The sequence below is a fragment of the Eleutherodactylus coqui genome, chromosome 6 (assembly GCF_035609145.1).
Source record: "Eleutherodactylus coqui strain aEleCoq1 chromosome 6, aEleCoq1.hap1, whole genome shotgun sequence".
Classification (NCBI taxonomy): Eukaryota; Metazoa; Chordata; class Amphibia; order Anura; family Eleutherodactylidae; genus Eleutherodactylus; species Eleutherodactylus coqui.
Genome location: NC_089842.1, coordinates 234,192,567 through 234,294,556, shown reverse-complemented (window position 1 = coordinate 234,294,556; position 101,990 = coordinate 234,192,567). Strand labels below are relative to the sequence as shown.

Here is a 101,990-nt window from a genome sequence, read left to right as displayed (position 1 = left end):
CCCCCTCTCTGCCTTCTCTCCACCCCTCTGCACTATTTGCAATGAGAGGAGGCGGAACGGGGGCAGGGCTAAGTTCCAGGAATTAGCTCCGCCCCCGTCCCGCCTCTGCTCATTGCTTAGAGCACTGCTCCCGACTCTTCCAGCCTCCTCCCCCTGCAGAGAGAGATGCTGTATATCGGCCGGCGTGAATACCCGGCCGATATACGGTCGTCTGAATGCGCCCTAAATGACATGATAATTTTTTTTACTGCAGGTCAGTATAATTATGACAATACCAAAATGATATATTTTTTTTTCCACTTTTACGCAATAAAACCCCTTTTTTGGAAAAAAAAATTTTTTTTGCATCACTGCATTGAACTTTTTTCATCTTTTCCATCAGCAGAGCTCTGTTAGGGAATGTTTTTAGCGTGATGAACTGTACTTTTTATTGGTAACATTTTGGGGTACATATTGCTTTTCAATAGTTTTATTGTATTTTTTTTTAGGTGAAAGGAACAAAAACTGGATTTTTAGTATAACTTACTATAAAATCACTTTCTTGTCACATTCATTGGTGGACATAGCGAAGACCTTGGGTATAGCTTCTGCTACTAGGAGGCGATGTGAGGATTGGGTAGTTCAAGGAGTCATAGACCTGGTTCTGCCAAAACTTATAAGGTGCTTATTTAAGGCAGTCCATATTTACATGAGCAAACAGAAAGCCCATAAGTCCGCAGACATCTTCTCTACACAGTCCTGGCTCAACTAGCAAAAGAACTAAACACTGATAGCTCTGGTGAGCCTTTATAACAGTGATAAGCTCGCACAATCCTTTCCAGGAGTTCTATAAAAGTCATTCATTTGGTGCTGGTCTGCCCCTATATCCTCAGAGCAGACACACCTGGCTGCAGGTAAGTGCTCTTATCCCCCAGACACAATATAATGCATTTTACTACGAACACTTCCCTCAGCTGTAGTACATGGTTCCTAGGAAAAGTGAGGAATAGATCCAACATAAGGTGGCCAGCCTGATGAGGAAAGCAAAGAAGCATTCACACCCATACACACAGAAGTGTTGTATAAGTAATGGAACGCATGCCTAGCAGCTAGTGCTTAGCTATTGGCTGAGCGCTCAGCCAATTACAGATAGTGTTTAGCTGTTCATTCATGAATAGCACTATCTTAGCTATTCATAAATGAATAGCTAAACACTATCTGTAATTGGCTGAGCGCTCAACCAATAACTAAGCACTAGCTGCTATTGGCTGAGCGCTCAGCCAATCAGCACAGCACTTTCAGGAGGCGGGGATTTTTAAATCCCCACCTGCTAAAAGTGCTGGACAGCAGTGCTGGGGAGCCAGCCGGAGGACGCGTCGGAGAAGTGAGTAAGTTTTTTATTTTTTTACTACTTATTGATGATTTTCAGGTAAGGGCTTATATTTCAAGCCTTTCCCTGATAATCATACTGCGGGGCTTGCCAGAAAGCACTGCTTTCAATGGGACCGGCAGCAGTGCCGATCCCATTGAAAGCAAGGGGATATCATTCTGCACTTCTGCCACAGCTGTGACAGCTGTGGCAGAAGTCCGCGGCATTCTCCATTTCTTTTCAATGGGGCTAGCGCTGGTCCCATTGAAAAAACTGTCGATATCCCGGCGTGATGCTGTTTTTTTTGTCTTGCACTGCACAGTGGAGAAAAAAACGCCAGTGGGTGTCCGCCCTTAGTTGGACAAAAGCTAGCTCGCATTCTTTTGTCCAGATCATTTCCTCTCTCTTGCTTTTTTTGTAAGGTCGGTCAAGGGAGCAACTATGGCGGAAAATCGGGAACAAGCCTTCGATAGTACCCTACCAAACCTAAAAAGGATCAGACTTTTTTTGTTGTGGGATTACTAGCCGCCTGAACTGCTTGTAACTTTGAGGTCTCTGGTTTGACTTTACCGTCACCCACAACAAACCCAAGGTACTTTGTTTCTTGAAATCCCATAGCACATTTCCGTGGATTTATTGTGAAACCTGCCTTCCCAATTGCAGTGGTCACCTTTTTGAGGTGATGCAAATGGTCTTCCCATGAGTTGCTGAAAATTACATCACCTAAATAAGCAGCACTGTAATCCATATGCTCCTTTAAGAGTATGTCCATGGCTCGCTGAAATGTGGCTGGAGCACCATGAAGACTAAATGGCATGTTTTTGAACTGGTACAAGCCACTAGGCATCGCAAACAGAGCTTTCTCTTTTGATTTCTCATCCAGGGGGATTTGCCAATAACCTTTACATAAATGTAGAGTAGACATATAATCGGCATTCCCCAACTTATCAATAAGGTGCGGGTTATTGGGTGGCTGTCAAAGTGGGGTATTGCATTAATTTTATGAAAATCTATGCAAAATTTTATTGTTCCATCTTTTTTCCCAACCATTACCACTGGTGAACACCAAGAACTGTTAGATGGTTCAATAACTCCCAATTTAGGCATTTCCTGAACCTCCTTCTCTGCCTTGTCCTTAATTTCTCTGGTATTCGGTACAGTTTTTGACTAACTGGAGCATGCCCTCTGGTATGTATTTCATGACAAATTAAAGACACCCAACCAGGCTTTATACCAAAAATATGGGAACTTGCCTCTATCAGTTTCCTCAAGTCACAATGTTTTGCCTCCGATATAATTTTGGACTTAAGGTAACATCTGGCCAGTCAAGCCAACGTTTCAATAAACTTATATGGTACAGATTATTTTCTTGTCTTTTATTTGGGGTTTTAATTTCAAAGTCTACGGGACCAGTTTGCCCAACAACTATGAGGTCCTTGCCATTTTGCTAGTAATTTATTTTCACTTATAGGTAGTAAGAGGAGAACTTCATCACCTACTTTTATGGATTTATTCTTAGCGTGTTGATCATACCACTTTGGCTTTGTGGACATTATCATGGGCTACCTTGATCAGCTTCAACAGTCTCTCTCATCTATAACACATGTTCTACCACATTTTTCTGATGACCAGTTTTACCTTCTCATACCTCTCTAACAACATCCAAAAGTCCTCGGGTCATCTACCGTATAACAATTCAAATAGGCTAAACCCCGTGGACTCTTGGGGAACCTCACGGTAAGCAAATAATAGAAAAGGCAACAATTTGACCCATTGTTTGGGATCGTTACCCACAAATTTCCTAAGCATATTCTTCAGGGTCTGGTTATATCGTTCTGTGAACCCATCTGTCTGTAGATGGTATGGGGTTGTTCTTCTGAATGCCCAGAAGTTTATACACTTTTGACAGGGAAGAAGTGAAATTACTACCTTGATCCATCAAGATATGCTTAGGTAATCCAACCCTGCTAAATACATTCAAAATTTCCTTAGCAATCCTTTTAGCAGTAACCATCCGCATAGGAATGACTTCAGGGTACTTGGTACAGTAGTCTACTATGGTAAGAATAAAATGGTTACCTTTTGAACTTTTCTCTAATGGACCGATGATATCCATCCCAACAGTATTAAATGGCTCATCAATTACTGGCAAGGGTATAAGCTCTACTTTGGGAGGGGTAGAAGCAGTGTACTTGCACACAGGGCAACCTTTGACAATAGGCAGTTACTGTATCATACACCCCAGGCCAATAGAACCGATAGAGTACCCTTACCAAAGTCTTTTTGTAACCCAGAAGACCCGCAATAGGAACATTATGTGCTAATTTCAGAATTTCTGATCTGAACCTTTTTGGAACCACTAACTGTTGTACCTGTTCCCCTGTCTTTGGATGAATACACACTCTATATAAAAACTTATTTTCAACTAGTCAAAAAGGTGTAGCAGGTTGCCTACCGCTCTTAACCACTTTACAGTTGGTTAAACCTTACCCATACAATGCATGTAACTCAATATCCTGTTTTTGCTCTAACGTAGTATCAATGTCCCATAGTCCAGCATTCATGTATTTGACTTCCTTGGAAAGTCTTTTCCTGAAGACCTCCTGCTGTTCTGGAACACTTTGACCTTCAGTAATTCCATGATGTCCTCATGAAATGGAAAAATTTCTTCCAAGGTTTCAGCTTTATCCTGTGTCTTGGCTTGAGCTCTGGTAGTCACATCAGACAACTGTCCTTCTCCTATTAGCAAGTCATTGAATTCTGGAGTGCTTCTGCCAAGGATCACTGGTACTTGTAGTCCAGGAACCACCACGGCGGGTATTTTAACACATTTTCCATTCATTTGCAGAGTAATATCCGATGCAGAGTAATGTTTCGTATCTCCATGATCACAGGTAATAGGTACTTTCGGAAACCTGGTCTTCTGGGTTACCAAGTCCTCCTTTATCAGGCTCATTTTACTACCAGTATCCAGCAAAGTATTCACAGTATGTCCATTAACTTGAATTGGCCGGATGAAGTCATTGGAAGCAAAGAACGTTGCCAAACTTTTAGTACTTCTCTTGGGGCAAAATTCTGCGACATGTCCCGTCTCTTGACAAATATAACACAGTTTGTCACTACTGCCTGTTTTACATTGTGCATGCGCATCTTGACCTCTCCTTCCCGAGATGATTCCACCTGGTCTGGGGAAATCAGCTACAGGTCTGCTTATCTCCCTAGTCCGCATTGTTGGGTCGATGCTTTTTAACCGTAGGATGAACATCAGCTGAAAGAATTTGTAGAAACTGTTCCAGTATTATTGCTTCACTGATCTGTTCAATGCTTTTGGTGTCTGGTTTCATCCATTCAAGGTATAAATTCCCTGGGACTATCCGTATAGCAATATTTGAGTCCTCTGAATCTCTGCCTGTAGGTTTCTTCACTGATGTCATAGCGCCTTAGAATGGTCTCTTTAACTAAGTCATAGTTACTTGCATTCTGTAGGTTCATGTGGCTGTATGCTGGGCTTGTCCAGTAGAATAAGGCGCCAGTCTTACCACCCACCGATCCTTAGGCCACTGACAGGTGCTTGCAATTCTTTAAAAGGTAGTTAAATATGCCTCCACATCATCTTGGACACTGTTACTGAGGGGGCCACGTTTGGGAACACTTACAAGAAGCTGATACCGCTGTACATTGTCCATCAGTCCTATCTAACCCCAGTCAGACTTTAGAAAATGGGCAGGATTCCCACATCGGCATGTCAGAGGTGTCACCAGCTGAATATTATATTATATTAATTTCCAAATATATCCCTGAAATGTAAACACACAGACGCCAGCACGGATTTGAAAGCATTTATTTTAAACAGGATTACCGTATAAATATTAAAGGGGTTGTCCCGCGCCGAAACGTTTTTTTTTTTCAACCCCCCCCCCCCCCCCCCGTTCGGCGCGAGATAACCCCGATGCAGGGGTTAAAAAAGAACACCGCACAGCGCTTACCTGAATCCCCGCGCTCCGGTGACTTCTTACTTACCTGCTGAAGATGGCCGCCGGGATCTTCTCCCTCGGTGGACCGCAGGGCTTCTGTGCGGTCCATTGCCGATTCCAGCCTCCTGATTGGCTGGAATCGGCACGTGACGGGGCGGAGCTACACGGAGCCGGCATCCTGCACGAGCGGCCCCATTGAGAAAAGAAGAAGACCCGGACTGCGCAAGCGCGTCTAATTTGGCCATTAGATGCCGAAAATTAGTCGGCACCATGGAAACGAGGACGCTAGCAACGGAGCAGGTAAGTGAAAAACTTCTTATAACTTCTGTATGGCTCATAATTAATGCACAATGTATATTACAAAGTGCATTAATATGGCCATAGAGAAGTGTATAGACCCACTTGCTGCCGCGGGACAACCCCTTTAACTCACAAACCCAACATATATAACATGTAGACCGAGGCCTACATACTCAAGTCTACACCAATAACCAATCTTTAATCCATCTTTATACCCGCCCGCAGGAGGCGGGCATCATTCCCCTATTTAAACATGCCGCGACAAGTAGGAAGCCAAAGAAGAGAGCGGGCAGGAGGGGCAATCTGGTGGTGCTGTAGAAAAACCTGAAGCCCCCGTCCTGTCAGCACCTCCTTATATCACCACTAGCTTCCTCTCACAATCACTCCCACCAATCAGCTCTTGTCGCTAGGGCCGGAGCTTCTCAGAAGGATCCTGCAGGCTTCTTCCCGCTATTTTCTTCAGACCAATCACCATCCATCACCAGGGTTCCAACGTTTCCCTCCAGCACCTTCCATCCTGCTCACAGCTGACCCTGTAGGGAACTCAAAGAACATCTATTAAATACCTACCTAATAAGCCAATAATTGCCATATTTTGTATTGATTTTTTTGTATACAAAGACAGAATGAATGCTGTAAAATCTATGTACAATTATGTATCTTGTACCTTGCAATGGGATGAAACTGAAAGGGAGGAGACTAGAGATGAGCGAGCATACTCGTCCGAGCTTGATGCTCGTTTGAGTATTAGGGTGCTCGAGATGCTCGTTACTCGAGACGAGCACCACGCGGTACTCTTCTCGATTAAACGAGCACTGACCATTGAATTCAATGGAGCCGGCAATACAGCCGGCTCTATTGAAAGCAATGGGCTGCCGGCGAGCGCGGGATGAATTGTCGGGAAGGGGTTAAATATATAAGCCCTTCCCTGCAATTCATCCAGAAATGTGTTACAATAAAAAAATATACTCACCTTGTCCCGGCAGACGGAGTTCATCCGCGGGCGGCCGGCAGTTCTTCTGAACTGCTTTCTGTAGTATTCAGCAGCCGGGGATTTAAAATGTTTGCCTGCTGAATGAGCTGCCTTTGATTGGTCACAGCCTCACCAATCAGAGGCAGCTCTCACTCACCCATTCATGAATGGGTGAGTGAGAGCTGCCTCTGATTGGTGAGGCTGTGACCAATCAGAGGCAGCTCATTCAGCAGGCGGGGTCTCACTCTTGCCACTATTGTGGCTTAATAGTGAGACCTCGGAGCCCAAAATGCAGCCCTGCATGTTGCTCCTCGCCTGCCCTATCCGTTTCTGTGTTTTTTACATGACTTTGGTGATTTTCACAAATGAAAACCTTAGCGGAGCACCAGTCATATACAAAAATGCTCGAGTCGCCCATTGACTTCAATGGGGTTCGTTACTCGAAACAAACTCTCGAGCATCACTGAAAGTTCGACTCCAGTAACGAGCACCCGAGCATTTTGGTGCTCGCTCATCTCTAGAGGAGACACAAATTAGATAAAACTTTGACAGTGAGGGTGATCAATGAGTGGAACAGGTTACCATGGCAGGTGGGGAGTTCTCCTTCAATAGAAGTGTTCAAACAAAGGCTGGACAAATGTCTGTCTGGGATGATTTAGTGATCCTGCATCGAGCAGGGGGTTGGACCCGATGACCCTGGAGGTCCCTTCCAACTCTACCATTCTAGGATTCTCTGATTCTACCAACGTTGCAACATCTTTGAATAAAACAAAGTAAAAATAAAATCCGCAATATGTGACCGTAGCTGTAAAGGGTTGTGCGAGTTAGCATTTTTTCAGTTATTGTAATGCTCTTTCTGCCTGAAGATAATAAGATCTGCTCTCCTGCGCTGAGCTCCGACCCAACTACTAACATCCTGGTCTCGGTATTCGGGACATTACAGGCTATTAGTAGTAAAACGCTGATGTCTGCAATTTACTGCAAACCCCAATGATGCCCCGTATGCCGGCTGACTGCAACTTGTAAATACAGTATTGTAGGGGAGACCGGAGCCGTTGGCACTAGAGATGAGCGAGCATACTCGCTAAGGCAAACTACTCAAGCGAGTAGTGCCTTATGCGAGTACCTGCCCGCTTGTCTCTAAAGATTCGGGTGCCGGCGAGGAGCGGCAGGGGAGAGCGAGGAGGAATGGGGGGTGGAGATCTCTCTCTCTCCCCCCGCTCCACTCTGCTCACTCTCGCAACTTACCGGTCTCCCCCGCCGGCACCCGAATCTTTAGAGATGAGCGGGCAGGTATTCGCATAAGGCACTACTCGCTCGAGTAGTTTGCCTTAGCGAGTACACTTGCTCATCTCTAGTCGGCACTGATATGCAGGAAGTCAGGAGAAGTAACTGTGGGATATATTTTATTTTCAGGCGTGGAGAGCCTCAATTCCAAAAATAAAATTGCAACTTGGAAAATCGCTTTAATATTCTACTATTATTCACTCATAGTATAGTTGTATTATTTAGTCACAGTGCAGCATCTAAGGAGCGGGCCCACAGCCAACGAGATGGCGGGTAGATGAAGACCTTGTCACGGGTGGCTCTACCATCTCCTCCCCTGAGGGTAGCTTGTGACCCGACCATGTTACTGCTGGGGAAGATCATGGGGAAAGGGCAACTAGCAGTTACTTTGAAGTTCTTTGTCATTTGTGACACCACCGTTCCATCATCTGTGGTGATCCTGAAGTTGTAATAAATAGTCCACACAAAGGGATAACTTTCTGAGCAAAATCGGGAACGGTCGGTAGAGCTTGTTTACTTGAATAAATCTCTGAACAGTCCAACAACTTTACATCAGCCAGCAAACATAAATGCAACAAGAGAACGGTGGTGTGACAGGGAGGATTCTAAGGGTGTCAGACGAGGCCACAGTCCCAGTTATCTGTGGGGTTCTGCTCCTGGTGACTCGATTCTTTTTCTTACTTGCTTTCTCTCTACCGATTCACACTCACAGTTACAAAATAGAAGACACTGACAATACAAAGGCACGAGACAAACATTTAACATTGGCATTATAGAATCATGCCCCCTCTTTACAAATTTGTCAATCATCTTTTCCATCCAATTCAAGTATTTAAGTACAGATACTTCTGGCCCTGACAAATTGGCCCAAAATGTCTGGGGTGCATGATAGTCCTCATACTGCAATAAAATATACTCATTAAATTTTTTGGAATACAAGGTAGTAGAAATTACATTATGACAAGAAGATCTCTCAATCTCTACATCCAAATAGTGAAATTTTGTCACATGAACTTTAAAAGAAAGCTTAATTACCGTATATACTCGAGTATTAGCCGACCCGAGTATAAGCCAAGGCAATAAGTTTTACCACAAAAAAATGGTAAAACTTATTGACTTGAGTATAAGCCGAGCTATACTCGAGTATATACTGGGTAAAAAAAAAAACCTCCATACTCACCTCCCAGCCGGTGTCTGTGTCCCCGGCGGTGCGGAAGGCAGCTTCAATTTCTGAGTTCCCTGTGGCGGTGCGGCAAGCTGCTTAAATTCTCCCCGCTGTCATCCCCTGCCGTCCTCTCTGCTAGACTCTGTCATCCCCACCGTAAGCGCTGTGATTGGATTGGGCACTGGCTGTGATTTGCCGGCGCTCTATCCAATCACAGCGCTTACTTACACAGTGCTGACGGCGGTAGATATGAAAGCCAAGCAGGGAGATGACAGCGGGGAGAAGTAAGCTGCTTTAGAATTCTCCCCGCTGTCATCTCCCTGCTCCGCTTTCAAATCCCCCGCCGTAAGCGCTGTGATTGGATCGAGCGCCGCCCAACCACAGCCGGAACTCAATCATTCACAGCCAATCACAGCTTGACGGCGGGGGATGACAGAGCTTAGCAGAGAGGATGGCGGGGGATGACAGCGGGGAGAATTCAAGCAGCTTTCCGCACCACCGCCGGGGACACACACCTCGTCTGGGAGGTGAATATGGAGGGTTTCTTTTTAACCCTTCCCTGATTCGAGTATAAGCCAAGGGGGGGCTTTTTCAGCACAAAAAAAATGTGCTGAAAAACTCGGCTTATACTCGAGTATATACGGTAATTCATGACATTGGTTCAAATATTTCACAAACTGTAAAAGATCACCACTTGTCCCTTTCCATAATATAAAAACATTTCCACCAAGTTTTGATTAGATTACCATACACAGAGTTAATAAACTTTTCTTCAAAATACCATATAAAAATATTCGCCAAACTGGGGGCCACAGAGGTGTCCATTGAACAGCCTTGTAGCTGTAAATACAATGTAGAGCCAAACTAAAAATAATTCTCAAGTATCATCTCCCATGGGGTACATTTCATATCCTTATGTAGTTTCGGTAACAAATAAAATTTAGGCACCCTAGTTTGTTCATTTAATAATGCCCTCTTTACACAATTACCGTATATACTCAAGTATTAGCCGACCTGAGTATAAGCCGAGGGTGGGAAATGCATGGTCCGTGCACCACTGCTTTCAATGGCGCCGCAGCTGCTGCCAGAGGCCCTATTGAAAGCAATGGTCTGCCGGGAACCCCTGCAGTGATTTTCAGTGAAGGACTTTAAATATAAGCCCTTCCCTGAAAATCATCCCTAGCTTGTGTAAAAAATAAAAAGATATATATACTCAACTCTCCGCTGCTGTCAGGGCTCAGACGCGTCTAGCCGCTTGGGTCCCGGCACTGTAATGAAGCTCTTTTAGAAGGCAGATTGAATTCATTGAATGGCCGAGCACTGCCTGTGATTGGCTGAGCGCTCAGCCAATCTGACGCAGCCCTTTCAGCAGGCGGGGATTTTATATCCCCGCCTGCTGAAAGAACTTCATTACAGTGTCGGGACCCAAGTGGCTAGACGCGCCTGAGCCTCGGCAGTGGCGGACAGGTCAGTATATATATATTTTTTTATTTTTTATACATGCTAGGGATGATTTTCAGGGAAGGGCTTATATTTAAAGCCCTTTCCTGAAAAATCACTGCAGAGGTGCTGGCAGTCCACTGCTCTCAATGGGGCTGCCGGCAAGAGCCGCGGCCCCGTCGAAAACAATGAGAGAAATTTGTGACTCGAGTATAAGCCGAGGGAGGCTTTTTCAGCATAAAAAAAATGTGCTGCAAAAGTCGGCTTATACTCGAGTATATACGGTATCTATAACTCCCATCCTCCAACAATACATAAATCTCATTCTTAAATACAAACATCGGATCACCCGTCGGGTCAAGGAAACCTAGTGCAGCGGATGAAAGACACATCATGCTTACTTCTCTTCGAAGATATCCAGCAGTGCCATCAACTCAGAACTGGCAGAAATCAGTGGATCCAGGTACACCCATCTACTGTTTGGAGAAGTCTGGCCAGAAATGGTCTTCATGGAAGAATTGTGGCCAAAAAGCGAAACCTTCCACACAGAAACAAGGCCAAGTGACTCAACTATAGACAAAAATATAGGAACTAGGGTGCAGAAAAATGGTAGCAGGTACTCTGGACTGAGCTAAAATGGGAAATATCTGGCTGTAACAGAAGGCAGTTTATTCACCAAAGGGCTGGAGAGCGCTACAACCTCCCTGATGAGTTCCTTCAAAAACTGTGTGCAAGTGTACCTAGAAGAACTGATGCTGAAGGTAAAGGGTGGTCACATCAAATATTGATCTGATTTACATTTCTCTTTTGTTCAGTCACTTTGATATTGGTTAATGGACAAAAATTAACTATTCTTGAAAGTATTCTTACTTCACAGCATTTTTTCCAAACGAGCCTAAAACTTTTACACTGTACGTTTAATATATATTGTGGCAACCTCTCGCCATCTTCTCCTTTCATGACGGTTGGCACAACACACATAGAGGGTCTCAACGACTGAATTACTTTTAATTAATGTCTTTGTCACATTAAACAAAACAAATATATAATTGCCAAATTTCCAATTTCGTCTCATTTGTTTATAGAACATTTCCCAGGGGCATTGTGGGACATCCAGGTGGTCGCCGGCAAGCTCGAGATGGGCTGTGGATTTTTTTTTCTTATTGGACAACAGCGGTTTCCTTTGTGGTCTCCTTCCATGAACTCCATTCTTGGTCAGTGCTTCTATAATAGTAGACACATTAACAGAGGTTTCTGCAGTCTGTAGCATCTTTTATAGGTCTTTTGCTGTTCCTTTTGGGTTCCTCTCACCTTTCTTAAGTTTGCCTGTTATGCTCTTGGAGTGATAAAAGAAGATGTCTGCTCCTAGGGAGAGCAGAACAGTCCTGAATGTTCTCCATCTGTAGATAATAACCTTGGATTGCTGTTCACTAGGGATGAGCGAGTATACTCGCTAAGGCACTACTCGCTCGAGTAATGTGCCTTAGCCGAGTATCCCCCCGCTCGTCCCGAAAGATTCGGGTGCCGCCGCGGGGCGGGGAGAGCAGGGGGGAACGGAGGGGAGATCTCTCTCTCCCTTTCTCCCCTGCTCCCCGCTGCAACTCACCTGTCAGCTGCGGCGGCCCCCGAATCTTTATGGACGAGCAGGGAGATACTCGGCTAAGGCACATTACTCGAGCGAGTAGTGCTTTAGCGAGTATACTCGCTCATCCCTACTGTTCACCCAAGTGTTGAGCTTTTGTAGTATTTCCAGCTTCATCTTTCTTTATAACAAGTCTTCTGAAAGTTGCTTACATCAAGACACGGCTCATTCTAAACGATCCTGCTTGACAAGGCCAGATTTGTTAGTAACCAGGCTTTGTGTGGCTTTATTTAATCGGCAAAGCACTTGCAAAACCAGCACTTCTGATCTCATCTCCTTAATTGCAACACCTTTTACCAATTAGTTCTTGGATAAGTCATTAACACAGAAGTTCTCTTACTTTTTCTCCCTGCACTATGGATTATTACAATACAAGGACATGACCAGCACAACTGTCTGTGTGTTATTACTGACATTGTGTTTGTCTGTAATTGTGACTTAGATAACATTCAGACCACATTTTTCAGTAATCAATGCAGAAATCCAGATAGGTCCAAAGGGTTCACTTACCTTTTCTTTCACTTGTACACTGAATTTGAGTTGAGTGAGGTTTTTTTCTACATTCAAGGCTAAAGCTAAATTTAGAATTCCATTGGTCTCCTAATATGAGAGTGCAATGCATTGTGGGGACAGAAGAAATGCAACTATCTACAATCGCCGGGATACACAAGGGTTGGCATAGAAGCGCTGCTCTGACCCTTGTAGTGGGTGGCGCTCGTAATTGCAAACACAGGTCTCATTGAAGTCAATGGGTGTATTTGTAATTGCAGGCCGGGGTTCCATTGATTTTAATGAGAGCTGCGCCTGCAATTACAAGTATGGCTGCTACGCAGAAGTCAGAGCAGTGCCTCCGCTCCCACCCTGGTGCATCCCGACAGGCACTGTTTGCAAAACCCTTCTAACAAAAGTGAGGGCCCACTGGCTCTTATTGAAAAGACTCAGCGAGTGTATGAAGACTTCTTTCCAGGTAACGCTCAATGGGAAAAACTAGGCAAACTAGCAACCAAATTAATGACAGTTGTCGTGTAACTGGGAACTAAAGCACTGAAAGAGAGTAGGGACCCCGACTGATCCCGCCTCTGTCGCAGATTTGTCACGGATTGACTATTCTGAGCGCTCTCTCTGCTGTGAACACTGGTCACGGCAGATCCTCGATCAATGACTCTAGCAGGATTGCAAGCTTGGAGTCGTTAGATTACAGGCTGATTTGTACCTAGATTTCCCAGGCTTCTGCACGCATGCAAAATGAAGGCTCAAATCACCACCTGATCCAGTCTAACAGCTCCCGCACTCCACAATACCCACATCCCACCACTGCCATTAATTTATCTATTGCCGATCAGTCTGTGAAAGTTTTGCAATTAACTTTGCTTCAGGCCTCGTTCACACGGGCAACAAAGCATCACCGCAAGGAAATTGCAGCGATATCGCATCGCTGGTCCATGCGATATTGCTGCGGTTTCTCGCCGTGATACTGCAACTTTGTAGCACCACATGCAAGGATTTTCGGGTGAGGCTTGAAATATGCCCTACCACGAAAATAAGCCGTAGCTGAAGAAAACAAAAATACACATACATCACCTTAGACGCGTTGTCAGCCCGACCGCATCTTCTACCCAAGCGCTGGCTGTGATAGGCTAAGAGTCAGCCAATCACAGCCAGCATTTCCAGAAGGCGGGGACTTTTTAATCCCCAGCAGAAGATGATGAAGAGAAACAGAGCTGGGACCCAGGGAGAAGCTGCTGCGGCGTCAGAGAGCGCTTGTAAGGTGATGTATGTGTATTTTTTTTTTTTGCAGCTAGGGCTTCGTTTAGGCTTTGACAGTAGGATTTCCTACTGTCAAAGTTGCATCGCACCGCACGAAAATCGCGTTTTCATATGATACAACAGAGAGGAGGGCTCCATAGGGAAACATGGGCTACAAAACCTCACGACTCGCAGGCATATCGCCGGACCCGCGAGGTTTTTGTATCGGGTTATTGCATGCTACAAAATATTGCATGTGTGAAGTAGCCCATAGGAAAGCATGGGCTTCACATGCATGCAATTTGTAGCTTTGTAGCAACGCGACAAAATCGCACACCTCTGTTGCCCTTTTTCACTGATGTCCTATCCTCTGGATAGGTCATCAGTAGTTGATGGACTAGGGGTTTGCCCCTCGAGACCACCATCCATCAACTGATCGACCGATCTTCTGCCCAGTGCAGCAGACTGGATGTTGCCACCAGCGGAAAGGGGAGAAAGTGCGGGAACCGGTTTCACTCCCATTGAAATCAATGGAAGTGCCGCGCTACTACTCTACTTCCTGCTATTCTCCTGGTCAGAACTGGATGTGACATGGCGCTTCCATTGATTTCAATGAGAAGGAAGCTGGCAATGTCTGCATTGACAGCAGGCCACACAATCATCTGATGGAGGGGGATCCCAAGTGGCAGACACCTGTGCATCAACTACTGATTGCCTATCCGGAGGATAGGTCATCAGTGAAAAAGAGAGCAAACAACCCCTTTAACGGTTTTCCCCCTGTAGGAAAACCTTGAGATTCAATGATAAGATCACGACTAGCACAGTGAAAAATCATCTATTACATATATTGCACTTCCAGCACTTCCTGCACTTCTACTTTCTCACCCACAAACCACAGGAGTAGAGCTACCGGGAATTTCCTGGAGAAGACACTGATCTATTGTAGATATGGTGGTGAGGATGGTGTAATATTGTGTGATGTCTGTTCGTGGTTTACTGAATGCCCTGTTACATCATCTCCCCACCGATTTCCCGTATATGGTACAACGTATCATTATAACATCTCATATAATGGTGAAGAGTGCCACGAGCACGTGCTGGACTAACACCAAGGAAGGGGCACCAGAAGTACTAGATTAGGCGAACGAAGAAGGTGGCCCCAGGAACAAAGACTAGATTGTGATTAGGAAAGACCAGGGTGCGATTGTGATCTCCTAAACAAGTTCATGCTGCAAGCAAATGTCTTCAGTCTTCATACATGGTGACATCACTGGACTCTGGTGACATCAGACTCCATGACTGATGCAAGCATTATGGAGATTCAGGGTTTGGCATTCCTGCCTTGTCTTTGGGTCACTTGGACACTTACAGGACTTTGTGTTGCTTATACCGTGACCATCATTGAAGGCCACGCTCCAACTTACTTCTTGTATATCAGGTAAGTGGACAACACAGCAAGACTGGTACAAATCGGTATCATATATACTGTACATTACTACTATAATCTGCTGCGGGGATATGTGTTGTGTAGCTACGTGTCTACAGGACATATTATACTGTATACTGAAAATACATGATGTTGAGAGAAAAAGGATCGAGCCTGGTGGATTTCAACATGCCAGCGCCAGGGGTATAATCAGTCTGTTGCACACTCATGTCACCTGCACCTCAATACACCTCCAGAATCCATCCTTTTCTTACTGTGGAAACAGCAAACTCTTAATTGTTGTCCTCATCCATTCTCATCTACTGCAACTCACTACTGATCAGTCTTCTCCTCAATAACCTCTCCAGTCTATCCTGAATGCAGCAGCCAGGCTCACCTACCTGTCCAACTGCTACAACAATGCCTATACTGTCACTACACTGATGCCTCCACCCTGTGCCAGTCACTACACCGATGCCTCTACCGTGTGCCAGTCACTGCACTGATGCCTCCACCCTGTGCCACTCACTACACCGATGCCTCTACCGTGTGCCAGTCACTGCACTGATGCCTCCACCCTGTGCCAAGAGATGAAGACGGCAGCAAAAGAGTCGTGGTGCATAAAAACAGATTTATTCCTCCATCTTCAATAAAAATGAACACACAACGTTTTGACCGTCCAACGGTCTTTATCAAGCATGAATCACAATGCAATATACCCCGATTAAATACTGAAACATATGACAATTTAACCAATCAAATGACCAGTATATTGCTCCTCCCACTGCTTTCTACACAGCTGTATTGAATACACAGATATTATTCATCATCTTGCTAGGGCTGAGGCTGTTCCTCTATCCGGTGCCGAACTTTTCTCCATTGGCATCCATATCAGGGATCCCTCATGTTGCCAGCGTCTCCATCCACAACTGCACATGCGCAAACCTCTCTACATCACGTGGTTGCATCATCATACCGCTAGACCGCGCTCCTCTTACTACACTGCGCATGCTCCATTCACCTAACCCAGTGATGGCGAACCTTTTAGAGACTGAGTGCCCAAACTGCAACCCAAAACCCACTTATTTACCACAAAGTGTCAACACATCAGGGGCGGGGCTTATCACAACATGATTTTACCCTCGTCATTCTAAAAGCGATCGGGCCGCTTCAAAATAGACAGGATGCCGATTTTAACTGCTTCTTGGATGCGGAAACACTGCAGAATGTCCTCAGCTAAAAATACTGTGGAAAATTCTGCAGCATTTCTGCATCCAAAAAGCAGTCAAAATCTGCACCCTGTCTATTTTGAAACAGCCCTGCCCATTGCCGCCACATGTAAACATACCCCAGTGGTAATAGTGACCCCCCCCAGCAATGATAGTGACATCCCACAGCGGCCCCCCAAGCAGTAATAATAATGACACCTTCCCAGAGGCCCCCCCAGCAGTAATAATAGTGACATACCCCAGCGGACCCCCAGCAGTAATAATGCCCCCCCCCCAAGCGGTCCCCCAGCAGTAATAATGCCCCCCCCAGCAGTAATAATGCCCCCCTCCCTCACAGCGGTTCCCCCAGCAGTCATAATACCCCCCCAGTGGTCCCAAAGCAGTCATAATGCCACCCCCAGCGGTCCCCCAGCAGTCATAATGCCTCCCCCCACAGCGGTTCCCCCAGCAGTCATAATGCCCCACCCAGCAGTTCTCATGGCAGTCATAATGCCCCCTCCCCCCCAGCGATTCTTCCAGCAGTCATAATGCCCCCCTCTCCCCCCAGCGATTCTCCCGGCAGTCATAATGCCTCCCCTTACCCCCCAGCGATTCTCCCAGCAGTCATAATGCCTCCCCCCCCCCCCAGCGATTCTCCCAGCAGTCATAATGCCTCCCCCCCCTCAGCGATTCTCCCAGCAGTCATAATGCCTCCCCTTACCCCCCCCCCCCCCAGCGATTCTCCCAGCAGTCATGATGCCTCCCCTCCCCCCAGCGATTCTCCCAGCAATCATAATGCCAGCCCCACATACTTACCCCTCCTCCTTGTGGGAGAGCCGTTCCTCTTCTGCCTGATCCCAGGTGCACACTGACGGCAGTTTGCTGTTGGATGCCTCCTCCCCCTGTTCTTGCGGAACCAAGTAGGAGATGTCAGGGGACGGGGGAGGAGGATCCTGGCTGCACACTGACGTCACTGTGTGCGCTGGGATCAGCGCAGATAGCAGCGCTGAGTGAATGTCGGCAGGGAAGCCGCGGCCCCTGCAGGCATTCACTCGTGGTGAGCAGCCGATGGTGAGGCGTGCCAGCAGGGAGGGCGCTGCGTGCCGCCTCTGGCACGCGTGCCATAGGTTCACCACCACTGACCTAACCTATCGAGCCTATTGCGCTTGCGTGGGCGTCCCTAGTAACCTGCACCTTCCGTAACCTAGGGGCCCGTGGCGTCTGCCTTCATCTAAATTGTAATAATTCTATTTAGAAATCTACATACGGACATTGTTAGTTGTTATTTAGGCTCTCAGCATAAGACAGGGCATTGTAACGATAAAATATTTACGTCAGCGTCCGAGATCCCACATCTAATTAGCAATAGGATATAAGTTTAACCCCATCATTGTCCAATGTACACCATTTTATCCCGTATATCATAGGTAGATATCGCCAACTATTGGATATGTACGACTTCCCACTTTCATTAGGTAATAATTCCCCAGTATTTACTTACATATCTATCCCTAAGGGACTCTAATATTCATAAGCACACTATCGTCAATACATCCAAGTATGAAGCAAGATCAGAACACACTGTCCAATAACCTTTATTATACGGTATAAACAAACACATACACATGTATAACCGATCTTTCACATGCACAATATAGCAATCATGACTATTATGTATCAATCAACAATCCATGTGAAAATTTTGAGGCCGTCCATCCAACACCTGGAAACTGGAAGGACTCAAAACCTGGAAAACGAGACCAAACAGCAATTAGTTCTCATCAGAACCATTCAAAATTAGCCAAACAATGCATATGATTAAAAATACTAGCGGTACCTCTATCAGAATCTAATCATCAAATATGCGGCAAATAGCTGAACTCTAAATTCAGGCCCTGGGTGTCATGGTGTCCAACGTATTCTTTCCGTTTAAGCAGCAATACTTGGTCTCCTCCCCTAGGTAGCTCCGGCACATGGTCAATGACCGTGTACCTTAGTTGGTTAACAGAGTGTTTAAATTCCATGAAATGTTTAGGAACTCTTTATCCATAGTACGAATAGTACTTTCATGTTTAGTAACTCTCTTCTTCACCTCCTGTTTGGTCTCCCTCACATACCCCAGGCAGGTTAGGAGGTAAACCACATAACTGGTGTTACAAGTATACCTACTTCTAATGGGGAACTGCTTACCCATGAGGGGGTGCCTGAATGTATCACCTATTATTAAGTTACCACAGCAAGCACAGCCTAAACAAGCAAAGTTACCCTTACATGGTGGTATTAAAAACCTTTGCCTAGGACCTCTTTCTGCCCCTACCATAGAATGGACCAATTCAGATTCCTTCTTCTTCTCTATGCCATCATGGGCTCAGACGCAAACTCCTCAACCTCTCTGCAACCTCTCTGAACCAAGGGCCAATGTTTCCTTACAATACCTGCAATTTAATTGCTCCTGTTATACGTAAATACAAATGGAATTCTCGTTTTTTTATTTGATCTTATTCTTGATTTAAGAAGGTAATCCCTCTCCATATTCTTCACTTCATCCGATGCCTTCTTCAAGATCTGTTCAGGGTAATCTCTCTTTATAAACTTCCTGCACATCTGTTCTAGACACTCGTCCACAACCTCCTCTTTCACAATTCATTTCACATTAAGCAACTGACTCCATGGCAGTGAACCATCTGCCTCGGATGAAAACTCCCAAATTGCAGAAGATTATTTCGATCTGTGGGTTTTGTGTAGATGTCCGTGACCAAAGTGTTAGCCACCTTGGTCACCAGGACATACAAGAATTGGATCTCTTTGACCAAGTAGGAAAGTGATAACTGTAATTCAGGATAGATAGAATTTAATAATGCCTGAAAGGATAAAAGCTCTTCAACTGATCCTTCCCAAATCATAAATATTGTTACGATCGTGTGGGCAACTAAGCTGGGGGCCCACACGATTGTGACCAAAGGGGGATACACGGGTTTCAGACAACTGGTCCTACAGGGAGGATGACATGGCCCTACCTAAGCGGCCCCAATAAAGGGGCGGCCCAGCTGTCTTCGGATCTGGGCCCTAGCTGCTCCTAGTAACCACGCCAGAAGAACAGGACACATAAACATGCCACATGACAGGGACAAGTGGACAGAACAAGAAGACACAGAGCCAGAAAACACAGCATACAGCAGCCAAAATGCAAACACTAACAGCAGATAGTAAAGCTGAATATAAATACCAGGTATTAGTTAACATTTTGATCAAAACATGGAAGCTAGCAGGCCACTTCACGGCTCCTGGCTATACCGCTAGTTCCTACACTAACCAGGAGTCCAGCGGCACTGGACACAGTTCACACCACAAGGTGCAACAGCACAGACAACAGAACACAAGTCACACAGCAAGCTGCACAGGACAGACAGCAGTGACTGTGTGGAGCGAGTGAGAGCTCTGGAGTTGTGGGCACCAGCGGGGAGCGCTCCGTTCTGCCATCTTGAAGCGTGGGTCTCTGGCGCTGAGAGCTGGGTCTGAGGTTGAATATCCTCATCCCTGGGCATGCCACAGCAGTCTGGAGGAAGGGGAGAGTAAAAGACAGTGAGCGTGTTGTGGTGTAAGTGCCACCATTGTTGAAAAAGAGCTCCCATGTCGGCGGGAATGGGGCAATGGCGGTGCAGGGGCGACCTGGGCCTCATCTTTGAATACACAGGCTCTGAAAGGGAGACCCACCTCACACCCAATTCCACCAGAGTACTGTTACAGTGCTCGTATCACTCTTGCCACACGTCTTACTCTGGTGGGGTGTCTTTATTAATACGACTATCTCTTTATTGAGAGCTTGAGGGTCCAGAATCGATACAAAGAGCAGATTTCTCTTTAAAAAAGCCAAAATTAACAATAAACCTTCGATCTTCCTATATTATAATCCGCCTCCTGCTTCCATTTCTATACTGATGGAGGCCATTTCATTTGCTTCTAGCTCACCTGAAGCATCTATAAGCATCTAGCTCACCTGAAACATCTTCCACATGGGAGATATGAATATGACAATGAATCCCCCCTTCGATAAATTTTGGGGTAATGCTCATTTAAGAGAGGCTGCAGGATTAACCAGATTCTGTTATCTCGGTCGCAGGATGGATTGACTTGTGGCGAGTACTTCATCCGAATTCCCAGGAATTCTCATGCCATGCAGCTCATAACCATGCCCTTAGTCGTATAGACTATATATTTGGGTCCCCGTCTCTATTCTTCAAGGTTAGTTCTATTATGTACCTCCCAAGAGGAGTTCTTGCCTACTCCCAGGTTTGGCTAGTGTTAAAATCCCCTGATCTGTTCCCACTGAGGAGATGGAGGGTACATCCATTCTGTCATTATTTAGTCCTACAGATCATATCCCAGACTAGATTCAGGTATATTATGAAGCTTCAAAATGCTTTTTTGCATTAAGTCATCCATATCCTTTATTAAAAGGCCTGCTCACTCTGGGCCACTATACTCCTTCCTGTGGCTATCGCTTGAATCTCCCTCCTGTGTCCGTGGCTTAAAGGGGTTGTCTCGAGGAAGCAGTGAATTTTTTTTTTTCCCAGTCCCCCTAATTAAGCATACATTACTAAGCCCCCCTGTAAATGACTTTTCTAGCTGGTTTGTACTTACAGTTCCAGCGTTTCAGCAACTTATAAAAATTTTCCCAAGATGGCCGCCAGCTCTTTTCCCATCGCTTGCTGTAGCCCGACGTGCGCGCTCCCGAGACGCTACCAGCTGTGTCTCCCTGACAACCAGACGCCCCGCAGCCGCCGACCGGACCCCTGGATTGAACACGGCCGACCAGTCACCCACCACCAGGCAGCAGGTAACCGGTGCAGCCCCCCCCCATCGCAGCGACAGCCCCCCCGGCACAGCGACAGCCCCCCCATCGCAGCGACAGCCCCCCCATCACAGCGGCAGCCCCCCCGGCGCAGCGGCAGCCCCCCCATCACAGTGGCAGCCCCCCCCCCAGCGCAGCCCGCCCCCGGCGCAGCGGCAGCCCCCCCGGCCCATCACTTACCTGGGCGGCAGGACGGCAGGACGGCGGGACAGCTGGGCGGCTTCTTGGGACAGCTGGGCGGCTCTGCACCTTCCTCTAACAGAGGATGGTACAGAATGGCCGCTCCAGCGCGCTCCCGAGCAGTGACAGCTCGTCTGCGCATGCGCAGAAGAGCTGTAGCGGGGAGCACACTGAAGCGGCTCGTGCTGAAAGGAGAAGAACGGACTGCGCAAGCGCGTCTAAAAAAGCAAGCTGCCAGCGAATTTAGACGGAACCATGGCGACGAGGACGCTTGCAATGGAGCAGGTAAGTGGAATAACTTCTGTATGGCTCATATTTAATGCACGATGTATATTACAAAGTGCATTAATATGGCCATACAGAAGTGTATAACCCCACTTGATTTCGCGAGACAACCCCTTTAAATCTCCCTCCTGTGTCCAAGGCTTAAATCTCCCTCCTGTGGCCGTGGCTTGAATCTCCCTCCTGTGGCCGTGGCTTGAATCTCCTTCCTGTAGCTGTGGCTTGAATCTCCCTCCTGTGGCCGTCACTTGAATCTTCTCCTGTGGCCGTCGCTTGTATCTTCTCCTGTGGCCATTGCTTGAATCTCCCTGCTGCGGCCATATCCCATGGCCGCTGTATGTTGCGAGACTATGTACGTTGCTTAGCAACGCTTGAATCCTGAAGCGCCGCTATACTTTAGCATGGGGAACTTTGACGGGTCACTCAGTGCATCCAGCTCAAATTTCAGGATTCTGCGGCGGTGAGGCAAAGTGCACAAAATGTGGTGCAAGAAAAAGCCATAGGCTTATTTATATTAGATGAGTCTGAGATGTGTTCTTTTTCCTGTGCAGTGTTTCACGCATCTCCTAGCATATTTGCGAGCATTTGTGCATCCCCATTGACTCTTTTTTTTTTTACTCAGGAAAAATACATGTATGTGAAGCAACCATAGGACATCCAATCAGCGATAATGTAACAATTTATTGCTGATCGTTTGGTCGCTGCATACATTTACACCTAACAATTACTGTGCAAACCACTTGATCTAACGATTGTTTGCACCATAATCGTGATGTACAAAATGGCCCTATCATCCTTCATGATCTGAACCTACCACTCCCATCTCCAAGACTTCTCCTGAGCTGTACCAGTTCGTTGGAATGCGCTACCCCTGACAATCAGGTTAATCCCTGATATCCAAAGTTTTAAGTGAGCCCTAAATACACATCTCTATAGGGAATCCAATCACATCCTCTAATCTAACTCTTCTCTGTCTACTCCTCTTCCAGATCCCCCCCCCCAGCACCTGACCTATACACCTCACTGTAACCCCCCCTATATATACTAATTGTTACGTCCGTGCTGACCATTTACAGACTATGCCCAGCACAGACATAAGACGCTAAAACCACCACCCAACACAGGAGAAAAGATAGGAAATGTAGCCCTACCAGCCAAAGGGGAAAAAATACCCCTGCCTAAGGTGGGAAGATCGTCCTGACAAGGACGACCCCACGTCCTGAACCTAGGCCAACTATACTGACCCAAGGTAGAGGCAGGGAATGTCAATAAGCAGGTGGTAACAAATAATGGCAGCTGAAGCAATGGCAGTAACAACTCCAATATAGAAATAAATCAATACACCAAAAATCTATACACCGATTATTTAGCTTAATCCAGAAGGCATCACCTAGGGAAAAAGGACTAGACCACCTTCACCCTGGAGAGATGATGACCCTTCATCAACGACGCGGAAACCCAAGGGGATGACAAATGTACGACCATAAAAGTATCATAACATGGCTTAGACTGACCTAGTACCACCAGTCCTTTTTCCGCCTCGTGGCTGATATACTACGCCCCTGTCACGGTCGTCAAACCCTGACACTAATACACCCCATATCTGTACATACACAGATACCGTCTGGTGAGCAAGACATACAGCTTTATGAATACTACTCTGGACTACTGTACAGAACAAGCACTGCTAGTCCTTGTGTCATCCCTATTTCCTCAATGTTTTTTCTTGTGAAGAGACCTGAAGTATTTGGATCCCCTCTAATCAGCTGCAGCTCCGGGAAAGCAGAATATGGTCCTTACTGAAGTTACTGGCGGTACTGGGGCTCCACTAAGTTGCTCGTTTCGGATTTTATTACATTGCAGTATTTTCTGTTACATTTCAGTGAAACAGGGTCCTATTCCCCAGAGTCCGTCATATTCACTACAGTCTTCATGTTGTCATCCATTCTTGGTAAGTGGATGTAGGCAAATCATTTATCAGTTCTACGTCTTTTTTGGCTAGAGATCTGCAGGCCCCGGATAACAGGAACACGTTACACGCTAACCGCATGTATCTTCTACTACAGGAGCCACAACAATATATTTCCAGTACAAGTTCCTTGATGTTCAGTCTGCAGCCAATGAAATTCATTGTTCCGTGTCTCAGAAGGTGTTACTTGCAGTGGGATTGTCCTCATGTATTGGGACGTCCGTTGTTGCTGTGTTTCAGGTTGGTGAACCACCCAATATGTCATGTTGTTATATTACATAAGGTCTCCTGTCACCGCACCCCCTGTATATACAGGAATCATAGGGTACAACAGCAAGACCTAGAATGGGGTCCAACCAGGAGCTCATCTATAGGGGCTGCAGAGATAGCAGATGTACCCAGCCTGGTACCTGCAGAGGTCCAAATGCTACCAAGGCATTTACACCAGATTTGTGTATGTCCGTGTTCTCCAGTCACATCACTTTCCATCTACTACATTTCCCATCACTACTTGCACCGCCTTCTCCGCTTGGACTGGCTCCGCCCACCGCGGACTGCACATTTCTGGGAAATTAAATGGACATGCCAGGACTAACTGACCGTCACCTCTATATAATGTGTGTGACGACGTGCTGTTCCCAGCTTGGACTGGAAGCTGTGGACAGGTCAACGAAAAGCGGCGATTCAGTGAATGGTTGTATCACGTGACTGGGAACAAGAACGAGAGAACTGTACACTTTTATAAGTGCATCTATTCTGTAAATGGGGCTGTATGGGCAAGGGGACGCCCATAGAAATGTCATGGTTACCATCGGAGAACTGCTTTAAGTTGACCTCAGAATCTGATGCATGTATCTGTTTTGCAGGTAGAACCTTTTCCTGTGATCCATAGGACCGGCGCGGTTGTGTCATTAGGGTTAGGAGCCGTGTACAACCTGTACCAATCAAAATACTTATATCAGATGTCACTGAGCCCTCCATGTGTGTGTCATATCAGGAGGACTTTATCCCGCATGATGGCTGGAGCTCTTATTTCTTGTATCCTTTTTAAGTATCCTCCTGCCTCAAATAAGAAGCTACACAGTGATTCTGGTTCCAGTATATGTCTTTGAGTCATTCTTATGTTTTTGTCAGTGCAGTGGAGTGCTACAGGTATATTCTTGTGTTCCAAATCAGAGTTAATTAAGAGCTGCTTGGAGAATCGCAGGTCACACAGTATTTGTGTAAATTGTGATGATCTGAGATCATTAAAGGGGTTGTCCCGCGCCGAAACGGGTTTTTTTTTTTTTTTTAACCCCCCCCCCCCCGTTCGGCGCAAGACAACCCCGATGCAGGGGTTAAAAAAACAAACCGGAGAGTGCTTACCTGAATCCCGACGGTCCGGCGTCTTCATACTCACCTGCTGAAGATGGCCGCCGGGGTCTGCTCCCTCCGTGGACCGCAGCTCTTCTGTGCGGTCCATTGCCGATTCCAGCCTCCTGATTGGCTGGAATCGGCACGTGACGGGGCGGAGCTACACGGAGCTGGCATTCTGCACGAGCGGCCCCATTGAAGACAGCAGAAGACCCGGACTGCGCAAGCGCGGCTAATTTGGCCATTAGAGGCCGAAAATTAGTCGGCACCATGGAGACAAGGACGCTAGCAACGGAGCAGGTAAGTATAAAACTTTTGATAACTTCTGTATGGCTCATAATTAATGCACAATGTACATTACAAAGTGCATTAATATGGCCATACAGAAGTGTATAGACCCACTTGCTGCCGCGGGACAACCCCTTTAATTGGTAATCTATAAACATTCCTGAGCTTATCATAAAATCATAAAGGTGAAAGTTACCTCTAGTGTCATCGGGTTCAACCCCCTGCTCAATGCAGGATTCACTAAATAAACCCAGATAGACGTCTGTCCAGCCTCTGTTTGAAGACTTCCATTGAAGCAGAACTCACCACCTCCCATGGCAACCTGTCCCACTCATTGATCACCCTCACTGTCTAATATCTAATCTGTGTCTCCTCCCTTTCAGTTTCATCCCATTGCTTCTAGTCTTTCCTTGTGCAGATGAGAATAGGGCTGATCCCTCTGCACTGTGACAGCACTTCAGATATTTGTAGACAGCTATTAAGTTTCCTCTCAGCCTTCTTTTTTTTGCAAGCTATACATTCCCAGATCCTTTAACCATTCCTCACAGGACATGATTTGCAGACTTTATGCCTAAAGTGTGGTGCCCAGAACTGGACACCGTATTCCAGATGAAGTCTGACTAAGGAAGAGTAGAGAGGGATAATTGCCTCACAAGATCTAGACTCTTTGCTTCTCTTGATACATCCCAGAATTGTGTATTAGGTTGTAAAGCTGGGACCTGTGGTTCTACAGGTTTCCATGAGCACACCTTCACAGGTGGGGGTTAATTCAGCTGGCTGGATGTACTATTCTCCAGCCAATCCATTTGGTCTGTGGCACATAAATACTAGCTTCTCTTTCCAGAGAACGCTGGTCATTTTATCTTGTTTATGTATTCTGTGTTAATCCCACTCTGAGCTGTGTTATGCATCTCTAGTCTGTAGTGTGTCCCTCACCTTCCCTGAGGACGGTCTGAATACCTGTAGTCTCTGTCTATATTTCATGCAAATTCCCTCTTCCTTCACCTTTCGTCAGGTGTGGCCTCAAGACTTCTGATGTCTTATGTATGGTCAGATGGGTGATGCCTGACACTGTTCCCTGTATGTCAGTTCAGTGTCTGACTCTTTTCCCTTGGTGTGAGGACACTTGCGCTAGTAATGGTTTAACTGTATGCATGAGAGCTCTGAGTCAGGTTTTTGTGTTGGGTTTCTCTGTCACCCTAGGGTTTTGCTTTTATGCATGATGTTTGTTGCATGTCTGTGCAGGTGGCCGGATGTGTGTGAACAGTGCTGTGTTCATTGGGTCTGTGCAGATGCCAGACAAGATGTATGAATAGTCCTGTTCTATCTTGCGTGCAAATCCCTGAGGTGTTGGTGTGAACAGTAACATGTTCAGTGCCTATGTAGGTTTCCAGACATCAGGTGTGAACAGTCTTCTTCTGTGAGTTGGTGTGAGCTGTGTCCTATCCTGCTGTGGATCGTTTGCCATCCAGGGATAGGTAGGTCCCTAGGTTCCAGCTTCGGGTCGTCCTTATCGGGACGATTGCCCTGCTTGCATTCAGGTTTTCACGTGGTGGTTGTCCCGATGGAGTAGAGATATGTTATGTCTACCTGTGAGACCAGTTTGCAGTCCCACCTTGATGTTCGGTATGCATTTAGTGTGTGCTTATAGCGTTTGTGTGAACAACGTCTTGCGTCCATGCTGAGGCTTGGTGCTCTGGTGTGCCCGGCGGATGTAACATTGTGTTTGCCTTTTTTGCTCCTGCATTACCCTGTTGAATCATGCTCAGTCTGTGATCTATTAGTATATCCAAATCTTTTTCACATGTGCTGCTGATTAGCCCAATTCCTCCCATTATGTAGGGGTTTCTTTCGTTTTTCTTGCCCAGATGTAGTATTTTGCATTTCTACTTGTTAAATACGACTCTGTTAGTCACCACCCACTGTTAAAGCTTTTTTTAAATGTTTTTAAATCCATGCTCTCTTTTCTAGTGTTGGAGATCCCTATTACCTTTGTGTTGTCTACAAATTTGATCAGTTTCCCATCACTTCCCTCCTCCAGATCATTTATAAAATGCTGAACAACACTGGGCCTCGGACAGAGCCTTGTGGTACCCCACTTGATACATTCTTCTGATTGGATGTGCAGCCATTTATTAGCACTCTTTGAGTACGATCACTCAGCCAGTTGTGAATCCACCTAACAGTTGCCTTGTCAATCCCATATTTGGTCATTTTTTCGATAAGAATGGCATGAGATACTTTGTCTAATGTTTTTCTAAAATGAAGATATACTATATCTACCGCATTTCCCTGATCAACCCAGTCAGTGATTCTGTTATAGAAGTTATTTAGATTTGTCTGGCATGACTTGTTTGTTACAAAACCATGCTGGCTCTGGTTAATTACTCCATTCTCATCCAAGTACTTGCATATATGGTGTTGAATAATTTGTTTGAAGATCTTTCTCGGTACAGACGTCAGGCCCACAGGCCTGTAGTTTCCTGGATCCACCTTCTTTCCTTTTTTGAAGATAGGAACAACATTGGCCCTTTTCCAGTTTGCTGGGACTTTTCCCGTTCTCCAATAACTTTTAAAGATTATGCCAAGTGGCTCAGCAATTACATCTGCTACTTCCTTCAATGCCCTGGGATGTAATTCATCTGCACCTGGAGACTTGATTTCATTTAAAGGGGTTGTCCCGCGCCGAAACGGGTTTTTTTTTTCAATAGCCCCCCCCCGTTCGGTGCGAGACAAACCCGATGCAGGGGTTTAAAAAAAAAAAACGGATAGTACTTACCCGAATCCCTGTGCTCCGGTGACTTCTTACTTACCTTGCGAAGATGGCTGCCGGGATCTTCACCCACGGTGGACCGCAGGTCTTCTCCCATGGTGCACCGTGGGCTCTGTGCGTTCCATTGCCGATTCCAGCATCCTGATTGGCTGGAATCGGCACACGTGACGGGGCGGAGCTACGAGGAGCAGCTCTCCAGCACGAGCGGCCCCATTCAGAAGGGAGAAGACCGGACTGCGCAAGCGCGTCTAATTGGGAGATTAGACGCTGAAATTAGACGGCACCATGGCGACGGGGACGCTAGCAACGGAGCAGGTAAGTGAATAACTTCTGTATGGCTCATAATTAATGCACGATGTATATTACAAAGTGCATTAATATGGCCATACAGAAGTGTATAGACCCACTTGCTTTCGCGGGACAACCCCTTTAAGTTAACTAAGTGTTCCCTCACCATCTCTCGGCTTATAGATAGCCTGCTTTCTTTTATTCCCCCAATGCCACAGGGAAGATCAGCTGATGTTACATCTACTTTCTGAGAGAAAGCAAATACAAAATAGCAATTTAAAAGTTCGCATTCTCAACATCATTTTAAACTAAATTACCATTTTCATCTTTTCTTTTGCTTTTGACATACGCCCCAAACCGTTTTTTTTTTATTGCTTTTAGCCTTTCTTGCAAGCCTCAATTCATTATTAGCTTTAACTTTTCTGACACTTTCCCTACCGTTTCGGCAGACTGCATTATATTCTTCTCTAGATATTCCCCCCTCTTTCCATTTGATAAACATATATTTATTTTCCTTTTGTAGCAAGTATTTAAGTTCTTTAAGCTTAGTTAAGGTTCACATAGTTAAATATATGTATAGAAGATCAAATAAAGTAAAACATATTGTTTTAGAAATGTACTCTGCTTAGCAAATAGAACTCTTTATTTAGTCAGCTGTCTGACTCTGAGTATACTCTTGTATGAGCGAAAGTCAATCTCCAAGCCTTGTAATGGTCTGACTGTCCTATTATCATTTTTGTACTATACACCACTGTTACATTTCCTTTATACATTCTTCTATCAGTTCTTCTTCTTAAAATAACCCTTATATATGAGCTGTGTAATGGAAGCCATTGTACGGAGGTAGGTCTATTTTATTATACACGATAGCTACTAATGTAGTTGTATTTATCACCAATAATATTGGTAAGGCTATCGTATAGATGCCACAGGCCCCAAAATTGTCATCTATCACAATGTGCTTCAATTATTTTCTGCAAATAATGTAAATTAGTGCACTGCATATATTTACCACTAGGTGAAGCTCTGAGCATTGTATTGTAAAGGTCTGTGCTCTCAAGTTCTCATAGCACAACATGTGGTCAAGAGTGGTATTGCAAGTAAAAAATGATTAATTGATTTTGTAAAGTCTGGGCATGTCAGTGTGACATTAGATTGCCCGAGAAGAACAATATAGTCGCTATACACAGTATACAGTACGTAGTCATTAAAAATAAACGTTTTCACTCTGACCCATTCCCAAAATAAACCATTAATGAGGCAAAGCTAAGCAGAAGCATAAGAGACATAAGGAAAAGTTCATACACTGACCTGACAAAATGTACAGCTACAGAAGACTAGAATTAGAGTGTGTAATACTTCAGATGTTATTACTGCACTATAGTTTTATACTGGCGGCAAATACAGAATAATATTTTCTCTTATCCTGTTTAGATCTGTGATGCGTCGGCAGTGATAGCTGAATGGCTCTCCGTGCTGACATTTCTGCTGCATTATCTCACATACTATACAGATTTCCAGGTGGGTACATTACACATGAGCTGCAGACTTCAGCATTTCTGTGTCCACAGAAAAAAATAGCGTAAACGTTAATCAAATTGCAGTTCCCATGTAAGGCGGGGTTCCCACGGTTCACTGCGAAAATCTCACAGTTTTGAACCTGCGGCAAATCTCCGCAGGGGCAGTATTATAGTAGTTATATTCTTGTACATAGGAGCAGTATTATAGTAGTTATATTCTTGTACATAGGAGCAGTATTATAGTAGTTATATTCTTGTACATAGGGGGCAGTATTATAGTAGTTATATTCTTGTACATAGGGGGCAGTATTATAGCAGTTATATTCTTGTACATAGGGAGCAGTATTATAGTAGTTATATTCTTGTACATAGGGGGCAGTATTATAGCAGTTATATTCTTGTACATAGGGAGCAGTATTATAGTAGTTATATTCTTGTACATAGGGGGCAGTATTATAGTAGTTATATTCTTGTACATAGGGGGCAGTATTATAGTAGTTATATTCTTATACATAGGAGCAGTATTATAGTAGTTATATTCTTGCACATAGGAGCAGTATTATACTAGTTATATTCTTGTACATAGGGGGCAGTATTATAGTAGTTATATTCTTGTACATAGGGGGCAGTATTATAGTAGTTATAATCTTGTACATAGGGGGCAGTATTATAGCAGTTATATTCTTGTACATAGGTTGCAGTATTATAGTAGTTATATTCTTGTACATAGGAGGAGTATTATAGTAGTTATATTCTTGTACATAGGAGGCAGTATTATAGTAGTTCTATTCTTGTACATAGAGGGCAGTATTATAGTAGTTATATTCTTGTACATCGGGGGCAGTATTATAGTAGTTATATTCTTGTACATAGGGGGCAATATTATAGCAGTTATATTCTTGTACATAGGGGGCAGTATTATAGTAGTTATATTCTTGTACATAGGGGCTGTATTATAGTAGTTATATTCTTGTACATAGGGGCAGTATTATAGTAGTTATATTCTTGTACATAGGAGCAGTATTATAGTAGTTATATTCTTGTACATAGGAGCAGTATTATAGTAGTTATATTCTTGTACATAGGGGGCAGTATTATAGTAGTTATATTCTTGTACATAGGAGGCAGTATTATAGTAGTTATATTCTTGTACATATGGGGCAGTATTATAGTAGTTATATTCTTGTACATAGGGGGCAGTATTATAGTAGTTATATTCTTGTACATAGGGAGCAGTATTATAGTAGTTATATTCTTGTACATAGGGGGCAGTATTATAGTAGTTATATTCTTGTATATAGAGGACAGTATTATAGAAGTTATATTCTTGTACATAGGGGGAAGTATTACAGTAGTTATATTCTTATACATAGGAGGCAGAATTATAGTAGTTATATTCTTGTATATAGGGGGCAATATTATAGTAGTTATATTCTTGTACATAGGGAGCAGTATTATAGTAGTTATATTCTTGTACATAGGGGGCAGTATTATAGCAGTTATATTCTTGTACATAGGGAGCAGTATTATAGTAGTTATATTCTTGTACATAGGGGGCAGTATTATAGTAGTTATATTCTTGTACATAGGGGGCAGTATTATAGTAGTTATATTCTTATACATAGGAGCAGTATTATAGTAGTTATATTCTTGCACATAGGAGCAGTATTATACTAGTTATATTCTTGTACATAGGGGGCAGTATTATAGTAGTTATATTCTTGTACATAGGGGGCAGTATTATAGTAGTTATAATCTTGTACATAGGGGGCAGTATTATAGCAGTTATATTCTTGTACATAGGTTGCAGTATTATAGTAGTTATATTCTTGTACATAGGAGGAGTATTATAGTAGTTATATTCTTGTACATAGGAGGCAGTATTATAGTAGTTCTATTCTTGTACATAGAGGGCAGTATTATAGTAGTTATATTCTTGTACATCGGGGGCAGTATTATAGTAGTTATATTCTTGTACATAGGGGGCAATATTATAGCAGTTATATTCTTGTACATAGGGGGCAGTATTATAGTAGTTATATTCTTGTACATAGGGGCTGTATTATAGTAGTTATATTCTTGTACATAGGGGCAGTATTATAGTAGTTATATTCTTGTACATAGGAGCAGTATTATAGTAGTTATATTCTTGTACATAGGAGCAGTATTATAGTAGTTATATTATTGTACATAGGGGGCAGTATTATAGTAGTTATATTCTTGTACATAGGAGGCAGTATTATAGTAGTTATATTCTTGTACATATGGGGCAGTATTATAGTAGTTATATTCTTGTACATAGGGGGCAGTATTATAGTAGTTATATTCTTGTACATAGGGAGCAGTATTATAGTAGTTATATTCTTGTACATAGGGGGCAGTATTATAGTAGTTATATTCTTGTATATAGAGGACAGTATTATAGAAGTTATATTCTTGTACATAGGGGGAAGTATTACAGTAGTTATATTCTTATACATAGGAGGCAGAATTATAGTAGTTATATTCTTGTATATAGGGGGCAATATTATAGTAGTTATATTCTTGTACATAGGAGGCAGAATTATAGTAGTTATATTCTTGTACATAGGGGGGCAATATTATAGTAGTTATATTCTTGTACATAGGAGCAGCATTACAGTAGATATATTTTTGTACATAGCAGCATTATAGTAGTTATATTCTTGTAGATAGGGGGTGTACATAGGGGGCAGTATTATAGTAGTTATATTCTTGTACATAGGGGTAGTATTATAGTAGTTATATTCTTGTACATAGGGGGCAGTATTATAGTAGTTATATTCTTGTACATAGGGGGCAGTATTATAGCAGTTATATTCTTGTACATAGGAGGCAATATTATAATAGTTATATTCTTGTACATAGGAGGCAGTATTATAGTAGTTATATTCTTGTACATAGGGGGCAGTATTATAGTAGTTATATTCTTGTACATAGGAGGCAATATTATAATAGTTATATTCTTGTACATAGGAGCAGTATTATAGTAGTTATATTCTTGTACATAGGGGGCAGTATTATAGTAGTTATATTCTTGTACATAGGGGGCAGTATTATAGCAGTTATATTCTTGTACATAGGGAGCAGTATTATAGTAGTTATATTCTTGTACATAGGGGGCAGTATTATAGCAGTTATATTCTTGTACATAGGGAGCAGTATTATAGTAGTTATATTCTTGTACATAGGGGGCAGTATTATAGTAGTTATATTCTTGTACATAGGGGGCAGTATTATAGTAGTTATATTCTTATACATAGGAGCAGTATTATAGTAGTTATATTCTTGCACATAGGAGCAGTATTATACTAGTTATATTCTTGTACATAGGGGGCAGTATTATAGTAGTTATATTCTTGTACATAGGGGGCAGTATTATAGTAGTTATAATCTTGTACATAGGGGGCAGTATTATAGCAGTTATATTCTTGTACATAGGTTGCAGTATTATAGTAGTTATATTCTTGTACATAGGAGGAGTATTATAGTAGTTATATTCTTGTACATAGGAGGCAGTATTATAGTAGTTCTATTCTTGTACATAGAGGGCAGTATTATAGTAGTTATATTCTTGTACATCGGGGGCAGTATTATAGTAGTTATATTCTTGTACATAGGGGGCAATATTATAGCAGTTATATTCTTGTACATAGGGGGCAGTATTATAGTAGTTATATTCTTGTACATAGGGGCTGTATTATAGTAGTTATATTCTTGTACATAGGGGCAGTATTATAGTAGTTATATTCTTGTACATAGGAGCAGTATTATAGTAGTTATATTCTTGTACATAGGAGCAGTATTATAGTAGTTATATTATTGTACATAGGGGGCAGTATTATAGTAGTTATATTCTTGTACATAGGAGGCAGTATTATAGTAGTTATATTCTTGTACATATGGGGCAGTATTATAGTAGTTATATTCTTGTACATAGGGGGCAGTATTATAGTAGTTATATTCTTGTACATAGGGAGCAGTATTATAGTAGTTATATTCTTGTACATAGGGGGCAGTATTATAGTAGTTATATTCTTGTATATAGAGGACAGTATTATAGAAGTTATATTCTTGTACATAGGGGGAAGTATTACAGTAGTTATATTCTTATACATAGGAGGCAGAATTATAGTAGTTATATTCTTGTATATAGGGGGCAATATTATAGTAGTTATATTCTTGTACATAGGGAGCAGTATTATAGTAGTTATATTCTTGTACATAGGGGGCAGTATTATAGCAGTTATATTCTTGTACATAGGGAGCAGTATTATAGTAGTTATATTCTTGTACATAGGGGGCAGTATTATAGTAGTTATATTCTTGTACATAGGGGGCAGTATTATAGTAGTTATATTCTTATACATAGGAGCAGTATTATAGTAGTTATATTCTTGCACATAGGAGCAGTATTATACTAGTTATATTCTTGTACATAGGGGGCAGTATTATAGTAGTTATATTCTTGTACATAGGGGGCAGTATTATAGTAGTTATAATCTTGTACATAGGGGGCAGTATTATAGCAGTTATATTCTTGTACATAGGTTGCAGTATTATAGTAGTTATATTCTTGTACATAGGAGGAGTATTATAGTAGTTATATTCTTGTACATAGGAGGCAGTATTATAGTAGTTCTATTCTTGTACATAGAGGGCAGTATTATAGTAGTTATATTCTTGTACATCGGGGGCAGTATTATAGTAGTTATATTCTTGTACATAGGGGGCAATATTATAGCAGTTATATTCTTGTACATAGGGGGCAGTATTATAGTAGTTATATTCTTGTACATAGGGGCTGTATTATAGTAGTTATATTCTTGTACATAGGGGCAGTATTATAGTAGTTATATTCTTGTACATAGGAGCAGTATTATAGTAGTTATATTCTTGTACATAGGAGCAGTATTATAGTAGTTATATTATTGTACATAGGGGGCAGTATTATAGTAGTTATATTCTTGTACATAGGAGGCAGTATTATAGTAGTTATATTCTTGTACATATGGGGCAGTATTATAGTAGTTATATTCTTGTACATAGGGGGCAGTATTATAGTAGTTATATTCTTGTACATAGGGAGCAGTATTATAGTAGTTATATTCTTGTACATAGGGGGCAGTATTATAGTAGTTATATTCTTGTATATAGAGGACAGTATTATAGAAGTTATATTCTTGTACATAGGGGGAAGTATTACAGTAGTTATATTCTTATACATAGGAGGCAGAATTATAGTAGTTATATTCTTGTATATAGGGGGCAATATTATAGTAGTTATATTCTTGTACATAGGAGGCAGAATTATAGTAGTTATATTCTTGTACATAGGGGGGCAATATTATAGTAGTTATATTCTTGTACATAGGAGCAGCATTACAGTAGATATATTTTTGTACATAGCAGCATTATAGTAGTTATATTCTTGTAGATAGGGGGTGTACATAGGGGGCAGTATTATAGTAGTTATATTCTTGTACATAGGGGTAGTATTATAGTAGTTATATTCTTGTACATAGGGGGCAGTATTATAGTAGTTATATTCTTGTACATAGGGGGCAGTATTATAGCAGTTATATTCTTGTACATAGGAGGCAATATTATAATAGTTATATTCTTGTACATAGGAGGCAGTATTATAGTAGTTATATTCTTGTACATAGGGGGCAGTATTATAGTAGTTATATTCTTGTACATAGGAGGCAATATTATAATAGTTATATTCTTGTACATAGGAGGCAGTATTATAGTAGTTATATTCTTGTACATAGGGGGCAGTATTATAGTAGTTATATTCTTGTACATAGGAGGCAATATTATAATAGTTATATTCTTGTACATAGGAGGCAGTATTATAGTAGTTATATTCTTGTACATAGGAGGCAGTATTATAGTAGTTATATTCTTGTACATAGGGGGCAGTATTATAGTAGTTATATTCTTGTACATAGGGGGCAATATTATAGTAGTTATATTCTTGCACATAGGAGCAGTATTATACTAGTTATATTCTTGTACATGGGGGCAGTATTATAGTAGTTATATTCTTGTACATCGGAGCAGTATTATACTAGTTATATTCTTGTACATAGGAGGCAGTATTATAGTAGTTATATTCTTGTACATAGGGGGCAGTATTATAGTAGTTCTATTCTTGTACATAGAGGGCAGTATTATAGTAGTTATATTCTTGTACATCGGAGCAGTATTATACTAGTTATATTCTTGTACATAGGAGGCACTATTATAGTAGTTCTATTCTTGTACATGAAGGGCAGTATTATAGTAGTTATATTCTTGTACATAGGGGGCAGTATTATAGTAGTTATATTCTTGTACATAGGGGGCAGTATTATAGTAGTTATATTCTTGTACATAGGGGGCAATATGATAGCAGTTATATTCTTGTACATAGGTTGCAGTATTATAGTAGTTATATTCTTGTACATAGGAGCAGTATTATAGTAGTTATATTCTTGTACATAGGAGGGAGTATTATAGTAGTTCTATTCTTGTACATAGAGGGCAGTATTATAGTAGTTATATTCTTGTACATCGGAGCAGTATTATACTAGTTATATTCTTGTACATAGGAGTCAGTATTATAGTAGTTCTATTCTTGTACATAGGGGGCAGTATTATAGTAGTTATATTCTTGTACATAGGGGGCAGCATTATAGTAGTTATATTCTTGTACATAGGGGGCAATATTATAGCAGTTATATTCTTGTACATAGGGGGCAGTATTATAGTAGTTATATTCTTGTACATAGGGGCTGTATTATAGTAATTATATTCTTGTACATAGGGGCAGTATTATAGTAGTTATATTCTTGTACATAGGAGCAGTATTATAGTAGTTATATTCTTGTACATAGGAGCAGTATTATAGTAGTTATATTCTTGTACATAGGGGGCAGTATTATAGTAGTTATATTCTTGTATATAGGGGGCAATATTATAGTAGTTATATTCTTGTACATAGGAGGCAGAATTATAGTAGTTATATTCTTGTATATAGGGGGCAATATTATAGTAGTTATATTCTTGTACATAGGAGCAGCATTACAGTAGATATATTTTTGTACATAGCAGCATTATAGTAGTTATATTCTTGTACATAGGAGCAGTATTATTGTAGTTATATTCTTGCACAAAGGAGGCAGTATTATAGTAGTTATATTTTTGTACATAGGGGGCAGTATTATAGTAGTTATATTCTTGTACATAGGGGCAGTATTATAGTAGTTATATTCTTGTACATAGCGGGCAGTATTATAGTTGTTATATTCTTGTACATAGGGGGCAGTATTATAGTAGTTATATTCCTGTATATAGGAACTGTATTATAGTAGTTATATTCTTGTACATAGGGGGCAGTATTACAGTAGTTATATTCTTGTACATAGGGGGCAGTATTATAGTAGTTATAGTCTTGTACATAGGGGGCAGTATTATAGTAGTTATATTCTTGTACATAGGGGGCAGTATTATAGTAGTTATATTCTTGTACATAGGGGGCAGTATTATAGTAGTTATATTCTTGTACATAGGGGGCAGTATTATAGTAGTTATATTCTTGTACATAGGGGGCAGTATTATAGTAATTATATTCTTGTACATAGGGGTAGTATTATAGTAGTTATATTCTTGTACATAGGAGGCAGTATTATAGTAGTTATATTCTTGTACATAGGAGGCAGTATTATAGTAGTTATATTCTTGTATATAGGAACTGTATTATAGTAGTTATATTCTTGTATATAGGGGGCAGTATTATAGTAGTTATATTCTTGTACATAGGGGGCAGTATTATAGTAGTTATATTCTTGTACATAGGAGGCAATATTATAATAGTTATATTCTTGTACATAGGAGGCAGTATTATAGTAGTTATATTCTTGTACATAGGGGGCAGTATTATAGTAGTTATATTCTTGTATATACGAACTATATTATAGTAGTTATGTTCTTGTACATAGGGGGCAGTATTATAGTAGTTATATTCTTGTACATAGGAGCAGTATTATAGTAGTTATATTCTTGTACATAGGAGGCAGTATTATAGTAGTTCTATTCTTGTACATAGAGGGCAGTATTATAGTAGTTATATTCTTGTACATCGGAGCAGTATTATACTAGTTATATTCTTGTACATAGGAGTCAGTATTATAGTAGTTCTATTCTTGTACATAGAGGGCAGTATTATAGTAGTTATATTCTTGTACATAGGGGGCAGCATTATAGTAGTTATATTCTTGTACAAAGGGGGCAATATTATAGCAGTTATATTCTTGTACATAGGGGGCAGTATTATAGTAGTTATATTCTTGTACATAGGGGCTGTATTATAGTAATTATATTCTTGTACATAGGGGCAGTATTATAGTAGTTATATTCTTGTACATAGGAGCAGTATTATAGTAGTTATATTCTTGTACATAGGAGCAGTATTATAGTAGTTATATTCTTGTACATAGGGGGCAGTATTATAGTAGTTATATTCTTGTATATAGGGGGCAGCATTATAGCAGTTATATTCTTGTACATAGGAGCAGTATTATAGTAGTTCTATTCTTGTACATAGAGGGCAGTATTATAGTAGTTATATTCTTGTACATAGGGGGCAGCATTATAGTAGTTATATTCTTGTACAAAGGGGGCAATATTATAGCAGTTATATTCTTGTACATAGGGGGCAGTATTATAGTAGTTATATTCTTGTACATAGGGGCTGTATTATAGTAATTATATTCTTGTACATAGGGGCAGTATTATAGTAGTTATATTCTTGTACATAGGAGCAGTATTATAGTAGTTATATTCTAGTACATAGGGGGCAGTATTATAGTAGTTATATTCTTGTACATAGGAGGCAGAATTATAGTAGTTATATTCTTGTATATAGGGGGCAATATTATAGTAGTTATATTCTTGTACATAGGAGCAGCATTACAGTAGATATATTTTTGTACATAGCAGCATTATAGTAGTTATATTCTTGTACATAGGAGCAGTATTATTGTAGTTATATTCTTGCACAAAGGAGGCAGTATTATAGTAGTTATATTTTTGTACATAGGGGGCAGTATTATAGTAGTTATATTCTTGTACATAGGGGCAGTATTATAGTAGTTATATTCTTGTACATAGCGGGCAGTATTATAGTTGTTATATTCTTGTACATAGGGGGCAGTATTATAGTAGTTATATTCTTGTACATAGGAGGCAGTATTATAGTAGTTATATTCTTGTATATAGGAACTGTATTATAGTAGTTATATTCTTGTATATAGGGGGCAGTATTATAGTAGTTATATTCTTGTACATAGGGGGCAGTATTATAGTAGTTATATTCTTGTACATAGGAGGCAATATTATAATAGTTATATTCTTGTACATAGGAGGCAGTATTATAGTAGTTATATTCTTGTACATAGGGGGCAGTATTATAGTAGTTATATTCTTGTATATACGAACTATATTATAGTAGTTATGTTCTTGTACATAGGGGGCAGTATTATAGTAGTTATATTCTTGTACATAGGAGCAGTATTATAGTAGTTATATTCTTGTACATAGGAGGCAGTATTATAGTAGTTCTATTCTTGTACATAGAGGGCAGTATTATAGTAGTTATATTCTTGTACATCGGAGCAGTATTATACTAGTTATATTCTTGTACATAGGAGTCAGTATTATAGTAGTTCTATTCTTGTACATAGAGGGCAGTATTATAGTAGTTATATTCTTGTACATAGGGGGCAGCATTATAGTAGTTATATTCTTGTACAAAGGGGGCAATATTATAGCAGTTATATTCTTGTACATAGGGGGCAGTATTATAGTAGTTATATTCTTGTACATAGGGGCTGTATTATAGTAATTATATTCTTGTACATAGGGGCAGTATTATAGTAGTTATATTCTTGTACATAGGAGCAGTATTATAGTAGTTATATTCTTGTACATAGGAGCAGTATTATAGTAGTTATATTCTTGTACATAGGGGGCAGTATTATAGTAGTTATATTCTTGTATATAGGGGGCAGCATTATAGCAGTTATATTCATGTACATAGGAGCAGTATTATAGTAGTTATATTCTTGTACATAGGGGGCAGTATTATAGTAGTTCTATTCTTGTACATAGAGGGCAGTATTATAGTAGTTATATTCTTGTACATAGGGGGCAGCATTATAGTAGTTATATTCTTGTACAAAGGGGGCAATATTATAGCAGTTATATTCTTGTACATAGGGGGCAGTATTATAGTAGTTATATTCTTGTACATAGGGGCTGTATTATAGTAATTATATTCTTGTACATAGGGGCAGTATTATAGTAGTTATATTCTTGTACATAGGAGCAGTATTATAGTAGTTATATTCTTGTACATAGGAGGCAGTATTATAGTAGTTATATTCTTGTACATAGGAGGCAGAATTATAGTAGTTATATTCTTGTATATAGGGGGCAATATTATAGTAGTTATATTCTTGTACATAGGAGCAGCATTACAGTAGATATATTTTTGTACATAGCAGCATTATAGTAGTTATATTCTTGTACATAGGAGCAGTATTATTGTAGTTATATTCTTGCACAAAGGAGGCAGTATTATAGTAGTTATATTTTTGTACATAGGGGGCAGTATTATAGTAGTTATATTCTTGTACATAGGGGCAGTATTATAGTAGTTATATTCTTGTACATAGCGGGCAGTATTATAGTTGTTATATTCTTGTACATAGGGGGCAGTATTATAGTAGTTATATTCCTGTATATAGGAACTGTATTATAGTAGTTATATTCTTGTACATAGGGGGCAGTATTATAGTAGTTATATTCTTGTACATAGGGGGCAGTATTATAGTAGTTATAGTCTTGTACATAGGGGGCAGTATTATAGTAGTTATATTCTTGTACATAGGGGGCAGTATTATAGTAGTTATATTCTTGTACATAGGGGGCAGTATTATAGTAGTTATATTCTTGTACATAGGGGGCAGTATTATAGTAGTTATATTCTTGTACATAGGGGGCAGTATTATAGTAATTATATTCTTGTACATAGGGGTAGTATTATAGTAGTTATATTCTTGTACATAGGAGGCAGTATTATAGTAGTTATATTCTTGTACATAGGAGGCAGTATTATAGTAGTTATATTCTTGTATATAGGAACTGTATTATAGTAGTTATATTCTTGTATATAGGGGGCAGTATTATAGTAGTTATATTCTTGTACATAGGGGGCAGTATTATAGTAGTTATATTCTTGTATATAGGGGGCAGTATTATAGTAGTTATATTCTTGTATATAGGGGGCAGTATTATAGTAGTTATATTCTTGTACATAGGGGGCAGTATTATAGTAGTTATATTCTTGTACATAGGAGGCAATATTATAATAGTTATATTCTTGTACATAGGAGGCAGTATTATAGTAGTTATATTCTTGTATATAGGAACTACATTATAGTAGTTATGTTCTTGTACATAGGGGGCAGTATTATAGTAGTTATATTCCTGTACATAGGGGGCAGTATTATAGTTGTTATATTCTTGTACATAGGAGCAGTTATATAGTAGTTATATTCTTGTACATAGGGGGCAGTATTATAGTAGTTATATTCCTGTATATAGGAACTGTATTATAGTAGTTATATTCTTATACATAGGAGGCAGTATTATAGTAGTTATATTCTTGTACATAGGAGTAGTATTGTAGTAGTTATATACCTGTACATAGGGGATAGTATTATAGTAGTTATATTCTTGTACATAAGTGGCAGTATTATAGTAGTTATAAAAGATAATGAGGGGTGCGCCAAGTTAGCAGAAAACTGTAAAACAAATCATCTTAAAGAAAGGTGCATAAAATTATTTGCACTCACCTGGTGCCGAACAGGGAAAATCTATCAGATAGACCCTGTCGGCACCGATGTCCAGGACGGCTTTAAATGAGATCTTTTCCTCCCTGATCCGTGAAGTGACGGAGAGCTGCAGCATTCAGCAAGCAAAGCACCTTGCAAGGTGCTTGAAAATGTACTTGTGGTAGGGAAAAAACAGCTGATTGCGCTCATGGGAATAAAGATTTTTTTTGATTATTATAATAACAGAGTGACGCGTTTCGGCGGACAACCTGGTTGAGCTTGATAAAGGCGGTATTTGTCCGCCGAAACGCGTCGCTCTGTTATTATAATAATCAAAAAAAATCTTTATTCCCATCAGCGCAATCAGCTGTTTTTTCCCTACCACAATTATAGTAGTTATATTCTTGTACATAGGAGGCAGTATTATAGTAGTTATATTCTTGTACATAGGAGCAGTATTATAGTAGTTATATTCTTGTACATAGGAGGCAGTATTATAGTAGTTATATTCTTGTACATAGGGGGCAGTATTATAGTAGTTATATTCTTGTACATAGAGAGCAGTATTAGAGTGGTTATATTCTTGTACATAGGGGGCAGTATTATAGTAGTTATATTCTTGTACATAGGGGGCAGTATTATAGTAGTTATATTCTTGTACATAGGGGGCAGTATTATAGTAGTTATATTCTTGTACATAGGGGGCAGTATTATAGTAGTTATATTCTTGTACATAGGGGGCAGTATTATAGTAGTTATATTCTTGTACATAGGGGGCAGTATTATAGTAGTTATATTCTTGTACATAGGGGGCAGTATTATAGTAGTTATATTCTTGTACATAGGAGGCAGTATTATAGTAGTTATATTCTTGTACATAGGGAGCAGTATTATAGTAGTTATATTCTTGTACATAGGAGGCAGTATTATAGTAGTTATATTCTTGTACATAGGATGCAGTATTATAGTAGTTATATTCTTGTACAAAGGGAACAGTATTATAGTAGTTATATTCTTGTACATAGGGGGCAGTATTATAGTAGTTATATTCTTGTATATAGGGGACAATATTATAGTAGTTATATTCTTGTATGTAGGGGGCAGTATTATAGTAGTTATATTCTTGTACATAGGAGGCAGTATTATAGTAGTTATATTCTTGTACATAGGGGCAGTATTATAGTAGTTATATTCTTGTACATAGGAGCAGTATTATAGTAGTTATATTCTTGTACATAGAGGGCAGTATTATAGTAGCTATATTCTTGTATGTTGGGGGCAGTATTATAGTAGTTATATTCTTGTATATAGGGGCAGTATTATAGTAGTTATATTCTTGTACATAGGGGGCAGTATTATAGTAGTTATATTGTTGCACATAGGGGGCAGTATTATAGTAGTTATATTCTTGTACGTAAGAACTGTATTATAGTAGTTATATTCTTGTACATAGGGGGCAGTATTATAGTATTTATATTCTTGTACATAGAGGGCAGTATTATAGTTGCTATATTCTTGTACATAGGGGGCAGTATTATAGTAGTTATATTCCTGTATATAGGAACTGTATTATAGTAGTTATATTCTTGTACATAGGAGGCAGTATTATAGTAGTTATTTTCTTGTACAGGGGGGTAGTATTATAGTAGTTATATTCTTGTACATAGGGAACAATATTATAGTAGTTATATTCTTGTACATAGAGTGCAGTATTATAGTAGTTATATTCTTGTACATAGAGTGCAGTATTATAGTAGTTATATTCTTGTATGTAGAGGGTAGTATTATACTAGCTATATTCTTGTATGTTGGGGGCAGTATTATAGTAGTTATATTCCTGTACATAGAAGCAGTATTACAGTAGTTATATTGTTGTACATAAGTGGCAGTATTATAGTCATTATATTCTTGTACATAGGGGGCGGTAATATAGTAGTTATATTCTTGTACATAGAAGCAGTATTATAGTAGTTATATTCTTTCTACATAAGTGGCAGTATTATAGTAGTTATGTTCTTGTACATAAGGGGCAGTATTATAGTAGTTATATTCTTGTACATAGGGGCAGTATTATAGTAGTTATATTCTTGTACATAGGGAGCAGTATTATAGTAGTTATATTCTTGTACATAGGGAGCAGTATTATAGTAGTTATATTCTTGCACATAGGAGGCGGTAATATAGTAGTTTTATTCTTGTACATAGAAGCAGTATTATAGTAGTTATATTCCTGTACATAGGGAGCAGTATTATAGTAGTTATATTCTTGTACATAGGGGGCAGTATTATAGTAGTTATATTCTTGTACATAGGGAGCAGTATTATAGTAGTTATATTCTTGTACTTAGGGAGCAGTATTATAGTAGTTATATTCTTGTACATAGAAGCAGTATTATAGTAGTTATATTCTTTCTACATAAGTGGCAGTATTATAGTAGTTATGTTCTTGTACATAAGGGGCAGTATTATAGTAGTTATATTCTTGTACATAGGGGGCAGTATGATAGTAGTTATATTCTTGTACATAGGAGGCAGTATTATAGTAGTTGTATTCTTGTACATAGAAGGCGGTATTATAGTAGTTATATTCTTGTACATAAAAGCAGTATTATAGTAGTTATATTCTTTCTACATAGGGGGCAGTATTATAGTAGTTATATTCTTGTACATCGGAGCAGTATTATAGTAGTTATATTCTTGTACATAGGAGGCGGTATTATAGTAGTTATATTCTTGTACATAGGGGACAATATTATAGTAGTTATATTCTTGTAAATAGAGTGCAGTATTATAGTAGTTATATTCTTGTACATAGGGGGCAGTATTATAGTAGTTATATTCTTGTATGTAGGGGGCAGTATTATACTAGCTATATTCTTGTATGTTGGGGGCAGTATTATAGTAGTTATATTCCTGTACATAGGAGCAGTATTATAGTAGTTATATTCTTGCACACAGGGGGTAGTATTATAGTAGTTATATTCTTGTACATAGAAGCAGTATTACAGTAGTTATATTGTTGTACATAAGTGGCAGTATTATAGTCGTTATATTCTTGTACATAGGGGGCAGTATTATAGTAGTTATATTCTTGTACATAGGAGGCGGTATTATAGTAGTTATATTCTTGTACATAAAAGCAGTATTATAGTAGTTATATTCTTTCTACATAGGGGGCAGTATTATAGTAGTTATATTCTTGTACATCGGAGCAGTATTATAGTAGTTATATTCTTGTACATAGGAGGCGGTATTATAGTAGTTACATTCTTGTACATAGGAGGCTGTATTATAGTAGTTATATTCTTGTACAAAGGGGGCAGGCTTATAGTAGTTATATTCTTGTACATAGGGGGCAGTATTATAGTAGTTATATTCTTGTACATAGGAGGCAGTATTATAGTAGTTAATTTCTTGTACAAAGGCAGCAGTATAATAGTAGTTATATTTTTGTACATAGGGGGTAGTATTATAGTAGTTATATTCTTGTACATAGGGCGCAGTATTATAGTAGTTATATTCTTGTACATGGGGGCAGTATTATAGTAGTTATATTCTTGTACATAGGGGGCAGTATTATAGTAGTTATATTCTTGTACATAGGAGCAGTATTATAGTAGTTATAATCTTGTAAATAGGAGGCAGTGTTATAGTAGTTATATTATTGTACATAGGGGGCAGTATTATAGTAGTTATATTCTTGTACATAGGAGCAGTATTATAGTAGTTATAATCTTGTACATAGGAGCAGTATTATAGTAGTAATAATCTTGTACATAGGAGGCAGTATAATAGTAGTTATATTCTTGTACATAGGAGGCAGTATTATAGTAGTTATAATCTTGTACATAGGAGGCAGTATAATAGTAGTTATATTCTTGTACTATTATATGTAGATTTTGCCTGTTATATAACTTCTGTCCTTTGTTTTATCAATGCAGCATATATGTGTAACATGGAGGTTCGACAAAGGTGGGTTTATAACCTTGAGGAAGAAGATGCATAATGAAGAAGAAGTCTCCGTTTTCCAGTAAGATGTATAAGGGTAAAGAATATGATACTCCGTGTTTGATGAGGATCGTAGTGCTGTGCAGCTCTCTGAGACTGTATAAAGCATTATAGGGTTAGATATATAGATTCAAATAAATTTGGGCTATATAAATAATGTGAAATAAAGTGGAATGAATATGTATTATTGCGTCCTGATGGGGAATGTGGGAAGAAATACTGAGCTAGACCGAACACGAAGTGCTGCACAGCGGCCATTTGAATAAATGAGCACATGTAGAAACCTCTCTTTTGTAGAGACTCTTCACTAATAAAGGGGGTCCTGAGCTGTGATCTCCACTTACAGAGTACCTTGCCCTTTCACGACGGAGTTTTAGGAACATCTCCTTGCTGTCAGTGAATGGACACATTAACTATAGATTACCCAGGAGGAAGAGGCTGCATATGGATAAATGAAGTTAGCATCGAGTTTAGCCAAGCAGTTCTCTTAAAGGGGTTGTCCCGCGAAACAAAGTTGGGGTATACACTTCTGTAGGGCCATATTAATGCACTTTGTAATGTACATCGTGCATTAATTATGAGCCATACAGAAGTTATTCACTTACCTGCTCCGTTGCTGGCGTCCCCGTCTCCATGGTGCCGTCTAATTTTCAGCGTCTAATCTCCCGATTAGACGCGCTTGCGCAGTCCGGTCTTCTTCTTTTCTGAATGGGGCCGCTCGTGCCGGAGAGCGGCTCCTCGTAGCTCCGCCCCGTCACGTGCCGATTCCAGCCAATCAGGAGGCTGGAATCGGCAATGGACCGCACAGAAGACCTGCGGTCCACCGAGGGTGAAGATCCCGGCGGCCATCTTCACCAGGTAAGTAAGAAGTCACCGGAGCGCGGGGATTCAGATAAGCACTATCCGGTTTTCTTTTTTAACCCCTGCATCGGGTTTGTCTCGCGCTGAACGGGGGGGCTATTGAAAAAAAAACAAAACGTTTCGGCGCGGGACAACCCCTTTAAGGACAGTGTGGACTCTGCACATCAGTATACTTCTACTGTACTTGGTAAGTACTACCCCGTTTCCCTGAAAATAACCCTTACCCCAAAAATAAGCTCTAAGATGAGTTTTCAGGATTTTTGAGGATGCTTAAAATATAAGGCCTACTTCAAAAACAAGCCCACAGTTAAGTTACAGTTAATGAAAAAAGTCCATTTAAATAGTGTCCAGGCAGCAATACATGTCTTATTTTTGGGGAAACTGGGGTAGATATATGATAGGTACATCCAGCAGGTAGCAGCACCATTCATAGGGAAAGACAGATAGCAGGTTTATCAATATTCAGTGGAAGATGGATCCAGGCCATGCTGGTCAAGAATACAGAAGTGTCACGTCTCACACAGCACTATTTTATTTCACTTCCATTTTCTGAACCACAACGTAAAGATTTTGTTTCTTAACCCCTTAACGACCAAGGACGTGAGGATACGTCCTGGAGCGTCGGGGTACGTACGAAGAGAGATCGCGGGGCGACCTCTCTCCATAAGGCGTGGGCGCCAGCTGTTTATTATAGCTCACACCAGCGGGCGATAGCTACAATCGGCCAATTCTGACAGCGGCATTTAAATCCCCCGAACGATGTTCAGGGGTCCAGTACACACACCCCCCTCCCCCGCGCGCGCGCGCAGTGAGATTGGGGCAGCCGTGCAGGTGTCATGGCTGCCGGGGGCCTTCTGAAAGGCCCCAGGGCTGCTTTAGCAGACTGCCTATCAAGCCATCCCCGTGAGGTGGCTTGATAGACTGCCTGTCAAATCGCAGTATGACGTACTTCTCCCCTTGGAGCGCCACCATAGAAACCCCTGTACGTACTATATAATTTTAGTGAGAGTGGACTTCTCTGCCTACAGTTCCATAAACAGTGTGTAGAAATATTCTGCTCTAATAAGAAGCAGTACCAGGGCTCCTTTAGCAATTTGTAGTCTCGTCTGGGGAGCGTGTTCATGAGTATTTTCCGCCTTCCCCAAAGAGGGGTGTCGTGATGGTCATTTCACTTCTGCCCAACTGCTATGTGCTTAGCAAGACATCCCTTTCTATCTATGTGCCAGTTCCAGTGTGTAGGTTTTTATGTCAGGCTTTGGGAAGAAGTGTCATGGATGGGCCCCATAGCGTATGCTGATGCATTCCGGGTTACGCCCAGCTCACCAGTAGTCTGAAAAGGTACTAGGCCATTCATTTATTCCACACGCTGCTGTAATTAAATGCTGCCAAAAGAAGTGGGACTTCAGAATTTATGCCGAAGTGGGTTGTTTGTTTACATACAACCAAAGGCGGAGATAGATATGGTTACGCTATGCCCTCACCAGTCTTGGCTAGTGATTGTACGCCCCTTGGCACCCCTTTATTGCAGTAGTTGAATGCACTCTTTACTGGAGGTCCAAGAGTTACTCTAATGTGGTAATACACTGAAGGGATCCCTATCTCAGACTTAGTCTCTGTGTTAGGAAGAGCGTCGAGGTCGGCTGATTAGTTCTCGAGTGCCGCAGCTCAGCCAATCAGAGGCAGCGCTTCTTGGAGGTGGGGTTTTTCAAACTCCTGACCAGGAAGCATTGCCTAGAGACAAGTGCTGGGGACCAGGGAGAAGAAGTGTGGCGGAGCTGGCAACGCCTCTTAAGTGATGTATTTGGGATTTTTATGCAGGTAGGGCTTATTTTAGGGCTTCTACAGTAGGATATCCTACTGTATAAGTTGCATTGCACCACACGACAACCGTATTTTTGTGTAATGCAACATATAGGAAGGGTCCTTCGGGAAACATGGGCTAAAAACATTGCAAATCGCGGTAATATTTAGTAACCCATGATTTTTTTCCCGCTGCAATGTCACAGGTTACAAAACATTGCTAACCCATAGGAAAGCATGGGCTTCACATACATGCTTTCTAGAATTGTCGCATTGCATGAAAATCACCATGTGAAAGCAGCCTTATTCTCATGGATATGCCATCACTTTATAATTGGTGGGGGTCCTGTCTCTGGGACCCAACCTCCCACCAATGCTGAGGATGAAGAGGCTTCAAGGACTGTTCCCTCATACAGACTTTATAGCAGAGCTCTAAACGCTGTCAGAGGTTCCATTTGTTTTCAATGGAGCCTCTCTCACAGCCTCAGACCAATTTCGAGCAGAGTCTGTTCTATTTTTGGGTATTTAGAGGCAAAAACTGAAGTAAAATGCGGCAAAGCGCCGCTTCATAAATCAGGACACTTTCAGCAACACATGTGTAAGAGAAGCCTTAGTGTTTCGTCTTTTTCTAAATTTTTCTCTGCCCTGCAGTACCCCCAGCCACCCAACTGTGCGGGGAACTGCTGCCAGCTCTGTCCACGAATGTTCTCAGGAGACAAAGTCCAATACAATGAAATTCTCAGGCCACATGTACATGGGTGGGTCGGATTCCCATGAGTTGCCCGCAGAGGAATCCAAACCTGCCCGTGGCCGAGGACACTGCTTACCTGCCCAGGTCTTCTATTTTCTTCACTGCAGATGTGTGCGGAAGCGCCGCACATGCGCAGGGGAGGTTTTTAAAAAAAAATCTCCTGCTTTCCCACGGGATCCGCGGTCCGTCCGCAGTATCAGCTGCGGGTGGTCCGCAGATCAGAAAGTTTCCATTGACTTTAATTGAAGTTGTGCCACGGGATCCACACAGAAATGGAGCATGCTGCAATTTGTTTTCCGGACCAAAAGGTCCACAAATAAAATCCGCATGCTTTATTTCATTTGCGAACGCCCATGTCTCCCTTTGGGCAACTTGATTTCCAGATTCCTCAAGTCAAACCCGCCCGTGGACATTAGGCCTTAGTTTTACCAGTGGTGGGGTTACCCGCAGCCCGGCTGACTACCATGGGGTGTGTAGAATCAAGGACGACCTGTAAGTCTCCGATGATGGTGCAACACCCCAGAGGAGGAGCACCCCAGACACTTGACTAATGTGAAGAGCTGGGAGGGTTAAGCGTTGGCTTGTCACGGCGGCACATCTTTATCACTCCCCGGCTAAAAATATTCTGAGCCCAGTAGTCAGCAGTGGCAGTTAACCCCTCCCACTTTAGGCTCCAACGCGTCCATTCTGCAGGGGTAGTTCCCCCCCCCCTACTTTGCGCCTAGCAAGGGCGTAGTCCTTTTGGCGCCAAGCAGCTTTGGCGGCAGTGAGCCATAGAGAAGACCAATATGAAATGGGCACCATCTTGGGTAGTAGCCCCATTAGAACTTGAGTGGCAATCCATTAAACTTGCTTGGCGCAACAGATCAGATCCTGTGACGCCAGGAAAAAAGGGGTCCTGCAGCACCCCAGAGGAGGAGTACCCTGGACACTTGACTAACATGAAGAGCTGGGAGGGATAAGTGTTGGCTTGTCACAGCGGCACTTACCAGGCACTGGTCCCTGAGGGATGACACGTAGCCAAAGCTAGAGCAGAATCACAGGACACCTTCGACACCCCTAGGATAGGAAATGCCAATAAACAGGATGATGGGGTAGTAGTTATTACTTGTGACGCCACCGTTCCAACACACCGGTATGCTACATGACGGAGAATTAACACGGAGACTTGTGTATCGTACCTCGAGTTCCCAGTAATAGTTAGGGCCCGGTATAACTTTACTTGAAGTAACTTAGGCCAAAAATGATCATTCACAGTAAAGCAGGTACAATTCTTCAAAGTACAGGCAGAACAGAGATCAGAGGTCAGGGTGGATACACAGTCCACGTTATCCGTACGGTACTGCTCCTGGACTGGGAGCATTCCAGAGGAGGAAGAGGGGTAGAGCGCACTCCGCAGAAACTCTGCCGACAATTATTTACTTAAAGGATTAGTGATAGCACCCTGCATGGTAGGCGCATGGGTGTGACTCAGCAGCATACCTCTATACGGTGATCCTGGAGTTGGACGGCCGCAAAGGAAAACTTGTGGTATGAATTGGTGCCTGTACAATGGGTTTTTATATACAGGATTACTGGGGGATGCTCTCTCTTACTGTCTTAGAACTCACTCCATTCACATCTGGACTCCGATCGCTATGGGATATCTCTCCTTCTCCTCCATCTTCACCTACATGGAAGCCGTAGGTGTTTCCATGTGGCTCTGTGTTAGGTCAGGAACTAGCACTCAGATTGAAGGCAGAACTCTCTTCCCGCTCTCATATACTCCTATTTATACCTTCACTCACACCACATGCCATGACAAACTGATACATCTACATGCAGGCAATGATTTTATTGGAGTTAACCTCTCAAGCGCCGCAGCTGTGCAATACACACACTGGATATGACAAGACAAGCTTTGCAAAGTGCATCTACATAGGACAAAACATGCATGACATTTATGGAGGGGACCAGGATGGTGTTCTGCACCACTACAATGGATCCTAATTGGCAGCAAAATCATATTGGAAGGAGACAACTCCTGGACTCAGCAGTGCTCTGTCCTTACAAGTGAGGGTATGGCGAGCTGGAGGCAGCACACCAGAGGACACCATGGACGGTTCCTCATGGCAAGCACCTCACACAAGGCAATTACAGCAACCCTCCGATCCCAGGTAAACCAAGATGACCGCACCACTTCTCTGACTACACAGTGCATCAATAGGCATCATAAATATAAGGCACTCCATGCTGCTTCAAGTCACCAGCACTGCCCATGGGGGCAGCACTGGTCAATCAGAGCAGCGTGTTTTAGACTACTGATGCATACTAATACACTGTGTCCATCAGGTAGTCACAGAAGCAGTGTGGCCATCTTGGTTTGTCCGGGCCTGGAGGGTCACTTTCAATTCACTGACAGCCAGCAGAAGTACACTATCTTACCAAAAGTAATTGAACACCTGAGCAAGAATGAAAAGTAGTATTATTTCCATATGGTAATACTTAATGGGGTCCTTTTGCCTTAAAGGGGTTGTCCCGCGCCGAAACGGGTTTTTGTTTTTTTTTAACCCCCCCCCCCCGTTCGGCGCGAGACAACCCCGATGCAGGGGTTAAAAAAACAACCCGCACAGCGCTTACCTGAATCCCGGCGGTCCGGCGTCTTCATACTTACCTGCTGAAGATGGCCGCCGGGATCCTCTGTCTCCGTGGACCGCAGGGCTTCTGTGCGGTCCATTGCCGATTCCAGCCTCCTGATTGGCTGGAATCGGCACGTGACGGGGCGGAGCTACACGGAGCCGGCATTCTACACGAGCGGCCCCATAGAAGACTGCAGAAGACCCGGACTGCGCAAGCGCGGCTAATTTGGCCATCGGAGGGCGAAAATTAGTCGGCTCCATGGGAACGAGGACGCCAGCAACGGAGCAGGTAAGTATAAAACTTTTTATAACTTCTGTATGGCTCATAATTAATGCACAATGTACATTACAAAGTGCATTATTATGGCCATGCAGAAGTGTATAGACCCACTTGCTGCCGCGGGACAACCCCTTTAATGACATCGGATTCTCTCCGTGGCGTACTTTCTATTAATGTCTGATAAACTTTAGTTGATGTTTCCCTCCATTCATCCTGCAAACATCTGGCAAGTTCTCTCAAAGAAGACGGATGCTGTTCATATTTCCTGACCCGACGTTCTAATTCATCGTACAGATGTCCAGTAGGGTTCAGGTCGGACTCCGTGCAGCCGGTCCAATTGTGGAACATCCGTATCCTCAAACCAGCGTAAAACAGTGCGGGATTTGTGACAAGGCTGTTGTCTTGTTGGAAGTATGGCCGACCGTTCCCAGAGTATTACCGCATTGTCGGCAGCACATTCTTGTCTGGAATATCAACTGGCGGACAGAGACCGTGCCATGTAACATCTCCAGACCATAACGGATCCTCCGCTGTACTTACCTGTTGGCACAACACACTCAGGTGAGAAGCGTTCCTCAGGATCCTCCACACCCAGGTATGGCCAACTTATGTGAAGATGGAGCAGCGTGATTTAGACAGAGTTGGAAGCGGTTAAACAGGTCTCACAAATTTACCAGTACTCACCTTGTGCTTCCCCCGGTGACCCAGCGCTGAGGCTCCGGCGGTCTACTGACTGCAACTCACAATCTAATGGACGTCAGTGCAGTTAAGCCTGCGGCATACCGAGCTGCTTGAAACAGCTGACACCAGCGATTGTATCTAGCTCTGATTTGCTGCTTTTCAACAGCTGCACCCCAGACAACGCAATCTGCTTACTGCACTTTTCATACTGACAGTGACGCCAGGAATCAGCTCATCAGCGGGGATCGTGAGCAGCAGCCCCCACTATCATCTATTGATGACCTATCCTCAGGAAAAAAGGGCCAAAGTCTCAGACAACCCCTTTGATATGTAAACGTTAAAAATACGATACACTGCAATACTGAAGTACTGCAGTATATTGTAGAAGTGATCCAACGACCGCAAGTACCAGTCCTAAACAATGTAAGATAATGTCAAATAAAAATTTTTAAAATAAAGAAAATATGAAAAATTGAAAAAAAACCTTTTTTCCCTACAAAACAATCTATATAATAAAAAGCTAAAATAAATGGTATACATTGCATCCAAAAAAAACCCAAGCTATCTCTTTAAAGGGGTTCAGTCAGAAAAAAAAATATATATATACTCACCTGTGCCGCACGGGTCGGTCACTGGGATTCTGCAGGTCTTCTCTCCCTCCTGCAGCCGTCCGATCGCAAGGCACAAGCTGGCAAAGTGCCAGCTTCCAACCCTGCTCTGACCACTGCTGGACAAGTGACGTGTCGCCCACTGATTGGCCTGGCCACGGCTAACCTCTGCATGCGCACTCGCCATCAACTCTCCGTGGACGGCAGAGGTTAAACGTGGCCAGAACGGTGGGAGCGCGCATGCGCGCAACGACCGCTGAAGATGACCCCGAACGCGGCACCTATACTACAGAGGGACCAAGAACAACAGGAGTATGCTTTATTTTTTTAACTTTTCTGTTTCCACAGGTTGGACTGTTGAGTGATGCAGGGCAGGATGCAGGTGAGTATAATTTTTTTTATTTTGCTGACAGAACCCCTTTAACCCCTTCCCTCCCCATGACGTAAGGGTACGTCATGGGAGCGGGGTACTTCCCTTACGTCATAGGGATAGCGCGAGATCATGACAGAGTTCAGAGCACTGCTCCCGGCTCTTCCAGCTTCCTCCCCCTGCAGAGAGAGATGCTGTATATCGGCTAGGCGTGAAAACCCAGCCGATATACGGTCGTCTGAATGCAGCCTTACAGAGGCGTAACTTGAAGCTTCGGGCCCCAATGCAAAACCTATAACAGGGCCCCCAACTATAATGCTTTATTCATAATACTGGGTTCCCTATAAGGAGAAGAGAGGCCTTATGGGCCCCCTAAGGCTCCTGGGCCCGGGTGCAACCGCATCCCCTGCACCCTCTATAGTTACGCCCCTGCAGCCTTAGGCTTTTTCTCATATTAGCATTAAAAAAAGGTAAAATAATTAAAATGGCACATATTTGGTATCGACGCGTCCGTAACGACGTGTACAATAAGTTGAACATGTTTTTTATTCTGCATGGCAAAAAGCGTTTAAAAAAACGCGACAAAAAATGCAATAAAAGTGATTAAAAAAACATATTTCCCAAAATAGTACCAATAAAAGCTACAGCTCGTCTCACAAAAAATAAGCCCTCAAAGAGCCCCCTCCATGGAAAAATAAAAAAGTTATAGGTCTTTGAATGCAGCGATTTAGAAAAAAAAAAGATTTCCAAGAAAAGGGGTTTTATTGTAGAAAAGTGGAAAAACCTAAAAAAAATATAACAATTTTGGTATTGTTGTAATCGGCCCGCAGAAAAAATGGATCAGGTCATTTATGCTGCATGATTAACGCTGTAAAAAAAAAAAAAACTAAATCTATGGCAGAATTGATGCGTTTTCTCTCCCTGTTATCATAAAAAAAATAATAAAAGTTTTATAATATAGTCAATATACCCAAAAATGGCAACTTTAAAAACTACAGTTCCTCACGCAAAAAACAAGTCCTTATATTGCTTGTAAAAGTAAAAAAGTTATGGGGGCGGGAGCTCAGTTCCTGCTCCTGGCTCTTCCATCCTCCCCCCCCCCCCCTGCAGACAAGGACACCGTATATCGGCTCGGCGTGAAAACCGAGCCGATATACGGTCGTCTGAAATAGCCCTAAGGGGTTAAGGGCTTCATCCGACGTGCGTATATTGGTCGGGTTTTATATGCTGTCTCTCTCTGCAGAGGGACGAGCTGTGCACTGAGCTCCCGCCCCCTCTCCGCTATTTGCAATGGGAGGGGGCAGAACTTAGCTCCGCCCCCTGTCCCACCCCTCCTATTGCAAACAGTGTCAAGGGGATTGCAGTTTTCACCCCGTCTCCTAATAAAAATTTAATAAAATGCAATTTAAAAGTTGTATTTACCCAAAACTGATAGCAATAAAAACTACAGCTCGCCCGGCAAAAAACACTCATGTAAAAAATGAAAAAGTTCCTGAGTTCTCAATTTAACAACTATATATATAGTTTATTTTTTATTTTTAAAAAAAAAGGGTTTTTAATGATTTTAAAAGTAGTAATGCGTTATAAAACATCTATAAACACAGCCATAATGGTCCTGACCTATAGAATGATGTTAATGTGTCATTTTACATAATGCTGTAAAGGCAAAACCTTCTAGAAATGGAGCAATTGTTTTTTGGGTTTTTTTCCTTATCTCACTCCACTTAAAAGTTTTCCAATGCATTATACGGTACCATTAAAACTACACCTTGTACAGCAGGAAGACCCTCATAGCGGTGTCAATGGAAGAATAAAAAAGGTGAGGATGAAAAAAAGCTGAAAAGTGTCTGGCAGTTGACGGGTTAAGTCTCCCTACTTCCTCCCAGGCTGCTCTTATCTCTCTCTCTTTCTTCCTCTGCTCCTGTTTACAGTTCTTGACAGTATCTGCAGGTCTTGGACTACAGCTCCCGGCATTCCTGCGGCTCGGGTGACGTCATCGGGGTGCGCCATGAAGCTGACAGTTACTGCAGAAAAGGCGGCGGGACATTCAAATCCATTGTAAACAGCGGAGGAGATCCGATCGCCGGGCGGACATGGCGAGCGGAGCCGGGCCGGCCACCAACGGCTGTAAGTGCTGGACCAACGGGGGGGGAGCCGCAAGGGGGCGCCCTGTTAGTGACTACAACTCCCAGCATGCCCGGCCAGATGCGCAGCGGTTGCTGTAGATGTGGCCGCAGGACATCGCTGGGACCCCTGTTATCCGGATCGTGGGGTCCTTTACAATCTGATTAATCTGTCCAAACTTTTTTTTTTTCTTTTTGTTTTTTAAATGTCAGGGTTTTTTTTCTTCTCTATTTTCTGCCATTTATATAGGATTTTTTAAAAATATTTTTGTAGTTTTTGTTATAATTTTGTCATTTTTTTTTAATGAATTTTTTTTTCCCTTTTTTGTTATTTTTGTTACTGTTCCCTCCTCCTCCTGTGATGTCGCACGCCATTTTTATTAGTCCTCTTTTTTTTGAGGTTTGTCACTTATTTCCATCCCTCGTCTCTTCGTAGTCCTGTGATGTTGCGTTGTGACCCGCTTTGGGTATTTTCACGTATTCGCCGTGGATTTTCCGTGCGGACCGTCCGCAGCGCTTACAGTTGCTGTGAGATGGATGAGATGTTCAAAGTCTTGTCCGCATAAACCCCGCGTGGAAAGTGACTTCCGGTGTGCAATTTAAATCCGCCGTGTGTCAACTTTAGCCACCGATGTGCTGCTGACTCCCCTCTTCAATGAGGAGGGGGGGGAATTTTGCACCAATATCTGTCAAAAAAATGCGTGAAAAATCTGCCCTAAATTGTGTGGGATTTGCTGTCGGCGCTCCTCTGTGGCGGACAGTCCGCCGCACGTGTGACCTAGGGATCGCCTCACCTCTGTGGCAGACTGGAGCATTCACCGTGAGCGCGGCCTGAAACCGAACAGACAGACCGCGTGCTGTAATCGTGGATTTTTTTTTTCTGCACGCGTCAGCGTATTTTCTAGTCCTCCTGCCTGCAGGTCGTGGTTTTTGCACGCGGGACAACATATTGCTCCGATGTGAAATGGCTGATTCGTCTGATGCGTTCTTTTTCCAGTGGACGTTCGCAGCGCATCACGCATCTCCTTGCGCTCACATTTGCGCACAGCTTCATTGACTTCTATGGGTGCGCAAATACGCAGGAAAATAGAATCTGTTCAATCTTCTTGTGCGCAGACTAAATCCGTGCGTGAGAACGAGGCCCTTCACAACAATGGGTTCCATCGTGTGCGCAGATCTGTCCGTGTGACGCCGGCCTACGGGTGCGTTCACGTGAAGCAAGAAATGGCGCGGATGCTCCTTGTGCTTCAGCCCTCTTATAGAGCGTGGCGCCGCGTGTGACGTACGCTGACCGGCCATAACATTAATCCCGCCGCCGGGTGAAGTCACCGTGGGGATATATCATATGGGGGTATTACACGTTATCCCACTGATGGGGCCCCGTAACTCATATTTAATAACGCTCACTTACGGAAATTTGATATGAATGGAAACCAATCTGTTCGAAAATGAGGTTGCGCACGAATACCAGAGCGGTAGATGTGAGAGTCGGGGACACAAAACGCCCTCCTGTCTCCGTTGGCAGCCATTTTGTCTGATATATGCCCCACGACGACGAAAGCATTTTGGGCCTGATACAGCAAAACCGTCTCCCATAAGCCGTCATGGTTGCTACGGGCAACAAGGACCTCTTATGGTAGATGGTTTTGCTAGATGAACCCTTTTGGGGTTTGTGTTTCCATGGATGTCAGCTCCTCTGTGATATTATCATGGGGCCGTGCCCTCCCCCACACAAGGGTTTGTGTTCGGTTCCTCAGGGATGTGCTCGGGTTATACCGCCAGGGGTGAGGTGAGGAACACGGATTACCCGGTGACAATGGAAGTGATATCGGGCAGCAAGTGACCAGTCCGCTCTTGAAGGCGATGTTGGAAGCAGTAAGGACGGAGAAGTGTGCGGATCGGGGAGGGGGACTGTGAGGAGGGCGGACAGATGTGTAAACAACGGGGTCATGGCATCTCCGGAACGGCCGGTCGTGTGGTGGTTAGTACCTACCTAATGGTGGTGCAGGGAGAGATGACCGGTGACGGGCGTCCAAGACTCATTGATATGGAGGGGGGGGGGGAGTGGCGACGGCCGTCCGTCTGGTCGGATTCCATAGAAGACTAATTACTGATAAAGTCCCTGCTGGTGGTGATGGTACGGCGTCCGATCACACCCCCCCTTCCTTCATGGCAGCGGGATCCCCAAATGCCAGCGCCGTCTATCAACAGGATAATTCCCCGGCCGCGCTGCTCACGAATATGACCATGAGATGAGGGGGGTGACTTCTCCAGGACTCGCCTGATCCATGGAGGCCGCACCGAGCAACCTCCAGGACTTAGAGGGGTATTGCCTTTTTGGACTGTTATGGCATATCACAGGATCTGACCTGAAGGTCAAATGGGTGTCAACTCTGGCGTCTACGCCTTTCTCAGAATCTGACCTCCCCAACAGCTCATGCTGCTCCCATAACTCCCATGGGAGTTATGGGAACGGTAGCACAGCAGCTGCGTTGTTTCGGATCTCCCAAGTTCGGACACTGATGTGCGGTTTCCATAAGTGCCATTCTATTCTATGGGATTTACGGAAACGGTGTAACGCAGCCTGCTGGCTCTTGCTGTATAACAGAGCCCCCTCCCAATATAATCCACTCCAGGGGGAGCTGAAAAATCTTGTCGCCATTTGCAGATGCTTGATCGCACCGCTGACCGTTTTGGGCTCCATAAGGACCTCTTAGAGCTATTTTGGGTGGGTTTAATCTTATGGACGGTCAGTATATGTATTTTGAGACCTGTACGGCTCTATTCACACCCGCGCCGGGTGTTTTCGTTGTTTGGCGCTTAACAGACACAAACGGCGGCCGAAGGATCCCATTCACTATGCTGGAGTCCATCAGGCTGCTGACAGACTACAACTCCCAGCATGCACTGACGTCTTATGGTCTGGAGTACTTTCAGATCCGGCGACCCTGAACTGATTATAAGCAATGCATATTTTTCGATTTATACGTCTTTCTGCTTGTATGTCAGATGAGCGTCTCACAGCGGATGAGATGGATGAGCAGCGGCGCCAGAACATCGCTTATCAGTACCTCTGTCATCTGGAGGAGACGAAGCGGTGAGGAAGATGTCACTACGGATGGTCGTTGGCGTCTCCTCTGTTCTCTTGTGTAATCATGGCGTCTCTTGGTTTCCCTGCAGCTGGATGGAGTCCTGTCTCAATGAGGAGCTACCGCCCCCTACGGAGCTGGAGGAGAGTCTGCGCAACGGTGTCACCCTCGCCAAGCTGGGGAATTTCTTTGCTCCGGAGATTGTACCACTGAAGAAAATCTATGACCGCGATCAGTTGCGTTACAAGGTAAGTAAGGGGCGAAGTCCAAAACCACACACCTTCTGTCGGAGGTAGTTCTGCAACTTCAAGATCTCTGCTTGCTGTCAGTCAGTGGAAGCTTTGCTATTGAAGTATTTCATAGTGAAGATGGGAAACAGATGCTATGGTTGCAGCAACCCAGCTAGAGCCTCAGCGCTGTGCCATGCTGTTTTCGTAGCTGCCATTCACTTCAATGAGGGCTACCGAAACAGCGCTGCACTGGGGGGTAATTGGCCAAACTGCATCGACATGCGGCTTTTTGGCCTAACGTACTATGTTAAGCACTCTGGTTGGACCAGAGCGGCCAGGTTTTCCATTTTGGCCATGAAAACTGGAGTTGGTAATACCCCTTTAAGGCTTAAAGTAGTAGTTCACTTCCTAAATATTGATGACCTATGCTCATGATTGATCATCAGTAGTTGATCAGTGGTGGTTCGTCACTCGGGATCCCCACTGATCAGCTCAGTGAAGTGACAGCAGTTGGCGGCACTGTGGTCCCTTTAGTCCATAGCGGGCATGACGCTGCACATAAATTGGACTATGCTGCTCTTTGACTACATGACCAGTCACTATGACATCACCTGTCTGGGAAGAGGCAAAGCGCTCACCTAAGCACTTCAGTCAGCTGATCGCTGCATAGACCCTCACCAATCGAATATTGATGATGCACCATCCTGAAGATTTGTTATTAATAGTCATGGAAAAGTCCTTAAGTTCGCTTTCACATTGCAGATACCCAGTTTGGTACGGCAATTAATTTAATGAGAGCTGTGCCTGCAATACCAACCTTGGCCACTCTAATGTGTACAGAGCTGTCAGCTTTCATTTCTGCACACACTAAACAGCTGATTTGGAATCTCAAGTGGCAGACTCCGACTGATCAACTACAGATTGCCGATTCCAGGGATGAGTCTTCAGTAGGTGGGCAATCCCTTTAAATAAAAAAGGTACAGAATGAATACAAGTCCTCTTGCACTGGAGGACCTGTGCTGTCCAATGTTACACAGATATCCATTGACTTCAGAGGGAACAGTGCAGTTCTTCACTTCTCCTGTGGGGGTGCTGCAGGGAAAGTGAACACTTCTAGGTTCCTGTACAGATCACAGTTGATCGCTTGAGATCTCAGCAGCAGGTCTGCAGGGGTTGTTTGCAGCAAGTGAATGGATGACTGCAGCTCTAGATTAACCCTTGTCTTTCTGTGTTGCAGGCAGCAGGTCTTCATTTTCGGCACACGGATAACATCAACCACTGGCGTCATGCGATGAGTCACATCAACCTGCCTACAGTATGTCAAGCAGCGCCCCCTTCAGTCTGTGTTGTGTATTGGAGATAATCCACTACACATGAATGAGATCTGTCTTAGCGATTACAGTATACATTGTAGCTGTTATGCTGGGGCTTGTAGTCCCTCCACAGATGTACATATCTGTAATGAAGCTGTCACTTTTTTTCTTGGTTGTAGCTGTTCCAGCCTGAGACTACAGACGTCTATGACAAGAAGAATATGCCACGTGTGGTATATTGTATTCACGCCCTCAGGTGAGGTCAGCTGCCAACTGCGGGTACTTTGAGCATTGTGGGAACTCTGAGGATTCAGAGAGGGCTCAGCTGTTAGATCATACCCTAGCCTACCAGAAGTATTTGCACCCCTTCTCCCGCCTATCAGTAGAATGGACTGTGTCTTATTAGCATGTCACATATCCTAAACCATGCTACATAATAAAAGGCAGACCCTTGAAGGTGTCCGCCATAGTTTGTGATGGGAACTGCAAAATACTATTGGCTATACGGGTTATGCCGCTGCACACAAGCCGTCCATCACGAAGCGTAATGCATCCGTCTATCGTACAATGGTGTAAGGAGCGTTGTCATTGGGCAGCTGAGCGATGGAAGAACGTTGTATGGAGTGACGAATCACACTACTCCACCTTCACATCAGACGGCTGGACCTGGGTGTGGAGGATGATGGGCAGCGCTGCCTGTCTGAGTGTGTTGTGCCGACCGGTAAGTACGGCGGAGGTTCCGTTATGGTCTGGGGATATTTGACGTGGCACGGTCTTGGTCCATTGGTTGTAGTGACATGAACCACGAAAACGGAGGTGACCCTGACATTCTAGACAATGTGCTGCCGACAATGTGGTAATACTCTGGGAATGGTCGGCCATACTTACAACAAGACGACGCACCTTGTTACACATCCAACACTGTTTTTATGTTGGATTGAGGATATGAGTGTTCCACGGTTGGACCGGCTGCACGGAGTCCCAACCTGAACCCTACCGAACTGGACCGTCAGTGTCCATCATCTTTAGGAGAATTTGCCAAACGTTTGCAGGATGAATGGAGGGAAATAACAGCTGAAGTGTATCAGATGTCACGGAGAGTATCCAATGTCATTAGGGACAAAGGAGCCAATAAATGACCCACGACCTACCTGGAGACCTCTGTATCATTTCCTGTCACTTGCATGGCGCTTTCCCAAGAAACCGGTAAAGGAACACCCCCCCCCCCCCCTCCATGTCCACAGCCACAGGGGGCCCCTGGGCGGGATAAAGAGCCCAGCGGTACACTGGAATGAAGCGGCTCGTACTGGCTTGAGAGTGTTTTGTGCCACGTAGGATGGAGCGATCCTGCAAGCGCTTAGCTGAGCCGCACAGGATGGGGCAACCCCCTCACCGAGCCAATTGAGCCATGCATAGTGGAGCAGCCCTGTATACAGATCAGGTGGGAGCATCTAGAGGAAACTGCTCAGGTAGGCTGAGCCTAGGGGGGCACAGAGGCTGGCAGCCTTACAAGACCGGAGCTGTCGAGGAGTAATAGAATAAGGCACCTTTTGAATGCAGCTCTGGATGTGAATGGAGAAAATGACCTGAAATAAGTCAGAATTTGTCTAACATTATAAATCAGATACTTAACCCTTTTCTGTAGACTTAACTGAAATATTAAGTGGAACTACCCTTTAAGTGACACTTCTTCTTCTCACCAGCACCATCTACTATACAATTGTATCAATCAGACATCTTATAATTCTCCCCTTTTCCCCTCAGTCTGTATCTCTTTAAGCTGGGGCTGGCTCCTCAGATCCAGGATTTATATGGAAAAGTGAACTTTACAGGTAAATGTAGTGTTTGTGGCACCTGGTGAGGTGAAGTATTCTTTGTAATCGAACATTGTGCATCTCTTATAATATTACATGTCTTAACTAGAGATGAGCGAGCACCCAAATGCTCGGGTCCGCGTTATTCAAGTCGAGCTTTTCGTAAAATTCGAGAGCTCTACTCGAGTAACGAACCCCATTGACTACAATGGGAGACTCGAGCATTTTTGTATGTGAAACGCAGGGTCCCGAGCTTTTTTTTTTTTTTTCTTGGTCTCCCCCTCTGCCCCTGACCAAGCGGGGAGGAGCCAAAAGCTGGGGCGGGGTCAAACACGATTTGATGCTCGGTCGACTAACGAGCACCATCGAGTACGCTAATACTCGAACGAGCATCAAGCTCGACAGAGTACGTTCGCTCAACTCTAGTCTTAAATTCTCCTTTCAGAGGAGGAAATCAACAACATGAAGTGTGAGCTGGACAAGTATGGGATACAGATGCCGGCGTTCAGCAAGATAGGGGGCATCCTGGCCAACGAGCTGTCTGTGGATGAAGCTGCAGGTAAGCTACGACCTTAAGGGGTCTTGTCATGATAACAAAACCCTGTCCATCTGCTCGGCCCAGTCGAAAGAAGAAAAAGATGGCATACCCGCCTGTCATGGATCGCTGGGAAGCAGCTGAGAGCCGCTGGTATCGGTGGCGACTTCCAGGTAAGTAGCCTGGCAGAAGTCAGATGTAGGACACAACTGGGTGGGGTAGTGCAGGAAGGGTACATGATGGGCAAAAGTGGAGAGCCGTAGGGCAGGGGTCATGTTGTGGGGGACTAGATCAGGAGGCTTGGTATGCTACTTTGAAGAGGTCCGTCTTTAAGGCGCATCTGAAGATCCGTGCGTTGGATCACCCGGATGTTTTGAGGTAGAGCGTTCCAGAGGATTGGTGCTGCTCCAGAGAAGTCCTGGAGGTGAGCATGTGAGGTTCATATTAGAGGGTTGTTTAAGTCTGAGTGTGTTAGCGGAGCACGTAAGCTGGGTGATATATGGGCAGGAGGGAGGCGATGTACGTTGGCGCAGCGCCATAGAGAGCTTTGTGGGTGAGGGTGATGAGTTTGAATTGAGTTCTATAGTGGATGGGCAGCGACTGGCAGAGTGCAGAGGCATCTGAGAAGCGGCTAGATAGGAAGATGAGTCTAGCTGCCGTCTTTAGTATGGATTGGAGAGGGGAGAGTCTGTAGGAGCCGTACAATGAATATAGACTTACTAAAACCTAATAGAAGACCTCACTGACTAGACACAACCGTCTCTACATAGAGCACATGGCCAGCACATCAGACAGAGGGAGCCTTCGATTTCAGTCTAGTCAGAGAAACTGTGAAAATGGAGGGGTGTATTTCCCCCCCCCCCCCCCCCCCCCCCTGAAGGAAAGTGTCAGGTCTCTTCCATGACGGAAAAAAATCCTATAGTTTCCCCAATGGGGTTAAGATTTTTTGAACTGCAGCCAACCAAAATCACATTTTTTTTAATAGGAGTATATGTGAAGGTGTTGGCCAATGGTAAAAAATTGGGTATAGGCACAGCCTCCTTAGAGAAGCCCGAGACATCCGGGGATTCGCTCAGCTTCCCTTGTTTCAATAACACAAACCCCTGATGTCTTGTGCTTCTCTAAGCAGGTCGTGCCTAGACCCAGCTTTTTGCTATTGACCGACTTGCAACTCCAGCCTATGCGGAAATCCTCTACATCAGGGTCCTGGGCATCTCGTCGGATCTAAAGCGAGCTTCCTGCCCAAAGTACTCAAGCCTATCTTATACACTATCTACAAAAGGTGTTCATGCGTGCCCATAGACATTCTAGTGGTCATTAGCATGGACTCCTCTTAACCCCTTCCAATCCACTGTATGACGTCTGAAGACCTTCTGATTGAAGGCCGTACAGCTCCGATGTCAGAAGACGTACGGCAGGGTATTCTTACTGTATATTACTGGCCTGCTGTCGGGGGGGGGGGGGGGCCTCTCCAGCATGTCCCATATTGCAGTTCTGGCTCTAGGCAGCAGATGGCACCATGGTATAACGGCAGAAAGAGGGAGCCCCCTAGGAAAACCTGAATCCAAAATTGGATTGCAAAGGGTTAATATTTGCCTGACTGTTTTTTCATCTCCAAATATTGGCCAGATAACTGGAGGAGTCACAGGCCAGCCAAGCAAATATTAAGACCCATGGTTCTAGATGGACCATATCTTAAGTGCATAGTCAATAGCTTTTACACCAACTGTCACTATGACTTCCAGACAATATGGAGAACATACAGAGAAAGTCACCGATAAGTCTGCATAGCTCTACAGTACCCTTAGGGCGATTATCACCCAAATTATCATTGGAACCAGCAGATTTGGGCGATGATCGTCCTGTGTACATGCAGCCACCGACTGGGCACTGAGCAAGAGATCACTTACTTCCCAAAGTTGCTTGGTTTTTAGTATAACTAAAAACCAAGCGATTGTCGGGTCGTGTAAACCGGAGGCGCTTAACTATGGACGACTGTTTACTGTGAGTGCAGGTGGGCAGCTGCTGTGCCTCCATCCACAGAATGACTGGCTGATTGACTGTGTCAGCAGAGGAGCGATAGTTGGGCAGCAGTGGGCGGACTGTCGGTGCATATGTAAAGCTACCTTTGAGGCTGTGCCCCATCTGTGGCTCCCCTTGTGTCCCCTAGACATTGTATATGAATTCTGTCAGTGTAGCATTGGGCTCCCTGTGTGGCCCTCCCTTCAGGTTGCACATAAATTCTCCTGCCCTAGGATGGGTTTCCACCGGCTGCGCTAACAGCACCCATTTTGTACCATTCTTGCACAATCCCATTAAGGGTTTGGATTTTGACGCAGAGCCATATGAGACTTCACCCCATCAATTGGAATGATGAAATCTGTGGATCCACATCAAAATCTGCACCAAAATCCACCACATGTGAACGCACCCTACAATTGCTTGTCCAATCGTGTACCTGGAGATATTGGGATATGAGAGAACTGTTTGATAGATGAAGGTCAAACCTCACAGATTGGCAAAACGGGGCCACGTTAACCCCCAAATAAATGGGGTGGTGATTGATCATTGCACTGCTGCTCTGTTCACTACAATAGGATCACTGGAGATGGGTGGCTTAAACTTGGGTATCTCTGGCAATCCCATTAAAATGAATGGAGGCACGGCATGCATGCTTGCCTGCCGCTCTATTCATTTGGGGTATACGTGACCCCAGTTTTAGCCATGGCAGCTCAAATCTGTTTCCTGTCCCAAGTTTGTTACATTTTTACCTGCTCTGATACATTGTATTGGCCTTGAGAGGGTTGTCTAGGCTGGATACATTGTAACAACCTGTCTGTTTTGTTGCAGTGCATGCAGCAGTCATTGCCATCAATGAAGCTGTGGACAGAGGCGTGGTGCGGGACACCATGGTCGCCCTACGGAACCCCAACGCCATGCTGGTGAACCTTCAGGAGAAGCTGGCAGCAGTGTACCAAGAACTCCTCCACCAAGCCAAGTCCACGAAGATGGCGAATGCCCGCAATAAGGCAAGCTGTACCTTATTATCTGGCACTGATCCGGATTAATCTAGAGCGGCATTAAAGGGCATCAGCCATTGCCTTTTGAGCCCCGTAATGTAGTTTACAGAGTGAGGGGATGGAGCGCTGTCTCTTTTATACTCCCCTGGTCTCCCGTTCCAGCTCTGTGCCCCCGAGAAATCGACTCGTGCCCACACGCAACCTTGTGAGAAGAGTTGAGTTGTGCATGCCGCTGTCTGAATTGCATTTACAGGGTTAACAGCACCGATCGCCATGATCTCCAGGTGCTGCTGTTGCGTGTAGGTTGTCAAAGATGTCCGACATCCACCATGTATGGAGTAGATCTGGCTCCCAAGCCCATACTATACAGTGTCGCCCGACGGGCATCGTACATGTATGGCTCACGCCGGGAAGGGGTTAAACATGAGCTTTATAATGACTTCTTGCAGGTTCTGCAGAGATCATCGGACGCTCAGGATGTCTACGATCACTGCCTGACTCAAGCTGAAGTACAGGGGAACATCAATAAAGTGAACGGTAACGTAACCCCTCTGATATAACCCTGACCTCGTATGTATCTGACCGCCTGCGTCACACCAACCCTCCTCTGATCCTCCTCAGTACATGCAGCTTTGGAGTACGTGGATGAAGCACTGGAGAGGAAGGAAGTCAAGACCCTCTATGCCACGTTACAAGACTCTGCCCTCCTACTGCGGGGACTACAGAGGGAGAACGCTGACTGGTACCTGGAGCAACTTGCCAGTGACCGGGAGCAGAAAGCCCTGGTGAGTCCCGTTCTTCAACTTAACCCTTTCCAATCCAATTTGTATCCTGGTTTTCCTAGGGGGCTTACTCTTTTTCTGCCGTTATACAACAGCGCTATCTGCTGGCTAAAGCCAGTACTACATGAGGTGACACGTTGGATAGACTCAGACAGCAGAGAGGCTGGCAATATACAGTAAGAGAACCCCGACGGACGTCTTCCAACATCGGAGCTGTACAGCCTTAAATCATAATGTCTTCAGACAACAGACAGTGGATTGGAAAGGGTTAATACATAGGGGATTGATAAGTGGCGCTAAAACCTCTGATGCCGCTGATCGTTATCCTGGCTCATGTGGTCTCAGGAAGACCCCAAACCAGTACTATATACTGACGGCACACGTTGCTTTTCAGGAGCTGGGATACGAGGACTTGCTGGAAAAAGAGGAGCTACAAGCCGGAGTGGACGCAGCCAATCAATATGCTGCCAGCGAGCGTGCCAGTAAGTGTTGGGCCTTAACCATGTCAGGGCTGCTGAACGCGTATAGACATCCTGCGTTTCCGATATGCTTATGGAGTGGGCTTGGGAGCCGGGTTCGCTCCATACCGGGTGGCTATTGGCTGATTCTGCCAGTCACCCGCGAATGCCATGAGCAGAATTGGCTTTGATTACAGCAGGTAACTGTTTAGATGCTGCAGTCAGGGTAGGGACCCCTTCCCATGCAGCATCACATCTCCCACAGTGCTGATGGGGTAGCATGGCAGCCCAGAGCCTATCAGACCCTGCCAGACAATGGTCTGATTGGTTGAGGGTCCAACCATTGGGACTGCCACTAGGCACAATTGTTGGAGATAGCGGAGCGCTGTATTTGGCTCTTCTTCAACAGTCCCATAGAGATGAACAGGGAAACACATGGGCTTGGCCATCTCTAATCTTATGGGGGAGGACACAGGACTATAGTGATAAGAGACTTCTCCACTACCCTGTGGATAGAGGATCAGTTAATATGAAACAACCCGTTTTAAGGCTTATTTACATAAAAACGCTCCTTTTGCTGATCTCCTGTTGCTTTGGGTTTCGTTGCCCTCACTTTAGGGGTACTTTTGCCTCTGCCGGTTGAGCAATCTTGTTTCTTCCTCCTTTTAGTGGAGCAGGCCGTGTTCCGTATCAATAACACTATCCGGAACGGACAGGCCACACTGACCATGAAGGAGCTGGCCTGCCCTGACGCACAGCTGCCGGACGTCTACCCCTGTGCAGCAGATCTCTACCAGCAGGAACTCTCCGTTCTCCAGCGACAGAGTCCTCAGGTGGGTTTAGTTCCTCCAGTTCTTTATATCCAAGGTAGTCTCTTAACGATGTTGGCTTCTGGGTCAGCTCGGTGCTGACCAGTATGGCTGCTGCTTGGCTCTCTACTACAGGGCTACATGCTCAATGACTCCTGATTTGGATCTAACCCTTTTCTTCCAGGGCTCCCTGATGCAGGAGGAGCTATTTGTGGCTGTGGAGATGCTATCCGCTGTAGCTTTGGTTAATCAGGCTGTAGAGGCCGGAGATCTGAATGCTTTCTGGACCACCTTGGTGAGCCCCTCTCTAGGACTGTCTGATGTGGATGAGGAGAACATCCAGAGGTGAGGAGGGGCTCTGACATGGGCATCGCACTATGCATTCAGCGCCATCAAAAGTCATATCTTTAACCCCCCCTTACAATTTAGGATGAGCTCTGTTCATTCTTCAGAAATAGAACATTATGATTTTGGTTGGTCAATTCAAATAGCTGTAGCTGAAGTTCTATTGTAGCTACCGGCATGCTGATTCTTTGTTTTAACCCTTTGCAATCCCATTTTGGATTCAGGGTTTCCTAGGGGGCTTTCTCTTGCTGCCATTATACAATGGTGCCATCTGCTGGCTAGAGCCAGTACTGCGGTATGTGACATGCTGGAGAGGCCCCCGACAACAGAACATCCAGTAATCTACAGTAAGAATACCCTGCCGGACGTCTTCCGACATCGGAGCTGTACAGCCTTCAGTCAGAATGTCTTTAGACGTCAGACAGTGGATTGGAAAGAGTTAAACTAGAGTTCCAGCAGTTTGAAGTGGGGTCAGGAATTATTCTGCACCAATGAAAACTACAAGTTGTCCCACAAAAAAACGAACCATCATACATCACTGTCCACTGCAGGACACTAACGAAAAAAGTTATGGCCACTGGAAGACAAAGGGGAAATAATTTACTGCAGACTAAAGTTAGTTGTGACACTTGGGGCTTATTTACATGAGCGTATAGCGGGCAGTGTTTTTCACGGCCGGCCAATATACGCTTCCATCTGAGCAGTCCACCCCCCAACCCCCTCTTCCTCAGCGGCTCTCTGCCTCTCCTCCACTCTGGCTGTTTGCAATGGCAACAGCTTCTCCGCAGCGTTGGGACAAGCTTTTTGCATATCTCGTCCCATTTGCTGCTTTATCCCAGCGCAATTTCCGTGCAGAGTCCGCATGGAAACTCCACCCCGCGTGAACTCGGCCTAAGGGCTTATTTACACCAGCGTATATTGGATGGCGTTTTCCCGGCTGGCGGATATACGCTTCCATCTAAGCTCCGCTTCGTCCCGCCCACTCCCATTGCAAACAGCCGGATGGGGGGAGAGGGGCAGAGAGCCGGTGAGGGAGAGGGAAGGGGGTGAACTGCTCAGATGGAGGCGTATATCTGCCAGACGTGAAAACGCCGTCCGATATACGCTGGTGTAAATAAGCCCTCAAGCTGAGTTCACGTGGGGCGGACTTTCTGTGCGGCCTTTCTGCACGGAAATGGCGCTTGCAATTTTTATCCTGGGATAAAGCAGCAAAGTGGACGAGATTCGGAAAAAGCTCGTCCCAACGCTGCGGAGAAGCCGTGATAAAACTGACATGCTACGTGGAATTCAAAGCTGCGGCATGTCAATCATATTGCCATCTCCACTGCGACCTCTCTCCCCTCTGTGGGGAAAGACACCCAAAGTGGAATGCACGCGGCAAAGACGCAGCGAACGGTGCGAGTTTTGTAGCAGCATTTTTTTTTTTTTTCTTTTCAGAAATACTGCGAGATTTCTGTGCGGTCGCTCCGTGAGATTTCTGCGGGATCTACGCCCTGTGTGAATCCAGCTGAAGGGTTCCAAAATAAACCTAAGATGGAGTTCTGCACCAATTATTTTTACATGAGACATAAATTCAAAATCTACAGTAAAAACTGATGTTCTCTGGAGGGGTTTCCACTTTAACCCTTTCCAATCCACTGTCTGACGTCTAAAGACATTATGATTTAAGGCTGTACAGCTCCGATGTTGGAAGACGTCCGTCGGGGTTCTCTTACTGTATATTGCCAGCCTCTCTGATGTCGGAGCCTATCCAACGTGTCACCTCATGCAGTACTGGCTTTAGCCAGCAGATAGCGCCGTTGTATAACGGCAGAAAGAGTAAGCCCCCTAGGAAACCCAGGATACAAATTGGATTGAAAAGGGTTAATGTGACTGTTGGCTTCACATTTATTGTTCCAATGCTTCTAAAGTAATGCCTCATTTACACGGGATGAGTGTCCAGCAAAGGATGCCCCGACAGCACGTCCTAGGGATGCTCGCTCCTGTGCTGTTACACAGGAGCGAGTATCACTGGCATCGCTCAGAGCATGGCCAGCGTGGAGGCGGGGCAGTCGGGGAGCGCTCTCCTCCCACCTGTCTCCATTCGCTGTAAGCAAGTAGTCGCTCAGTCTCTGCATGCATTTACACGGGACGAATATTGCTCAAATTCCTGTAGGAGGGCAGGAGATTGACCAACTGAACAATAATGGCCCTTAACTCTTCAGTTTCAGTTTTGTAAAAACCTTACCGTTTTGTGTATACAGTAACTCTGCAGAACTATGCATCTCCATGGTAACTGACTACTTTATATCTAGGCTTCTTGCAAGGGGCTTCATCTTGATACATTGGAGCAATAAAACAACTTATTTTAACTTTTTTTTAATTTCAGGTACTTTGCCAAACTGCGTAAACGAAAGCGGCGCTCTCAGGGTGGGTGTGGCTTCCTTAGCTGGAATGATCTGCAGTTGTGCGTCAGTAACATTAACCACTCCACACAAGAAGAACATGACAGTAAGTGGAAGAGTTCCTGCATCCTAGCGGAGGTACCCCTCAGGCTGGGTGGGGGAATCCGCCATGAAATCCTTCTGCATGGATTCTGCCTGTAAAACCGAAAATCCATGGCTAGCGATTTCAGTGGGAGTGAAGCCAGCCCTGGCCCTTCCACTGATGTCCGCTATGACTACGCCAGCCCTGCTGCACTGACAGCGGACCGGGTGATCGGCTCAGCGCCTGGCATCCCGAGATGGAGAATAGGGCATCAATAGTTTTTGCATAGAAAACCCCTCTAATGGGGTCTGTCCGTCTTTTAAAATCTCATTAATATCATAATGTGACTGTTTCCCCAGAAATCCTGGCAGTCAGCCTCATTAATGAAGCGCTGGAGCAGAACGATCCCCAGAAAACCTTCACTGCCCTGCTGCTGCCAGCGGCTGCCCTCACCGATGTCACCCTCCCATTAGCCAATCTCTATCACCAGATCCTCACCAGTGACCTGCAGCACAAGAAGAAGGTGATGCCATGATCTTTACACCCTGCGTATAGATGTATACAGCACTGTATGGCTTCTCTGAGGCCCCCCCGCCCCCCATCTAGTAGCGGGTTGGACTCTTTTGGCCTCCATAACTGCAGCAATTCGTCGTGGTCTAGATCCCACTAGGTGATGACCGCTCAGATCAATGGATTTTATATATGTCCCATGATTCTATGCTTCGTTTTGGGGTCCGAGGTCTAATAAAGTGGCCATTCAGTGTAAATCCATAGGATGAAGCGCCTACTAGTGGTGGCTGTAGGCCACGTACATTAGATCTTCTCAAATACGTTCCTGATGTCTAGGATTGGTTTACAGGAGCTACTACTGTGTGAAGTAACTCTCCGCTTGTTGCCGCAGGCGGCCCGGGATGACTCCGCAGCGCTCTGGCTGGAGGAGATACAGGAAGGAGTGTCTCGGGCAAACCAGGAAAATGCGAGAGCGCAGAAAAGTGAGTAATTAAAGGGATAAGTCACGACTCCATTCCTGCTTCTACAGGGGGCATGGATATATCCTGAAGTGGGGTGAAGGAACCCTTCCATAAAATTCCTGAAGATGGGTCATCGATCGTTTAGTACCAGCATACCCCCTCAAAGAAGCATCTTGTGTAATTCTGTGTTGGCCTTGAGGTGTTTGGAGTTTAATCCTATAAGCCAAGCTTATGGGCTGAAAGTAGGTGACCCACTGCGGCTCGGTGCGTAACGAAAAGGTCCGCCCACTGAAAAACTAGAATAGACCTGCTATTTGACAGCAGAGCTCAATGCATTGAGGGGCAGCTTTCGGGACTGACACCAGTGTGGGGGTTGCCCTTTTCAGGGCGGTTACTCCGCTTGCTCATCTAGATATTCTAGTTTTGGACATTGCAGAGTGCAGTTAGGTGTTTGTTTAGTTATGTTTTTTTTTTCATGTAATTCGAACCCAGAGTGGTGGTGTTCAGAAATACACTTCGAATGAGACTATGAAAATCACTTGGTCCTTAAGGAACAAAATGGGCAGGTCACTAAGGGGTTAAAAGGTCTGACACTAAGTTGTATGATTGCCACTTTCCAATAGGTGGCACTAGAGAGGCACTTTTCCATCTTCCCATTTGCATAAATATCCCAAAGGAGCATGACCTTATAAGTCGGCCCACTAACACAGATGTATGGTGGGTGCGCATTATGCATGTAATATGAGGGAGAGCACCTAGACGGTGAGTGGGGAGACTCAAATGGCCGATTGCATGTAATATGGATTGCACAATCCCCGTCACAACATGTTGATTATCCACTCGCACTTAATCATAATTGTGGATTTTCTCGTATTCCTCCCCTCTGCCTCTCAGTGGCGCTGGGCATAGCGGCCATCAACCAAGCCATAAAAGAAGGGAAGCCATCCCAGACCCTGCGGGTACTGCAGAACCCAGATGCCTTGCTGTGCGGCGTGGTGTCGGACTGCGCCAACGGATATCAATCTGAACTCGGCAAAATGATGAACGCAAAACGGAAACCAGGTAAGACAAGCCGTACTCCCAGGGCTCATTCACACAGGCGGATTAAGTGTCGGTCCATGAAGATGCTGCGTATTTCACGGACCAAAACTCTGCGTATTTAGCGTTTCTTGTAGTGCCTTGTTGGGTTTTTGTGCGCAAGTAAGCAGTGAATACATGCAAAAGAAAAACCTGCAAAACGGGCGCAATGACTTCATGTGCAAATATACAGGGACTATGCATCCATCATGTATTTACGCCGCCCCATTGACTTCAATGGATAATTTGCGGATGCTACACGCAGAGAAGAAATCACAGCATGCTCCACTTAACTGTGGATTCTGCACGGATGGCCTCAATAGAAGTCAATGTGTCCGTAGTGCCTCCGTGAATACAATCAGGGAGATAGGGAAAAGGCTGGGAGGGGGTGATGCAGATTTTATTTTTTCCCGCGCAGATGATCCGCACTGAAAAAAAAATTCAATCCGTGATCGCCGGCAAGCATTTAAAAATCATTTCCACACTGGCACGCAGGTCTTCCGCTGCGGGAATCCGCACGTTCCGTGGACATGAGGCCTAAGTGAATGACTAAACCTGTAGCTTCCAGGGTGACATTACTGCAAAGCATCATGGTCCAGAATCTTAGGACTTGTCTTGTATTCCTTGTTAGAGATGTATGAACATTTTCTGAACTCTGCTGCCCTCTTGTGTCTGTGATTGCTAACAGGTAGTGCTACCAATTATTGGGTAAGGCACAGGATAAAGGAAAGAGGTGACTATTTCTTCCACCTGCGCTCATTCGAGGGGGTGTGGGAACAACCGGCGGGCTTCAGTCCGAGCACCACACACCTGTCCCGGGAGGAGATGCAGGTAAGGGAGAAGGTTCTTAGCAAAAATGCCCAGCGGTCCCCCCAAGTAATGGCGGGGAGATGATTTGCCCCTAATAATGGATGCATTGTCTGTTTTTATAGTCCGCTATTAACAAAGTGACCAGCGGCTTCAGGCGGGAGAAGCAGTGGGAGGCCAGCGAGGACCTGCTGGTGAGGCTGCAGGCTCGGATGAGGGGCTACCTGCTCCGCAAGCACCTCTCCCAGAGGAGGCATCTCCTGCACAAGCTAGTGCCCGCCGTCACAGTCATCCAGGTAGAGACGGGCATCTCCTTATGTCCTAGCATGTTGGGTCTATTAACTTCTATTAACCCCTTAATGACGCCCCCCCCTTCTTGTTTTCTTTATTATCACTTGTGATTTTTTTTTAATTTTATTTATTTTTTCTTGAAATGGGGGGAGAAAAAAGACCCCAAAGTCTTATTTATCATCGACGTCGCTGTCTAAGGGCTTCTTTTTGGTGGGATAAGTTGTTTTTTTTTTTTTGTTTGTTTTTTTTAACGGAACTTTTTAAGGTACCATATAATGTACTGGGGAAAAAAAACGTTCAAAAATTTTTAAGTGGGGTAAAATGGGCAAAAAAACTTAATTCTGCCATCTTGGGGGGAGGGGGGGGGTGTCTTGTTTTCATGGCGTACATATTTTACAGCAAAAATGATATAACTTTATTCATGTGGGGGGGCTCTTCAGGACCCCCCAAACAACGATCATGTCATTTTTAGATGCCGCTGTCAGAATTGACAGTGGCATTTAAGGGGTTAACAGTTGCGATCAGTGTGAGTGCTGCTCACGGCTGTTGAGGGCAGGTGTCTGCTGTCAAAGGCAGCTGGCACCCGCCTGGTTTGGAGTGGCATCGGTACTCAATGCCATTTTATATATAGCGTACACACCCAGGATGTAAATGTACGTTCTGGGGTGTGAAGGGGTTAAACTAGGCAGGGGGAGAAGTCGGCCCCTTCCTCCCTCACCGATATCTCCTTATTAGGCCGTAGCTTTAACATTGTTGTTCTTTTTTTATATACAGTAGTTCACCCTTTACTATACAATGACTTGATGTGTTGACAGGCGCACTGGCGAGGGTACCGGCAGCGACGAGCCTACATACAGAGGCTGACATACTTGTACAGGAATGTGGATGCAGTCGTTAAGGTAATACTTGTGTCCCGTGTAACAGAATGTCACCACTTACCGTACGGAGGTCACCCATATATATCATTCATTGCCTTTATTTCTATAAAACTGTTAGGGAAGTATCGGTCAACAAGCTTGCTGACTGTTTCCAGTAACAGCCAGCAGAATAGTGAGTGCAGCTCTGGAGTATAATACAGGATGTAACTCAGCATCAGTACAGGATAAGTAATGTATGTACACAGTGACTCCACCAGCAGAATAGTGAGTGCAGCTCTGGAGTATTATACAGGATGTAACTCAGCATCAGTACAGGATAAGTAATGTATGTACACAGTGACTCCACCAACAGAATAGTGAGTGCAGCTCTGGAGTATAATACAGGATGTAACTCAGGATCAGTGCAGGATAAGTAATGTATGTACACAGTGACTCCCCCAGCAGAATAGTGAGTGCAGCTCTAGAGTATAATGCAGGATGTAACTCAGGAGCAGTACAGGATAAGTAATGTATGTACACAGTGACTCCACCAGCAGAATAGTGAGTGCAGCTCTGGGGTATAATACAGGATGTAACTCAGGAGCAGTACAGGATAAGTAATGTATGTACACAGTGACTCCACCAGCAGAATAGTGAGTGCAGCTCTGGGGTATAATACAGGATGTAACTCAGGAGCAGTACAGGATAAGTAATGTATGTACACAGTGACTCCACCAGCAGAATAGTGAGTGCAGCTCTGGAGTATAATACAGCATGTAACTCAGGATCAGTAATGTATGTACACAGTGACTCCACCAGCAGAATAGTGAGTGCAGCTCTGGAGTATAATACAGGATGTAACTCAGCATCAGTACAGGATAAGTAATGTAAGTACACAGTGACTCCACCAGCAGAATAGTGAGTGCAGCTCTGGGGTATAATATAGGATGTAACTCCGGATCAGTACAGGATAAGTAATGTATGTAGACAGTGACTGCACCAGCAGAATAGTGAGTGCAGCTCTGGGGTATAATACAGGATGTAACTCGGGATCAGTACAGGATAAGTAATGTATGTACACAGTGACTCCACCAGCAGAATAGTGAGTGCAGCTCTGGAGTATAATACAGGCTGTAACTCGAGGTCTGCACCCGTTAACCCCTTGTATGGTTCAGAATTGGCCTGGTTGTTTTTTTTTTTAATTTATTTTTTTTTATTTTATTTTATTTTTTTTACCCAGTTTCAACGTAAGTAAATATCTTTACCGCTTCTCTTTGATCAGATCCAGTCACTTGTAAGGATGTGGCTCGCCCGCAAGAAATATCGAGAGAGGCTTACATATTTCCGAAGGAACGTACGTATTACTCTTTGACTGCAACGTAGATGTTTATCACCGGATTGGTTTATTCCATAGACACGAGACTGGTGGGGAAGTGGGCAATCACAGCGACGCCCACAGTGTAGAAAATGTGGGCACAGAGCCCTCTGTTCCCCGCAGGAAGTGGCACAGAGGTAGCGCTGTCAGATCTACACTAATCACTTATGGCAGCACCATATAATTATAGCGGGGATCCCTCTGTAACAAAGAAGTAAAGTTTGCTATCAAGTTAGTAGCGGTGGCCGGATGGCTGGTGGTGACCTATAAGGTCATCCGCTGGGACCTGGGACTGTTTCTAGCTCGGTCTCATTACATCTATCCTATTTGCAGATTGCCAGTGTTATAAAGATCCAGGCTTTCTTCCGAGCCAGCAAGGCCAGAGGCGATTACAGGATGCTAGGTAAGGAAGCTTAATCATCTCGGCTTCATTAAAGATGTCGATGACATATCGCTATAATATGCCATCGATGCCTGGTCAGCAGGAGTCTGACCCCCAGCGGTCCCTAGACTTGGTGGCAGTGATGCCAGGGAAGTGTTATGATGTAGGCTGCTTATCTTCCACTTGCATCAGGCTTGCTGTACACCTAGCCCTGGGGTCTTTTCTAGGTCCCCAGGGTGGGCTTGTGGTCTTAAAGGGGTTGTCCCGCGCCGAAACGGGTTTTTTTTTTTTTTTTAAACCCCCCCCCCCCCCCCCCCCCCGTTCGGCGCGAGACAACCCCGATGCAGGGGTTAAAAAAACCACCCGCACAGCGCTCACCTGAATCCCGGCGGTCCGGCGTCTTCATACTCACCTGCTGAAGATGGCCGCCGGGATCCTCTGTCTTCATGGACCGCAGGGCTTCTGTGCGGTCCATTGCCGATTCCAGCCTCCTGATTGGCTGGAATCGGCACGTGACGGGGCGGAGCTACACGGAGCTACACGGAGCCCCATAGAGAAGAGGAGAAGACCCGGACTGCGCAAGCACGGCTAATTTGGCCATCGGAGGGCGAAAATTAGTCGGCACCATGGAGACGAGGACGCCAGCAACGGAGCAGGTAAGTATAAAACTTTTTATAACTTCTGTATGGCTCATAATTAATGCACAATGTACATTACAAAGTGCATTATTATGGCCATACAGAAGTGTATAGACCCACTTGCTGCCTCGGGACAACCCCTTTAATACAATTCTGGCATAAACTATCATATACTGCAATACTGATGTAAATTTGGAGTATTGCAGTATATGGTGCAAGTGATCAAAAGATCATGAGTTCAAGTCCCCTATGGAAGCTAAAAAATAATTACTATTGTGAAAGTAAAGGAGAATCAGTTAGAGCGGCTTTCGTTCTGGAAGACCGGCTATCTTGTTACGGAATGACCACCCTGCAATACTGCACTTCGAATTACAGCCGCTGCAGGGGAAATGCTCAGGTGGCTGCAGCTTTCTCCGACAAAATTGGTTGTTTGCCCGGGCACCCCATTCAGAGAGGGGCTGTGCACATTTAAAGCATACCGGAGTTTTCAACAAGTTTTCTTAAATTCCCCCAGGTTCTCCTTACTCTCCCTTGTTGCTGTTTGCACCCTGTTTAATGTCTGTAAGTTGTGAATTTCAGGTGGTCTTTCCCATTGTTCTGTTTGCCATCCACCTTTAGGGGGCATGCCTAGCATTCTGCCAGTTGTTTATGTCCTGATTCTCTTGCCCTGATTTTCCATGCTGCATTGCACTCTCTTGCCCAATCAGCAGGGGGCAGTATCTGAATACCCACCCCTATGCTTTCCCAGGATGATCAAACCATTTGGCTACAATATACCTAAATGCATGTAAACTCACTGTAGTGTGTGAAAGGTGTAAACACACCCAGATGCTGTAACAGCAGATACTGTGGAATTCCTTACCGCAGTGTTTGCAGATCTGTCAGTCTGCAGCCTATGAGTGCACGAAAGGCCTTCGTGAAGATGGCTCCTCCCCCTGTTACTACAGAAGCTCAATGCTTAAGGACAGAGAGTGGGCACAGAGAAGCTTGGAGACCCCCTAGTGGCAGCCACTTCAGATATGATTTACAGGGGTAAAGCAACAAAATGTTTAATGCAAGTATATTATAAATGATCAGACTAACACAAGGTGGTAGAGGAGCAGAAGTTGTCTGAAAAGTTAATGTCTCTTTAATACTTAAGGTCCCTTATTTGCCACTTTAAAGGGGTGGGGGGGATATGACCTAATGGTGGTCAACAAAGTACTAAACTTGGAGGGTTTGGAGTCACCCTGTAAGGCTAATTCTGCTGTTCCTTGTTGCAGTTCACGCCAAAAACCCCCCTCTGACAACTCTGCGGAAGTTTGCCCACCTGCTGGAGCAGAGCGAGCGGGACTTTTGGGAAGAGCGGGAGGTGATGAAGCTGCGAGAGGAGGTGGTGAAGAAAATCCGATCTAATCAGCGACTGGAGAACGACCTCAACATGATGGATATCAAGATCGGCCTGCTGGTGAAGAATAGGATCACCCTGCAGGTACACAACGTCCTTGTCGGGCTTCAACGGGGCTCTAGAAATGCCATCTAGGTCACCCACAGTAATACCCGGTCAGCCCTTACATACAGACCCCCTCCAGCACTGACCTGTCGTCTCTGTAATCTGCTGTGCAGGAGGTTGTGTTTCACTGTAAGAAGCTCACCAAGAAGAACAAGGAGCAGCTGTCGGACCTGATGGCCATTGATAAGCAGAATGGGTTAAAGTCTCTGAGCAAGGAGAAGCGGCAAAAGCTTGAGGCCTATCAGCACCTCTTCTACCTGCTACAGGTAAGGCCCCAGGCCCCTCATGATGACCTCCTTATTCAAAAAAAATGTAAAAATTTACCCCCCAATTTTTTTTTTTTTTAAATTAACCCCTTCCAATCCGCTGTCTGATGTCTAAAGACATTCTCATTGAAGGCTGTACGGCTGCTATGTCGAAAGACGTCCAGCAGGGTATTCTTACTGTATGTTACTGGCCGCTCTGTTGTCAGGGGCCTCTCGAGCATGTCCCATACCGCAGTACTGGCTCTAGTCAGCAGGTGGCGCCATTGTATAACGGCAGAAAGAGAGAACCCCCTAGGAAATCCAAAATTGGATTTGACTCCTAATATGTTTACCAAAGTGGTGGTAATAAAACTACACCTCACCCAGCAAAAAATGAACCCTCACACAACGGGATCGATTAAAAAGCGATGTGTCTTAGGGTATGGCGGCAGAAAGCAATTTTTGTTGAGAAAATTTAGTTTTTACTTTAAAAAAAAATCCTTAAACTGTATAAATTTTCGTTTCCCTCTAATCTCACTGACCCGTAAAACAAGGTTCAGTTTTACTGTACTGTGATCGCTCTAAAAACTAAATCCAACTCTCCCCCCAAATAATGAAGCCCTCATACAGCTATGTCAATGGAAAAACTAAAAAGTGATGGCGCTTGGGAGGCGGGAACAAGAAAACGCAAATAAGAGAAATCGCTGGATCTTAAGTGGTTAAAGGAAAATTATCCTGCTGATCGGTGGAGGTCCAAGACCACTGGGACCCCCGCATATCGCTGAGTAACTGGCAAAGTGAATGGAGCAGCACCGCACCGTCTACCGTGTTTCCCCGAAAATAAGACCGTGTCTTATATTAATTTTTGTTCAAAAAGGTTTAACTTTTTTACATGTATAGCTGCCTGGACACTATTTAAATTGACTTTTTTAAAGTAACTGTTAGCAGGGCTTAATTTTGGAGTAGGGCTTATATTTCAAGCATCCCCAAAAAGCCTGAAAAATCATTTTGCATCCTCAAAATTTCTGGAAAATCACGCTATGTCTTATTTTCAGGGTATGTCTTATTTTGAGGGAAACGGGGTAGTTCTGTGAGGACGCCCGACATTGCAGAGGGCCTGAACCCGCTGCTCCATGTGAAGTAAGTGGAGTGGTGGCTGAGCACACATTCTGCTGCTCCATCATTCATTTTGCCAGTATTTTGGGGAACATGAGACGCTCGTTCTGATGATCGGTGGGGGTCTCGGCACTTGAAACCCCACTAATCAGCTACTTATCCACAGGATAACTTAACCCCTTAGTGACGGCCAATATGCCTTTTTACTGACCTCACTAATGGGTTTAAACATGCACGTACATCTTTTTAAGGCAGTGGCATAACTAATGGCAGCCGGGCTCCTGTTTTAACTGCCAGGAGCAGAGAAACCTCAGATCCTGGCAGTTTAACCCCTTATATGCAACACTTGAGCAGATGACAGAGGGAGGGGGCACTCATTGGCACCCTATGGTCCGATTCTAAAATACCAGTGGGTTCTCATTGCAGCCGGCCCCCTGACAAAGGCCTCCATGTAACGTGGCTTATTAGACCCTGCCTCTTGCAGAACCTAATAGGCAGCTGTCATAGGCTTAGTAGAATGTACTGCATAAGTAATGCAGTGTACTATTGTAGCAATGGAACCATTGCATGTTCAGATCCCCTTCAGTGACTAAATAATGATGTGAGGAAATAAAAAATTTTAATTAAAATAAAATAAATAAAGTGCATTTATCCCCACAAAAAGAAACGTTTTAATTGGATCTAATGCCAAAGAAAACAAAAAAACCGAAACCCGTAATGGGTATTACCGCATTCGTAACAGCAAATATGAAAATATTTTTTTCTTGCTCTTGGCATCAGAGGACACAGCAAAGACCGTGGGATATAGCTACGCCACTAGGAGGCGACACTAAGCAAAAAAAGTTTTAGCTCCTCCCACTGGTTATATTTCCTCCTGCTGACACCAGGCTAATCAGTTTTTAGCTTGGTGTTTGGCGCCAGGCTGGATGAGCTCATCTGGGAAGCTACAGGAGGAAAGGGTTCTCATCTACCGCAGAGTCGCTCCAAGCAACAGATGGCCCCACAGTGTAGGCGTTTTTGTTCCTTTCGCTGTGTGAGCCCTTGCAGGTCGGAGGGCAGAAAGGCCCATGAGAAGCAGGAGCAAAAGAATGGACCGTCGTTGAAGTCAAGGCCATCCTGGCAGTCAGGGCGTCAGTCCGCTAAGACCCCCAGGACCGAGTCCCCTGCATGAGGGGCAGCCCCCACCCGTCTTGGACAGGGTGGGGGGGATGGCTTTCCCAGTTCAGCGTAGTCCGGCTGGCGGTTTCCTTTAGGCTGTCCATTACCTGTGTAGCCAGGGCACCCGCCCCCGACAGATCGGACAGGTCAGTGTGCTCCCTCGATCAGAAGATAGACGTTGCACCGAGGACACAGCGCTCCCTCGGCGGGCGTAGAAGGTGGAGTTCATTGATCTGCTGGCAGACGCTCCCTGGCACCTTCCTCTGCGAGAGGATCTCCCTCTAGGACCCCTCTACTGCCAGAGTTCGTCCACGCTACCTTTAATGGCAAGGCGGTTGAAGCCGTGGTTTTAAAGGCATGAGGTTTTGCAGACCCGGTCATCCAAACGATGATTAAGGCTAGCCAACCGTCCTCGTCGAGGGTGTATCATCGTGTTTGGAGAGAGTTCGCCCTTTGGTGCAAGAAGAGGGGGTTCCACCCTATGTGTTTTTCTTTGGCCCACCTCCTGTCCTTCCTCCAGGATGGACTGAACATGGGGCTCAGCCTTAGTTCCCTCAAGGGACAGATTTCAGCCTTGCGTGTCCTTTTTCAACACCTTCGGCATCCAGGTCGGCTGTGCGCACCTTCCTGCAGGGAGTCGCTCACACCGCTCCCCCGTTTCGCTCCCCGGTGCCACCTTGGAATTTGAATCTGGTCTTGGACGCCCTACAGGTTAATCGGTTTGAACCGTTAGCAGAAGCACCATGGTGGTTATTATCCTGGAAGGTAGCCTTCCTAGTGGCGGTTACATCCCTCTGAAGAATCTCTGAGATCGCGGCACTGTCGGCGAAGCTGCCCTTCACGGTGTTCCACCAGGATAAGGTTGTATTGCGTCCGGTTCCTTCTTTCTTCCCCAAGGTGGTGTCTGCTTTCCATACCAATGAGGACTATGTGCTGCCATTGTTTTGTCCGGCGGCAGTCCACCCAAGGGGACGGGCTCTTCATATTTTAGACCTATTGCGAGCTCTGAAGATCTATTTGGAACAGACTTCATCATTTCGACACTCTGATGCTTTATTCGTGATACCGGAAGATCCAAGACGTGGCCTCCAAGGTTACCATCTCGCGCTGGATCCGCTCGGCGGTGGTTGAGGCCCGCCGGGCTACGGGTAAGACACCGCTGTTTCGGGTGACAGCACACTCTGCTAGGGCAGTGGGGGCCTCAGGGGCGGTCTGCTATGGTGCCTCCGAAGTGTGTAGGGCGGCTACCTGGTCGTCCTTGCACACTTTCTCTAAGTTCTACCAAATTCACATTTTTGAGTCAGCCGACGCTTGTTAGTTCGGAAAGTTTTACAGACTGCTGTAAACTGGCCGCATGCCTTTATGAGTTTCTTTTCCCTCCCTCGGGGACTGCTTTTGAACCTCCCACGGTCTTTGCTGTGTCCTCCAATGACACGAGCGAGAAAAGAGGATTTTTTTTTTTTTATTTCCCCCCCCCCCTCACCGTAAAATCTGTCTCCTCATTTGGGGACACAGCACCCACCCTTTCATCCTTTCTATATGACACCGTGTTTTGTCCTGGCCAGGACCCTGGTTCTGTAAGCTGCCATAAACCTTGTGTCATATTGCTAACTATTGTCTTTCCGTTCCCACATGGCTCCTCCAACTGCTGGCACACAAACTGATTAGCCGGGTGTCGGCAGGGAGGGATATAGCCAGCGGGCGGAGCTAACACTTTTGTACTTAGTGTCGCCTCCTAGTGGCAGTAGCAAGGTGAACATTGCAAAAATTGTTTAAAAAGACAATTCCGGAATTCTTGCTTTTTCTTTTGGATTTGGTTCTTCTTTGAGAAGCAAAGCAAAATCACAAGTACCTCAGACTGGTACAAATAAGACTACAACCCTTCCTGCAAGATACAAGCTCCCACGGAGGTCCGCTGCCAGAAAAATAAAAATGTTCTGCCTCTTAGGATGCGGTGATGCAGAGTCAATTGTTTTCTTTAAAAACTTTGTTTTAAATTTTTTTTACTACTTTTCCACAATAAAAACCCCCCTATAAACTCTATCGCAGTAATCGTGCTTATAGGATAAGAAAAGCAAAACCCAGAAACAATGGCGGAATTTCTGGATGTTTTTTCCCCATTTCCCTCCCAAAAAAGTTTTACAACACATTATATGTACCCCGCGGCCATTAAATGTACAACTTGTCCAAAAAAACCACGCATATGGTTATGTCAATGACTTGCGGTTCCTGCAATGTGGTGGTGAAATTAATCTGGTTCTTAATCCGGCTTCACACGGCCGAAATTGCGCAAGATTTGTGCATTGCAAGACGCACAAATATGTACCCCATCTATTTGAATGGGTCATACACATGAGCGATGTTTTCCAGCATGGCACCGCGTTGCAAGAAAAAAAGTAGCTGCAAGTTCTATCTGGCTCCGTGATCTCTCATCGCAGCCCTATTGCTTTCAATGGGGCCGGCGGCAGTAGCACCAACCCCATTGAAAGCAATGGGAGAACTCTGATACTCTGTAGCTGTGAAAACGGCATTGGAGGATCCCTGCATCCCCGAAGTGTTGGAGGCCGATTCACGTGAAAACTCCTTACATCCAAGGGGGTATCACATGGTGGGGAGCGCGATATGGAGGCGGGATTCACGGCCCCATAGCACACTCGCCTCTAAAGTTGGCTTAAGGCACACACAGACAGCTGTAAGAGGTTAATATTCCTGGAATACCCCTTTTAATTAGAATGTTTCCATTCACTGACAACAATCAAAGTTCTTTGTAAATACATCTATTTCTCACATGCTGTCTTGTTCTCAGACAAACCCCGAGTACATGGCCAAGCTGATCTTCCAGATGCCTCAGAACAGATCCACCAATTTCATGGAGTCGGTAACCTTTACCCTCTACAACTACGCTTCTAACCGCCGCGAGGCCTACCTGCTCCTCAGGCTCTTCCGTACGGCCCTGCAGGAGGAGATAACGTGAGTTCTCCTTCGTCGCACTCAAGCTTGTCATCAGTGTTAATCCGTGTCATTTATTTACCCCCTTCCCTTGCAGCTCCAAAGTGGACCGGATACAAGACATCATCACGGGTAACCCGACAGTCATCCGCTTGCTGGTCAGCTTTTACCGCAGCGCCCGTGGCCAGAACGCCTTGCGCCAGATCCTGGGGAACGTCGTCAAGGAGGTTTTGCAGGACAAAACCATAAATATTCGCATCAACCCTGTAGAAATCTATAAGAGCTGGGTGAATCAAGTGGAGTCTCAGACAGGGAAGAAGAGGTACAATGCGGACTACTGTTCATTTCTTAAAGGGAACCCATCACCAGGTTCATGCTACCCATAATTGTGGGCAGCACGAACCCGGGACTGGTATGTACGGTGCGTCGGTGTATGTTTTATTCTGAAACATTGTGACATTTCAGAATTAACATACTTTTGGAGTTTGACTTGAAAGGGCGTTCCGAGTCACAGGGGTGAGCCATGCCGGCCTTGCCCCACCCCACCCGCAGTACCTAGAGTGGTGGCTCTCTCTAAATGTACAAACTGGGAGAGCTGTCACTAAGTGATCCAGGCGGGGGAGAGGCTGTCGTGGCCCGCCCCTGTGACTCAGAGTGCCCCTCTGAGTCAAACTCCAAAAGTATGTATGTTTTTTGAAATGTTGCAACGTTTCAGACTAAAATGTACGCGGACACAATATGATCCGGGCTCATGCTGTTCATATGCCCTTTTAATTGCATTATATAGCAAAGACACTGTCTTATATAAGTTTTGCCCCAAAAGAGGCAGTGTCTTATTTTCAGGGGATGGAGGGGGGCGCATACTTAACTTGCAGTTGGCTTCTGTGTCTCCCGCAATTATCTCCCTGGCGGTGCGGCAGGCTGCTCTGTAATCGTCCCCGCTGTCATCTCTCTCTGGTAAGCGGGGCTTTGAATTCCCCCATTTCCAGCAAGTAAGCGCTGTGATTGGATCGAGCGCCAGCCAATCACAGCTGGCATTCAATGAGCCAATTACAGCCATTCGGTCATGTCATTCACTGGCTGTGAATGAGCGAGCGTCTGCTGTGATTGGCTGGCGCTTGATCCAATCGCAGCACTTACTTGCTGGAAGCGGGGAAATTCAAAGCCCCGTTTACCAGAGAGAGATGACAGTGGTGACTATTACAGAGTAGCCTGCCACACCACCAGGGAGACCATAGCGGGGGACATAGATGTCGGCCGCGAGGTGAGTATTGCGTTTTTTTTTTACCTAGTGTAGCTAGGCCTTATTTTCAGGGGAGAGCTTATATTTCAAGCCCCCCTGAAAATCAGGGTAGGGCATATTATCAGGATAGGTCTTATTTTGGGGGAGAAACACCAGTTCCCATTCTGGCAAGACTTTTCCCACCCTAAAATTACATTGCACTTGCAAGTCCATGAAAGTTTTTTTTTTTTATTTTATTTTTTTATGTAGATTTTTTTTCTATTGAAACAATATGATTTTTATTAATGTGAAAAACGTTCATGACACTCATGTACCACGTTGTGATTTTTCTTACAAAACGCATTTACACTCGCAATGAAAATCGTGGTTTTAAGAGTGTGATATCTATCAGGGGTTCTCGGACTGATATCTCGCTCGCCGATGTACATGTGGTCTTGATGTGAATGGCCATCCTGCACTGGAGCTTCAGCGGCCACCACAGGCTAAACGCTTGGTGGGCTGTGGCTTACCCTGACATAATCCGCTGATTGCTCGGGATGCAGAAACTGCAGGACTCGGGGCAATCAGATGTTTACCCCAGGCCTCGCTTCATGGAATGGGTTGTGTATGTTGGCACAAGCCCTTTCTAAAGGCGCTGCACATAATTTTGTGACTTTGATGAATTGGGTAGTGTGTTGTTTTTTTTTTTTGTTTTTTTTAAATCTCTTTTGAAAGGTGCTTTTTGTCTTGTCTTAAGGGTGATGCATCATTCTGTCTTGCAGCGTGCTCCCATACGATGTCACTCCAGAGCAGGCGCTCACCCACTCAGAAGTTCAAAGGCGGCTTGATATTTCCATCCGGAACCTCATTGCTGTGACTGACAGGTTTTTCTCCACCATCTTTGCCAATGTTGACCAGATACCGTAAGTATCAAGCTGGCAGAGTCCAAAGAGTTTTGTTGTACATCCTTACTAAAAAAAAGTTTTTGTTTTTGTTTTTTGTTTTCCTTCCTAAGTTACGGCATGCGTTATGTCAGTAAAGTGCTGAAAGATTCCTTAAGTGAAAAATTCCCGAGGGCCAGAGAAGGGGACATCTATAAGGTGAGGCTTAAAGGTTTTCTGGTACTAAGATAGGACCCTAGAATAGTTCATCAATATAAGATGATTGGGTCCAATGCTTGGAACCCCTGCTGATCAGCTCTCTGAAGTGGCTGTGGTACTTGAGCCAGAGGTACAGCCGCTTGCTGCATACCGGCCATTTATAGTGGATGCACCTAGTGGAGCAGCTTAATTCCATTCACTTCACTGAGCTGCTCTTTGGGCTATATGACCCATGAACCTGATGTCACAGACCTGAGAAAAGGCCGCATAGCTTAAAGGGGTTGTCCCGCAACAGCAAGTGGGGTTATACACTTCTGTATGGCCATATTAATGCACTTTGTAATGTACATCGTGCATTAAATATGAGCCATACAGAAGTTATTCACTTACCTGCTCCGTTGCTAGCGTCCTCGTCTCCATGGTTCCGTCTAAATTCGCTGGTAGCTTTCTTTTTTAGACGCGCTTGCGCAGTCCGGTCTTCTCCATTCAGCACGAGCCGCTTCAGTGTGCTCCCCACTACAGCTCTTCTGCGCATGCGCAGACGAGCTGTCACTGCTCGGGAGCGCGCTGGAGCGGCCATTCTGTACCATCCTCTGTTAGAGGAAGGTGCAGAAACTGGAGCCGCCCAGCTGTCCCGAGAAGCCGCCCAGCCGTCCCGCCGTCCAGGTAAGTGATGGGTCGGGGGTGATGTGTCACTAACAGGCGTGGGCCCCTCCGGGTGTCCTAGCGCTGGGCTCCGGAGCCTAGCGCTGTGGCCCGGGACCTTCACCTGTCTTGAGGGGACTGCCGCTGGGCCGAGGGGCCTTCGTCTGTTGTCGGGGTCTAGCGCGGGGGGGGGGGCGCGGGGTCTAGCGGGGGGGGGGGGGCGAGGCCTAGCGCCAGTTACCTGCTGCCTGGCGGTGGGTGACTGTGTGCCGTGGTCGGCCGCGTTCAATCCCGGGGTCCGGTCGGCGGCTGCGGGGCGTCTGGTTGTCGGGAGCGCGCACGTCGGGCTACAGCAAGCGACGGGAAAAGAGCTGGCGGCCATCTTGGGAAAATTTTTATAAGTTGCTGAAACGCTGGAACTGGAAGTACAAACCAGCTAGAAAAGTCATTTACAGGGGGGCTTAGTAATGTATGCTTAATTAGGGGGACTGGGCAAAAAAAAAAAATTCACTGCTTCCTCGAGACAACCCCTTTACCCAAGAGCCACAGCCTCTTGAGTCATCTGATCGTGGGGGTCCCAAGCGACAGACCCTTACATATCTGATATTGATTCGCTGCCTCTCCCTGCATCTGCATGGGGCACGGGCTGCAGCCTCTCCTGTGCATTAGACCTGCGTCTGTAGATCTCCAATATCCCGTTCACAATTTAAGAATAATCCAGACTTTCATTTCTGTCTGGCAGATTGTGGGTAACTTGCTCTACTACCGCTTCATGAACCCAGCTGTGGTGGCCCCCGACGCTTTTGACATAGTGGACATGTCGGCAGGCGGGACTATTCATCCAGATCAAAGACGAACCCTGGGCTCCATCGCCAAGGTCCTTCAGCATGCGGCTGCAAACAAGATGTTTGACGATTCCCACCTAGGACTGGTTAACCAATTCCTGGTGGAGACTCACTGGAAGTTCAGGTAAGTCTCGACCATCTCTTGATATCCTTGAGGCTTGTACAATGACTTCAGATGGAGTCTCTGTTCTTTACCTATAGGAAGTTTATCCTCACAGCTTGCAATGTCCCAGAACCGGAGGAGCGATTCAATATAGATGAGTACTCGGAGATGGTCAACACCATCAAACCAGTCATGTATATGACGGTTGGAGAACTGATAGACACACACAAGGTGAGGGACTGGATTTATCACCATATCATCTTAGCAACCATCATGATTATGGTGGACACTGACTGTGTAACTGTTCCTATCCTACCTTCTTTCCAGTTGCTATTAGAGCACCAAGATGCCATTGCGCCAGACCACAAAGATCCCATTCATGAACTCCTTGAGGACCTGGGAGAGCTTCCTACAGTCCAGTCCTTGATTGGTACGTTAATGTGCCCATACACTTTCAACAACTGTCTGACAAACGGCCGTTCATCTGACAGCAGTTCCCTCATATATGCGAAGGTTTGGCTCAGGCGAGCGTTCATGTGTTTAGGGAGGTAAGCCGCTCTTGTGCCACTTATCTGTTAGGGAACAAAAGGCATTGGAATTCAGCATCTCTAATCTTTCTTTCTCCCGACACTATCTGTCAGGGAAAAAGTTGAGCCGGCCTCAAATACGTCAGTCATCCGGATGCCAAAAATATAGTCTAAGGCCGCCTGCACTTGAGCGTTCCGGATTCCGCTAGCGGATTTTCACGCGCGTATGGTACCTAAATGTGCTTGCGGATAGGTGCGGATGCGTGAAAAATCACGTGCGGATATACGCGGATGTGTTGCGGAAAAAAACGCGCAGAATAACCAGCAGACACCCCTTATTGTAAACCCAACCCCTAGAGAACTGCCCATTCCTTGGAAAACAGCTTAAAAACCAACACCCAGACTCCGTTCTGTCCCTCTTGCTTGTGTGAGCACTGTTAAATTATTCTGGCAACATGCTTTCACCCGGTGAGCAGATGTCTTTGTGGGCATGGTTGATCCATGTAACTTTTTTCAGGCGCGTCTCCAGCATGACTTTATTTCAGTCACTGCAAAAAAATTCACAAGAGGAATTTATTACTACAGATTTTGCATTCTTACATCCTGCATTGGCAAGAAGTACTACCTATCTCCCTCTACACATTGCGGGTGTCTGCTGAACAAGGCTATTAACCCAATAAATGCCGCTTCAGTGGCACCAGTGGAAAATACAACTGTTCCCGCAAAAAACAAACAGGGAGGGCTTAGTAACTTGGGCGCATCCTGGCGGCTGATGCACCCGTCTTCCTGCACAAGACGGCCGCAATGCAGGATGGACGTCTTTCCACAGAGCTGGAGGAAAGAACACAAGTCCGGCAATGGAGCCGGTCATGTGCTCTTTTCTGCCAGCGTTGCGGAGAGTCGTCCGTCCTGCAGTGTGACCGTTTTGGTATCGCTGCATCCGTAAAAGTCTGATCTATCAAAGTAATGTATGATTTACCCTGCACGGTGAATGTGGGGGAAAAAAAATAAAGAAACTACGCCCGAAATGCACTTTTTCGGTCACACTATTTCCGAGAAAAAATGTAATAAAAGGCGATCAAAAAGTCAACTGTATGCGAAAATGGTACCAACAGAAAGGTCAGGACATACCGCACAAAATGAGCCCTCACACAACTATGTCGCCAAAGAAATAAAAAAGTTATTGCATGCAGAAAATGGACACAGAAAATAATTTAAAAAAATTAAATATCTTAAAAAAAAAAAAATACAAGTACTACAGCAAAAAAAATACTATATAAGTTTGGTATCGTAGTAATCGTACTGACCCATAGAATAAAAATATCAGGTCGTTTTTGTTGCACTTTGCGCGCTGCAGAAACAGGACGCACCGAAAGATGGTGGAAAGTCTTTTTTTTCTCTCTCCGATTACAGTTTTTTAAAGGGTTTTCAGTAAATTATATGGTACAATAAATAGCGCCATTGCAAAATACAACTCGGCCCGCTAAAAAACAAGCCCTCAGACAGCGACGTCGATGGATAAATAAAGGAACTACGATTTTTTTTTTTTAGGGAGTAGGGGGAAAAAAAGGAAAAAAGCAAAAAAGCTCCGTCACTAAGGGGTTAAAAGTGGGGATGGAAAAAAGCACAATAAAAACAAAAGTAAAACTGCTTGCCACTAAGGGGTTAAATTAAAAAAAAAAAAGGACATTTGACGCAATAGCGAATAATACTCACGCAAGTTCTTCTTTTCCGCTTCTATTGCGTTCGTCCAGGCATCCCAATAAACCTGAGCGGAGAGTTGAAGCCAGGATTGTTCCTTTCGATTCTTGTTTAAGTACTCTGGGGAGTTACTGTCCCATATGCTAGGGAAGTCCTGCATCATTGCGACAAGTTTGCCCATGTCGATCATTATTCGTTACGCCTGGTGGCTGCAGTCTGGTGGCTGATGGCTGCAGGCTGGTGGCTTGTGGCAGGCTGGTGGCTTGTGGCAGGCTGGTGGCTTGTGGCTGCTGTCTGGTGGATGAGGTGACTGGAAGGACAGTGCTGCTGCTGAAATTTGCCTGTGTAGCTCTGTGCTGTGTTGGGACGCCTCCTACCACGCCTACTTCCAGTAGTCATAGCAACCAGTGACTCCATCCGCAGCTGCACTGCGGATGTACTGCGTGAAAAAACACACCCATTCACTTGTATTGGAGGCTTCACGCGCATGATCCGACCCAAATTAGAACAGGTCGCAGATTTTTTCAAGTGCGTGAAAAAACGCGATACAAATCCGTCCGTCTGGGGACAACTGCGGATCCTCATAGGAGTATATTGGCTGCGGTCTGGGGCAGATAATGTGCCTAAAATAACGCGCTAGAAATTCCGTTCGTGTGCAGGCACCCTATAGGCCCATTTACACAGGACAAGTGTCGGGCAAATGATGCCCAACACTCGTCCCTGTATTCCCGCACTCCTGCATGGGAGCTAGCAGAGCTGGCTGGGTCATGGAGCGGCCAGCAGGGGGGCAGGGCAGTGCAGGAGATTTCTCTCCTCTCACTCCCCCGCCCCCCTCCTTTCACATAACACAGACGCCGTTCGCTATAAAAAGGCAGCTGTTTAAACTGCATGATGAGCGATTGATCTTCATCCCGATACTTGTCCTGTGTTAATGGGCCTTTACTAGCAATTTACTAGAATTACTCTGCTTCATATGGGTCTGTCTTGTGTAAATGTTTGTGTGGGTTGTTAAAAACTTTAAAGGGGTTGTCCCGCGAAACAAAGTGGGGGTATACACTTCTGTATGGCCATATTAATGCACTTTGTAATGTACATTGTGCATTAATTATGAGCCATACAGAAGTTATTCACTTACCTGCTCCGTTGCTGGCGTCCTCGTCTCCATGGTGCCGTCTAATTTCAGCGTCTAATCTCCCGATTAGACGCGCTTGCGCAGTCCGGTCTTCTCCCTTCTGAATGGGGCCGCTCGTGCTGCAGAGCTGCTCCTCGTAGCTCCGCCCCGTCACGTGTGCCGATTCCAGCCAATCAGGAGGCTGGAATCGGCAATGGACCGCACAGAAGACCTGCGGTCCACCGAGGGTGAAGATCCCGGCGGCCATCTTCGCAAGGTAAGTAAGAAGTCGCCGGAGCGCGGGGATTCAGGTAAGCACTATCCGGGTTTTTTTTAAACCCCTGCATCGGGTTTGTCTCGCGCCGAACGGGGGGGCTATTGAAAAAAAAAGAAACCCGTTTCGGCGCGGGACAACCCCTTTAATTTGCTGCCATCGCTAAGCCAACATAATAAAATACAGCCCATTCAGAGCGGGTAAAGAAAAATAGCTGGTTGATGTGTGCAGAAATATGACATAGGTATTGGATTTTCTTTTATATTCCCATTTTTTTTCCCCCAGATATATAGAGAATATTAGGCCCTAGAGAGCTGAGGTAGATTCTCCTTGACATGTACGCCTCAGGGTGAGGGAGAGTCACCTCGGCATATACGCCTAGATGGATGATATATATAGAATCCTAGAATGGTATAGTTGGAAGGGACCTCCAGGGTCATCGGGTCCAACCCCCTGCTCAGTGCAGGATCACTAAATCATCCCAGACAGATATTTGTCCAGCCTTTGTTTGAACACTTCCATTGAAGCAGAACTCCCCACCTCCTGTGGTAACCTGTTCCACTCATTGATCCCCTCACTGTCTAATATCTAATCTGTGTCTCCTCCCTTTCAGTTTCATCCCATTGCTTCTAGTCTTTCCTTGTGCAGATGAGAATAGGGCTGATCCCTCTGCACTGTGACAGCCCTTCAGATATTTGTAGACCGCTATTAAGTCTCCTCTCAGCCTTCTCTTCTACAAGCTAAACATTCCCAGATCCTTTAACCGTTCCTCATAGGACATGATTTGCAGACCGCTCACCATCTTGGTAACTCTTCTCTGAACTTGCTCCAGTTTGTCAATGTCTTTTTTAAAGTGGGGTGCCCAGAACTGGACACAGTATTCCAGATGAGGTCTGACTAAGGAAGAGTAGAGGCGGATAATGACCTCCCGTGATCTAGACTCTATGCTTCTCTTAGTACATCCCAAAAATGTGTTTGCCTTTTTGGCTGCTGCATCACATTGTTGACTCATGTTCAGTCTATGATCTATTAGTATACCCAAGTCTTTCACATGTGCTGCTGCTTAGCGCAATTCCTTCCTCCCAGCTCAAATCCTGAAATACTGTAGGAGTCCAAGTCAATCAGAAGCAAGTGGGTAACTGTTTGTGACTGGAGACATGCCTCAGTCTGCTGGGAAGTTTCAGGATCTGATATAGATCGATATAGAGATAGAGAAAGAGATAGAGATAATTTTTTTTTATTTTTTTTTAGAACTTTCGATCCTAGAGAACTGAAACCCAGTCTACAGCCTTCCAAAGTGCCTGATTTACCTATGTGGCAATTTTAGTGCAGCTTGGTCTAGGCGTTTGGCCATGTGTAAAGAACAGACAACAGAAATCCACTTTTATATATAAAGATGTAACATACTTGGGCCACATCCAATGACTCTTCCCTTCCGTACGGCAGGAGGAAGCGCCTCCAACCTGCAGGACGCGGCTTCAGAACAAGCCCTGGCCCACCTCCGGAAGCTGGAGATATCTCTAACTCTTACGAACAAGTTTGATCTGCTTGGGACAAACGCAGAAGAGATGGACACACAGAGCTTACTGCTCAGGTGAGGGAATGAAGAGCCCAGAAGGGCCAACAGACCAAAGCTCCTCCTATGTTGTAGTGGTCTTCACCCCAATGTCTTGATATGTGCATGAAAACCGAATATATTTGCCCGTTCTGATTCCTGCTCTTCCCATAGCACCAAGCATATGTTGGTGGACATCATCCAGTCCCAGCCTGGAGATTCTGTACCTGAAGTTCTGAACACCTCTGCCTCGGCACAACAGGTAAGTACGCACAGCTAGGCTTTGGTGGGTGAGCTCACACTGGAGGATGTAATGATTGCTTGTTCCTGGGCAGGAGGCATCCCACTACCACCTCATGCACCAGCGAGCCCTCAGAGATGCCCAGACCCCGGAGAAGATGAAACGCCACCGATCACTGCTAGGCGACAGTAAATTATCGATTGAGGATAAGAAACGGAAGGTCATCCGGAACCTGCGCAAACTGGAGAGCCTGGGAGTGGTGTCCTCTCATAACCATTACCAGGAAATAATCAACATGATTGCTAAGGTATCTACTTACCAGAACGTGCTGTGCATCAGAAGAAGCTGTTTGTTGCCTAGTAATACAGAAGTATTAGGCTGGGTTCACACGGGGCGGAAGTCTCGCCGAATGTTCGCAGCGGAACCACGTGGAAATTCCATGAGATTTCCGCAGAGGAAATTTGGCGCAGGTTTTGAAACCGACTTATTCCGCTGCGGCTATTTCTCCCCATAGAGAGAAACGACGATACAATTACATACCATGGCTTTGAATTCCACGCGGCATGTCCGTTTCAGCTTGGCTTGGCTGCAGTGGACTGTCCGTATGAAAATTCCGCTCCGTGTGAACCCAGCCTTTTACTCCAGAGCTGCACTCACTATTCTGCTGGTGGAGTCACTGTGTACTTACATTACTTATCCTGTACTGATTCTGAGTTACATCCTGTATTATACTCCAGAGCTGCACTCACTATTCTGCTGGTGGAGTCACTGTGTACATACATTACTTATCCTGTACTGATCCGGAGATACGTCCTGTATTATACTCCAGAGCTGCACTCACTATTCTGCTGGTGGAGTCACTGTGTATATATATATATATATATATATATATATATATATATATACATTACTTATCCTGTACTGCTCCTGAGTTACATCCTATATTATACTCCAGAGCTGCACTCACTATTCTGCTGGTGGAGTCACTGTGTACATACATTACTGATCCTGAGTTATATCCTGTATTATACTCCAGAGCTGCGCTCACTATTCTGCTGGTGGAGTCACTGTGTACATACATTACTTATCCTGTACTGCTCCTGAGTTCCATCCTGTATTATACTCTAGAGCTGCACTCACTATTCTGCTGGTGGAGTCACTGTGTACATACATTACTTATCCTGTACTGATCCTGAGTTACATCCTGTATTATACTCCAGAGCTGCACTCACTATTCTGCTGGTGGAGTCACTGTGTACATACATTACTTATCCTGTACTGATCCTGAGTTACATCCTGTATTATACTCCAGAGCTGCACTCACTATTCTGCTGGTGGAGTCACTGTGTACATACATTACTTATCCTGTACTGATGCTGAGTTACATCCTGTATTATACCCCAGAGCTGCACTCACTATTCTGCTGGTGGAGTCACTGTGTACACACATTACTTATCCTGTACTGATCCTGAGTTACATCCTATATTATACTCCAGAGCTGCACTCACTATTCTGCTGGTGGAGTCACTGTGTACATACATTACTGATCCTGAGTTATATCCTGTATTATACTCCAGAGCTGCACTCACTATTCTGCTGGTGGAGTCACTGTGTACATACATTACTTATCCTGTACTGATCCTGAGTTACATTCTGTATTATACTCCAGAGCTGCACTCACTATTCTGCTGGTGGAGTCACTGTGTACATACATTACTTATCCTGTACTGATCCTTGATAAGTGCATTCAGACAAGTTCAATTGTCTACACAAACGGATTGTTTGCAGAAGAGTATCCAAGTCTATTGCCCAAACCTATAGCCACCCTTTTATCATGACCTCACAAGGCTCGCTAAGTAGTCCGTCAGCTCTAATTGTATAATAGGGGGACTACTTAGCAGCGTCACTCAATGTACTGAGCTGCCAGTTCCAGCGCTGATGATGGGGGAGGTAAGCATTTACATCCCCAGACACTGCAGGTGATTGGTCTCTGTAACCACTTGACGACTTCTTGAGTTTACATAGCAGTCGTGAAGTGTGTAAGCTCCAAGCAGAGTCTACTCCGTGCCCTGAGGCTATCTGCTGTATCTGACAGCCGCCAGTAACTGCTGCAATCATCGATAGTTTATAACAATCGCATAATTTAACCCCTTAATGACACGGCCTATTTTGGGCTTAAGGGCGCAAGGATTTTTGGTGGATTTTTCTTCTCCATTTATCAAGTGATAATTTTAGTTTTCCGTTGACGCGGCCAAATAAGGGCTTTTTTTTGCGTGGAGAACTGTAGTTTTTGATGATGCCATTTTTGGATACATAGACTATATAGCCAAAAATTTTTTCCTTTTTTTAATTTTTATTTTAATTTTTTTTTTGATGCATGTGCAACTTATTGTACGCGTCGTTACGGATGCGACAATACCAAATATGTGGGGATTTAAAATTTTTTTTTTCCTTGCTAATCTGAGAAAGCGCCAAAAAGGGGTTTTTAACTTTTTTTTTCCCCCTTTTTTTAAATTAATTTTTTGTAATTTTTTTTTTTTTAATTTTTTTTACAACATTTGTGTCCCTCTGGGGGACTTTCACCACAACCCTGATGATCGCTGTGATATACAGCGATCTCAGGCACTGGCAACACAGGACGCCAGTGTCTGGCGTCCTGTTGCCATGGCGACAGGCCGGGCTCTCACGATAACATCGCAAGAGTCGGCTGGAGACACAGAGGGAGTGCGCTCCCTCTGTGAACTCTTTCCCTGCCGTGATCTACTTAGATCGCGGCAGGGAAGGGGTTAACAGTGGGACGCCGGTTGTGACTGACAGCCGATTCCCGCTGCGGGATAGCATGAGATCATATGTCATCCCACGCTATCCCCAGGACGTAAGTTCACGCCCTGTTGCGGGACGTACCCCGCTCCCAGGACGTAAACTTATGCCCTGGAGCGGGAAGGGGTTAATTTATTGGATTTTTTTTTTTTCCCCCCCAGCTATGTTCATTTTAAATTAATTTTTTTTCTAGTCTAAGTTTTTTTTTTTTTTTTTGTTTTTTTGTTTTGTTTTCTCTGCTAATTCATAAATGGTTAAAAGGGCATTACAGAATTTTAAAAAAATTTTATTTTATTTTTCTACTGATGACGGACGGGTAACTGCCGATTAGCTGATGCCCCAGGCTGCTATCACTGCTATCGGTTCAGGACGCAGAAAGCACTGACCATAGCGCAGGGTGACAGGTTAGTATTGCAGGTGCAGCTCCCGTTGAGGTCAATGGGAGCTGTGCTGCAATACCAACCCGGACCACTGTGCTATGGTCAGTGCTTTCTGCTTCCTGCAGTGAAAGCGGCCTGGGGAATTGGCTAAGTGGTAGCGTTCTGAGTGGCAGGTCCTCACCGATCATATATTGATGACCTGTCAGTCAACAATAGAAAAAATAATTGCCAGAACATCTCTTTAATCTCCCGCCTTTCTGTTTTTTTACACTACGGCAGTCATCTGGTTTTCTGGCATCAACCGCTAGGTTAAATTATTTTTATTCTGTGATTGGTCCTGATGAAGGCCCCATTTCAGGATAGAAACGCGTCGTCTTGTTAACAAGAAAGCTTCTACAGTTTAAGTGCTGCGCCTTACGGAGGCTCTTGCTGGTCCATTTGTGGTAGCGGCTGATATTTAACAGGCTTTCATGGGTGTTGTGCCACTGGACAACCCCTCGTGGTACCAGTTTTCCAACTGTCTCTTGTATCCTTCTTTGGTGACGTTGCCCCTCTGCACTACGGAGCGCTCTTTTCTCTATGGGTTCACGTAGTCATAGACTCATTAGTTCATCCATGGAAGCTCTACACTTTTTGGCTTCTTCGTTCTCCACCTCCAGGACATTCGGAACCAGAGGAGATACCGCCAGCACAGGAAGGCAGAGTTGGTGAAGTTACACCAGACCACGCAGAGGCTGCACTGTAAGACCGCCTTCCACGAGGAGCAGATCGACTTCTACAACCAGTACATCAAGACCTGCCTGGACAACCTCACCGCCAACCAGAAGTACGTTGCTTGTGGTAATCCCATCTACACACAACGCATCGAGTCTCATCTACAAGTCTAATCGTCTGTTTTGTGTTTTCTCCCAAGACCTACAGGGAAAAGTAAGAAGCAGAACTCTCTGAGCTACACGGGGACCAGACTGCACGAGAAAGGCGTCCTACTGGAGATAGAAGACCTTCCTTTCAGCCAGTCAGTGCTTATCCCCTGATCACAGATGTCTTCAGTCTTTACTAGTCCATGAGAGTCCAAAGGAAAATCCTTAATTTGCGTTTTGTTTTCCAGATTCCGTAACGTCATTTTTGACATCGCGCCCTGTGAGGAGCCCGGCAAGTTTCAAGTAAAGACCAAGTTTTTGGGTGTCGATATGGAAAAGTTCCAACTCAATTATCAGGTCAGTGGCTTGCTTGTGGGAGGGAAGGGGTTAACTATCCAATATAAACTTGGGCAATCCTCATAGTTAAAAACTGTAATAATTGTGTGACCACTATGATGTCACCGCATTGATGATGTCACCAAGCATAACTTATATGGTGATGTCATCAGTCCCGCCTGGCATCATTGCAGTAGGGGTGTAGCTATATGGGGAGCAGAGGTAGTGCTCACAACCTAGTCTTGGTGGGGGGAGCTTATTCACTATTTAAACAGCATATGGCAATTGGGGAGCTTTGTTACAGATTTTTTGCATCGGCGCCCTCTGCAGACAACTCCAGGTAGTTAAAGTTTTCGGATCCCCAGTGGTCAGACCTTTATTCCCTATCTTGGGGATAAATGTCTTTTAACAGTAACCCCCCCCCCCCCCCCCCCCCCCCCTTAGGTCTGGAGTTCTCCCTTTTTTTGAGTTCTGACTACAGCTTTAACCCTTTACAATCCCCTTCTCTGCCCCAGGACCTCCTCCAGCTGCAGTACGAGGGTGTGGCCGTCATGAAGATGTTTGATAAAGCCAAAGTGAACGTGAATCTTCTCATCTTTCTGCTGAACAAGAAGTTTTTCCGCAAGACCTGAGCGATCTCCGGGATTTGGCTTTCTGCCTCCACTGAGCACTACACTTTTTTTTTGCATGCTGCATTTAGCTTGCTGTATGACGACCGCCCTCTAGTGGCCGAAAGGGAAACTGCAGCTAATCTAACCACAGTACCTCCACGTATAAATCGCGTTCGCTTCCTAATTAATATCAATGCTGCTTTATGTTTCCGTGGAAACGTTATTAGACGCACGATAATTCATAGACCGTTATTGGCCGCCACATGTCTCTGGGGCCTTGAACTTTACACCACAGCTTTGTGCTAATGATGGATATAACAAATCATCTCGGCGCTGATCTACGATGCAAATTATTTCACGATTTGTGCAATATTGTGACTTTTACTACACGGCTGCACTGATTTACAGTCACAGAGGGCCTGATGGATCAAGGAAGACCAGTCCTCCGAGACTCATGGGGATATTGAGTCACCTAGAACCGATCCTCCTCTGGACTCGCCTTGGGTTGTGTGTGCGGTCTGCACTTATTTCTATATGATACATTCACATGGAACCTCGTCTTTTACTTGTTTATAAACCACTTTTGCCTTTTACGAAGACTGCAGCGATTTCCATGAGAACTTGAGAGTTAATGGTTGATTTAGGAGTAATCTAGAACACTAGAATTGTAACAGTATTTACAGGGATTATTTGGGATTATGAAGGTGAGGATCGCTTGTTGGGATAGGTCATCCATATCGGACCATTGGGGTTCCAACTCCCTACACCCCTCCTGACCAGGGGCCACTGAAGCAGAGCCCCTCATTGGTTAACAAGTACGGCACAGAGCCCAGCAAGCAATGAAGGAGATGCAATGCCCATTGGGGTGCCAAGGCCCCTTCAAGTGACCCCCTCCGGTTCCAGAACAGTACAGGTCAGTTTGGTTTTCAGGTGGCCAAATGGCCGCCTCCATCTTTAGACTACAAGAGCATCCATAGTGCATTGGTAGTGTTAGAACTATCCATGCTCTGTGATTGGCCAGCGCACACATATGACCAGCGCTAGCCAATCAGAGCAATTCACTGCCTACTAGATAGAAAATGGAGACTGCCATCCTGGCCAGCCAAAAATGAAGAAATTGACCAGGAAGAGAAGCTCAAGTTGCAACTAAAATACTCCTCCACCCTCCGGTCCTGGGACGCTTTCAGACAACTTAACCGGTGGGGTTCGAAGAGCTAGATCCCCACTGATCTGGTATTAGTGGCCTATTTTATACAATCCCTTTTTAAAGGCGAAATACACATAAGGAAACTTTCTAGGACTTTTTGTATTCATAGTTTATCTTTTAGTCCTCGATATCAGATCGGTGGTGGTCCAATTCCTGGCAATCCCACCGATCAGCTGGCTGAAGGGGGCTGCGGCAACACATAGCCAAGTGCGTTTTGTAAAGGGCCTGCCTGGTACTGCAGCTCAGTGGTCGTTCACTTGAATGGAACGGTGTTGCGCAGAGCTGCAATACCAAGCACAGCCACTACAAAACGTACGACATTGTGCCTCGCCATGAACCCTTCAGCCAGCTGATTGCTGGGATTTGGACCCTACGTATATAAGATGGTCTATCCTAAAGCAAGACCATCAATATAAAGCTGTATGAAAATCCCTTAACCCCTTTTAGCTTTAAGGGTGAGGTACATAAGGAACCATTTCTATAAATCTGCTTTATCATGTCTGCAAAATGTGTGTCACATTGTATATGTATATGTGTGTGTGTGTGTGTATGCATATAATATATATATATATAATATGTGTTGTCTGCCCCCAGTATATTTATACCTCAATCTATTTGCTCTACTGTACTCCAAAAATGGTTTCCACTTCTTTGTATGGCGTTAGCCTTCTTCTAAGACAGCTGTCCCAGGATCACTGATATGGTCTTGCTTTTTCTGTCACACATTTTAATAAAGCTGAATTATTCTGTATGTGCGTTCATCACCTCGCCAACCCCTATCTGAATAAACAAAATGTTAAATTACATTGCTTATCTTGTACTGATTCTGAGTTAGGTGCTGTATTATACTCCAGAGCTGCACTCACTATTCTGCTGGTGGAGTCACTGTGTACATACATTACTTATCCTGTACTGCTCCTGAGTTACATCCTGTATTATACTCCAGAGCTGCACTCACTATTCTGCTGGTGGAGTCACTGTGTACATACATTACTTATCCTATACTGCTCCTGAGTTACATCCTGTATTATACTCCAGAGCTGCACTCACTATTCTGCTGGTGGAGTCACTGTGTACATACATTACTTATCCTGTACTGCTCCTGAGTTACATCCTGTATTATACTCCAGAGCTGCACTCACTATTCTGCTGGTGGAGTCACTGTGTACATACATTACTTATCCTGTATTATACTCCAGAGCCGCACTCACTATTCTGCTGGTGGAGTCACTGTGTACATACATTACTGATCCTGTATTATACTCCAGAGCTGCACTCACTATTCTGCTGGTGGAGTCACTGTGTACATACATTACTTATCCTGTACTGATCCTGAGATACGTCCTGTATTATACTGCAGAGCTGCACTCACTATTCTGCTGGTGGAGTCACTATGTACATACATTACTTATCCTGTACTGCTCCTGAGTTATATCCTGTATTATACTGCAGAGCTGCACTCACTATTTTGCTGGTGGAGTCACTGTGTGTATACATTACTTATCCTGTATTATACTCCAGAGCTGTACTCACTATTCTGCTGGTTGAGTGACTGTGTACCAGCAGAATAGTGAATGCAGCTCTAAAGTATAATACAGGATGTAACTCCAAATCAGTACAGAATAAGTAATGTTTCTAGTCTGTATCATTGGAGGACACAGCAAGGCCTTGGGTATAGCTTCTGCCACTAGGAGGCGACACTGAGCATAAAAGGGTTAACTCCTCCTACTAGCTATACCTTTGCTGCAGGCATTAAGCTAGCTCAGTTTTAGCTTGGTGTCTGAAGGAGGTAGACCTTCCTGCTCTGCAGGTCTTGTGGGTTTTTTTTTTTGTTTTTTTTTTTTTTTTACTTTCTCCAACCTAGCGTGGCATCAGGGATGATCATAGAATGGTAGACATGGAAGGGACCTCCAGGGTCATCGGGTCCAACCCCCTGCTCAATGCAGGATCACTAAATCATCCCAGACAGATATTTATCCAGCCTTTGTTTTGAACACTTCCTTTTGAAGGAGAACTCACTCACCGTGGCAACCTGTTCCACTCATTGGTCGCCCTCACTGTCTAAAATCTAATTTGTGTCTCCTCCCTTTCATTTTCATCCCATTGCTTCTAGTCTTTCCTTGTGCAGATGAGAATAGGGCTGATCCCTCTGCACTGTGACAGCCCTTCAGAATTGTAGACAGCTATTAAGTTTCCTCTCAGGCTTCTTTTTTGAA

The 101,990-nt window shown here is 44.5% G+C and overlaps 2 protein-coding genes across 2 annotated transcripts; both read left to right on the top strand.

The window, feature by feature from the left end:
- Positions 1-15,188: 15,188 nt before the first annotated feature.
- LOC136571897 (DNA damage-regulated autophagy modulator protein 1-like) lies at positions 15,189-55,956 on the top strand. Its single transcript, XM_066572514.1, has 8 exons — positions 15,189-15,313; positions 23,707-23,774; positions 23,890-24,032; positions 24,659-24,830; positions 29,279-29,337; positions 29,929-30,015; positions 53,873-53,906; positions 55,826-55,956. The coding sequence occupies exons 1-8, from the start codon at positions 15,189-15,191 to the stop codon at positions 55,954-55,956; spliced, it is 819 nt and encodes a 272-aa protein (XP_066428611.1).
- IQGAP3 (IQ motif containing GTPase activating protein 3) lies at positions 55,847-100,580 on the top strand. Its single transcript, XM_066609114.1, has 38 exons — positions 55,847-56,021; positions 59,027-59,114; positions 59,198-59,354; positions 60,574-60,651; positions 60,829-60,905; positions 62,414-62,481; positions 62,909-63,022; positions 65,849-66,027; positions 66,468-66,555; positions 66,640-66,803; positions 67,195-67,282; positions 67,928-68,091; positions 68,252-68,412; positions 70,781-70,902; positions 71,238-71,401; positions 71,780-71,870; positions 72,744-72,911; positions 73,615-73,757; positions 73,859-74,029; positions 74,840-74,923; positions 76,164-76,235; positions 76,590-76,659; positions 78,539-78,747; positions 78,882-79,034; positions 84,094-84,257; positions 84,334-84,558; positions 86,241-86,381; positions 86,474-86,558; positions 87,946-88,172; positions 88,250-88,382; positions 88,479-88,581; positions 93,211-93,358; positions 93,494-93,581; positions 93,655-93,867; positions 97,420-97,586; positions 97,674-97,775; positions 97,869-97,977; positions 98,472-100,580. Exons 1-38 carry the CDS (start codon positions 55,988-55,990, stop codon positions 98,586-98,588), a joined length of 4,929 nt encoding a protein of 1,642 aa, XP_066465211.1. The 5' UTR covers positions 55,847-55,987; the 3' UTR covers positions 98,589-100,580.
- Positions 100,581-101,990: the final 1,410 nt, after the last annotated feature.

Coding starts and splice junctions, on each gene's coding strand:
- LOC136571897 (XM_066572514.1), top strand. CDS start 15,189: ATGGAGATTCAGGGTTTGGCATTCCTGCCTTGTCTTTGGGTCACTTGG. Junction 15,314..23,706: donor ACTTACTTCTTGTATATCAG/GTAAGTGGACAA, acceptor GTTACATTTCAG/TGAAACAGGGTCCTATTCCC. Junction 24,033..24,658: donor CCGTTGTTGCTGTGTTTCAG/GTTGGTGAACCA, acceptor TCTGTTTTGCAG/GTAGAACCTTTTCCTGTGAT.
- IQGAP3 (XM_066609114.1), top strand. CDS start 55,988: ATGGCGAGCGGAGCCGGGCCGGCCACCAACGGCT. Junction 71,402..71,779: donor ACCTGCAGCACAAGAAGAAG/GTGATGCCATGA, acceptor TTGTTGCCGCAG/GCGGCCCGGGATGACTCCGC. Junction 97,978..98,471: donor AGTTCCAACTCAATTATCAG/GTCAGTGGCTTG, acceptor TCTCTGCCCCAG/GACCTCCTCCAGCTGCAGTA.